We start from the raw sequence: 144,179 nt of genomic DNA on the forward strand, positions 1-144,179 counted from the left end.
AGCAGAGGGCAATGAAAATGGGGAGAGGGATGGGGCACACAACTTATGAGAGAGGTTGAGGAAACTGGGCTTACTTAGTCTAGAGATGAGAAGACTGAGAGATTTAAAAGCAGCCTTTAACTCCCTGAAGGGGGGTTCGAAAGAAGATGGAATTAGACTGTTCTCAGTGGTGTTAGATGGCAGAACAAGGAGCAATGCTCTCAAGTTGCAGTAAGGGAAGTTTAGGTTAGATATTGGGAATAATATTCTCACTAGGAAGGCAGTAAAGCACTGGAACAGGTTACCCAGAGAAGTGGTGGAAGCTCCATCCTTGGAGGTTTTCAAAACCTGGCTAGACAAAGCTTTGAGTGGGATGATCTAGTTGGGGATAGTTTTGCTTTGAGCAAGGAGTTGGACTAGATGAAGGGACCTCCTGAGGTCCCTTCCAACCCTCACTTTCTGTGATTCTATGATTTTACATTTCCTAGGCCAGGTGGCTACAACAGCACTTCAACCTTACAAATAATTTTGAGGTATGCAGCATTATCATAAAAGAGGATCAAGCCATGGAGAGACCAGGCTTCCCCCTCGACACTGAACACTTCAAATAAAAGTTTGCATATTTAAAACAAACAAAAAAATCAGAAAACAGATTAAAACACAATACTGGGTACAACAAAAGAACCCTCTGAACATCATGTTTAGACATCATTGTATAAAGCAAAAGACACCAGGCTTCATCACTGGGAAATTCTGACTGGGCTGTGACTTAACTGTTTGTATCAGTTGCAGCCAATCAAAACAAATCAGTTCCCTTCCCCAACAGCACAGCTGGCCAAATTCATTACATATGTCCAGCTGAAGAGTTCAGAACAACCAGTACTTTTCAATACAGCTGTATGAAACTAAGATTGCATCATCTTCTGCTCAACCTTTTTGTTCACTATGGGCATGTCTACTCATGCAGTTACTGCACAGTAACTTAGGTTACTGCGCAGTAACTGAAAATTACTGTGTAGTACGGGGAATGTGTTTACACGTGCACGCCCATACTGTGCAGTAACTATGGTGACTTACGCCAGTTTGGGCATAAATTTGCAACCTGCATTATGTAATAAGTAGTTATTGTGCAGTAAGGCACATGCAGACACCTTATTGTGCAGTAACCCTGTGTGTATTGTCTGTCTGTCTTGGCACTAACGTTAGTCCCAAGTCAGTCCATGCACAGTGTTGCTGCACTGTAACACCTGCACATATAAATACCAGCATAAAAACCACTTACTGCGTAGTAACTGCATATGTAGACATGCCCTATGAGTGGGAATGATTTATACACAAGGACTTTCTGTTTTGCTTTCTACTGTCAAGATAACATCTTTGAAGCCTTTTACCAGTTGGCTCAGATTTGGATTGGCATCACTGTACTGGTATTTTTTTAACTCCTTTATGTGCGTAATTATACAGAGATAATGTGCCTTCATAACTGTGTACTGGGACAGCCCTGCTAGTGTGAGTACCTTCATACTGACATGATGAAGTTCACACTGGGGAGGTGGGAACAGTTGTACAACTGCTGTATGTGGAAACATTGGAAAACACGGGTGTAAGGGGAGGATTGCATCCCAATCCATTTTGGCCTCGTTGTTCAGTTCAATTTGGCAGGAAGGCTTAGCAGAAAATAAGTATGTCACTTATTTTCAATATGTCACTGAAAATAAGATGTACCTAACAAGATTGTTCAGGATGCAACCTTTAATATAGACAAGTCTTTTCTCTATTTTATGTGCAAAAAATAGGTGCCCAAGGTCAGTAGTTCTCCCATAAAGTTTGTTTGCTTTCAAATGGCAAACATTTTGAAAGAGCCATTTTAAGAGCAAAGTAGTAGTACAGATTTTCTTTCCCTTCTAGCTCGGTCTTAACTGATTACTTTACTTAGTAGCAATGGCTGTCTTAGATGGCTTCTCTCCAAAGGCAGCATAATATAGTTTTCAACCTGAAGGCAAAGTGGAAGCAAGGTCTTCACAGGGAAAAAGAAATCTCATCACAGAAAAGCCAGATACCACTATCCTAGCAACCATTATGTTTACTTCTACTTTTTGTTCTGCAAAGTCCAAGATATATTTCCAAGTGTTGGAAGCTTTGGTTTTGGGTCGTTGTTATTCCAAATTCCTTCTGTACCTCAAACAGTATGGGTATACAGTTCTAATACAGTTAGATGAGTTTAGGGTTTTATATTCCTATCCAGTGCTTTCTGAGCACCCTCTAATTAAAAAGAAATAAAATCCATAGTCAACTTTAGAGTCTCTCATTTTCCTCCCAACTACCATTTTTTTGGAAATTGAAAGCTCCGCTTGAGTAAGCAAATTTGAATGGGCAGGGGGAAGGCTGACGTGATAGTTTCCTGTTTTTCATAAAAAAGCTTTGGCAAAGAGGAAGATCTAACAACATTTTGCAAAGATTAGTTGGTCTGTGATTGATGAAAGTTCATTCTGCGGCTGATCCTTTCAGCTGAGAATGCTTTGTCTCCAATTTCCATGTGTACTCATCCAGGATGTGTGATCTGCATTGTTCCAAGGCAGTGCAACAGTTCTGGTGGTTTAGAGGGAGGCAGAGATGATATCTCTACTGTAACTGGGACTCAAACCATTAATAGCTTTTATGTTTGAGACTGAAGCTTTAAATTGGAAGTGAAGAAGAAGCCACTGGAAGAACCAGCATACAATACTGAACCTTGGAAGAAGGTGAATAGCTAAAAACAGCTTGTATAGAGCAAGCAGTGTGAAAGTGACACCCAGAGCAGTTTACAAATAAAGTCAAATATTTATCAGTTCTGAAGAAAGTGCTGAATGTGATTAGGAGCAATGTTTAGGGGTATTTTGTCATTGTTTACATCTCCTCATGCTATTAAACCTTGATTCTGGATTAATTTGGTATCAAAACTATTTCCTCTAAAGTTACTGGATCCAGTTATCAGGAAAATAAAAAAAATATAATGATCTATAACCTTTTTTCAAAAAATAGTTTTTAATGATAAATGCATCACTATTGGCTTATTAACATTAAAGTTCTATGCTGACAACGAAATGGGAGAGCTCACGTTTCCCTTTATAAAGCCAAGATAAATTCATCTTTGCACTGCCAACCAGCGTTTCCTGAACTGTTTATTGTGGTCTAGCATAGCTGTGTAGACTTCTGTAACACCCGTCAAGTATTGGAAGACTGCTATCAAATCGCTTTTCAGTCTTCTCTTCTCCAGACTAAATATAGTGAAATCTGCCTAAGGTGGAATTGCATAGAGCCCGGAAAACATTCTGGCTTTAAATTAGCAGTCTTATAGGGGGAGTACTAACATTAGAAAGAAAATGTCATGCATATAAACATGTGTATTCACAAATATACTTAGTTTCCCATAAAAATGTAATACAATTAATATTAAAAATGCACAAAAAACAACCCCGCACATTACAATCGTGTTACATATAGTTTTGTTTACTTCCACAGTTCAAGAAATGTCTTTTGCTGGCCACGTATTGAGGCAACAGCCTTTTCTGCAACAGTACACAGCTGAGTTAGGATACTCATCATACAAGGACTGTTAATACAAACAGCAAAGTCTTTCCATGCAGCAAAGTTTCACAGACCTTCATGAAAGTTTTCTCTTATCTTTTCCATCCAATTCATGGATTACACCTTCTTCATCTTCTACTGACTCATTGTCACTGACCTTAGACTCAATCAGTTCTTCTATTTGGTAACTAGGCTCTGTGCTGAGTTTCGTATCTATGCCATTATACTTCATAGTATCAATGTTTTTTATGTTCATTTGACCCATCAGTTCTTTAAGGTATTCAACTGGCACATCTAAGAAATCCTCTTCCACATCAGGCTCCATTCTTTCAAAAGCGAATCCAGTCTTATATAAACATCTGATGTCCTTATTGGGTCCAATTTGTTTTGCAGTAATGGAAATCCAGAGATGGCACCTAGCTTTGAGATCTTTGCAAGTTCAGTGATTGCTTACAAGAGGGCATATTTGCCACCTATGACTGCAACATTAGTTTTCCATTGTAAACCTTTAGTCAAACTTGATAACACCGTGGTTCATGGGTTGTGTTACACTAGTCATATTAGGAGGAAAGACAATTAATTTTTACAATTGAACCTGCGAGTATTACCAAGGACTCTAGACAGACTTGTCATTTTAGTTTTACATTTTGAAATCTTGAAGCCAATTTTCATTAAACTAGATGTTATCCTTGCACATCAAGTTACGGGCAAGTCACCCTTCTTAATGTTCTTGAAGCATTGCAGGTTTTGATAATTTACTATTACCAGCAGTTTCTCCAGGTTTCCATCTGAAAAATCACACACCAGGAAGGTAAGTTTCTCTTTTTAGTGCTTCTCCCCAAGGTCCTTCTCCCCATTGTACTTTTCAGCTTAGAGAATTGAAGGCAATACTCTAAAAAACAATCCTGTCTCATCACAATTTGCTGAATTTTAAGACTTGTAATCTTTGATCAACAGTTTGACATCATCTAACCATTCACTCATGATTCCTTGTTAACATTGCTGACCTCACTGTACACTTTGTTGAATGTTATGTTGTGTCAGCTTTGGAAACTCTCCAACCATCCATTTGATGCTTTAAACTTCTGTTTTCCAAATTTGTCAGCAACCAGTTTTGTCTGACTGCAGAAATGTTCTGGATACAAGCAGATTCCTTGCATGGGCATCCACAAGTGATTCAAACAATCCCATTCAAATCTTTGTTGCCTGTGGTCCAAGATTTCCACTCTGAACGTGCATACTGTTCACTTTGAAACCACTCACCCTTCAGTTCATCTTTATTCTTTAAAATGTTGTAAATGTGTCTTCCCATATGTAAACTTAACTGTCAACTGTTTAGTATTTAACGTCTCCTGTTCATTAGCTTTGGAGACCTCAATGTTTTGTTTCAATGTTAATATGTTCATTTTCCTCCATGGCATTACACCACAGATGTAATCTACTTTATGTCCCTCTCTGTGTTATGGCACTATGAACTTGTTATAGGAAAGAGAAAGACAGTAAGTAGTACACATAGCATAAGTGCACGTCTCGTAGTCCCAGGTTCAAATCCCATTCTTTCCAGTGACACTGCTACTGTTCTTTTTTAAAATCTTTTGTGTCCCTCTACAATGTCAATATCTTTACACATTCTCAAATCCTCTGATCACAAAAGGCATAATTACTCTGTGATATACAGGGTGATTCTCCAAATGGGCCCCATATTTCATTTACTTTTTCACATTAGACAGTTTCCGGCTTATACTGAGTAAAACTATATAATTCCCTATAAGACATGTTAGGGCCACAGAAATTTTTCAACTTGAGCAGAGTTGCTCTGCTTTTACAGAGTTCCATCTCAGATTTCACTGCAGCAATAAAATGAAAAGAATGCATGAAAATCTGCTATAGGAGAGTTTTGAAAGTGAAATCAAGTTTTTTTGTTTTGGGCTTTAGGTGTCACTGTGGTGTCTATTATTGCTCAGCTGAGAGAGCAGATATGAAATACTACCAAAGTCTATTTTTTCATGACCGATATCCATGCTATGCTCCTTTTTGAGAAGTTAGCTAATCACTTTTCAGTAAAGATGAATAATTTTATTATCAATCTACCCAGTCTATTAAGAATGTGCTAACAAACAATACTATAACCAGGCTGATGGGACCATAGCTATGGAGAAAGAAAGACCCCCCCCCCTCCACTGCTACTGCAGTATATTTACACTAAAGTATATGCTCAACAATTTGATCCAAGTGAAAAGGTCATTATCTGCATCTTTTCCAAGGAGACTCTCACAGTTCAGTCAATTTAGATTGCAATGTTAAGCCCAGGGAGCCCTGTCTACTTCTGTGTTCCTATGAAACTTTCTGCATCAGCCTGGATCAGGGCAGGGGAAGCAGTCTGCTGTGCTGTGCTACAAGGCTCAAGTAGCCTTGCCACCCCCACACCACCCCCCCTCTGCATCTACCATGGTGGCAAGGTTTTTACCACAGGAGAATGGTCCCAGTCCCATCAATCAGCTGCTTGGCAGGATGAAAGGTGGGGGCATTCTCCTAGGGTTGGAGCTCTCCAGGCTGTCCCTGGCAGCTGCTGCTTTCCAGCACTTGCCAACTGACAATTGACCGCTGCCCCCTTCCCAGGCAAGAGAACAGGACGACTGTCAATCAGTTGACTCCCTTTTCGTGCCTACTGGTTGGAGAGATCACCTGTTGAAGCTCTCCAGCCAAGAGGCTGGAACTCATATACCTCTTCAGCTCCCAGGCTTTTTTCCCCTATCTGTAGTAATTATCCTACTGATAAAAACAAATGCCTGTCCATGGCCTGGCTTTTTCTGTCTGGAAATGCTTTAAGCTGTCTCCAATGTTTTTGAAGAATTATGAAGACATAGGGCTAGTTCTTTAGCTGGTGTCAAATGGCAGATTTTATGCCATCTGAGGATCTGTTTCACATTACTGTTTTTAGACCGCTTTGTATCAATTCATCATACAACTGGTTTCAGTTGTTACAGTCCCTTCAAAACTATTCAACAGGGAAACTGGAATTTTTGGATCAAAGCTAAAGTGACTTTCAGAGCCAAAACAAAAATTAAATAAAAATTAAAAATTAAACACAAGTGCCAGACCAAACATGGGAGAAATTCTTAAAAATGCTCTGTGGAGCTATTCTGTGATGGATGGGCAAAAATAGAAAAGGAACCTAATCTACTGAGACCACACTCAAGTTCTGTGTTCATACCATCTTGAAGAGGCAGGGATGGTGTGTTTACTCACACAACTCCTCCCAACCTCCACGGGAAGGTTGTGCAATACTCTTTTTCCTCATCAGATGTGGCATTTCACTAGCTTCCTGCAGATACCACACACAAGGTGTTTTCTGGGAATCCAACATCTACTTATTCCCCCTGGAGAGGCACTGGAGGCTAGCAGACATTCTACCACCTGCAGCGTGAAGAGGAGTTTGCCGCATGCTTCTGGTTGTGGGTAGAAGGAGGTGGGTGAAGAAAGCTAAACAATATATTGCCATCTTTGTCTGCCAATAGGAGGGTCTGACTCACTGGGCACTAGCATTTTCCTTTGTAAATGTTCCTCCACCATGCTCTGGTATGGTACTTTTCCCCAAAGGCCTGAGGGAAGAAGCTGCAGTGTAGGTCAACCCAGAGTCCCTGAGGCTGGTTTGAAAAGACCAGTTCCTCTTTATGTCTATATCCAGGGTAGTACTGATCACCTGCTGTAACACTTATTGTACTGTTAGAATCATAGAAATATATGGTTGGAAGGGACCAAAGTCCAACCTCCTACTTGAGGATCATCCCTATGCAAGTCATTCCATACAAATCCTTGTCCAATGCAGTCCTAAATCTACACAATCAGCTGTGTTACACCCAAAGACACTTAAAGCACTTAAATTTTCCACAGGTAAAGCAGGGGTACAAGGGCTAACAGTGTCCTGCTGCTGCAAGGGTCATTAGAATGCATCTAAGAGATCCAAGGAAGAGGGTCATACCCATTACAGAAGAAGGCAAAACCCCACAGCTTGTACAGATCTGATCCTTTCCTGAACCCAAATGTGTTGACTGGTTTGACACCGAGTGGAGGAGCAAGACCCTCTAAATAGGAACCTCCCATTTTTAGTCTCAGCAGGAGCACTGGCACATCCCAGTCAAAATCCCCAGCCTTGGCTGGAGCCAACATCCAATTCTTTTGAGGCAGGTAAAAACAAACAAACACCAAAAACCAACCCGTCTACTCCCCACCCCCCAAAAAACACATCAAACCCTGACACCTGTGCAACAGGAAGGGAAAGAATTCCTTCCGATTCCCACGTGGCCACTAGCAAAGCCCAGACATATTAAAAAAAACAAACACACACTCTTTATTCTGCTCTGAAACCTGGGGATAGGAAGCTTAACTCCAAACATCACATCCTCTAACTAGGCAGCCAGAAGTTCCCTTTCTGTATCCTCTCCAAGAATTGGTTCCAGCTGCTTTAATCTTTCATACTTAAGCTGATCATAAACACTGCTTCATTTTCCTGTTGCTGAGCACAGCCCTCTCCAATATCCACCTGCTCTAGACTTCAGGGGAGGGGGGGTGTACTCCTGGGCTTTCAACTATTGTGCTTTACAGAGCATTTGAAACAGCTATTCCTAGATAATCTCTGCCCAATGCTTATCCAACCTCTTCTTGAAAAGCTCCAGTGACAGAGGTTCCACAATTTCCCTAGACAGTCTATTCCATTGTCGCCCTGTTCTAACAGGAAGTTTTTCCTTATATCCAGTCCAAACCTTCTTTGCTGCACCTTCAAATCATTGGTACATGTTCTGCTCTCTGCAATGGAAAGAAAAAGGTGTTCTCCCTCTTTTTTATAGCAGCAGGTATTTGAAGACTGCTATCATATCCATATTTAATCACGTTTTCTGCAAGCTGATCATGCCCATTACTTTCAAACTCCTCATATGGTTTATGTTCCAAATGCTTTACCATTTTTGTCACCTGCCTCTGGGCCCCAACTTCTCTACATCCCTTTTAAAATGTGGAGCCCAAAACTGCACACAGTACTCTAGATGAGGTCTAACCTGTACCAAGTAAAGAGGCTCTATTGCTTCCCGTATCTTGCACCTAATGCTCTTTGGTGTACCCCAAAACCGCATTCAGCATTTTTGTAGCTGCATCACACTGTAGATTTGTATTCAGTCTGTGATCCACCAAGACACAAAGCATTGTTTGTCTCTTGGTGAGAACAGGCTGTTGTTCCTATCATATAGGGCCCTGGGCAGTCACTTCAGCCACTAGGTTGTAAAGTCTGATTTTAAAGTCTGATATCCCAAACTCTCTCTCTGCAAAAGGGAGGAATCCAGGGGACTTTAAAACCAGAGGTCTTGATATGCTGCCATCAAGTAAACACTCCTTCTGACAGTTATGTGATGCCAATTTTAAAGTAAAGCAGACAGACAGTGTGACACCCCTATTAGGAATTCCCCAGTGCTTTCATTCTTTTGATGTACAAGGCTCTTCATGTACTAGTTTTGTTCCTAGGAACCTCAGTAAAGGACTACCTTGGCTGATTCCAGTATCTTCCAAAATGAGCAGTTTTGTGGTCTTATCCAAGGGCTGCAAAATTTCAATTAGCTTCTTCAGGAGCGGTCAAGGAATGGTAACAATGGAGGTCACTGCATATTTCCACTGCTGCTTTTGGATTGAAAACTGGAGATGAATCTCCTTTCTATCTCCCATTTCATCTGGTGGCAAGGCAGAGAAAGCAAGTCTTATACTGCTAAGTGCACAGTGTATACCCAGAACCAGCTGAAGTGGCTACAAGTCGGACTGACCATTCAAAGCAGTGCTATGCCTCCCTCTTCAGAAATTCCCTTCCTAGCAGATTGAGGCAGCAAGGCAAGAGACAGTCTGGAAGTTGTCATCACATTCTGCCTTTATAATGTAGATTCCATTGTTTGCTGTCACAAATCCAGGGAGGTTGAGGAACCTGTCCACAACAGCAAAACTTGCCCCAGATGTTCCTGAAGGTAAATTTATTCTCAAACCCAAACCAGGAAAGCACTGTTTGCAGCTCATGGAGCATGTAAGTGCTGCGGCTCAGATACTGGTCTGTAAGACATGCAGGCAGTCATCTGATAGACAGTCCATATGCCAAGTGAATTTCTTTCTCTTCACAATTTTCTAGCAGCTCTTGTTTTGCCCTTGTATATGCTACGTGGGAGCAGCTGCGGCTATAAAGTCTTAAGACCTTACCCTCCACAAAGGAGACAGGAAAAACATCCACAACCAGCATCCTCGCATTTTATGTGGCCAGTAGTCTGGCTGTAGGGCAGCTGCAGTCATGTTTTGCCTCCTCTGAACACATTCTGCTATGCTCTGAGTGTTGCTGGTGAATTTAACTGCTGAAACTGTGCAGAGTATCTGTTGTTCTGTAACAGACATAGCAGCTATCTGCTTTTCTCCTGAACTAACCTATTGTGGCATGTACACTCTGTGCCCGGCATTTCAGCATGCCTAATACCCCTAGCCTTTTAAAGTTGTGGCCCAAGCTGACCAAGTAAACAATGAAGATGAATGATTGAGGAGTGGTACCATTCTTGGAATTAATTTTGAAATGGTGTCAAACCCAGGGGGTGTCTGTTTTATAAGTTTCACAGAAAGAGGTTAAAGATTTGAAACTGGTGATGAATGCAGAATGGGGACACTGCCTCTCTCTCCATGTTCCCACCAAAACCAGGGCCAGAGGAGGAGTCAGTGATTTCCCCCGTGCAACCTGTGACTGAAAACCACCTCTCTAGCAGTGAAGCTAAGTTTTAGAAGCAGCCCATCATCCCGTTGCCTGATGGGAGTCAGCTTAAAGAACAGAAGCAAATTCATACAATCCAGGACCAACTGGAGCCATGCTAACCTTCTCCTCTGCAGCAAGGCCTGCAGGCCGATTGTTGCCCAGGGAGGTGTCTGTCTCCAAAGAAGTTGACTGCCTCAGGCAAAGTGGATTCTGCCAATTTGCAATTTGCTTCATATCCCTTTATTTCTAGGGTAAAAATGGAGACAACTGCCACAAGTGCCCTCATTTTTACCTATGGCATTTTATATGGTGTTTTTCATATTCTTTATATTGCTCCTAAAGGCTATAGGTCAAGGTTGGAAGTGGTGATTTTAGGCATTCCTTCGGTTAGTAATTGCCTATAATCCCAGGGAACTGAACACGATGGCCCTGCAAGCCCCATTTCAGTCATACATTCCTAAAAGCTTCTTTAACTTAGCAATTACAAGCAAACAGCTATTTTCTCTCGCAAATTATGTTGCCCCATTAAAGAACATGGCTGAGCAGCCTTAAACTAGTCAGCTGGTTCTGTTAAGCCAGCTCCCAGGGGAGGGCTGTGTGAGGAGGAATAATGCAAACCTGTCCTGATAGCAGTCAGAAAGACACTGGGAGCAAGAGCACCACTGAGTCTGATGTGAATTCCTTCCATTCTTTCTTTTCAATTTTCAGAATAGAGGGAAGGAAGCAGATTTTGAGACATGAAACCAAACCAAAATGTAACCAACTAAAACTCTGCTTCTAAGCAATTACTTCAAAAATAATTCCTTTATAGGTGCACCGATATATCAGTTGCATATCAGATTGGCACCAATAAAAGGAAAATTTACATTAGTGGTTATTGGCTGATAAATATAATATGTCTCCTGGACAGCGGTCTGGACGCTGTGTGCATATGCACAGCCTCATGCATGCATGTGGCCAGAAATGCAGCTGGGGAGCGTGGAGAGCAGCTCCATATAGGTAAGTCTGTAGAGAGGAAGGGGCATAGGGGAGGGAAGGGGTGTGGGGGGCAGATCAAGGCACCCATGGTGAGATAGGGAGTAGGGTAGGGACAGGGGCCAGTAGCTGGGGATGCTGCCCAGCCAGGCCAGTGAATGGGAGCCAGGGCCGGTGCCGGTGCCGGACAGAGCTGCGCGTGCATGAGGCAGATGCAGGCTGTTTGCTGCAGGCTTGGGGCTCTCCACCCTGCTGCCTTTCCCTTTGGAGCCCTGTGCTGGCCATGTGTCGCCTGCCTGAATGGCAGCAGTGGGAGTGATAAGTTGTGCCTCCTGCTACTTGGTGGGCAGGGAGTACACAGCCAGAGCAGGGCCCCTGGGGCAAAGGCAGTAGGGCGGAGAGCCCTGACCCCACAGTGAACAGCCTGTATCCATGCCTGCCCTGCTTGGTTCCAATTAAAAACGTCCCCACGCTTAAAAATGGTGACGGAGCACTTGAACTAAAGCTCATTCAATGAGTTTTAGTTCAAGTGCCACCGCTGCCATTTAAGTGCCAGAATGCTGATCCCCTGGACAAGCTACCAATGGCCCTGTCCCATTCACCACCCTGGCTGGACAGCACCCTTAGCCCCAGTCCTGCCCCACTCCCTCCCTTACCATGGGGGCCTCGAATTATACCCCCACGCCCCTTCCTGCCCACAGACTTATCTGCAGGGATCCATGCTGCCTGGCTACATTCCTGTAAATTGGTTATCAGATTGGTATCATCCAATATGGCTGGTTAATAATCATCTATCAGTATTGGCTAAGAAACTCTTTACCAGTTCACCCCTAAATTCCTTTATTACTTTGGACTCATCCCTCAACACCCCTGAGACTACAGCTTAGTCCTACCATTGCATGTATATTGCATTGTAGCTGTTTAGCTCAGCTGGTTAGAGGATGGTGCTAGTCATACCAAGGTCACAGGTATGATTCCCAGGTTGGATTAAAAAGTCTTTTGAGGTCCCTTCCAACCTTAATTCTGTACTGCAGAATAGTCCAATCCAGTAGTCCATTTTAGTCAATTCATTTCTCTTTTTCTCAAAATCAATTTGTTCTAAAATATTGGTCTAGTCTTCCCTTCATTTTATTGCTTACTTTTTTCTTCCCCTCTTACGGGAACAATTCATCTACCTCTTTTGGCAAAAATGAAATAGTTATTAGTGTTGGGTAATGCCAGCATTTTTAGTGTACATTTTTGCATTACTGCCAGATCAATAAAGCTATTAGCATGCTGGCATATTCATATTTCTAATGAAAAAACAAAAGTCCAGACTCAAGTTTTATGGTTTAGCACATACAAAAGCTGTATTTGTGTGAGGAATTAAAACTAAAAATTCCAGAACTGTTTCCAGCCAACTGCTGGCAATGGAAATGTTTTGTTACCCAACTATTTTCTTTATCACATTATAAAAGCAATGATTTGGGTCTGCTGGAGGAAGGTAATCCTTTGAGAATAATAACCATGTTGATTTTAATTTAGACCTTCAAAATAACTGAAGATTAAGCACGTGGATGCTGGGCTGCTTTTTCAAACATTCAGTCCCGTTCTCTGGAACAAATAGACAACACCACTTTCGAAAAGCAATCCACTCAGGATGGCCAACAAAGCAAACTTTCGGCTTAAGTTCAATGTAACTGCAAAAGAAAACAGAACAAAATGCTTAATTTTTCCAATAATGTATTTACTCTCCCAATATAAACCAGTGGTGCAGAACCTTTTTTCTCTGTGAGCTAGATGAGGGGTGTGGGGTTGATCTGCAGGCCCAATCTGGTATGCAGGTCTGGCCTGGTGTGCAGCCCCAACTTGACAGGGTGTATTAAACCCTGCCCATGCCAGATTGCATCTGTGGCCCAAGCCCCACATGCTTAGAAATTTGACAACAGGGGAATGGTGGCAGTATTAATTGCCACTGCTCTACTGCCACCAAATTTCTGGATCCATGGGGAGCTCTACAGGTTGGATAACATAGCTCTACAAGCCAGATCTGGCTCAGAGGCTGGAGGTTTAGCATCACTGGTATAAACAGTTTGGACCAAACCCTTTTAAAAGTTCATGGTAATTGTTTGTGGATTTATATCAATATATACACTTGAAGAGCTGCACAGAAAAAGTCTGTCTAAACAGTCTATGCATAGCTTAAGAATATTTTCTAAGTCAATATATAATTTTCAAATTGTAGTTACAAAAAAAAATCCCCACACAAATGATTAATTATACTTTAATGTTCTAGTAACCAATGTTGAGTTGCTTCAAAACATGTAACTGATGGATCTCTTTTTAGTTTCAAAACTATGATTGCAAGATAAGGTTGTTTTTTTTTCATTAATGTTTTCAGTTCCGTGATGAAAGGCCCAATGTGATAATTCTAAGCTAAGGACTGTTGCAATCACACGTAAGAATCTCTTTAATATCTGATTTTTAAAAGCATTACTGAAAAGATATTCTAAAATAACACGTTGTAATAGTGTAATATCTCTGTTGCAAACGTTAACACAACAAAAGCAAAATACCTCTAATTGCTTGCGAGTTAGATGTCAGTACAAATACTTTTATGAGATGGAGACACGAAGGAGTGTAGTCATGTTCCCAAATAACAGCTGGAATCAGCAGAAGTTTTCCATAACTAGACAACAGCAGGGCTTTCAGAAGTAAGATGAAGTCAGACTTTGTTTTCAGCATCTCAGCCCTGGCTACCCATAGGGCAGTAAAAATGCCAACCAAAAATGCAGTTTGCTCTGAGTGGACAACGGAGAGGAGAAGAAAATAATAGCATGAAGCATCAAATCAAATTCTTTCCTAATTAATCTTGGTGTAATAAATACCAACTACAAATGAGTTTTTTATTATTTTAATAAAATGTTATAGATGAATCATGAACACGATGTCCTCCTCCACTTTATCTTTATTAGTAATAGTTACCTTGCTAAATTACTACTCCCATAAACAAATCCAGTCCAATCTTATTCAAAGGATCCAGCCACTTATCTAGGATGTTTATGACAAATCCATATCGCAGGAAAACTACCATGTGAAAAATTTCCTCTGTTTCTACCTTTTTTCCCCCAAAGACTATTTTTTCATTTAGTCTTTAAGCTGTGGGCCAAAGCCACCAATACTGATATTCTATGGAAGATTAGTGAAGGCTCAAAACCACTGCTAGACTACCAAGTCTTTCCTATGCTAGTAAGATATGGAGTAACTCACTGTAAGAACAGTTTCCCAATGACAGCAAGGGAGGAACTGCTGCTGAAAACATGAGCTCAGGCAATTTTATCATAATTTTATGAAAACCTGATAATGGAAAAGTAAGATGATAATAGTAAAGACCTGAGCTTCATTTACATGAACCTATCTACGGAAACACTTACTGGAGGATGAGGACAAAGGATTAATTCAAGTTATGGGTTTTTTGGTGTTGCTACCCCAAAGACCTGAAAGTGTGAAGCAAAACAATGGGAATTATTTATCGTTCTAATGGATGGGTCCAAATTAGACAGGGGTACCACAAAATATTTGAATATACTTTTTAACAAATAAAGATCCATTTTTCACCTTCAAGTGTTTTAAATATAATTTTTGAAACTTGGAAATAACATTTCTTCCAAACTAGTTTTGCCACTGGCTCTTTGGCAAAATGTTTGCTTTTAAAAGATTATTTATTTATGGCTCAGAAGCTAGTATAGCTTTTCCTGTTTACTGTTTATTTTCATCAGCAGCATCCTCACTGTCATCTCTCCTCTAGGAATAATAAACTTTTCAGTTAATCAGTACACAATAAACTCATGCCTCCATCTGCTAGCTGCCTCTGCAGCAAAAGAATAAGTATTCAGCCATGCACGAGGTGTGACTCTAGCCTTTTCTCAATGCCATTTTAAACAAGCTAGCAAAAGAGAACTGATAAAACATTTCCCTAACATTTCTCATGATTCTAGAATGTGACAAAACAGGAAACTGTAACAACTGACAGAGCTATTCTGAAACAGGTTAGGTCTAAGAGGAGTATTTTTCGATGGATGGTGCTCTAACATGCTGAAAGACCACTAGAAGCCATGTAAATAAGATTCAAAGCACATGACAAAACATTTTTCTTAACCAGCCAATTTTTCTCACATAAAAATTCAGCATGCTGTTAGTACTCTGGGTGCCAGTCTCTTGGCTAAGGTGCATCTACCTGTTACTACTTATAATCAAAACCATATAAATAGATAGCAATTCAGACCAAACATTCTCAATACTGCCATCTTCTGATGGTTTGATACCTAACACTGATATAAGTGTTTTGTCATAATTAGGGACTTACAAAAATCGCAACTGTACGATTTTAGTGGAAACTGCAAATTCAGGCAGGCTCCACAGAAAAGTACAGGCTTCAAAAATAAACAGGGGCTCACTGAAAAGAACAAAAACCTACCAGCAAGCAGAGAAGCCCTGCAGTCTTGGAGTATGGGGAAGAGGGTGAAGGGGGCAGTGGGGCAGAGCCGCTTACAACAGGAGGTGCAGAGGTGGGGCAGGGCATGGATGAAGCTGGCTGCAGGGCGTGGCAGCACTACCAAGAATCTGACAGCCAGGTCAGGGCAGCGGCAGCATGGAGTGGGGCGCGGAGCAGCAGAGGCCTGTCTTCAATCAACCCAAGACGAGCAGCAGGAAGGACCTGCTGCATCCCCCCACACTGCAGCGGGACCTGGGGCAAGGGCAAAGCACCAGCATTCCAGTTCCTAGTTTGCTTTCAGTTAGTAGTACCTAGAGGCACAGCAGCAGGTAGAGAATGAGGCAGCCAGGGTGATGCAGGAGGAGCTGCCAGGGCCTCCAGCCCATGCTGAGTGTGATACCTGGGTCCAGCGGGGCATAGGGCTGCTAAACCAGAGGCAGAACCCACGTGTCTGCAGGCTGTGCTGTGCTGGCAGCAGGTGGAACAGCCCAGCCAAGCCATCCACTGGGGAGGACACATGGAAGTGCCCTGCAGCAGGTGTTCTCCCCAGCTCCCTGCCCTGTCTTCCCCATTTGCCCTCCCCCTTGTGCTCCAAGACTGCAGGGCTTTTCTGCTTGCCAGTAAGTTAGTTTGGGTATTTTTTCAGTGAGGCCACCGAAAGCACTCTGCAGAAAGCAGAGCCCACTGCTTGGGGATGGTCTGAAACTGTGGCTTAATTACCCTGATTAATTACCATGCTTACTAATACATAGATTAATGGCTTTCCAGGGCTTAATCAGGGTAATTAAGCTGCAGTTTTGGGCCATATAGTAATCTCCAAGGAGGGGCAAGACTGCTGGGGCCTCTCAGCCAGAGGCAGGTTGGGAGGGGGCATGCTCAGCTTGCAAAAATGGTGGCTGGCTCTGGGATCTGCCTGTGAAATTGGCTGGCCACCTCCTTGAGTTCAGTAGACTCCTCATCATAAGGTAATTTCAGTCAGAACTGGCACTGAAGAGAAATAGGAAATAACATAAAAATGAAGTACATAATGCCATCTCCCGCTGAAAAGCTACAAAACTGCTTTAGACTGTATACACAGAAATCACTAAACCACCTCCTTTGGGAAGGACATGACATCAATTGTTACTTGTAATTTCTTCAATGCATTTAGTTAGAAAAGATCAAGATTCAATAAAAACTAAGGACTGGCTAAAAGACCAGTTGATAGTTATATGAAGTAAATCACAATTCTTACCTAAAACAGCTATTCCAAACATTCTATAAAAGTCCCATTCCTTGGCATATCTGATTAAGTCATCAGGATCTATGTTTTGGCTTGAATCCTGTAGCTGTAGCCACCTGACATAAGCTTCACAAAGCAAACAAAATATGCAGAGCTTCCCATGAATCTGGTACATAAAAGATCATTGACAGAATCAGCATTAAGCATTTAATTTGAAAGATGCTTAGCACCTGCAACGTTATCATTTTTGCTTTGGGCATAAGCAGATGGCTTGTTTGGGTCTACTACATTAGCATACACTATTTTAAACAAGTTAGCCTACTTAATATTACAGAAAAATCAGAGGTTTGGGAAGTGCATGAGCAGATTTGGGCAAAGAAGATATAAAAGGTCTGATTTGCAAAAGCGAATTTTACTGGCATTGTTAGGTGTTAAAAACAAACAAACATACTCCTAACTTATATAGTCATCCCTAAAGGAAGCCTACAGTAAATGCAGTTTTTCAGCTGAGGGAACTGGTTTAATTGGTTTATACCTTCACAAACTTCATTTTCACCATGGGTGTTTGCTACTATTGACATAGCAACTAATCAACCCTTTCAAGTGTATACATAGCCTAAGCATGTTTGGAAGGGAGAAAAGGGGATCAACGCAAATATAATTTGGTCTCTGGCATATCTTAAAATATCCCCTGAAAAACTGTATTGAAGAAAAGCATAAGAGGTCCATTATTAGTATGTTTCCATATTAAACTTTCCTGTTTTATGAATAAGGTTGACTTTTCTAATTGTCAGTGATGGGGATACAATCAGGGACCCAAATATCAAGTGGTTGTTTTTTCTTCTTTTTTTTTTTCTGGCTTGCTTATTGTTGGAAAATGTTTTTTCATCTGGAATTTACTTAAATCAATGGTGTCAAATTTATGACCCACAGGCTGCATCTGGCCTCCAGGCCCATGTTGTGTGGCTCACGGGGCTTGTAGAGGGGCTTGGAATTCAGAGGCAGGGCCAGTCACTGAAATCTAGGGCATGGATCCCCATTGGTGACACATTAGTGATGGAGGGGTTATGGGAGGGAAAGTTTAATTCACTTACAGTTTCATATCATTTGAAATACTTCTAGGAATAAACATTTTGTTGGAAAAAATGAGCATGTGTAATTTGGAAGGCATGTGACGAAGAGAGCCTTGATCAAAGAGGCCACACTTCCATGATCCTTTTTTTGGACATCACATAAAGTTGCTGCTATAGGAGCCTTCCCTCCCAGAACCAAAAACAATTCAGAGGGTTTGTAATCATGACATGAATTAAAAGAGGAGATCTTGGGTTTAGACAGGGATTTAGATGGGATACACTTTAGTTTCAAGCTTTAAAGGACTTCATATTATTTTGAAACTGAAAGAGAAAATACTATGGAGATATGATATCAGAAGACAAGCGTATGTTCTTTGGGGCAGGAACCACATTTTCTGATTTGTTTGCACAATATCTAATACAACAGGATTTCAAATAATGATGTCCTTGCTATGGTAAGTAGTAACAAAAATTGAAGCCCTGCAGATCTGTTTCTTATTTGTAGCAGACTTTAGCAACGTGAAATCAGGCAATTTCTTAAAAGCAGTCTACATTTGTAAAGAAAAATGTCCTGAATTCTAATACGGGGATGGTAACCAGTGGCACACAAACAACTCCTCCTTAGGCCTGGTCTACACATAAAGTAGCACCATCATAATTTATTGTGTGACGCTCATGCTGATGCAGTTAAAAAATAAAAATAAAATAATAATCAGTGAGACTTGTATGCATAGATTTTTTTACAGCCTTTAAAAACCAATTGTTTTAAATTCGCTGACGACTGACGATACCAAAATTTGGGGTGAAGTGAGCACGCTAGTAGGGAGGGAAAGATTGCAGCAAGATCTGGATAAGTTACAGGGGTGGGCTAACATAAACAGGATGCGTTTCAATACTGACAAGTTCAGGGTGCTGCACTTGGGCAGTAGAAACCAGCAGCACACTTATAGAATGGGAAACTCCCTTCTTGAGAGCACGGAGGCAGAAAGGGATCTTGGAGTCATTACCGACTCCAAGATGAACATGGGCCGACAATGCGAGGTCACGGTTGGCAGGGTTAACCGGACCTTGTCGTGCATCCACAGGTGCATCTCAAGCAGAGCCAAGGAGGTGATCCTCCCCCTCTATGCGACACTGGTCAGGCCACAGCTGGAGGACTGCATCCAGTTCTGTGCGACCCATTTCAGGAGGGATGTGGACAACACTGAAAGGGTCCAGAGGAGGGCCACCCACATGATCCGGGGACTACAGGGCAGACCCTACAATGAAAGATTGCAGGACCTAAACCTGTTCAGCCTTCACAAGAGAAGGCTGAGGGGGGACCTGGTGACTGTCCATAAACTCACTAGGGGGGACCAGAAGGGTTTGGGAGAGACACTGTTTCCCCTAGCGCCCCCTGGCATAACAAGGAATAATGGCCACAAGTTGTTGGAGAGTAGGTTTAGATTAGACATCCGCAAGAACTACTTCACAGTTAGGGCAGCTAGGAGCTGGAACCAACTTCCTAGGGAAGTGGTGCTGGCTCCTACCCTGGGGGTCTTTAAGAAGAGACTTGATGCCTACCTGGCTGGAGTCATTTGAGTCCAGTTTTTCTCCTGTCCAGGCAGGGGGTCAGACTTGAAGATCTACAAGGTCCCTTCCGACCCTACTTCTATGATAATTATATACTTTTGGCTTGAAGCTGTAAATTATCAATTTATCTTTCAATTGTTAAGGTTTAAGTCATATGAGTCCATGCACGGAATTTAAATTGGCTTAGATGAACCAGTGCAAGTTGGAACAGTGCAATTTCAGTATGCAGACAAGCCCTTCCAGAAGCCTCAAGTGAGGCATCATTAGTCTGTCCTCAGCTGTAGTTGTCTTAGATCTCTCAAAAGTCTTAAGCCATGTCTACCTGTGGTAAACTCCGCTAGCATATTTAGACCAATACACCACACTGGTCAAAAGCTTTTAATGTAGATCCAACATATATCAGCAAAATTGTGCTTTACTACTGTCCCCTCTCTCAGATAAAGTGAACAAGCAAAAGCACAGTTCTGCTAGTGTCAATACATCTGCAGATGTTTTATCCAACAGGGCGGTCTCTGTCACAGATCACTCACCATACTCCTGACTGATGGAGCTAAAGTGGCAAAAAATTGCCAAGACCTAACATTATTGCTTAAGCTATACTGCCTTTCCTCCCTCAGCCCTCTCACTCATCTGGAAACTATCAGTCCAAGATTACTTACTGAGACAGTCTCCACTACCAAATGCACTGACTCTCAAAACTCTTCTGTGGTGGCAGAACTCTTTTTTCCACTGGTGAAGTTAAACTGCCTCTGCTGAGTCATGCAAGGCTTCTGCTGCAGTACAGTGGTCAGCAGAAGACATGCATAAACCAGTGATTCTCAACCAGGGTGCCAGGGAACACTGGGATGCAGCAAGATCTCTTGAAGGATGCCACAAGTTATAAGGAGGTAAGTGCAAACTCAAGCTCTTCCTTGCCTGACCACTGCCCTACTCCTACTCTGTCCCCTCTAGAAGGAGGTGAGCACTTCAATAGATTTAGGTTTGAAATGAGTGCCACTCAATTAAAAAAAATCATGGAGAGGTGCCTTGAGTCTAAAAAGATTTGAGAAACATTAGAAGAGACACTCCAACACCTTCTGCTGTCTACCATACTATGTTCAGGATGTATTTTGTGCTCTGGTCGCACAGCTGCTGAGTAGAACCACCAAGTACTCTGGGATGTACACATGCAGCAGCAGACTATGGCAGAAGTGTTAGCACAGACTAAGCCTGAGACCACAACTTAGTTACCCAAGCTTGACTTCCTAAGTTTCCTATTGTGTTTTCTCTCTGAAGCACAAAAGAAACTAAGAACTTCAACTGTCAGATAAAGGCACATGCTTTAAGCTACACTATACCCTCAGTAGTGCTAAGGACACAGTCATGGCTTGGAAGTTTTAGCAACTTCTGCAGAGAATTTATGCATCAATGATCCCCATGAGCTATTATTATCTTTATCCAAAATAATAATTTTTGTGATATGCTTTACTACAAGGGAGAAGGTCTGCAAAAAGTCAATACTGGTACCAAGTATTCTAGTATAGTAATGTTAGCATTGTTTAAAAAAAATCAGTTCAATATCAATATTATAAAGGACAATGTTTTCAAGTGGAATTTTAAGTTGTGAGTTGGCAACTTACAGACCCTCTCTCAACCAATGGGAGTTAGGAGTATCTCCAATATATCTTATGGCAGGCAGCTGCTTTTGCTTAATTTTATCCAGACCATAGAACTCATAACAGCTACAGAATTCTGGATTCCACATAATTAATTTACAACATTAGACTCTTAATTAGAACTGAAAACAAGATTCTAATTACATTTCCTTACTTATGAAAAGGAAGGAGAAAGGCAAATAAACTCAGAATAGCCACCAAATCTCATTTTCATCATGATTCCCAACAACTTATTGTATGACTTGCACATCTGAAAACAAAAGAAGAGGAAGAAAAAATCCAGCAACTTACATTTATCTTCGTATTGAACAGAATGTGTCTGTAAGCCTGTGCTTTGCATAAAATGGCATTAATCAGGATGATTACAGGGTCGTACTCAATATACTTGTCCACAGGTTTCTGGCAGGATTTCTAAAATTAACAAATAAAAAAAGGTAAGCAAACAAAGTCTACTTAGAAAAATAATCTGTTCTTCTTTGTTTAGTTCAACACAGTCGCTGCACTCATGAGGGAGATTACTTTCCCTCTCCTCCCCAACTCATTTTCCACATTATTCCTCCCACCCCAACCCCTCCTGGTTTATGCCTAAGAAGTTGATATGAATCTGAAGATAAAGGTAGAGATTGTATTTTAGTAATACATTCCCAGCTTTACTTTTGGAAACAGATTTACGTACAAGACACGTCGTCTTTGCTGGTAGACAAGAAACGTTCAGTCAGTCAAAATGTGGCACGAGACATCATGCCCACAAACAAAACTGTAGGATAAAACAAGATCCTTGTGGCCTGGTAAGGATTCCTGGGTGTCCATACTTAGTTTCTTTGTTTCCCTTTATAACTATGTTACTGTTGGAAGATGTGAGATTTAAAAAAATAGCTAAGGTCACCAGCAACTTAACTCCAAAATCACTGGAATATAAATGAAGATAGATGCACATGCATCTAGACAGGAAGCTTAATGTTAAACATGGCACAGTATTTGCCAGCTGTCTGGTCACAGAGTCAACCAGCTTATTTTGGCTTAGCTCTAGAGCAGGGGTTCCCAATGTTTATGTACCCAAGGGCACATTCAAATTTAAAAGAAAAAGCAGCAGGCACCAATACAAATATTAAAATTTAGAATCCTGGCTACGAGCATGCACATAGTTTCACTTGGGGAGGGAGTGTGCCACTCCATCACTGCATCAGTCAGAGTGACCCAGTCTCATTTTGGCAGCCATTGTGTACAGCCTGTGAAAAAAAATTTAAAGTGTTGCTGTTCTGAGTCCAATCAGCAGTGACAGCAATTTTTGTTGTAATAATGGTTTTTACTGATTGTGAAAATGCATGCGGGCACCTGAATAAACCTTGAGGTAGGCCATGGCACCTGCGGGTACCGCTGTTCTAGAGGAACCACATTTTGGAGGAACCACATTTTGAAGCAGAGAAGAAACTGATATAAGAAAATATGAATCATGAAAGAGCTAGAGGTAATGGACTCAAAAATTGACTCAATTAACCAGCAGCTTTATAGGCTTGAAATTAAAGTCAGAGATGGAAGAAAGGATACAATTAATTGAAGACTAAACCTGGAACATTTAATAGAGCATAAAATCTACTGTGGAAGAGATTACTGTTATAATTAAAAGGCAACATCTCGCTTCATTTTTCTAAAGGAGAATTGTGAAAACATCTTCTGAAAGGCAGTAATTTACATATGCTGAGGTTTCAGGCTGATATAGCACAAGAAAACTCCAAATTTTTTTACAAATTTCTTCACAAAAAGCTCTGGAGAGAGAAACAAGAGGACTTGCCTTTGAACACAGTAGCTGCTTGACTGTGGAATATACAATGTGGCCCTACCCTTTATTTATGTGCACAAAACTAGCTTTAGAAATCCCCACCTCTGACTGTTAAAGCCTGGAATCAGCTGGACAGCTAAAAAAAGGCTTCTCCATTTGGAATGAGAGACAGAAGATGACAGAGCCAAAATAAGGGAGTACAGAAAGACTCCACACAAGGTCAACCAACTGACAGTCTGCATCCAGGATACAAGCAGCATGCAGCTGGCTAACAACTTGCACACGTAGTTTAAGAGCTTTTAAAACAGAGTTTAGAAACACCAGGCAATTGCATCCTACCCAGCCCAGGTATGCAGAATCCCAGCTCATCCTGCAAGATGGCTGCTGGGAATATACATACGTAAACAGTAGTTTTGATTACAACTGTGGATTTTCTACTTTCCAGTTTTTGCAGGCTACGAACAAAAAGTATGAATCAACCTGTTGTCTGGGGTTATCAGTGTCGTCTTTGCTGTTATCCTCATCAGTGTTGAAGTCTCAGGAACTGCAGTATTAGCCAAAGTCACAGCCAGGAGATCCTAACCCTAATTTTGTCTCAAAGAATGACCACAGGTTCAGTTTGGTGGCAAGGATTTGGCTAGGTTTACTGTCTACAAGCACGGCCCTAACATGTTTTGGTTTAACAAGTACATCAGCTCAGGAGTTAAAGCATTTGTACCTGTCACAATTTAGTTGGCACAACACCACAGAGTCTCCCTCAGGCCACTACAAAAGTTGCCCTGCTTTCCAATTCTTCTTTTATAAAATGATCAAAACAAATTACATGAATGCCTCAACCATCCTGTACCAGCAGCTTGTTTTGCATTCTGCCCTGGGTGTCCCCATTCCAGCCTTATCATAGATTTCATAGACATCAGGGCTGGAAGGGACCTTGAGAGATCATCGAGTCCAGCCCCCTGCCCAAAAGGCAGGAACTCAGCTGGGGTCATAGGATCCCAGCAAGATAAGCATCCAATTTACTCTTGAAGGTGTTCAGTGCTTGAACCACCTCCGCTGGCAGACTGTTCCAGACTGTTATCATCCCGGCACTGGATTATCCTACCTTGCACAGCCATCTCCCCTTCCCATCTCTTGGTAGAAATGCACATCTGGCTCACAAATTTTGTTTATGTGAGTTAATGCATTGGTCAGATTTGCTGGTGAAGCCTACACTGGCTGCTGCTTTAGCAAAGCCTTTGTGTGAGCAGCATATATTAATTAATGATGGAGTGATGCCTACACATCCAACATGGTATCAAATTAAGTGTTCCAATTTGACATTACCAAGCACAACTAGGAATATAACATGTCAGAATTAGGATTAGCGAGGAAAAAAATGCCATCATGCCCAGGAACTTTGACAATGCTGACAGACTAGTTTTCAAGTCCTAGCTACAGAAACTCATCACTTCCTCTCCACCATCCTGTAAATATAAGAACTTCTTTCATTCCTAATGAATCTTATTTTTCAGTTAGACTACTTGAGGTTTGAACTGTATTGAGACGAAGTCCTTTGCTGCTATTCTGTCAGTGGCTCGGTCTGCACAAACTCTCTGTACTCAACTCAGGTTTGCAGGCAAAATGAGTCTATGTTATGATTATCAGTTAAAGATTTCCAAGAGGCAGTATTTTCTTAGTCTGTTGGCTTTTTCTGGTACTAATACCAAAATAACTGCTGCTAATCTAACCCTGAGGTAAACAAGTTTGCAGCTGGAGCATGTACTAAGTTAAATCTATTTAAATAAAGCTAATTCAGTTTAATACACCTACCCTAATTTAACAACATAGATTTTAAATTTAATTAGAATGATGCAACTCTACAAATGTTGACAGCACTACTGCTTGTACATCTGTAAGAACAGTTAAGCTGTAAGAAACTACTTATACACTGGGTTTTTAAGATTTTTATCAAGCTACCCAAGGGGAAATGAAATACTGAAGCCCCTTAGTTAATTTTCCTGATATAATTGCATCTCCACACAGTCAATTGAATCTACAATCTGCAGTCATGCAATATACTTAACATGCCTGAGAAAACTACAATCTTAACATCACTGAATCCAAGCAGTCTTCATTAGATTTGCTTCACAGAACATCACTATCTTTTATATTTGTCCTTAATCAACTTTGAAATTTGAAAAAAAAGTTATCTGCTCAACTTCAATTTTTATTTTAAATGTACAACCATCTTCAAAGGCTGGTAATAAGCTGGATTAGTTTTACATAATTTCCTTGAAATATAAAGTACTGTTATCCACTAGGGCTGTGTGAAACAGCACTATTTTGTTTCGACTTCCATTTTGCTGTTTCGAAGGGCCAGTTCTTTCTTTTGTCGTTTCATTTTGAAGCACTGTTCTGTTTTGTTTCATTAAAATGGTTTCACCATTTCAACATTTCGCCCACAGGCTATAATGGGGAAATCACAAAAATGCCTAAACATTTCTTACCTGATTTGGTTGAAAATTGCATTGATGATAGCCCCTTCTGAGGACATGAAGCCTGCCAAGTCTCAAGGAGACAGGTGCAGAGGTTTCTGGGAAACTGTACCTCAAACTGTTCAAAGCAAAACTCTTGACACTTGCCGGCAGCGGCTGCCTCCTCTCCTTTAGCAGCAGATCTGGGGACTTGCACCCCCGGGAGGAGTCTGGCACAGCCCAGCAGCCCTCCCGGGGGTGCAAGCCCCAGGATCTGTGAACGAGATGAGCAGAGGCTGTCTCTACCACCTGGGATTAGTGGTGGGCACAGCCTGCACCCAGCCCCGGGGAAGACTGCTGCTACTGCTGGTCCCAGGCAGCAGTGGCAGCCTCCTCTCATCTGGTGCACAGATCTGGGGGGTTTGTACCCCTGGGTGGAGTCCAGCACCCATGTTGGATGTGTAGGCGTCACTCCATCATTAATTAATATATGCCGGGGGTGCGGGCCTCCAGATTTGTGTCTCAGATGAGAGGAGGCCGCCACTGCCACCCGAGACCGGCATTAAAGCCAAGTAAGCCAAGCTTCGAAACTCAAAACATTTTGAGTGCCCTTGTTTCATTTAAAAGTTGTTTCAAAGCCTTTTGTTTTGTTTCGATTTTGCTGTTTCAGGCTCAAAACAGCTTTAAAAAAAAAAACGTTGGGCAAAATTTTGCACAGCCCTATTATCCACTAGCTTCTTCCAATTATACAGAACGGAAAATAAGCCTCTGCTGTCTTTGTTACTCTTGTGTCAGGTGAAAATTATTTTTACCATGGCAAACTAAATATGGCATTTAGAGAAATGTTTAGTGCTGACAGGCTTACTCCACTGAAATGGGGGAGGCACGTATATTCCAAGGAATATTCCTGCGTATGTGTGGGAACCTGTGGATGTGGTGTACCTTGATGTTAGCAAGGCTTTTGCTATGGTCTCCCACAATGTTGCTGCAGGCAAGCTAAGGAAGTACAGGCTGGATGAATGGTCTGTAAGGTGGATAGAAAACCGGCTGGAGCACCAGGCTCAGGGAGTAATAATCAATAGGGCTGTGCAAAATGGCTATGTTTTGATTTGTTTTCGGATTCAGCCATTTTGGAGGGACAGTGATTTGTTTCAGTGTTTCGGCTCACTGTTCCATTTTGATTCGGCCAAATCTGTTTCAGAATTTTGATGCCGTTTTGGTGATTCAGGTATAGGCTACAATGGTGAATCACTAAAATGCCCATAACTTTGTCATGTCTCGTCTGATTCAGATGCAAATTGCAGGTATGGTAGGAATTCTGAAGGAATGAAGCCTGCCAATTTTCAAGGAGATAGGTGCAGGGGTTTATGTGAAACTGCACCTCAAACTGTTCAAAGCAAAACTCATATCACTTGCCAGCAGTGGCAGCCTTCTGTCATCCCACATGCAGATCTGGGGCCTGCACCCCCCGGGAGGGCTGCGGGGGATAAGCCAGACTCCTCCTGGGGAGTACAGGCCCCCGGATCCGTGTGTGGGATGACAGCAGGCTGCTGCTGCCGGCTGGGACTGGCACAGCCTGCACCAAGCACCAGGAAGACTGGTGCTGCCTCTGGCCCCAGATAGCAGTGGCAGCATGCCATCATCCTGCATGCAGATCTGGGGGCCCGCGTGCCCTGGGGGGGCTGCGGGGCTGTGCCAGACTCCTCCTGACTGGAGTGCAGGATGACAGCAGGCTGCCATCCCTCCCTCAGAGCACTGGGATTGGAAGGAACCTCAAGGACAGATCACAGACACTAGCCAGCTACAGATGTCAATGTCCGAACAGTCTTCCCTCACCTCTTCCCCCTCACTCTTCTTAGTTTTGTTTCCCTGTGAGCCCGGCTCTGAAACTCCAAAATTTTCCGAAACATTTCGGATGGTTTTGTTTACTTTCGGAGTCTTCCGTTTTATTTCGGATTCAGTGTTTTGGGCACCGAAACACCTCCAAAACGAAATGGCTGCTGAAGTTTCACACAGCCCTAGTTATCAATGGCTCAATGTCTACCTGACAGCCAGTATCAAGCCGAGTACCCCAGGGGCTGGTCCTGGGGCCAGTTTTGTTCAATGACTTCATCAACTACCTGGAAAATAGCATAGAGTGCACTCTCAGCCAGCTTGGAGATGATGCCAAACTGGAGGGGGTGGGGCTGGGATTCAGAGTGACCTAGACAAATTGGAGGATTGGGCCGAAAGGAATCTCATGAAGTTCAAAGACAAGTACCAAGTCCTGGTCTTAGGACAGAACAATCCCATGTACAAGCTGGGGGCTGACTGGCTGGGCAGCAGCTCTGCAGGAAAGGACCTGGGGATTACAATGGACAAGAAGCCAAATATGAACACTTGTTGCCGAAAAGGCTAACGGCATACTGGGCTGCATTTGTAGGCGTGCTGCCAACAGGTCAAGGGAAGTGATTATTCCCCTCTAATCTGCCACTGGCTTCTTCGTGTTTGGGGTGTACGGGGGCAGGGCTCTGCACAGGCTGATTTGTCCCTAGGACGGACAAATTCCACCTGAAGCAGCTCAAAACGGGACCCAGAAAATCAAGGACTATTCTGAACTGTCCACTGAGAAGTGGGTCAGTGTTATGGGTGCACGTGGGGGATGGACAGTCCTCTAAGCACTCCACAGTGCATCATTCCTCCCCCCAGTCCTCCAGGCATCCCACAATGCATCACTCCTCACTCCCCCCCCCCCAGTCACAGGAAGGCGGGGAGGCCCTATGCTTGGGTTGGAACCCCTGGAGAAGGCGGGAGATGGAACAGCCCCAGCGCTGAGGCGGGCCAAGACGTAACGCATACTTCCCCCACCCGCGGAATGGACGCGCCCGGACCGGAGAAGTGGGGAATGGAGAGCCACAGGAGCTTTGCCTCCAAGCCCCGCCCATTCCCCCAGCCCCGCCCCCGACTCACGCAAATGCTGAGGCGCAGCACCCCGCGCTGATAGTCCCTGTACAGCTCTGAGGCCTCGTCGCTGCACTCCACGCACCGGTAACCACCACAGCTGTCGGACCCCACCATCCCAAGCTCGAGGCAGCTCCCAGGGCAACGCAAGCCCCTTTCCTGACTGGATGGCAGGCTGACTTCCGGGCTCAAAAGGGGGTTGGGGCTTGGCCGCGGTGCCGCTTGGGAGTCGTAGTTTCCCTCCCGCGCGCACTAGGTGGAGTCTCCTCCTGGGGAACTACGTGACCAGGAGGGGCGGGGCCTCCAGGTGGCGCTCGGCGCAGACGCGGGCGGGAGGGGGCGCGCATGCGCATGGGCCAAGATGGCACCTGCCACCGGCTGCAGTTGCTGCGCTGGGTTGCCGCTGCTGGTGCTGTTGACGTGGGCGGCGCGTGTGGCGCTGGCGCTGGTGCTTGCGCCCAGCCTCAGCGAGCAGTATCCGGCGCTGGCGCTGCTCAAGCAGGAGCTGCAGAGGCAGCGGCACGGCCCGGGCCCGGTGGGGGGCTGCGCGCAGCCGGCGGCCGGAGACTGGCGCGAGCCGCAGTCGGCTGAGGGTGGCGGTGAGCGGGGCCGGGCCGGGGCGGGAATACGGGCGGACTTCTCCCTTGGCGATCCCCGGGCTTGGAGCAGCGCGCTCGGGGCCGCCCGGCCGCTCCCCAGCTACACGCCCCCCAGACACACACAGGCACATATGCATCCACATACACACTCCCACGGCCCTCACCCCACTCAGGCACGCAGACACTCAGGGGCACATACGTATCCCCCTTCTCCCCCCCCCCCCCCCACACACAGACGCACACATGCTGGCCTGGGCCAGTGCAAGAAGCTGCCCCTTGCTCCAGTGAGGGAGAAAGAGCTGCCCGAAGGCTCCAGAGAGGATGGAGGTGCACCATTCACAGTGGGGGTTGGTGATGGAGCAAGGAGCAATGGGCTCAGGTTGTAGCAAGGGAATTTAAGGTTATATATTAGGGAAAACTGTCTCACAAGCAGTGTAGTAAAGCACAGGAACAGGTTACCTAGAGAGGTTGTGGGTCTCCATCCTTGGAGGTTTTTAAGACCCAGGTAGACAAAGCCTTGGCTGAGAAGATTTAGTTGGGGATGGTTTTGGGATGGTCTATCTAGTTCTGGGTTGGTCTGGTTGGGGATGAGGGTGGTTGCACTAGATCGGGGTGGCCAACTTGTGGCTCCAGAGTCCAAACTTCCAAGTGCAAACTGAGTAATGTGCTCACTGCGAGCAGTTGCGTGACATGATGTAATGGTTGTGGATGTTGGTCACCATGTGCTTGTGCAAAGATTCAAGGAGATGCATATTAACTTCTGAAGAGCCACATGTGGCTCCGGAGCTGTGGGTTGGCCACCCTTGGACTAGGTGGTCTCCTGAGGTCCCTTTCAACCCCACTGGTAGGGCCAGTAGAATATTAGCTGGCCTCTCTTTCAGTTTAGCTAGGCTTTTCTGTTTCTGTCTGTTTGCAGCTGAGGCAGGTGAGCCAAAGCAAGCAGCGGTGGGAATTCCCACAGCACAAGAGTCACTCTGTCACTCTGGGTTTTTTTAGGGATCCTAGCTTGCCATTGCTTCTGCTGTTTTACTTTGGCTGCTGGATGGCAACTGCTAGGGGGGTTCTGTGTGATTTTCTTGGTTCAGATGATATTGTTGGGGATGGCCCTGCATTAAGCCAGGGTTGGACTAGGGCCATGATTCTCAACCTTTTTTGTACTGGGACCCATTTGCAAACATCAGTGGCCAGACCTGATGCAGTGCCACTGACTCCCAACCCACTGCTCCTAGGCCCCAGTCCCCCAGTGTGTGGGGCAAGGGGGCCCCCAAGCAGCCCCTCAAAGGCTAGAATTCTGCCAGCCTGCAAAGGAAAAGCCCTGGTTTCCCACATTTTACTTCTTTAAAGGAGAATCCATTTTTAAAGTTTGTTCACAACTCTTTCATATATTCTTGTGACCCACAGATTGAGAAACACTGGACTAGGGGACCTCTTGAGGTCCCTTCCAGCCCTCATTTTCTATGATTCTATGATATGAGGCAGGTTGACAAATTATCCTTTTCACTGTCTTTGGCATGGGGCTGCAGCTATATTTAGGAATGTGTAAACCTGGAACCAGGCAGTTACCTGAAGGATCTGCCACTTCTGTCTGTTCCTCCCCCACCCCATCCCCCCAGCATTATCAGTGCTTGAATGGTGGCAGACTTGCTTAGGATTCTTTGGAGGAAGATGTGTTTGGAAGATGCTGATTTAGTGATTGGTTGGAGGTAGCTTGTAGGAAACATGCTGTATAAAACAGAAAGTATAAAAATTATAGTTAAGGGTTAACTAACAAAAATAGAAGGCCTTTCTACCATGTGATGGCAATAATACAGTGATTTTTTCTTTTCTTTTACTAACCAAACTACAGAACGATGTCTGAGCATATTCTAAAATACCTGCACACATGTTTCCCAGCTGTTAATAAATCCTACAGTTACAGGCAGAGCCATCCCTAGGAGTGTGGGAGGCTTGGGGCACATCAGCCTGTGAGGGGCCTGGAGCAGCAAGCGGGGTAGCGTGTGCCCGGAACTGGCAGAGCCAGTTGCACTTGGCAGTGGTGGCCATGGTGGAGCCTACGCTACACTGACCACAGGGTCCCCCAAGGTGTAGGGCCTGGGGTGGTTGCCCCGATTTCCACCCCCTTGCCCCTGGGTGGCCCTGGTTACAGGTATCAATAGTGGAAAAACTGTCAAAAGGCTAAAGAGAATCTTGTTTTCTCAACCTACCCTATTGTTTTCATTCTCAGTCAATTCCTCTCTATATTGTAGGTCCTGGATGACTTCTCCTCTGTTTGGATTCTCCACTTTTGTTTCATAACCTTGTCATCTGCCTAACCTAGGCAACAATTTGAAGCAAGTTTGGCTGTGTTTATTAAAGTACAGATATAGTAGTGAAGTCCCCCAGGAATATTGTAGCTTGGTAGTTCTAAGAATCTTGAGAGTCAAACCATGATTTTTAAGTGTCCTTTTTCCTCTCTACCCCCATTATTTGTAGCAGGTAGTATCTGTGACTTTTCCTTTGTTCATGCCTGATATCTTCACCCAAAGAACTGTCATCCAACTTCTAATAGCTGCAGTGGTGCTTATTTGTATAGTAAATACTTCTGGTGTAATGTAGTTACCCCCTTTGCCTCTTCAGGCAGATTGTGCATGATGCAAGATTTAGAAGGTAAACAATCTATGGCTTCTTTTTTTTTTTTTTTTAAAAGTACAAGGTGAAATTGAAACATCGTTGTCCCTTCTAGCCTTAAAATCTGTGAATCTTGTGCTTCTCAGTGGCATTTTGAGAACCTCCTGCTAACTTTGCTGTGGCTGAATTAGAACCTGATCTTTTTTCTGTTTATAGAAACTGCATGTTAAAATCTCTTTCAACTTATGCTTTATAAATAGTTTTCCTTGTAGTCAATCTTCAATTCATTCTTAAGCAGAAATGGGAAATTACTTAGCTGTATACCACTTCTGTTTGCCTCGTATAACCAAGATACATGGCACAAACGCAGTTCTTACTAAATGTATTAACAAAGACAAGCAACAACTTAAAGCCACCTTGTTGCATATTTATTTCAACAGATTTTTTTTTGCATTTTCACTGATGCCTTTAAATTCCTGCACTTTACAGTACGTAAGAAAGGGGTTAATTTTGATTATTGCTGATGTGAAGATGCCATCTTATCCTTTCTTTTCTCGTTTCCCTTCTCCAGTCTTTCCAAACGGTGGAGGTTATTAGTTCATAATTTTTTGCCTATCACTCCTGCTAACTGTTGTCATTAAAACTATATTATGCTTTGTATTAATTGACATCTACTAGGCAGTTCTACTTTCTCTTCCCTTTTCTTCAAACTCCTTTCCTTTACCACATTTGCATACAGTTGTTCAGTTGTCCTATTTTTGGATTGCTATTCCTGTTAGAGTTGTAGAATTTTCACTGTGGTGTAGTGTTACTTTTCATGTTTGTATGCCATCCCTTATTTTTACCATGTTTTCTTTTCTTTCCTTAATCTTCCTCTTTTGTCCTTCTGAAGTCTTGTACGATACTTGCTAGTATGCTTATCAGAAATGAGTTCTACACAAGGGCTGGGAATGGTCCTTCCAGTTGGTGATGAATGACTCTGGGTTTCCCTGTTATGAGATGAGATTGCACAGTATTCTTAGTCACCTGTCAAAGAGCCAGGGCCAAATAGTCTAACACCAAAACATGTTGCCATTTGTGAATCAGATCAGCAGTGATATAGCTAGGGTGATGACCGGGCCAGTTGTCCCAGGTGCTGACTTTTTTTTGTGGGGGGGAGGGCAGGCTGCTGCAGCTATGTAACTGCAAGCTGTGCTGTGTATATGGGAGCTACCCTGGGCGCCCAGCTGTGATGTTGTACTTCTGCTCTTTCCATATACTTTGAAAGTTCCTCCCTTTTTTTCTTTTCCTTCTACTTGTTTTGTCCCTCTTGCTTTCACTTAATTCTGAGAAAGGGGAGTAAATTATGGCTTTTTATTTTTGTGCGCATGTACTGGTGAAGACAACAGGAGGAGCAATAAAATGCTTTTACACAGGAGACTGGTAGGAAGGGCATGGCGTGAGGCACATGCCCCCCCTAGATTGGCCCCTGACTCGACACCACTCAGGACAGGGCAGTTTTTTTGCCATGCGGGCTGGCGGCGTGTTGGGTGAGTGGGGAGTACTAAGCTGCGGCACAGAAGTATAGGAGTGGATATGGGGCTTCTGGATCGCCTCCAAACTGTGCCCCCCCCCCCCCCGACTCAGGAGGCATCAGTCACCCCTGTGCTTTTATGAGACTGTGTCAGGTATTGCACTATCTGCCCTCACTCCTGGCCAATCATTATGTACAGAGCAAAAACAGCATATGACTATTCTAAATGATGTAAATTGGCTGCTTATCTTGCTGGGATCCTATGACCCCAGCTGACTTCCTGCCCTTTGGGCAGGGGGCTGGACTCGATGATCTCCCGAGGTCCCTTCCAGCCCTAATGTCTATGAAATCTATGAAGTGTTCAGTGGAGAGATTGCTGAAATGTAGGATTGGCATGAGGACAGGTGATCTGGTATCGCATTTAACACCCCTACTGAAATGTAAAATTCCTAGTAGACCACCTGGCAATAATTTAAAATGTTTGTTTTTGCAGACTCGCCATTTTTCCACTTCCATGAATCAGACTGTGAACTTAGAGGGTCTCCATCCTGTGAATCTCTGGTTTCACTCAATACTGAAAAAATTCTGGTATGCTGCATACTGTCTGTTCCATACAAAAAAGAACTCAGATAGGTTGTAGATGCAAGAGGAATAATTTTCTTGTGTACCATTTACTCAAGATTAGCTTCAGCTGGTTATGTAAATGGAATCTGTTTAAAATGTAAGAACTCATAAATTGCTCATGGAAGAGATTTGCTTGACAGTCTTGGAGTGTTCTTCTGCCTATGGAAATAATGCCACTACCTGTGCAAGACAGGTGCTCAGTCTTTTGGCTCCGCAGCCCAAATGAGTGGCACAGCCAGTCTGTGAGCCGGATAAGACCCTGTGCACCAGGTTGGGTCTGTGTGCCTCTGTCCAGACTGTGCTGCCTCTATCCAGGCTCCATGTGCCAGGATCAGGACCCTGGGGCCCTGTGCCACCTCCAGGTATATATTTAGCTATGTGTGCCAAATCTTCTGACTGCATTCATATATATATTGTTTACAGGAGATCAGTGCTTTTCTGAAAATGTCACCCATCTAGTTTCCTTGAAAGTGTCAGATAATGCATTTTATTTTTTCATGCTTATATTCTTTCGTCTTGTTCCATCCCAACAAATAAAGAAAAGATTGCTAGTTTTTCTTATTCTTAGTGTCAAATCTAAAATTACAGTAAGCCTGAAAGTAAATGCCATTCTTTTATCATAGATGGAACATTTTATTGCTGGCTTCTCTGATATAGTCTCTGTATCCCAGTTCATTTTTGTTGCTAGCAGTTCCTGTGAGTTGTAGGCTATCAATATAGTGCCAGGTCAGTTTGATTTGAAATTTATTTTCTATCTGAATTTTTTAGCACACTGAATGCTGATTTAAAAAAAAAAACATTTCAGGTCAGATATACATCTAGTGTATAGACCTGGTGAATGATGTTTAAAATCACTACTTGTAAATATTTCCGGTACGTGGTAACTTTTACAAGCTGCTCTTGGATGGAGTTGGAAACTCTTAAATGAAGAACTACTATTAAACCAAACTTTTCATAAGATTGTTAACTTCTTGTAAGTATCTGAACACTGAACTTTTATGGAAGAGATTATTGTGTAGTGTTAATGTACATTAAACATACCAGGACAGAGGTGGTTAGCCATGTTAGTCTGAAGATGAGCAGAAAGTAAAGCAAGGTGGCATTTTATAGGCCAGCTGGTTCAAGGAGGAATGAGCTTTCATAGGTAACAGTCTACTTCATCAGAAGTTCATGTTGCATCAGACTACATAGGTTGTTGTCTATGAAAGTTAATGCCTTTCTGAACAAGTTTTTTTTTTTTTAATGTAGTGGTTTTCAAACTTCGTAAAGTCACAGAACCCTTTCATATCACTGCTGCTGTTATGGAAATTCTACTCCTATCTTGTGAGCTGATGTGGAGCTAGGCAACCTAACCTGGCAGCTGTAGTACACCACCTCCCAGCCCGCTTTGGCATTTGCCACACAGTCAAATGGGTCGCCAACTGGCTGGAGGGCCGCACCCAGAGAGTGGTAGTGGATGGGTCCTTCTCAACCTGGAAGGACGTGGGCAGTGGGGTTCCGCAGGGCTCGGTCCTCGGGCCCGCACTGTTCAACATCTTCGTCAGTGATTTGGATGAGGGGGTAAAAAGCACCCTGTTCAAATTTGCTGATGACACTAAGATGTGGGGGGACGTGGGCACATTGGAAGGATGCAACAGGCTACAATCAGACCTAGACAGGTTACAAGGGTGGGCGGACGAGAATAGGATGGGCTTCAACACAGACAAGTGCAAGGTGATGCACCTCGGGAGGAACAACCGGCACCATACCTACAGGCTGGGGAACTCCCCTCTTGTCAGCACGGAGGCGAAAAGGGATCTGGGGGTTATCATTGACTCCAAGATGAACATGGGCCGGCAGTGTGGGGAGGCAGTCAGGAAGGCCAACCGCACGTTGGCATGCATCCACAGATGCATCTCGAGCAGGTCCAAGGAGGTGATCCTCCCCCTCTATGCAGCACTGGTCAGGCCGCAGCTGGAGTATTGCGTCCAGTTCTGGGCGCCACACTTCAAGAGGGATGTCTACAGCATGGAGAGGGTCCAGAGGAGGGCCACTCGTATGATCAGGGGACAGCAGGGCAGGCCCTATGAGGACAGGCTGCGGGACCTGAACCTGTTCAGCCTCCAAAAGAGAAGGCTGAGGGGGGATCTTGTGGCCTCTAATAAACTAGTCAGGGGGGATCAGCAGGCATTGGGGTAGTCACTGTTTCCCTGACCACTGCCAGGAGTGACCAGGAATAACGGTCACAAGCTGACAGAGGGTAGGTTTAGGTTAGATATCAGGAGGCGCTACTTCACAGTTAGGGCGGCTAGGGTCTGGAACCAGCTTCCAAGAGAAGTGGCGCAGGCTCCTACCCTGGGGGTGTTTAAGAGGAGGTTAGATGAACTTCTTGCTGGGGTCATTTGACCCCAGTACTCTTTCCTGCCATGGCAGGGGGTCAGACTAGATGATTTGCTCAGGTCCCTTCCGACCCTAGAAACTATGAAACTATTATGCTTGGTCTCTTTGTAGAACCCCTGATGACCTTGGGTTCTGCAGACCACAGTCTGAGTTTGAAAACCACTGCTCTAAGGAGCCACCATGGTCTGTTAGTATTTTCTAAACATGTCAGTAAAATCCCAAAGTGGTCCTCAGCAGTATTGGTTTTCTAACTATGTAAGGTATTTAGGGTAGATCTGGCTTCCTAGAAAACTGTTGAAACCTTGTCATTACCTGCTGTCCTGCTGTTCAGTCCCAGTTTTTTATAACAGTGAAACTATGGCCATTCAATCACAGTTGAAGCACCATTTGAATTAGAAACTTTTAGAAAGTGACGCCATTGTAAGGGAACTATATGGGAATTATAACCTTTTCGGTAGGAGATGCCAATCTAAAGATAGGAAGACTTTATTTAGGACTTATTTGCCAAGGGTAGATAAATTGATACTTCTGTCAATAATTAAGTGGTGGTAACTACTAATCTCTTTTCCCCTAAGGGTTTATTTTCATCAGAGATCCTATTTATAAACAGGTGAATAATGCTGAAGGGTGTAGAATAAAAATTGTTTTCTTTCCATTACCAAGGGTCTAACAGACATTAGGCCACTTGGACCATATTTTTTTTAAGTTATGCAGCACTGTGATGCCCTGGAGATGCAAACACCAGTAGTGAAGCTTTTTAATGCAACACTTCTAAAACATAGGAAAGGAAAAAAACAAAGCCATATCCTTCAGTTGAAAAGTGGTGACAGCAATGGAATTGAAATTATGGATATACAAGGGACATGTAAAGCAAAAATAAAAATAAGAAATGAGAGGGAAAAGGAAGAACAGGCCTTCCTTATTCTTGCTTCTTGAAGTGATCTGAATTTGGGTAGTTTTTGACTTGGCAAATAAAAGCTTTCTGCCCAGCTCTGGCTAAATCCTACATTTTTAAACTTGATTTTAACATTTATGAACATAAACCAGGTTACTAATAAGTAATTTGTCTTAAGGCAGTGTCCAAAGACTGCATTCAGGGTCAAGGCTCTGTTGCCTTGGTCTGTACAAGCACACAAGGCAGACCAAAATGATCATACTCATGGATTGTTTCCTTTGGTCTCTCCAATGGGGTTTGCTTTTGGTACTGGAAAACCAAACCAGATTCTTGTAAATCAGGTAGAATTTATGTGCCTTAACTAACTATCAACGAAAAGTTTAGCTGTTCAACTTATCAAGGAGAATTGGAATATAAAGTTTTTTGGGTTTTTTTGCTAATTCTGGGCACATTTTTTTTCTGGTTGCTTTAATTCCTTTATTTAGGTAATTAGCTTTGCATAGTTCTTGGTACATTGTTTTTATATTGTGGCAAAATATGGTAATTTTTTTTCTGGTTCTGGCATCTGACATTTTGTGTTCCTTGATGCTGACAAGCCAGGACTCCCTAACTATAGTTTTTTTGTGGGCAAAGTAGCAAATACTTACCAATAGAACGGACACTAGGGATAGCAGATGGAGATTTGGTAATGTTCATTTACTAGCAGTTGTCTGATGTTTTATATAAACAATGTACTTTGATACTAAATAACAGTGGCTGCAGTACATTTTAAAATATCATGGGAACAATGCTAGGATTTTGTACTCTTTGTCTGTGTTGTAACAGTTCAGTCAACAGCAGTCTATCATTTACTTGTTTTTAACATGGCCATAGGTAATTTGACTAGAAATTTTTCTGAATGGAGGGGTGGGAATATAGCATGCACCATGCTTTCAGTGTGGTGGATGATACACTAATGAAGCTTCTCTTGATAATCTCTGAAAATTATACTGTAGAAAAAAGTGGACAAGATCCTCAAGTTGTGAAAATTGACATAGCTTTACTGATATTTAATGGCACTTATAGGAGTTTACATTATCTGAGGAACTGGCATAAGATAGTTTCACCATTTTGAGTTCTTCTTTCTATAGTTTTTACAGATAGGAACTAAACTGTTTGAATTTAGTAGTCTTAGCCTAAAAATCAACAATCCAAACACCATAGTACTTTATTTAAACTTGATCCATTGCAGGTATATTTGTATCGCTGTCTGGGGAAAGCATCTTGATGGACATAAGCTTCTTGAAATCTTGTAAGATCTCCCACTGCAATCAGCAGCAGCTTACTATATGAATCAAAGATCTTCATGTGCACTGTATGTTTACACTATAAGCATCTTTAGATGCATCTCTTTGGGCAGACTTTTGCACGTTATATGTAACCAATTTATTATTATGCATTTTTTGGTCTTCCTGTCTTTGCTGTGACTGGTATAATGTGTATTAACTGTAAAGTTCAAACTAGTGAAGAAATTTAAAAATTAAAAACTTCATTGTTAATTAAACTTTTGTTTGTTTAATACTCCATCATTCTCTCTTCTAAACGGATAAAGGATAAAATGTTTCTGCTACTACGTATATACTTCTCAGGTATCCATCCATATTTCAGGGTAAAAAGAGATGTCTGCTAAAGGACATCCCTTTTTTCACTCATCCTCTGTGTGTCTCTTGTCATTTGTTATATGAAGTTACAAAGGTTTATACTCTTTAGAGATCAGCAGCATCTGATTGAAAACTATTTTATCTCCCCACAAAAGTCTAGAGTAAGTTTTAGTATCTCTTCAGTTTTGTTACAAGATGCGTTTTACTTTAATAGATGTGTCAGGCTTCTTTTCAAAGATTTACACCTTAGGTCATCAGTACTAGATTGTGAAAAAGAAAGATTTTTTGTCATTGTCAGCTAAATATCACAATTTAATGTTTTACAGAGTCAAGCAAAGTCACTTGCAGAACACAAACGATTTCCATTTGCCACTGATAATGATAACACAAATGAAGAATTGGGTAAGACATTTTATGTAAGATCTGTTGGGGTGGTTTTACATCTTACAGGTGTTGATTTTCACAAAATGTTTTGAAACTATGCCTATAGTTGGTAATTCAAGTGATTCCCTTGGATCATATTTACTGTTGTATATTACTCCCTGAATAATAAAATTTCAACCTTTTGTTTTTAATGATGTAGAGAGAAATTCACAAATCTTTTCCATATCAATACTTTCTACCCTGCACAGTGGGATACTTGTCATGTCTGTGTAGGTGGATGTGAAGAAAATATTTTATTGCAAGCCTTATTGCAAGCCTGTTAAACACACTGGAATACTGCCCCCCCGCTTAGTTTTCTGTTTTGTACCATTGCTAGTAATCAAAGACTTTCTGTATACTTGTGAACCTTCTGTTTGCAGCAACTTTAGGACTATTTTTTCTACCTTTTCCAAGTTTGGTTGGAAGCTTATCTTGTGGACTTGTCTTGCTGCTTCTTGGTACTTTATGGAAGTGTTCCTGGTGAACTGATGTTGTTATGCAGGCAGGAGGTTATAGTATAAACTGTTAGCTATGACTGTAAAAAGATCATACCCTATAATTGGCGCAGCTCTGTAAGCAAAACCCTTTGTATGGATGCTGCTCTGGTGGCAGAAGGTGGCTTATGCCAGCAGGTCTTTCATTTGGTTAGCTGATGTAGCCCTGGCAGCTGAGAACCTCCTTTGGCAAAGTTATATCCATATGAGAGATCCCTGCTTTCTCAGTGCCACAGTGGAATAGACATGGCCTCAGTGTTCTACCTCCAAGCACAGACACAGAAGTTTGGTCAAGAGTTTCTTGAAGGGGCCCTTTTCTTTCCTCTCCATCTCCAAGAGGTACTGACCATTTTCCCTCCCTCCCTCCATCTTCGTAAGTCAGGAGGATAGGCAGGAGTATTTTGAAAAAAAGCTGGAGTCTACCTTGGGACTTGTCTCTAGAACAGAACTGGTATGGGTAGGCCAACAAAGTCTCCCAGCAGAGTTGCAGTTTATGCTGGCAAAAGGAGTTCTTTATGGTGGCAGAGCTACACCATCTCCCCAGGTGGCTTATTTTATTTTGACCACAGTTCTTTTGTCAGCACAGCTGTGGATTTTGCCGACATCGGTATGTTGGTGGAGAGAGGTAATTAGCTGTGTGGGTTGTGGGTGTGCGATGTTTGTCATTTTCCTAGCTGACACAGCTATGCTGAGAGAGATTGGTAGGGCAGACTTTGCCTCTTCTGAGCAGATTGTTGGCCCCTTCAGTCCTTGGGCTTGGTTGGCAACAACAAACCCCATGTGTAGCCAAGGGAATTGGCATCCTATCTATCCCACTTCTCTTTTTAGATGCATTTAGTTAGGGAGTTTCCTAGCCCTCTGAAGTTTTTGTTGGTCTTGATCTTGTGCTTCTCCGGAGACATGCGAGCTGTATGGAGATTGCCCAGGGTGTGGCCTGTTGATTAGGGTTTCCAAGGGAGGGTTTACCACCAGTATTTTTGCACTCGCTTATCCCCACCCTTCCACAAAATTGGTGTATTGCATTAATCAGTCTGCTCTTATGTGACACAGCTGTTCATTATCATGGGTGTGATTGTGATATCATGATGAGTGGTGGGTGTAATGTGGATTTAGGAATTGAGCAGAGGAAAGGCAAATGAGGAAAAAGCCAGGAAATCACAGATCTTCTAGCTGTCATTGACTCCCTTTCACACTTCATTGGATTGCAGCAATGTTGTTTAAAACCAGATTCATTGCTTGGTTTCCATGTAGCGTACACATAGTGATTTTTTTTTTTTAAATGTATTTTCATAGATCCCCTCTCGGCCTTCTTTTGCGGAGGCTGAAGAGATTGAGGTCCCTTAATCTCTCCTCATAGGATCTTGCCTACAGGCCCTTAACCATGCAAGTAGCTCTCCTGTGGACCCCCTCAAGGTTATCCACATCCCTCTTAAAGTGTGGTGCCCAAAACTGGATGCAGTACTCCAGCTGCCATCTTACTAGTGCCGCATAAAGGGGAAGTATAGCTTCCTTAGACCTGCTCGTGATGCACCTACTAATGCATGAAGGAGTGTGGTTGGCTTTACTTATCAGTTTGTCACACTGATGACTCAGTCAACTCCAAAATGAACATGACTCAGAGATCTCTTTCTGCTGCTATACTGCTTAGAAAGTCCTCTCCCAATCCATAGGTATGTTGGTGATTCTTTCTTCCTAGATGCAGAACTTTGCACTTGTAACAAATTTATAAATTTGTTATAATTTTTCAGGTATCAAATCTAATTATTGCAGGTTTGCCTTGAGTGTGTCCCTCTCTACACTCCTACAGCAGGAAACATTAAATCTGGGGGAGACAGGTGGCCCCCTTGCCCTCTGCCCACCCCCCCCCCAACTTCTTCCCCCCCACAATCCCTTTCCTGCTCCCCCACCCCTTTCCTGTCAGACCCTGATATCACTGAGCACATGGAAGTGAGGAGCAAATTTGAAAACACTTGGTTTAAACATATAGGCAAATTTACTATGGGTACCTATAGACTTGGTTCACCCAGAATTGATGGATTTTACCTTTTTTGGAAACTACTGCAAGTTTTAGTTGAGGAACTCCATAAACACACTTTTAAGCAGCAATTTTGCACCTCCTTCTTATGTGTGTGTGTGTGTATGTGTGTTTATATGTTATTTTATATATATATATAATATTACAAACTATGTATGATATTAGTCAAAAGCCAAAAATACATGAGTTCATATGGTTCTTTGGCCTGGGTTTCACCAGAATTAACAGCATTTCAAGCCATGGTGACCCCACAGCTTAGCACTGCTTAGTACATATGTGTACTTTGGATACCCCCTGTCCCCCACCCCCAACAAAGGATCCATTGGCTAGTTAACACCCTGCTCATGATTGGAGCTGGGTGTTCTTGTCATGAGTCCTGGGATGCTCCAAAAATGAATATGCAGTTAATGATAGGCACTGTGTTTTGTGAGGTTTCCTTGTACAGTAAAAGCTGTGTTATCTGGCACTTTACCATCCAGAATACTCTGTTAACTGGCATCTGTCCCATCATGGCGTTTCCAGTTTCACCGCTGCGAGCTGAGTTCCACTTCTTCCTCGTGGACCACAGCCCAGGGCAAAGCAGCATGCATGGGGGCTCCCCTCCCTGTCCCCTGGCACACTGATGCCAGGGAGTGAAATCCCTGGCGCACCAGATGCAGCAGGAGGGGCAGCAAGACAAAGATGCCTCCAACCCTCCAACAGATAAAGACACCTCTAACCCCCTGGGCTGCAGATAGGTATAACTCTCAGACAACTGGCACATTTGATTAACCGGCACTCCCATTCCCCATGGATGCCGGATAACAGAGCTTTTACTGTATACAAATGTAAGAGGAGGATTTTTTCCCTCATGGTATCAGGGGGCACCTTGTCTTGTATTTGACTAAATATGTCAGGAGTTTTCAACCTTTTTGTATCGTTGTACACATACCCCCGGTTGACAACCTCTAAAATATGGTATCTCAAAATAAAAAACAACGACAAAAAAGATTTTCTGGTCCGTAGTATAGGTGAGTAGACTGAGAGATCGACTGAGACCTCAATCCCCAAGCACATTTAGGTTCAGTTACTTCAGTGAAATTAGGTGCCTAAATGCTTTTGTTGATCTGAGTTGAATTACACCCATAATTAAAGATGATATCAATGACATACATAGATGCTTTTTTTTTTTTAATTGCTGTATGCTGTTGGGGATTAAACGTGTTGGATATGGAAGAGAGAATGGAACACCTCTTCCAGCTTCCTACCTTTTTTTTTTTAAATGCAACATGATCCTCTTTATGGTGTATGCACACACAAACTCTTCAAAATTATTGAAACAATGACATTGAGGCTATAAAGACAAAGTCTTGTAGGTAAAGAAATCTGGTTGCTTGTGCAAACTTAATTTGCTCCCTTGAACAAAAGAATTTTGATACAGCCCCAAATTTCATGGTCCCATACTCTGATGTACCACTGATGTAGGGGGAGATTTGAGACTTTCAGGGTAGAATTCAACCATGTGAAAACTGAGATTATCTCTTTCTGCAGTTAGTTGTATGCCTTGTTAATACTGGGCCATATTCATTATGGGATATAGATAGGGTGACCACTAATGCATCCCCAGAATACAGGACAGCCCCTTGGTGAAAGGTAGGCTTCCTTGGCCAATCAGCTTTGAGGGGTGGGGTCACTGCCTCAGCCAGTCAGCAACAAGGGGTGGGGACACTGGGCATCTTGGCCACTCAGCAGCAAAGTGAGGGGGGCACTACCTCCTTCCCTCTCTCCCTTCTTGGCTGGCTCATCCCCTCTTCTCCTGGCTGTGTGCATTACCTTACCTCTAGGCATAGCCGATAGACTCATGAGGACAAGTGATTGACATGTATTTCCACCAATGAACCGAAAAACAGGACTTTTTGCAGTCTGTTCCTCATTCAGAAATGAACGGGGTCAAAGGGTTTAAAAACAAGACAGTCTGCTATAAAACAGGACCAGTGGCCACCCTAGATATAGATGTGCAATACTCGGCATCACTGTACCAAATTGTTAGGTGCTGGCTTATGGGGTGGAACGGAGAATGCTGAGGGGAAGCCACTAAGTTGCCTATTCCAGGTGTCAGTAACCCTTTAAAAACAGAAAGACACAACTTGCAACTTTGCTACCGCTGCTGGATGTTGATCCGCTTCTCAGTGCTCCAACCCTCCCTGTTCTGTGCCAAGGAATGGTTTTGCACTTCCCTCCTGCAGGCTTTGCTTACCCTTGCCACTGAGTGCTGCTGTTTCCTGTGGCTAACACTGATGGGGAGCAGTAAATATGGCAGTCAGTTTAAGTATAGGTCACTGAAAGGGCATTCCTTTTTGCAGGGCAGAGGCAGCTGGGGCACTGTGGAGGGCATTGATTGCATGCAGTAGAGGAATACATGGAGCAGGGCAGAGAAGGTGGCCCTGCTGTTGCAAGCCACTGGTTCTCTACACCTTTCCCCCCAACACCCATCCTGTTGCTGGTTGGATCTGGCTTTTGGGTCATAGGTTGTGGATCCCTGCCCTATCCAGGGAGAGAGTTAGGGGCTTAGGAATTGTGTTCACAGCAACCAGCAATCTACCAAATCAGGCAGCTCAGGGGACTTAGAAGGAACACAGATACCTAATTTGTGGCTCTCAAATGACCCTTGAGGAGCTCAGCATATTTTTGCCACGGTAGTGGCAGTCTGGTCATGTGCAGTAGTAGAAGTGTAGGTGCCAAGATTACTGGCAAAAGCTTAGATGTATATAACCTTTCAGGTGTCAAAAGGGTTGGGCAGAGGGGTTGTAGATTGTGTTCTTGGACTGCTAAATCTTGCTTTAGGCATTTGGGGCACCTATAAATGTGACTGACACTTGCTCGAACTTGTTCTAATTAGTACAAGTTGGAGCAGACTTGATTAATCGAGTTTGCTGGAGCATGCTGATTAGTCTGCTCCAGCAGCCTAAGTGTTGCGTGTATTCAGCATCCCCATGCTTCAAAATGGTGGCAGGGGCACTTGAACTAAAGCTTGTTCAATGAGCTTTAGCTAAAGCGCCTCTGCTACCATTTTGAAATGCAGGATGGCGGCTCCCGGGAGTTGCTCTAATTAAAGCATGCCATAAAAAAGTCCCTAGGGCCCAAACCTACAAAAACACTTAGGTGTATCCCAACTTCTGTAGCCAGGAAACAAAGTTTCTACAGAGAGTTCTTCATTGTGTAATGTCCATCCTATGCACAAACAGAGGCCCAGTCCACAGCAGAACCTGCTCTACTTAGTAGATGATAGTATCTTCTGTGAAAAATGTATGGATTAAAAACTCAGCCTTATCGGTACAGTGGAGATTAAATAAGTAATTATGCAGGGTAAAGGGTTGCAAATGGAAGCTACATTTGGTTAAACTTTAGAATATTTGAGGACCAGCTATTTCTTGCTTGTGCTGTTTTAACTTTAAGATTTGTAATTTTATTTTCTCAGCAATTGCCTATGTATTGATTGGTAATGGCCTATATGATGAAGCAGTACGACATTTTTCATCAATGCTACAGGTAAATGTTCACTTGTTTTTGTTTGAAAATTTTAAACTTTAACTTTAGTTATTGCTGTTCTGGTTTGTAAAATAAAAATTATTGTAAAATTCTAACCTAAAATCACTCTAGCATTTAGGACAAACATTTTGGACCGATTCACTGCTATTAAATCGCTGGATTTTTTTGTGAAATTAAAAGGAGACTCTGGTACCAGATGTGACAGTGAATGCAACAGATAAACCTGGTTTAAAAAAATAAAAAATCCACATACCTGATTACACAAGTATCCAGGTAAATCAGTTTATAATCAGCTAGCCTGCTGAAGGGGGATTTATTTACTATCAGGAGACAAACAAACAAAAATCACTTTACTTGGGCTGTTTCAGTTTCTTAGAAGAGTAGTCCCTTTCAGTTGCACTAACATGTAGATTGAGTTGTCTTTCAGTATATTATTGGTAGGAGTACACTGATAGAAATTTAAGCGCCCGATACTGATACCTGATTTTTAAAGAGGCATATTGGCCGAAAACGATACAATTTTTGATACAGCTGTGTGCAGCTGGTAAGTCTGTTGTGGTGGAAAAGATGTGAGGGGCAGATAAACAACACCCCCCCACCCCCCCCCGCAGTGAGGGAAGGAGTAGAGCAGGTGCTGCCTGGGTATCCCGCACAGGATGGAGCCGCAGGACGGGGCCGCGACTCATTCAGGGAACACAGGGACGGGTCTTGCTGCTGTGTGCACCCCGGGAGGGCACGGGGACATGTGCCCCTGGATCTGCGCATGGGGAGAGGGCGGAGGGGACTGCAGCTGTGGGCTGGCAAAGGTGGCTATGGGTTGGGGCTGCAGCAACCCCAAATTTTGTCGTAGTCTCCCAATAGCCATCACTGCCCCCCCCCCCCCCCCCCCCCCCCCCCCCCCCCCCCCCCCCCCAAGTCCAGCCCTGCCCAGGCCCCAGCCCACACTGCAGCCCCCACCCCATGCAGATCCAGGGGCACATGCCCCTACCCCATGCCCTCCTGGCATGTGCGCAGGGGTGGGAGACCCACCACCACCATCGTGTGGTGCCCAACCCCCACACAAACACTCCGGATGAGCCACAGCTGTCCCATTCCCTGCCCCGCCCTGCCCCAGCTGAGCAGCGCCTGCCCCTCTCACTGTGGGGGCTGTTGATTTGCCCCCCATGCCCCTTCCCTTCCCCTTCTGCAGCCCCCTTCCCACGCAATTCATACCACTTCTCTATGAAACTCTGTAAATCACAGGCTGACACATAACCACACCTAGGCAAATTTGATTTATAAATATGGATTATTATGGATAAGTTGCTTTAATTAACTGAAGCCCAGGTCTGTTTTTAAGACGATCTGGTCGCCAGTAATCAGTGCACACCATGAAACGCTTTAATGATCCTTTATCTTGATGTAATAGCATTCAACTGTGTGACTTTTTTTTTTACTCAAATATAAAGCAGAAACCCATGTGCCATTTAACTAAACTTAAGTAATCTAATGAGGTTACTGGCAAATTCAGCAGGAAAGCAGAAAGGTATGACCTAAAAACTTGCAGGTATATGTAGACTTCTATCTTGAATTAGTCATTTTTTAAGTTTCTAACAAGGGTTTTAATGTAGGAAACCCTGTTTTGTGTGTACCACAGACTACTTCCTGCCTTCTGCTGCTGAATTCAGAAGGAAACCTAATAAAAAAGTAAGTTAGGAACAGGTGTTGCATCAGCAGAATTAGGAAGGGTAAAGAGGGAGTGTGTGAACATGTGTGTGAAGTCTGTATACGGCAGAAGACTTTTATTGTGCATATTTTAGTGAAAATGAATACCACTTAGCAATTGTCACACTTACTGGACACTGACTGGGAATTATCATGCTTCACAGATGTTCATTCCATAAATACATTTTAAATGAACATAGTACCAAATACTAAAATATTTAGCAGAACACAGGGAGAGGTGTGTTTTAGCAGCCACACTAAAGCAGGGAAACAACCCAAAGTTAAATAAAAAGCTTTCTATGGGGAAATCTGTGCTAGTAAATAGTTGATATCTGTCAAGCTAACAGCCTTGGGTGTGCCATTAACCCACTATTTAGTAGTAAAGTACACTGTTCCCTAGCAGTCCTTACAAATAACTTGTTAACTTTACTATGGCTGTTTTTTCCATAATTTAAAAACTGTAGATAAAATTGTTCTAGCTGTGGTTTTTTTCCTCACTTACTTAACACAAGTTTGGTGAAGAGATTTCACTCATTTTCCAAATACCCAATGGAGTGCTTAAGCCTGGACAATTATAGCAACAATTTAAAAGCTGTGAAAATAATGGTTATGATAAATTTTATTTTGTATCTTTATTTGGGGGCTATGACTAATTCCCAAGTGTTAAATAAGCAGCAAATAAAGTACAGCATGCTGGAGAAAAGAGACCTTAGATTCACTTAATCTGATGTTTATGTGAAATATAATTGTATTTGTATTTTGCTTTGAATAGGAGGAGCCAGAGCTGGTTAGTGCAATTTATGGACGAGGGATAGCATATGGGAAAAAAGGACTACATGTGAGTATTTAATAACTTAAATGTTTATCAGAAACATTCGAATGTAAACTGTAAGAAAAAAAAATTGCAACAGGAATTAGATCAATTGAAATTGATTATATTCATGCCGCCCCAGAGTCTGTCAGTACATGGTGGTAATGTTGTTAATTTTTGTGTTGAAATACCTTTTTCTTTCATCAAAAGATGCTTTGTTACTGGGGGTAGCAGGTCCTTCTTCAGACCTGAGAAGAACTAGTTGTGTGTAGGAATGTCTTTTATAAAGACAGGATGTGATAGTGAAGGAAAGATAGCTTATGTGTTTAGAAAAAAATCAGAGAGATTAATAATGGCATTACAGTTTTTGCTATGTCAAGCAGCTTCTATTTTATATTCTGTCACTTCTTAAATTTTTTTATATTGTATGCACTACTACTTCCCTGAGGTCCTCCGTAAATACATGATTACTTCTTGGGTTCATACAAAAATATTCTGAATTTACTTTGCTTGAGTAGCAGTCCTCATAATTACTAACATGAACAGTTTGGCTATGTTGGGTTTTTTCCTACTAGATGTACATGTTTGCACTAGGTAGAACTTTAGTTTGAATCAACCATTTAACTTGGTTTCCAAAGTTTAATGAAGTTTAACCTGCATTTCCAAAGTGGGTAATAACACAGAGATCAATAGATTAACACAGCAGTCCAGAGTTTGAAGGGTTGTCTATCAATGATAAAAACTTATAAGCAAGAATACGTTTTCAAGGTTAGCACTTTGTTTTTGAAGTATGGCTAGATATCCAGACCTTGTCCAGAAGGTAAGATTGCCTGCAAGTGTTCTGACTATCATGAGATGAACTGGGTGACTCCATGGGAATGCCATTGTGCAGGAGCTCTAACTGCTAGGGAATGTTGACAGAAACTCCTGTGACCTGCACTTGCATTTCTGCCTCCCTGTATCATTCTGTGAGTTTTTGGCAGCTGTTTAAAATGGCCCTGCTTCACAAAAGCTGGTGTCTATGTGAAGTATTTTGTGCAGTCTTTTTTTCCCTTCCCTGACTTGATGCTAGTCTGAGATGTACCTTCCCCCACCCTCCACTGTATGCCAGATCTGGTGCCTCCTCAGGTAGTTCTGGGATAGGCACTGCATGTGGTACAGTCCCAGGCCAGCTAAAGTGGATGTTAGATCCAGCATGTAGCGGAGGAGGGAGGGAATTAATTTGTGGGCCCAATCCAGCCTGTGGAACCAGCTCTGCACCATTTATCCAGCCTGTGGAGCAGTTGCACACCAAATGACTTTGACTTAAACTATACTGATAACTTAATTCCAGTAACTACTACATTATTTTACATTAAAAGCCTTAGTATAAGTTGGCTAAAAAGCCTTAATTTAATGCAGACAAAATGTACATTCTCATGGTACTACTGTTCTTCTTAGTACTGTTCCTACTGTTTTGGAAAAAAGTTATTTTTACCATATTTACTCAATCCTAAAACAAACCCCCACTCCCATTTAACAAGGGGAGAAAACCCCCTTTTCTTAGAATTGTATATAAGGGTAATGGATGGAGTGGGGTGAGGAGCCAAGTGGATGCTGTGGCTTAGGCTCCAGCACCTACCCAGAGTTAAGTCCATAGCTGCAGCTACTTCCTGCCTTCCCCTGCCCCCCCACTGCCTCTGCATCCAGTTACCTCTCCCTTGCAACTGCTTTTCCCCATTTTTCCCCCCTACCCCACATAGCTTCTGCTCCCCTGCCTGCCTTTCTCAGTTCCCCCACCCTTACTTTTGCCCTGTGCCAGCAGGCTCCATGCATGCTGCAGCCTGGGGCATTGAGCATAGCTTTAGCCTGGCCCAGCAGGAGTGGCACATAACAGAAGGCAAGCTACTTGACATCCCCATGCAGCAGTGAGAGGGATAAATTAAAGACAGCCATCCAATAATTAGATTCTATACATGGAAAATTGTAACATTTATTATTTTTCCCTGTATAGAATCTAATTATTGAGAGGTTGTCTTAAATTCATGGCTGTCTTAGATTTGAGTAAGTGTAGTATTCATGGTTAGTGTGTGTGTGTGCGTATATATACCTTGTTAAGTTCATACATCACTTCCCTCTGTTAGTGAAGCAGTTCAAGTACTCTGTTCTCATATTAGTTTAGTGAATATATAGACTTCTTTGAGTTATTGTCTTAAATGATTAGTTTAACTTTTAAGTTGGTATGCTTATGTATCTTAACTTCCTCTTTTAAGGACATAAAAAATACTGAACTTGCTCTGTTTGAGCTGAGTCGAGTGATTAGTCTAGAACCAGATTGCCCTGAAGTATTTGAACAGCGAGCAGAGGTGAGATTTCTTTTCCTTCTCAGATCTTTTTCAATTTCTGGAACACACAGATTCAACTATTAACATACTTGGGAACAAAATTAATTTTCACATTTGAAGGTATGCCAGGTATTAAAAAATGAAAGAATTTTGGAGCTTCTCAGCTTGCTCTTTCTGAACTAATTGCTTGCTTTGGATTTTTAGATTCTGTCCCCATTGGGCCGAATTAGTGAGGCACTGGCTGATCTTACTAAAGCCATTCAGCTGCAGCCATCAGCGCGACTTTACAGGCACAGGGGCACCCTTTACTTTATATCTGAGGTTAGTTTTTTGTTTTATTTTGGTTATGTGAGATTTTTTTACTGTTAGATGCTACCTTCATGCAAGAAAAAAGGTTCTCCTCTCCCCATAAAAAAAATTGTTTGTAATGTTGTGGTTCACCAGAAATTAATTCCTTTTTTTAGGATATGCTAAACAGAAAAGTTCATAAGACATTTCATTTTCATTATTTAGTGAACACAGAAAAGCAAAATGGATACTGTCTAATTTTTTAGGCCATCTATAATTGTTAGTGCTGTCTCTGCCCTCTGGAATGGTGTTGTGGATAGAGGAACTTGATTTGATAGTTTAGCCTTCAAATGCATATAGAAATTATTGTTGGATGCTCACTTAAAAAGAGCTAAATTTATGGATAGGACCTACGTATCAACTACATAAAAATATTTTTAAAATCCTTAAATAGTATCTACTCACTATGAAAATATTTATTTTACTTTTCGAATGCTTAAGGTAACGTGAAGCTGGTGTCTTTAATTGTTGCTTTAAAAATGGTTCGTATCATGAATAACAGCTATCCCAAGAAGATGATAAAAAACAGCTTTTTCCATTGATTTCATTTGGTTTATTTTTAACCCGTTTTTCCATTTATCTTATCTTGCTTTTCCTTAGAGTACTGATAAAAGGAAAGATGAAATAAACTTGGCCTAGAACTCCAACACATTCCTTTGGTGCAAAATGCACATGTTTAATTGTAAAAGGGCTTGGATTTGTATTTATCTATTTTATCCAGCAGTTACTTCATTGTCTGAAAGTGATGTTTTGTATAACAGGACTATGCAACAGCCCATGAGGACTTTCAGCACTCCTTGGAACTGAACAAGAATCAGCCTATAGCTATGCTTTATAAAGGCTTAACATTTTTTCACCGAGGACTTCTGAAGGTAAAATTGTTTAAATTATCCATATACAGAACAAACCCTCTATTCAAAGCTATTTTTGTAAAATTATTTCAGATACTGAATAATTTCCACAGATGTCCTTGTACAAGAAAGATCTTTAGAGGATTGCAAAGCAAAATCAAACACATTTACGTGCTGTTAATTCAGTGATGCCATTCACTGATCTGTATGAAATACAGATACCAGGGGTCTCGCTGCATCTTCTGAAACTCGTAGGATCTTTGATGTCAAATAATGATACCTTTTGAGATGCATTTCAAAAATTAGTTAGCACTCGGAAGCCACCATTAAAAATCCGGTTATTCAGTTTTTTTCCATGGAATGCCTAGGAATGGTGAAAAGGAAAGGGGATGAAAAGTAAATGAACAATAATTTCTATGCCCTGTGAGCTAGAAGGTAAGGGGGGAGCTCTAGGAGTGGCAGGTGGGAAGGTCTGTATATTTGCTTGTGCATATCAAGTTGAATGTTAAAGTGTGAGCATTTCAAGATTAAGATTTAAAAAACCTGGAAGGCAAATAACTCTCCTTCCCCATGGATTGTCTTTATTTTTAATGAGAGAGTTTTCAGAGAGCTACTTTGCCTTTTGAATGCTTCAGGGTGGCAAGGCTGCATCTATTCATCCTCACTTTTAAATGTGGGCAGAAGGAGAGTAGCTAAAGGTACCAGTATTTTCTTTCATGCATCTTCAAAACTAGCCTCGCAGAACTGGTGTTTGTGTATTAAGCAGGAAGGTCATTTTTCTGCCTGGGATAGAAGCACCCTGGTTTGATTCCTGCTCTGGAGTTCAGCAGCTGTGGTATTATTAAGACAGCTAAGGGACACAAGTGACTTAAAGTGATTATTTTTCATTCTACAGGTTTTAACAGTAGGGTTACCATATTTTCAGTTCCAAAAAAGAGGACACCTGTTGTGGGGGGCACCTCACTCCTAACCCACAGCCCCCTGGCCCTTCCAGTGCCCCTCATTCCTGACCTGCAGTTCCCCATCCCTGCAGCTGCCCCTCACTCCCGACCTGCAGGCCCCTGGCCCTGCCAGTGCCACCCACTTCCAACCCACAGTTTTTCCCCCAACCCCACCAGCCCGCCCACCCAGGTCATGCTGGTGCTCTTCACTCTGGATCCGCAGCCCTTAGCACTACTAATGCCCCACACTCCTGACCCACAAGACCACTGCCCCATGCCCTCATTCCCAAGCCACAGCCCCCTCAGTCTTTCTGGTGCCCCTCACTCCCAACCCACTGCCCCTGTCCCGACTGGATTGGAGCACAGCAACTCCAATTTTGTGTGGGTGGTGGTGGAGCAAATCCAGCCCTGGTGTGTGCTAGAGAGAGGAGGAAGGGAGGCCTGTGGCATGCCCCACCCCCTGCCCTAGGCTGCAGTTCCAGCACCACACCAGGCAGCCTGGCCATGCTCTCCCCCTCCCCTGGGCAGCATCTCCTGGCCACCCCTCCCCTGTGAGCAAGGTGCTTGCCCCTCCAGCTTGACCACAGAGCTCCTCACTACCCACAAAGGGCCCTTCCCACCCCCTTCCCCTGCTGGAGGGGCAAGCACCTCTCCCCCATACCCTGCCACAGCCCCAGCAGACATCTGCCCCGCCCCCCAGACAGTCGCCAAGCCCTGGCCCTCCAACCCTTGTCCCCTATAGATTTACCTGCATCCAATTGCAGGAGTTGTTTCCACCACCTGGCCAGGCTGCATGCTGGCCACATACATATGTGTGCACATTTGCACATGGTGCCCCTGCCTCCAATCGCACTCCACCCTGCTCCCATCAGTGAAGCAGAGGAAAATTGCAGACATTGGTTCAGATTTCAAAAAACTGCCCAGATAGTGATTGAAGGATCCAAAAAGAGGACTTGTCTGGGAAAACCCAGACATATGGTAACCCTAGTTAACAATCACATTTCATTTTTAAGGCCTTGATGTTGGAGAAAAGAAGAAAAATGTGGGAAACCATGGGTTTCCCCATGGAGGCTGGCAGAGTTTCAGCCTGCAAGGGTCTGCTTGCAGCTGGGGGGAGCAGGGGTGCAGGGGGTGCCATATGCATGTGCGTGCACACATGCACATGGCAGAAAGCAGCTCCCTCCAGATAAGTCAAGGGGGGCACAAGCCTTGACGTGGGGAGTGGAGAGTGGCACAGATCATAGAATCATAGAAGTAGGGCCGGAAGGGACCTTGTAGGTCTTCAAGTCCGAACCCCTGCCTGGGCAGGAGAAAAAACTGGGCTCAAATGATCCCAGCTAGGTAGGCATCAAGCCTCTTCTTAAAGACCCCCAAGGTAGGAGCCAGCACCACTTCCCTTGGAAGTTGGTTCCAGATCCTAGCCACCCTAACTGTGAAGTAGTTCTTACGGATGTCTAATCTAAACCTACTCTCCAACAACTTGTGTTTGTTATTCCTTGTTATGCCAGGGGGCGCTAGGGGAAACAAGGTCTCTCCTAAATCCTTCTGGTCCCCCCTAGTGAGTTTATAGAAGGTCACCAGGTTCACCCTCAGCCTTCTCTTGTGAAGGCTGAACAGGTTCAGGTCCCGCAGTCTCTCATTGTAGGGTCTGCCCTGTTGTCCCCAGATCATGCGGGTGGCCCTCCTCTGGACCCTCTCAATGTTGTCCACATCCCTCCTGAAGTGGGGCGCACAGAACTGGACACAGTACTCCAGCTGTGGCCTGACTAGTATTGCATAGAGGGGAAGGATCACCTCCCTGGCCCTGCTTGAGATGCACCTGTGGATGCACGACAAGGTGCGGTTAGCCCTGCCAACCGTGACCTCGCATTGTCGGCCCATGTTCATCTTGGAGTCAGTAATGACTCCAAGATCCCTTTCTGCCTCCGTGCTCTCAAGAAGGGAGTTTCCCATTCTATAAGTGTGCTGCTGGTTACTACTGCCCAAGCGCAGCACCTTGCACTTGTCAGTATTGAAACGCATCCTGTTTTTGTTAGCCCACCCCTGTAACTATCCAGGTCTTGCTGCAATCTTTCCCTCCCTACTAGCATGCTCACCTCACCCCAAATGTTGGTATCATCAGCAAATTTAAACGGGTTGCTTTTCACCCCATCGTCCAAATTGCTGATAAAGAAATTGAACAGCACAGGCCCAAGGACCAAGCCCTGGGGGACTCTGCTGCCCGCTTCCCCCCAGGTCGAATATGACCTGTCCACCACCACCCTCTGAGTACGACCCTTCAGCCAATCCATCTGACTGTGTAGGCATCAATGCCACAGTCACCCAATTTTTTAATGAGGATGGAGATAATGTCGCAGAGAGGGGCAGGTGGGCCAAGGTGATGCAGCAAGGAAGCCATGTGCCCCTCCGAGATTTCTGCACTCACAGCAGTGTGCAGGGCACAGAGCTACAGCTGGGGCAGACCAACTCCAGGCAAGCCCCACCTCCACAGCCCAACAGACAGAACCCAGTGTGGGAGAGAATGCTGTACTACCATGGTTTCCAAAGTGAGGTGTGGCGGCAGTGTGGAGTTGTGCCCCTGCTGCTGCCGGGTGTATAGGGGGTGCCTCACCTTGGTGGCCATGGTGGTGTGGTGCTCCCTCCTGCCCTGGGTCCAACTCTGGGCCATGGAGGTGGCTCCTGCCTGGAACTGATCTGACCCAGCTGCAGCCCTGTTCCCTGCTGTGGGTGCAGAAATTTCTGGAGGCATGTGTTCCCCTCCCATGTCACCTTTGCCCCTTCCTGCCCCCCCATGCATTGCCTGTGCCCACACCCACTCCGTTCCCCACATACTGGCAAGCTGGGGTGGAGCATATGTCTATCATCTTAGGCTACCTTACCTCGGCAACAGTAAGTCAGCACCTATGCCAAGGGCTTATTTAAGCTAACATATTGTATCACTAAGCATTTTAAATTGCATGCAGAGGGCTTCTAACAAGGCTTACATTCTTATAGATTAGAAGTCTGACAGTTCATGGGTAGCTGTCACTATCTGTTAGGAATTCTTTGCTCCCTGGGATCTCTCTTGACACTGGTTGTTTTTGTATATGGGCACCATTGTGCTTGAATCATAGTGTATTCAGCTGAATCCAAGATGACTTTGAATTTAAGATGATCCCCCAGTAGTTATATTCTATCTATGGAAAATTTATACGTGTTATAATTTTATATGTATAGAATCTTATTGGTGGCAGATCTTAAAGTATTCCCCCCCACCCTACCCCCCCGGCAGCGGCAGGGGGTGAGGGACCAGACTCCTGCCCCTTGTCCTCCCTATGACTGTGCCTGCCCCCTCACTGCCTGTCCTCAACAGTGCCTGTGCTTCCCCACTGCTACCTGCCTCTCCACCCTTGCCCTCCACCTTGCCTGTACTGCCCCCCTCCTCCAATACCTGCCTCACCCCATGGCCCCCAGCTGCTTTTGGGGTGGCTCTGGTTCCAGCTGTGGGAGAAACAGTAGCCCAGTCCCACCCAGGCAAAAGCAGTGTCAGCCTATGGTAAGCTGGGGGAGAAATAGGCTACAGGGTCCCCTGTGTGCCCTGTACTCCCACTGTGGGGTCTCCCATATGTGCCCCCTATTTCCACTGCAGATCTCCCCCTATGCTCACCTGCTATGAGCCTCCCTCCCACACTGCACAAGCCACCCTGGCCCAGGACAAGCAGTGGCTCAGCTCTGGTTTCAGCCCCAGGCTTGGGGCCAGAGCTGGATCTGAGCCACCACCTGCCCTGAGCCAGCACTTGAATCAAACATGAGGCTTTTTTCTGAACATGTTGTTTGTGAGAGAAAAAACCTTGCCTTGAATTTGAGTAGATATGGTATTAAGAATATAAATTAATGGTTTCTGTAGTGAAGATAAGATGGTATGGTAGAGCATGGCTCATTTGGATTATTAATTTATTAGCTTTGTTGAGGATCTCTACGTGGCACAATGGATTGCCATACAGAGATACCCAAATTGGCTTGGGTACAAGGAGCAGTCTAACCAGTATAGTGTCCATGCTTTGCCTTCACTGAGTAGGTATGCTCACAAGTGGAACGTATTGGCCTGGGCAGAGTGTCTCATTAATTCGTGTGTATTGCTTCCAGTACTCAATCAACTAATTCAGCACTACCTTGGGCACCTACACAGCATGCATTGTGCCATATGAATATACCCAAAATGACTGCTGCAAGTTTGTTACATGAAGAAATAAATACTAAAAGTCTAATCTCTGTCTTTAGTTTACTTTGCAGTGTGAGAACTTCCAGGTGGCAATGGACTATTCAAACCTTAGTCAAATTTAAGATCACTGCGATGGCATAGTATTTTGAAATCCTTGAAATACTCTATCTGAACTTAAGACTGCTGTGTAAACTAACTATATGAAGCCCAAACTATGTTTATAAAATAATTATTGATGGGGGTAGTCAATGTCTTGTTTTGCAAATGTGATAGGGTGCCTTTCCCCTCAGATATATAGAGACATCTTATAAGCTGTCACCTCTTAAAATTGGAGTGTTTGCCAATTACTGTTATTTTTCTTACCTTCCATTTTTTGAGACCTGGAGAAGGTGGCAACCTTTTAGCACCACATTTATCTTGAGGTTAGTTAACTTCTAATTTGGATTCGGGCTGCCTCTAAATTTACTGTTGTGCTGATCAAGGTCATGAATGACCTTGTGGTCACTTTTAAATTAGCTTTGAATGGTGGTTTTGGAAGAATTTTTATTTGCATGACTGATGGATTATTGCTTTGGAGGCTAAAACTCTTTGCAAGTGTGTTTGGAATGATCTGCCAGCATTTTTTAGCTCTTGCTCAGCAGATGAGTCAGTCAATGGCAAAAGACAATTGGATTGGATTGTGGTGGTATTGGACCAGAACCTTTGATTTGACAATATATTTGCTTCATCTGCCATACTGTTCAGCAAACACAAACTTTTTAATAAGAATTTCTAATGATGGGTTTCCTGCAGTAATATGGTTCTTGCATTGTAAAGCCTATAACAATTGTAAAGGAACACTTGGAGGGTATCATGACCCTCACTAGTTGGCTGTTTTCTCCCTGGTGTTAAGACGGGTCTCATTGACACTTTCACTTAATACCGGAACCTGTTCAGAAGTCTGAAATTCCTTTAAGAAAGGTGCGTTTTTAACCAAAAACAGAAATAATAGGCTGAATTTAAGGGAAAATCTTAAAGTATACAACAAGATGTTCTTTGATTAAAGGTGCTCTCTTATTCATCTTTCCTCTAATACTTTCAGTAGGTGTCAAGGGACTATAAGGTCTTGCGGGAATAGCAAACTGCAGCAGAATAATAACATTGTCAAGTGAATGAATCTGTGGCTTCTACAATTAGAAAGGCAGATTGTGAATGAAGCAGGCAATCTGTAAGAAAGGATGGGTGAAGTAGTTTAGGTATTGGCTAAAGTTTACAAGGGGGGGTGTCTTGTCCTTGGCTTCACCACAGATTTTCTACCTAGTCATTGGAAGAGTCATTTTTATTAACCAGACAGTCTTAGAGCACTGTTTAGTTATATAACTGATAACATTTGATTAGGTCAATTACAGCAACTACTACTACAAAGTTTCATTGCTCTGAATTTTGTAAGAAATAAATGCTTTGTTCATATCTTCCAAAAGATGTATAAAATAGCAGTAAATTTGTAGTTAATAATTTTTCAGATGCACTAAAATTAAATGTGAGTACAATTAAAGTAGGCATGATAATTTACTGTCATTTTGTACAGGAAGCCATCGAATCATTCAAAGAAGCCCTGAAGCAGAAAGCAGACTTCATAGATGCATATAAGAGTCTGGGACAGGCTTATAGGTGAGCATGTTGAAAAATATTTTTTAATTTTGCTATTCATAATGGGATGTTCTTGAAATGCCTAGCACACTGCCAGCTCCATATTCAGTAAATAAAGCAACCTAAGTAGTTCTTGTTCATGCAATGTTAACTTCGCTCCTTGTATAATACACTTTATAATTACATGATTGCATATGATTTTTTCCACGAGTCCTGTGTACATTCTTGTACAAGACATGGATTGTATTTACTAATCAAAAAGCTAGTAATTTCCTTTATTCTTATCATTTAGTGCTTGGCCTCATTCCTTATTTATGACAATGGTGAAACTCTGCCCTGAATTTAGAACTCTGGGGTGTTTTCACATGTGCTTGGGAGGGCCCTTAATTAGAGCGGCTCCAAGAACCTCTCTAGCAGACTCGATTAATTTCAGCCTGTTGGAGCAGCCTCCAGGCTTGTGTTTAGGCACCTCTTGATTCCCCATGAGCTCTCCTATGGCACTTTTTATCATGGTAATTAAGTGCTTCACAGCCATGAGTGAATAGATCTTCAGAGTTGTTACTGAGTCTTGGGGGGTGGGAGAAGCGCTTGCTTGGGTTCTCTGGTTGTGGGGTGGGGAAGAATTGCTACTTTGCTTTTTGAGGAACTTAGCTTTTTGGTCCCTTACGTTCCCTGGCTCTCAGTAGCCTTGACTCATGGAACTGTCATCCAGTTTCCCTCCTGAGTGAGGGACTTCACCTCCTGTTAGGGGAGACCCAATGCAACCCCCATCCCAAGCAGCACAGCAGACCAGTCTCTTATACATGCCTTTACTGAGGCATTTACTAGGGCAAAGGCCACCCATCCAGAGGTTCTCTGTCCCCTCCAGATGGGTTAAGCAGTCCAGTCTGAAGAGCCTTGGGTGCCCTGAAAGATATTTATCTGTTTCCTTTCCAGTCTTTCCAGCTCCCCAAAACTTCACCACTTCTCAGCTCCCAGACCTTTCTAACCAGAGCCTGCCAAGCTGTTTGTTTGTTTTTTTTTTGTTTTTTTTTTTTTGGGGGGGGGGGGGGGGGGCCAGCCTGCTCTCCCATTGTCATGTTTATCCCTGGGTGTTGCAAGTCAGGTCAGTCCTGAGGCTGCAGCAACCATTGGGGAATCTTACAGGCTGTAACAACACTCCTCCACTCTGCCCTGTGTTTGGCTAGCTGTGTGCGCTCTGTCAGTTGAAGCCCCATCTGGTCCTAATATTGTTTCCCCAGCTTGTCTTGGGTCTGCTTCTTTTTCTCCACTGTGCCCTGCATTTGGATGTTGGCAAGGGTGTCCGGCCTTCTTTTGATGTGTCCAGATCATTGAAGCTTACATCGTTGCACAGCCTCCAGCAATGGTTCATAGGTTCTAATTTCTTAACTGACTTGCTGCTTTACCAATTCATTGGTCCGGTGCTGTGTGTGTAGGACATGCAGCAGTCTCTTTAGCAGTGAATTTCAAATGCATCAATTCTGTTCTCTAACTTCTTATTAAGCATCCACGTCTCACAGCTATAAAGCATCGTCGAGATGACCACAGCATACAGCAGATATAACTTTATCTTCAGTGTAATATTGCTGCTTGTCCATATTTTCTTTAGCCATATTAGTTTGCTGGTGGCAATGGCTATTCTGGTCTTAACCTCCTTTTCAGATGTTAAGTCTTCTGTGATGGTGGCACCCAGTACTTAAAACTTATTACTTTTGCTAGTTTTTCATTGCCGATCTTCACATCAGCTTTACTGTAGTGATCTTGGAGGTTGTCACAATTTTGCTTTTCTCAGCACTTATTTCCATTCCATAGCTCTTTTTGCAGTTTTATCTAGCATTTCTCTAAGTTCTTGAAGCTCTTCAGATGTCCCTTCTATCAGGTCAGTGTCATCAGCAAAGCACAGGTTGTTGATCTTCCACCATCCAACTGATACACATCCTGTGAAATTCTCTATGGCATCTGACTTGACTTGCTTGAGGAAGAGGTTGAAAAGGCATGCCGAGAGTAGGCAACCTTGGCACACTCCTACTGAAGTTGCAGCCCATTTGATGATGTTGTAATTGATCAGCACTCCACTACCTGTATTGCTGTTGAGTTTGTGTTGTTTGTGTTATCTAGGAACTGCTGATGTTATGCTTCTTCATTGTGAGCCAAAGTGCTTTGTGCCACACCCTATCAAAAAATTTCTTAAAGTTTATGTAGTTCTGGTGAAGTTCTTTTTGGTGATCACAGTACGTTTCACACAGTACTTGGATGCTGAAAATTTTCTCTGTGGTACTTCTCCCTGCTCTGAACTCAGCTTGCTCTTCTGCCAGCACAGTTTGTACTTGAGGCTTGAGTCTGGGTGCTGCATCTTAGCTTTATTGTTCTGTCAACAAAGATATTCAAGACTGGTGTATTGGCTACAAAGGACCAACTCACAGGATCATCAAAAAGATCTAGTTTATTGGACGGACACAAAAATCAGGCCATAAACCTTGGTGCTGATCCCCTCAAACACACACACATACTCACAGTAGCTAGCTCTGAACACTAAGCACTGGTGTCAAGATATACCTATCCCCAAGTGCTGGAGTCTGCCGTCGATGGCCAGTCAAAGCTTCTTTCAGTGCGATGTTGCTGCAGAAGGGGGTCACCGGCTGGTCATTCTAGCTGGACAAGTAGGGTGCTGGTCAGGTGCTGGACCATTGTGGGTCATTCTTCGCTGCCTTTTATCCCTCTCTGGCAGACTTTGGTGACTCCCCAGTTCTCGGGCTTACCTAGTCCAGGGGTCATTGACCTCGAGGGACATCCCTCTTGGTAGCTGCTGGCTGGCAGCTGGCAGCCCCAGGGGTCACGTCCGCAGGTATGTGCAGTCTCGGGAGTCCATTGATGAATTTTGATTGCTGTGATGAATAGAGCTCTGGAAGTGGTTGATCAGGGGATATTTCAGCCCCAACTGTCTGTTTCCAGTATTGATTAGTTCAAACCGGGGCTTCATACCTTTAACAGTGAAGTTTCAGGGAGTTCTTGGCTCTGTATTAATTCTTTCCTCTTCTTGGTCTGTAGTTTTGTAGGTGTTAATGGCCACTCATTAACTTGTTTATCCAGACTAGCTACTGTGTTACACAATCAACCATGATTCATTCAGTGACCCACTCCATACAGAGATTCCTGTCCTTGCTAATATTGTTACATGGTACAACTCACTTTTAAACTTAAAGTACATTTGTAAAAGCATCTACAAGCTCTATTTTCACTACAAGTACACCTTATATAAAAATAAGAATAATATAACAAAAGAAAAAGAGAGAGGAAGGAAGACAAGGTAGAAAAGAGAAAGCATCTCCAAAAGAGGGCAAATACTGCAAAAGGGGCTTTTGCCATATGGAGGAGCTTCACATTTAAGGGGAACCAGGCAAAAAGGTTTCTTGCTATAGGTAATGATAAAAGTTTGAGTCTTGCCCTTCAAGTAGGAGACCTGACATTAGCAGACAGGCTCAGGCGGTAAACCAAGTCACACTATATTACAACAACAAAAATACAATTAACACAGGTATATCACAATAAAACCTGTAGTTCATCACAACAATACACATGTAAGATGACGGGCTACAGCCACATTTTATACATGGAGAATGTGGACCAAAATTGTCAAGGAACAGAAAAACTACCATTTGAGAATCCTAGAGCCTGAGTTTTTAGAATTAGTATTGCCAGCCTTCCAAATTAAAAAAATTATGAGCCAGACCTCCACACAATATAGTAAGATTTTTTTTTTTAAATTTATATAGATAATTTCATCCTTTTAAGTACTGTCCCACACCCTTTGTGTGCTTTTAAAGTGATTTAATACTCATTTTGCTCAATTTTTCATCAAGTTTGCAATGTTAGCTCCTGGTGTAAGAGCTGTTGTTAGCTGCCTGATAGTTCAAAGCTTCCAGTTTCTTCCCAGTCTCAAATCATAATGAATTCTCTGTCACCCAAACCTGTTCATCTACTTGTTCTCTGGCCAGGAATTAGTTATACAACCCCATGTTTTTGCTGCCCCCAAGTCTTCACATCTACTCCTCTGGCTTCATGCACTTCATAGCCTTTTTTACAGGTCTGAAGAGGTGGCTGCAGATTGCTCTCTTTCTTTTACCAGGACTCAGGAGGGATAGAAGGTAGCTCATTGTGGTCTTCTGAGGCCTGGAGTTATAGGGGTTGAGAAATGAGTCCATTTCTATGGAATAAGTATTCCTATTTGGATGTTAGCTAATCTTTTCATAGATTTTTTTTTCAGGAGTGCTGCTAATAGGAGCTCTCATTCCTTTGGTGTTTGTAAGTGCAGTGTTCCAAAGACTGTGGTTTATGCTCAAATAGCTGTGAGAATCCAGGGTCTCATACGATTCTGTATCCATGAGTTGGGGTTTGGGGAGGGGGGGCGGGGGGGTGAAGTGTTTAATGAGGAATTCTGGATAACTGTCTGTATGTGTGTGTAATAAAGAATTATGGGCATCACTGTTGAAGGACAGTTGCAGAATTCCTAATTTGGTCAAAAAAGTATACCTGAAGTGATACAAAATTCTGGTAACCTGACTTGCATGTATGTCTCTCTTTTTGACTATATTAACACTGTTTGGTAAAAAATTAGGTTAGTATGTTCACTGCTGCCTTCTATATCTTTTTACGTATGACCTACGCAGAGAACTTGGTAATTTTGATGCTGCCACAGAGAGCTTCCAGAAGGCTTTGTTGCTAAATCAAAATCATGTCCAGACATTACAGCTCAAGGGAATGATGCTATACCATCATGGAAGCCTAGATGAGGCACTGAAGAATTTTAAAGTAAGTCCCAGTAGAACTTAAAAACGTGCAAAATATAAGGATTTGTAGTTGTCATTTGGGATTAATATTAGCAATAGAAAATTTAAACAATAAGGAAAAATGTAAGTTTATTTATACATTTGAGTTGGAATGAAAATTTCTCTTGCAATCGTAGTCAAGATTTATTAATCATCTTTGTCTTTTTGTGAGTATAATATGTAATCTTGTCCTGAGTTGATCATAAACTATTTCTGGCATGCAAGGGAACTGAGACACTTTCTCTAAACACTTACTGGTTTCTTAAACCAAATTCTTACTGAACCTTTTAATGAGGTTTTGAAGCAGTAAATTGGTTTTATTCTATAATGTTTTTCTTAACTGGAACACACAGTTTTGTAATTCCTAGGGGCACAGATGGGCGTATTCTCAAAAACATATACTTTGTTTTGTAACCTTGGGCCTTGGATAAGCATCTGAATTTTGTTGTCTTTGAATCTTTTGCGCTGCTGCTTTCATGAAACAATAACAGCTAACCTACCTTGAATGATGCACTTTAAATTTATAAATACATTTCACAGGTGAATTAAGTCTTACACCTGTGTATGAGGTAGGTAGGCAGTATTTACCTATCTTGATTTTGCACATGGAGAAAAGCAAGCTAGAGTTATTAAATAACGTGTCTAGAGTCGTATACAGCAGGGCACTTGGAGCAAAGAACAGAACTAGGTCTAAGAACTTAGCTCCTGTTTGAAAAAGGACATACCAGACTTTTGCCTGGTTAGACTATTTTATGGCTGTATATGCATTTTGTAATTTGTAGATGCTGCTGTTCTTGAAAATGTAGCTCAAGTTTTAAGATAGTAAGTGCTGTATGTAGAGGTGCAGACAACTCCAAATTGTTAATAGAACCACATATTCAGAGAATTCTAATTATGGAGCACCATATGTGAATATGTCCAGTTCTTCAGCATTATGCTAGCAGGAACATGATGCAATACAGAATTTAATAAGTATTCTAGTGCATGAATTCTCTTTTGAGATCCATGTTACTTGATGGAAGAAAAACTGACAAATGATGAATACATTGTGTAATATCCTATTTCTAGAATAACTTTGTTTCCTATATTTGGGCACTCTCTACATCAGGAAATGCCTGTTCTTGATGGATTCTTGTCAGCAATCAATTCGCCTCTAAACAAGTGTTAAAACATTCTAATTGTTAATGTAGCCTAAGCAAAATAATTTTAATTCTTGTTTCAAAAAATGGTGATCAGGAATGTGTTCCTGTCATCAGCACTTCATATTTTATTTAAAAGAGCTGAAAATTTTTTTCCCCATCTCTGCTAGCATTTAAACTCTTTTCTAATGTCAGTTGGAAAAGAAAGGCCACTGGAGAAACCATTGCTGTTGAGTTTTGAACGTGATAGTTTGTTTTCCTGGTGTGGAGTTTTTGAATAATGAACTTATTGATGCATTAGTTTATTCCAAGATATCTGTGTTAACATTTGATTTATTAATGCCTTGTTTCTTTAATCTTCTAGAGGTGTCTCCAGCTAGAGCCATATAATGAAGTGTGCCAGTATATGAAGGGTCTCAGTCATGTTGCAATGGGGCAGTTTTATGAAGGTATAAAAGCTCAAACTAAAGTTATGTTGAATGATCCATTACCAGGCCAGAAGGCTAGTCCAGAATACCTAAAAGTGAAATACCTCAGAGGTAAGTTTTATTGCTCATCAAAGATTCCCTGACATAGCACTAAAATTGTACAAGTATAAGAATCCTGTTTATAGAAAGCCATTTTTAAACAAGCTGTATTTATTCACTGAATTTTGTTGAATGTGCCAGTCTACATACATACATGTTTGTTCAGAATTAAACTGAGGAACAGAAATCAAATGTAGGTCTCTGTGTAGGGATAAAAGGAGCTATAATACTCCTTAACGGCATTCATTTATTAATATGCAGCAAAGTTAAATATTTGGGGTTTTATTTAGGAAGATATTGCTCTTAAATAATTAACAAATATGGAATACTATTTTTAATTCTTGTTTGGAGTAAATACCAGTACTAGTTTTGTCGGTTTTCGTTCTTCCACAGAGTACTCTCGCTATTTGCACTCGCATCTGGATACCCCTCTCTCAGAATACAACATAGATATAGATCTTCATGGAAACTTTAAGGATCACTGGGCAAAGAATCTTCCTTTTCTTATAGAAGACTATGAAGAACAGCCAGGATTGCAGCCACATATAAAGTAAGTGCTTTTAAACAAAAACTATTGTGAGGATCCCTTATAGCGGTGGTCTCCAACCTTTTTAAGGTGAAGATCACTTTTTGATGTAAAGGGCAATCCAGGTTGTACTACCTCCCTGCCCAGCAGGTGATGGGGCAGATTGAGGCCCCTGCAGTGAGGGAAGGAGTGGGGCAGAGGTGAGTAAGGTCCTGGTTGGGCCAGGTCAGGGGAGGGTCGGAGCCCAGGCAACTCGTCCAGGCACACAGAGGGGATCCTGCTGCTGCAAAGGCCTGGAAGGCATGTGTTCCGTTCCACGCACCCCCCTCCCCCCCCCGCCCCCGATCTGTGCATGGGATGAGACAGCTGCTGCTGTGCACTGGGCTTTGCTCCCTGAGCCCCTCTTGCAGCTCGAGGCACAAAGCCCAGAGTGTAGCAGCAACCGCATTACCCCGCATACAGATTGGTGGGGCACGTGCCTTCTGGGCCTCCGCTGGGGTGTGTGCAATGGCAGAAGCCCCCCTGCATGTCTGGACAAGCCTCCTGGGCTCTGACCCTCCCCCGGCCTGGCCCAGCCAGGGCCACACTCACTTGGTGGCAGGGGACATGGACAGGGATCATCTCACTCACCTGACCCGGCCCCAGTGGTAGGGGGTGCAGCTTAGTCCAGCCATATGCATCCTGCTGCTCCCAAACTATCAGGGCTGCTCTTGATCATGGAGACTCTGACCGTCAATCTTAGTTTGGGGGGGGGGGGCTAGCCCCCCCAGACTGAGCTTGACTGTCAGGGGCTCCCCAGTCAACCAGTCAGTTGGGATCCACTGGTTGGAGACCACTGCCGCCTTAAAAAAAAAAAAAAAAAAAAAAAAGATGGCATTTTAAGGATTTCACTTGTATCGTGATATTTTGAACCGTCTTTAAGTGGAAGCCCACAGAAAACTCATTCAACTGGAGTTATTCAGCTGAGCGGAAAAGATGCATTCAGAGTTGGTTAAAATCACTTTCTCCATTCCTGCCTAATCATCATGTAATCAAGCGATGTTAATTTAGGTTATGCAGCCATACTAATCTCTTCTCTTTTTTCCCAAATTATTTGGTCTAAGAACAGAATTAGTAGTTAAATTGCACACTGCTTAATGCTACAGACGATCAGGATATACTTTCATCTGGAGATCTATCTGTGGTCTAGAAACCTTCATTTGGAGTCACTTTGCTGTTAAGCAGTTAAAGATTTTTTAAAATTAAGTGATTTCTTTTGATTCATCTGACAATATATTAACTGTAACTCTTTCTTAATGAAGTTTGGCCCCATGGCAAACATTGCTTGATGGAAAAAATAGGTAAACTTGCTCAATGATAACCATCAATCTGTGTGACATAAGAACATAAGAAGTGCCATTTACTGGGTTAGACCATAGATGCATCTTGCCCAGTATCCTGTGTTACACAGTGCTTGAGAGTGGATGCTGAAAGGGAGATAAAATTGGGTTTGACCAGGGTTTTCTTCTACTGTTCCTCTCTCATTTGCAGCCTCCAGCATTTAAGGTCTAGGAAGTTCTAATTCAGAGGCTGCATCCCCAACTCCCATGCTCAGTAACTACTGATACCCCTTTCCTCCAAGAATTTGTCCAATTCCTGCTTCATAGTTTCATAGTTTCTAGGGTCGGAAGGGACCTGAGCAGATCATCTAGTCTGACCCCCTGCCATGGCAGGAAAGAATACTGGGTCAAACGACCCCAGCAAGATGTTCATCTAACCTCCTCTTAAAAACCCCCAGGGTAGGAGCCAGCACCACTTCTCTTGGAAGTTGGTTCCAGACCCTAGCTGCCCTGACCGTGAACTAGTGCCTCCTGATATCTAACCTAAATCTACCCTCTGCCAGCTTGTGACCGTTATTCCTGGTCACTCCTGGCGGTGCTTGGGGGAATAGTGACTCCCCCAGTGCCTGCTGATTCCCCCCGACTAGTTTATAACAGGCCACAAGATCCCCCCTCAGCCTTCTCTTGTGGAGGCTGAACAGGTTCAGGTCCTGTAGCCTCTCCTCATAGGGCCTGCCCTGTTGTCCCCTGATCATACGAGTGGCCCTCCTCTGGACCCTCTCCATGCTGTCAACATCCGTCTTGAAGTGTGGCGCCCAGAACTGGATGCAGTACTCCAACTGCGGCCTGACCAGTGTCGCATAGAGGGGGAGGAACACCTCTTTGGACCGGCTTGAGATGCATCTGTGGATGCATGACAAGGTGCAGTTGGCCTTCCTGACTGCCTCCCCACACTGCCGGCCCATGTTCATCTTGGAGTCAATGATAACCCCCAGATCCCTTTCCGCCTCCTTGCTGACAAGAGGGGAGTTCCCCAGCCTGTAGGTATGGTGCCGGTTGTTCCTCCTGAGGTGCATCACCTTGCACTTGTCTGTGTTGAAGCCCATCCTATTCTCGTCCGCCCACCCTTGTCGCCTGTCTAGGTCTGATTGAAGCCTGTTGCATCCTTCCAGTGTGCCCACGTCCCCCCACATCTTAGTGTCATCAGCAAATTTGAACAGGGTGCTTTTTACCCCCTCGTCCAAATTACTGATGAAGATGTTGAACAGTGCGGGCCCGAGGACCGAGCCCTGCGGAACCCCACTGCCCACGTCCTTCCAGGTTGAGAAGGACCCATCCACTACCACCCTCTGGGTGCGGCCCTCCAGCCAGTTGGCGACCCATTTGACTGTGTGGGTGTCTACACCACAGCCCCCCAGTTTCTTAATGAGAACGAGGTGAGAGACTGTCGAAAGCCTTCCGGAAGTCCAGGAAGACTATGACCCCTGCATCTAATGATCTGGTGATCTGATCATAAAAGGCCAGCAGGTTGGTCTGACAGGACCTGCCACTAATGAACCCGTGTTGGTTGCCCCTAAGCATGCAGTCCCCTGCTGGCCCCTCCTGGATGTGTGCCAGAATATTTTTCTCGAACAGCTTGCCTGGGATCGAGGTAAGACTAACCGGCCTATAGTTTCCCGGGTCCTCCTTCCTGCCTTTTTTGAAGATGGGAACCACGTTGGCCCTCTTCCAGTCCTCCGGTACCTCACCAGAGCACCACAAGTGCTCGTAAAGCCGTGCCAGGGGACTTGCAATGACCTCGGCCAGTTCCTTTAGAACTCTAGGGTGGAGATCATCCAGACCGGCTGACTTGAATACGTCCAACCCCTCCAGAAGCTCCCTAACTAAATCCTCGTTAACCCGTGGCCCAGGTGTGCCTCCCCGGGGGGCCTGAGGGGGGCCCAGCAGGGAGGTGGCTGTTCTGGTCCCTGCTTAGGAAGACGGAGGCAAAGAAATCATTGAACATGTTAGCTTTGTCGTTGGTGTGACGACCAAATTTCCCAACGCGTCCTGCAAGGGCCCCACATTACCCAGGACCTTCTTTTTACCCCCTATGTATTTAAAAAAGGACTTCTTATTGTCCTTAATCTGGGAAGCTAGTTCCAGTTCCATCTCTGCCTTGGCCTTCCTAACTACCACCCTACATTCCTGAGCAACTGCAGAATAGTCTTCTGTGGTGATGACCCCTTCTTTCCATTGGGTGTAAGCCTCCTTTTTAGCAAGGAGACATTCCCGGATGCTTTTGGTAAGCCATGGAGGCTTGTGTGCTTTCTTGCTCCCTTTGATCCTTGTTGGGATTATCTTCCTTTGGGCTTGGAGGATCGTCTCCTTAAGGAGCGACCACTCTCCTTGGACACCTGGCTCCCCTCCCCTCCGGGACCTCAGCGCTTCTCCAACTATCCTCCTTAGCTGGTTGAAGTCTGCCCTCCTAAAATCTAGGGCCGCTGCCTTACTGCATGCCTTTGCCACCTTGCACGGGATGGTGAATTCCAGCAGACGATGATCGCTGTCGCCCAGGTGGTCGAGCACCCGAAGCCCCCTCACCGGGTCATCACCCGTGGCCAGCACTAGGTCCAACAAGGCATCTCCCCTGGTGGGGCTGTGCAGCTCCTGGGTTAGATGGAGGTCCTGCACTCTAAGAACCTACGTGAGCGGTCAGACCTGGCTGACTGCTCCTCCCAGCAGATGTCTGGGAAGTTCAGGTCCCCCATGACTACCACATCCTTAGCCTTCACCACCTCTGTGAGCTGACCCAAGAATTCCTGGTCAAGCTCTTCTCCCTGGTTGGGAGGTCTGTAGTAGACTCCCACCATTAAGTCTCTTTCCCCTCGACTGCCTTATACTCTAACCCAAAGCACTTCAGAGTGGCCCTCCCCTGACTCCTTGCTAATTGACGAGGATGTGTATTCCTCCTTAATATAGACTGCCTCGCCCCCACCTCTCTTTCCTATCCTGTCCCTCCTATACAGCCTATAGCCCTTGACATTCACCGCCCAATCATGTGTTTCGTCCCACCACATTTCCGTAATCCCCACTATGTCCGGGCTGGTGTCAGCCAGCAGGAGGGTGAGTTCCTCCTGCTTGTTACCCATACTACGAGCATTTGTGTAGAGGCATTTGAGGCCTCCTGTGGATGTGTGTACTGACCCCCTAGTCCCAGCGTTACCCTGGCCCCTATCTCTTACCTGTTTATTCGCTTCGCTTGTTGGGCTGGGCTGGGCTGTAGTTGTGGGTGCTGTTTGGTCTGGCAGTCTGATGTTTCCTCCGCCCTCATCTTCCCCTTCCCCCGATAAGCCTAGTTTAACACCTGCCGGAGGAGGTCCGTCAACCTAGAAGAGAACACACGCTTACCTTTAGGGGAAAGGTGGAGCCCATCCCATCCCAGCATGTCTCTCGTCGTGATGTGCTGGTCATGGTTGAGGAAGCCAAAGCCCTCCTTGAAGCACCATTCCTGTAGCTGCCAGTTGGTCTCCGCGATGCACGTTTCATGCCGTCTGCCTCGTCCACTCACTGGCAGGATAGAAGAGAAAACCACCTGTGCGCCCATCTCCTTCAGCACGCACGCACCTACCTGCCTATTCGTAGGCAGGCTATCCAGAGGAGAAAAAAGCACCTTGAGAACTTGCTCTGCCAGCACGTGCCAGCAAGAGGAGTAGGAGAGCTGGTGGCAGAGGTTGTCATCCCCTTACTCTCCTCCCCAATACTACCACCACCATCTTCAGCTGTGCTGCTAATGAGAAGTGAGCTCTGAGTTCAGTAGCTAAGCTCCCCTGGGTGAAGGATGCCCTGTGCAGAGGAGGAGCAACAGGGCTTGAAATCTCCAGGGACACTTTGTGAGGTGCTTTCGTGTATGTGCTTTTCCTTTGTCCCCAGCACATTCCTACTGTGTATAAGTAAGCCACGTCATGCTGAGTATTTGTGTCCATCTTATTTCCCCTCTGGGAAAAGATGCTTAATGGCTCCTTAAAAGAGCAGCCTGGAAGACTGGTTGGGGAAAGGGAGGAGGGATAGTGAGTCATGACATCTGCTGAGCTATCCTGGGGCAGCAGAATTCAGCACGAGTCAAGAGTCCCCTTGCAGAAAGGGGGAAAAAGGAGGAGAGCTGCCCACCCTGTGAAGCTGGAGACCTGTGGAAACATACGACATGCTGAAATTAAAGCATGATACAAAAGAGGTGCATCACTTAACAAGTGATATCTTTGTGGCTGGGTCACCATATTTACAGCTTGTTATTGGGTGATAAGTTGCTTGAATGTGTAACAGGTTACAATTTATTGCTCCATGAATACATTAATTGCACTTTAGATGTAAAGTCTGTCAGGAGTCTCTAATTTAGACAGCATTCTCCAGAATTGGTCACTGACTGAAGATTTATCAAATTAGGATTTAAAAATTCACAAGCAAAATAAATAGACATTTTCCTGACAACTTGTTTTCCTTTCTGTGGAATAGCCTCAGGTTTTTTTATTTTATTTTCATTTAACATGAAGTGGCTAAGAAACTTGTATCATTTGGAGCTTCCTAGCCAATTCCAAGTCTCTCTAGGAGCCCCGTGGACCAGATGACATGGCTTTATAGGCCATATGCTTAATATTCCTGGTTTGTTCTGATAAAATCTGAGAGTGAAAAGCTGTCTTTGTTGATATGTCACATTTGCCATTGACCCCAATAGGACCAAGATTTCATTCTTTATTGCATTTATAAATGTAACTTTGGTCCATAGTAGGTTTTGTGTCAGTTTTATTTTGTATTTAGTACTGCTGTTCTTTTCTATGCAGGTGGCATTGATTACATCCTCTGCAGAATCTGTTTATAAGCTCTTTCGGGAGCCTTCTCAACAGGTGGCACTTGATGTTTACTTTGTGATTTCTTTTTCTTCAAGGGATGTGCTACTTCAGAATTTTGAAAGCTATAAGCCAGAGGTTCAAGAGCTGATATGTGTTGCTGATCATTTAGGTTCACTGATGCAGTATGAAACACCAGGGTTTCTTCCAAATAAGCGAATACATAGAGGTATGCCTTTTGCTTTGCCAGTAAAGTAAGCTAATTGAACCAAAACAATGTGCAAGTATAAAACTATTTTATTATGGTAATATTTGAAATAAATCTGTCCATTTTGTTCAAATAAAATTTACAAATGACTGTGTCTTATATATTCATATATAAATACTTTCAGAACTGGTGTGATTTGCCCTGATATGGGAAGCCATGAAGTCATGCGTTTATATTGTATTCCTACTAGCATTCATACTGACACTTCTTTTTCTTTTGAATATATTTCTTACCTCTCTGGTGGAGTTCCCTCATCTGTAAAATGGGAAGTCTGAGTGGACTAACTGGTTCTGTATTCTTTGTCATCCAGCAATGGGGCTGGCTGCTTTAGAAGTAATGCAGGCTGTGCAACGGACATGGACAAACTCAAAAGTTCGAATGAATGGGAAAACCAGACTGATGCAATGGAGAGATATGTTTGACATTGCTGTGAAATGGCGAAGGTAATGCTAAAAGAGCTACCAAGCCCTTAACTTGATACGGGTACAAGTTCTCATTGGCTAGAGGCCTGAATTTAAGACGGACTGAACAGTCACAGGTTTTGCATTAGTGATAACTGAATAACTTATAGAAGTGGTGGATGTAGATCCAATAGCACTTAGAGACCTTGGCCAAGTTGGGTCTCTGTTGTGCTAGGCTACGTACAGATACAATATAAGAGAGTTCATACTATTACAATCTGATCACAATCTAACAGATAGGTGAAACAAACAAATGGGTGAGGACAAGGTCAGAGGAGGTATACTAACAGTAATAGAAACAGTTTTAGCATGGGCTGACTGTGCAGAATTATTGTGTAACTTATCAATCAGGATCAGTAATAAGGCCTACTCCAAAACTTCAAAATATGTTGGTGAGATAATATTGAAATTTGCATTTCTGCTTTCTGCTCTCTACTTGTTTTATGGCTAAATGGAAGACTTCGGTCTTGAGCCATCTGGCACCACTTTGGAGCTTTTAGGTTAGAGCAGGGGGAACTGAACAGCTGTTCAGCTCTTGCTAAATGATTGCACTCAGATACCACAGCAAGGTGGAAACTGTGAGGGAAAGCATGTATTTTAAAATTGTCAGTGAGTTTTTTTCTTAACTTTTGTTCCACAGTTTGTATTAGTGATGCCTGTTAGTTAAACCCAAGCTATGAAAGACTGCAGGATGTATTGTAGCTTTACGTTCGTTTAGCTAAAGTTATTAGCTAGACAGTTTGAAATTTAAATCTGTGAGAAGTTTTTGAGTTTCTTTTTTCCTCTTGTAGTTTGTACGTGCTTCCATAAGGAAGAAACAACTGATTTTGCCATTTCTGAAGCCAGCTTTTGCATAAAAGCATTGGTGCATGAGCCAGCTTTTCAGAACCACACATTCATTTTTAGAAAATGTACTTCAGAAACTCTCACAACTTTCTCTCTTTCCAGATTTAAAATATTACCTATCTTTTCAGGATAGCCGACCCAGACCAACCTGTGCTTTGGTTAGATCAAATGCCTGCTCGAAGCCTTAGTAGAGGCTTTAATAACCACATCAATCTAATCAGGTATGAAGGCTTTGTCCAATCTTCTTGTTTATGTTAGGAATTGGACCAAAATATGCAGGTTGCTTTTGAGCTAATACAGCTGACAGTGTTCAGCTTATGTATGCTGCTTGTTGTCTTTTTCTAAGGTGACCAGGTTTTTATTTTTTTTTCTCTTCCAATAGGATTTTTGGGTTTTTTTTTTCATTCATTAAAAACCAAGTTTATATTCCACCCATGATTTTCCTCCCTCTTCTCTGTTATCTTAATGTTTTATAGCTTTATTTTAGAAATACATTTAGGCCTGAAAAGCTAATTTTTCATTCTATTTTATTTTAATTATTGCCAAATTAAAACACCTGCCTTTTGCACTTAAAGTAAAACACATCCATAGTTGTTTTAAATTCCATGAGCACTACTTCTGGAAGGTGACGCTACCAGCAGTGATGGCACAGTAGTGTACAAATCTTCGCTTCCTGCTTTGTAACCATTAGTAGAATTACATGGTGCTATCAATATTTCAGAGCGGAAAGTTTAAAGGAATAGGTATCAAAATACCTGGCCTAAGACATTGAAAGGTAAGATGTGCACTGTGGAAAAAAAAGGTTTTGACACACAGATTCAATTGTTGTACGTCCCCTCTTCTCCCACACTATAAGACTTCATATGGCAAGCTGTACTGCTCCACCTCCAAGGAAGCTGTGGGGCAAGTAGAGACACTTGGCAAAATCACTGTCAATCACAGGGGCAGATGTGTTTGTAACCAGGTTCCATCCTCTTTCCATCCTCTATGGGAAGTGTAGACTCTTTGCTCTGTCTTGCTACTTGTATGCCTGACTCTGTTTCTCAGAAAGAAAGGGAAAATGTGGGACGATAAGAGGATGAAAAGGCCTTTTTCAGTATTTTGCAAGAGTGTGGAAATTGATGTTTCAGGTTCCCTCTACACAGGATAATGATGCTTTTTCCTCATATCTCATGCCATTTTGGGGCTCTTTCAGTTGGACTCAGCACATGCTGGCTTTTCTGTGAGGTATAGTTAAAGTGCTGTTGAAACTGTTTTGGCTCTGCAATTGCAATAGCTGCCTCCAGCTTCTTAGGAAAGTGTTGTGTTTATGCTTCCAGCTGGTACATCCTGGATCAGTCTCTCATCTGTGCTTTTCCTTCCTTTTTTCTCCCACCAACAGTGCAGCAAGGTCCCAACTCCATTAGTTCATAGCTTTACCTGGGTTTTTACTGATATGAGAGAGAGATAGCTTGAACCCAGTTTATGCCATTAGTACAAAGAAAGAAATTGCTCTTGCCCATGTTTTTAGCAGGATAGAAAGAGTATCTGATTTACAGAGTTATTTCTCTGTTCTTGACCTTCAGTTCAACGATCTTGGCTATTCCTGATAATCAGTGTTCCCCATGTGGCTCTCTCTCATCAGGTAATATAGCAGATGTACCTAGTAATTCCTGTAGTAGGGTATGCTTAGTAATGAAGCTCTGTACAGCTGTCCCTTTGTAAGATGCCAGCCCAGACCTTTCCATCAGCAGTGCTTTCTTAGCAGGAGGATTAATTTTATACCCTAGCATAAATTACTGTGTTTTAAAGGGTCTATATATCCTATTATGCTTCTCCATCAGTAGTTTCTGTGCATTAATTTTCGAAACCTAGTCCATACCCATTTAGTCTGTGTGGATACTGTTTAGATGCACCCTTTGTAGACATTGTTGTCTGGGTCTGCTTTCTCCTTTGCCAAATTCCTTCCCAAGAATAGCCCTTTAATCTGGAGTCAAGTGAAGAGAAGGAAGAATGGAATCTGATATCTCTCAAGCTCTGCTCTCTAGACAATCTCCATCTGATTCTGACATGCCACTCAAAAGATGAGCTGGATCTGCAAAATGAGAATCGCTCCTCCACTTGTAGAGAGAGGTAGTTAACCATGTTAGAAGGCAGGGGAGAGTAGCACTTTAGAAACCAGCTTAGCATCTAACCAAGTAGGCTGTTGCCTATGAAAGCTTATGCCTCTCTGAACCAGTTTGTCTGTAAGATGCTATCGTGCAGTGCCTTCTGCCATTCCTCCCCTGGTGTACATTTATCAACTATAAAATAGCTCACAGTGTTACTAATTAAAATATTCATAAATAAGCTTAATTAATTTTTTTTTTGCAATAAATGGGACTTTTAATTTTGGACTGTTGTTGCAGGTGCTTTCAAGCATTCATTTTCAGGCAGTTTACACTTGAATGTTACATTTGTTACTATAAGGCTAAAGGTTAAATTTTATAGCGATAAAAGTTATCCAACTTCAGTTTGTCAAAACAAAGCCTTCTTGAAAGCCTACATTTTCAGGCAACATTAAGATTGGAGACTGTCTGTATTCCTATAGATATGTAAAGACATCCACTCCTGAAATTTATACCTCTTGGAGTTTTAGGGCTTTCTAAAAGATGGCAGTGCCTCTACAGCAGAAATTTGAAGCCACACCAGCACTTGAGCTGCTAACTGGTTTCCTACTTGATTTATTATCATTGTTCGTAGCTAAACCCAGTATCATACAGAACTGAAATGATACCTTGGTTTTCTAAGCAACTGAAAGAGCCTATGTTTGTATTTTAATTCCTTGACACTTCTGCCTGTTGTACATAACATTTTTATGTAGGATGAAAGATGATGGGACGTACAACAAGAGCAAATTATGTATTAGTGGTTGTTTGCCATCATCCTTCCTCTCACCCTTTCTTCTTTCCCTTGCTTTTTCTGTTCATGCATGCATTTATATAGTCTTATTCCATTCAGGTTTTAGTCTGCCTTTCAAGCATCTGGTTCTGTCACTTACTCTGAGAGCAGTCCTGTTTACACTCTGGAAAATAAGATACTAAACAGTGAGTTAGGGTGCCAGAATCAGGCCCCAATTAATTATGGAAAGGGGATGGAGACTGGCTATATATAGGTATCCTGCAGTTGACAGTGTTTTTGCCTCCTTTTATGCATAGCTATAACACTTGCTTTATAAAATCTTGTTTTGTAGAGAGGGAGAAGAGGAAGGACTCCTACAAATGCAGTAATGGTATGTAATTTTCCATTTCAAGGCATTATGAAACAGCTATAACCTGAACAGACCTTTTAAGAGTTTATAGGGTAATTCCCAGTGTTCCAGGAAAAAGGTATTCAGTCACCTATTTGTTTACAAGGATTGCTTATGAACTCATTAAATGTTTACTGTAGTGCACGCTTCTAGAAAATATTTAAAAAGCAGGTGGGGTTTTGTGAATGTATGTAACTGTTTGTTTCCTGAAAATCTCCTGGCAGTTGAAATTTTTGGTACAGTCTTTTACATAATCATTTCTTTTTAAAAAGGTTGCACACCCCTCAGACCCTCTTTTTTGTTCTGCAGTGTTTTAAGCTATTTCACGATATCCCAAATCAGGGAAAATTTCAATTAAAAACCCCCTTTATTTTTAAAAGATTGCAGTTTAGTGTGTTGGGTACTTGGGAGCTTTTAAAGCAAACTTGTTCACAAGTACATTCTTGAATACAAGATGAGGTATTTTGCCCCAGTCAACATGGGGGGTGGGGGGGACGGGACACACACAACTCTCGTTTTACACTGGTATACAAGAAGACCTCACTAAATACATTGTCATTAAACTGCTGCCAAAAGCACTATGTGCTCAGCAATGTAAACCAACTGTGAAGTTGATTGAATACAGTCAACACTGAGCATGACTATAAAACACATGTCCCACCCTAGGCAAACATGCTATTGATGGGAACTGTGTGCATGTGTCCCTTCAAAAAAACAGGAGGGCATTCCCTCTATAGAGAACTGGCACTGGGCCTGGAAGTACTGCAATACCAGGCTGGCACCAGGAGGGCCAGAGCCAGCCCTGACACCCTCCCCTTGCTGCCAAAAAGAACAGGTTTAATTTATTAGAAAATGTTAAATTTCAGGTAACGCAGTTCAAGGCAGAAGGAAATACAGAAGACCTGAGCAAGGGGCTACACAGTAGAGGGTGAGGGTTGGGATGGGAACATAAATAAGTTACATATAAAGCTTGTAGCTGACAAAGTCTGGGTGTGAGGGTGTGGGAAGGGGAAAAGAAGAGTGGGGAATGCAATGCTTGTACAGTGAGTAATATATCGGAGACCCTGCACAACGATGGCACATTCGAGTTGGGAGATGGTTCATAAAAACACTTGTACAGTTCCAGATAACAGCATGTGGGATACAATTGTGAGGGCAGGGAATAGTCCAGGGTGAACAAAGTCCTTGGAGTTCATTAGGTGTAGCAGAAGGGGGCAATCAGGCAGTTCCCCCCCCCTCGCCCTGTGTCACTTCCTGTCGTCAGTCTGTTGGGGTCCACGTACTGGCACTGTCCTGTTATGTGCTTCACATAGATGTCCCTGGATCAGCAGGTGGTGTCAGATACCATGAGGTGCTGCATCAGGTTGGCATAGCGGTGGGATACACGACAGATGCACAGGATGCTTTCAGTGCTGGGGTCCCATGCTGTGAGTGCCCCAGTGATCAGCACCTCAACTGTCTCATCATATCCCTAGCTTCTCAGAGTGTCCATCAGCAGCTGGTATTTTTCTTATTTCTGCTTGCAGGCATTAACAAAATCTTGCTGCTGGTTCTCAAATGGGATGGTGACATCTACCATCATTATGCACTTGCTGTCCTCATTGGTCACAGTGATATCTGGGCACAGCTGGCTCTCGCAGCCTGGGGCAGGATGGTTGCTCCAGAAGCAGCCGGTGCACCTATTTCTTGAGCAGCTGCCAGACCTCAGCATCCTCATTCTTGAGGGGGGCCTTGGGGACTGCTGAGCCCCTCAGGATGAACGCAATGCGGGGTATGAGAGAAGTGTTCAACACATCTATCTTCTGTCAGGGAGACAGCAGGGACAAGTCCAACTTGTGGGCATCCTGTACAATCCCACAAATGTTCTCTTCCAGCATCTGCTTTGCCTAGTGTCTGGTGGGCATTCCCAGGTGGATATAGGTCTCTCTGTCTCTCAAGTGCCGTATCTGCTTGCCCTGGATGGTGAGGCTGGAATCCAGGATAGTGTTGTTCTTCCTGCAGTCAGTGTGCCAAGAGGTGCACTTGGCAGTGTTGAGACGGAGCCTCATCCACTTATATGTCTCGGAGCTGATGTCCAGCATCCTCTGTAGCTGCTTGATGTTGCTGGTGAGGAGGACCAGGTTTTTCCATGTAGCCCAGAATACTCAGCTTCCACTGATAGAAGTTGAGACTTCTTCACACCAGACCAGATGGAGATGTTGTACACCTTGCCCTCTGATGACTGGATGGTAGTGGTGCAACCATTGTAGAGCTCCCACACCAGGTTGATGGTACTGACCGGCATCCCAAGCTCTCAGAGGGTGTGAAAGTTGTGGCACTGGGACATGGAGCTAAAGGCATTGGAGATACCCAGCCATGCCACTGCGCATGGCCTTCTGGCTCTCCGGGCATCATCCAGTGTCATCTGGAGTGCAAAGTTGTGTTTGGAGCAGCCTTCATTGGAAAGAAAGCCTTTCTGGCTCAGGCTGATGGCTTGCTTGGTCACTGCCCAGTCGATGATCTGAGCTGCCAAGCAGTTGGCATGGAGTTTGTAGAGTGGAGCACCGGGTGATGGGCCTCCAGTTGCCTGGGTATTTGGTTTACCTTTCTTGTGTATTAACACTGATCGCTTTCTTCAGGGGACTGGGCATGCAGCAGAACTCCCTGCACTGGTTGAAGAACAGCATCAGGATGAAGCAGCCTGGGACCTCCTTTAGCAGGCTGTACCTGATGTTGTCTTTGCCGGGTGTGGTGTCTCTGGTCCTGCTCAGGTGGGCCTCCACTTCCTTTGGAGTGAAGGCTGCTCTGAACCCCTCTATGGAGCCAATGGGGGTCAGGGGTCCAACAGATGCAGGGCACAGGGTGGCTGCTTCCACCTGGGGGTTGAAGATGCCATTGAAGTAGTTGAATGGGGTCTCCTGGGGTATCTGGCAGAATGCAGAGGGTCCATCCATGATCTCTCACATCTCCTTGGAGCGGTTGGACTGCTACAGCTTCTAGATCTTAGACACTGCTTCCAGGTCTTAGCACTGATGCTCAGGATGTCTTCTAGGCTTGTGCTGGTGTTGTGCTGGCCTGGCTGCTGTTTCCAGAGGGTTGCCTGGGTCTGGCAGCTTCTGACAGCTCTTTGGTGAGCTGGACCACCTAAGCCTCAAAAGTCTCGAATGTGGTGGTGTTGGTGAGCTCCTCTGTTCAGATGGCCTGCCCAGGTGTGGGCAGCCTCTGTGAAAGGACAGGCTCTCTGGCTCTGGGTTGTCCTGGAGAGGTAGGTTGGTAGCTTCGGGTGGTTCCTGGGCTCCACAGCACAGGCTGCTAGGAGCTATGATTGTAGCCAAAAAGGCTGATGGAAACCTATCCCAAGGGTAGGGTAATGTGCAGCCCAGTTGAATGGTAGTGTCCATAGCTCTCAGTCTCCCTCAGCATCGACTCTTTTTCAAGTAATGGTGAGCCACGACACTGAATACACTGAAGTTTTGACTTCCTCTTCACTCCCAGAGCTGAGCTTTTCTTTTTCATATTCTGCCTTTTCCATTTCCAATGAGTCCTGTTTTTTTTTTCTCCAGAATATCTAGCAAATATCACCAAACCAGGCCATACACAGTGCATTCAGAAGCTGTCTGTAGCCCATTCTGTCAGCCTGGCCCATATTAGTGTGGCCTTACCCTCCATGGAGTAGAGCTGGACCATGTTGCCCTGTTCCTCATCTACATATAAATATTTGGAGCCTCCCAAGACTTATGACAAGAACACCAGTTCCAGTCATAAGCAAGGGTCTAATAAGCACATGGATCCTTTGTGGGGGGTATCTGGAGTATACACACAGTGAGCTATGGGGTTACCAAGACCTCAAATGCTGCTGACTTGTGGGGACCAGCCCAATGAACTGCATGGTAAATCATGAGCCTTTTGGTTTTGGATTAATATGCATAGTTTGTATGCTGTGTAAGTAAGTGCTAAAATGTTCCTCAGAAGTGTGCTTATGGAATACCTGTGCTCAAATGTGTATCATTTTCAAAAAAAGGTAATGTGCATCAATCCTGGTTGAACTAACTGTATAGTCACTATATGCAAGTTGCTATAGCCATGTTTAATTTCTAGGTTATTGTTTTCAAGTTTGCTCCTCACTTCTGTGTGCTCAGGGAGAGCAGGGTGTGACAGTATGGAGAGTGGAGTCAGGGGAAAAAGGTGGGGGAAGCGAAGAAGAAAGCAGCTGTCTAATGATCCGGATTTATTTTCCCTGCTGTAGCAGCTGGGGGGGAGGAGGTACAGATTCAAGGCAGACTTCCAATAATTAGCTTCTATACTTGGCAAATTTAACAAATTTATAAATTTTTCCGTATATAGAACCTAACTAATGGCAGGTCATCTTATAATCAGAGTCATCTTCTATTGGGGTAAATATGGTAGTTTGTTTAAAAGAAAATTATAATATCATGCCAGCATTCAGAGTAATTCTGTTAAAGTAGGATTTCTGCTTTATCTTTCCCGTGTAAATAATTGCATAAGAACAACTTACTTCTAAATGCAGAAGTACATATTGTACATGTTGTAATGTTGTACACATTACTACATATTACTAATATGTGTACAGGTTGTACACATTACTACATGTTATAATTGTATACGTATTACTGCACAAAAATGCCGGCAATAGTAAGGTAAAGCACATGCAATGTAAACTTATGAAATCTAGCAAGTACAGTAAGACTGAAAATTTTGCAGGTTCTATGTTAAAAATGAATGGGGAATTTTCCTATGCAGACAAACCTTTGATTATGCTTCTTCTAGTTTTCCTTGCACCAGTGTGTAGAAATAATGCTTTTTATGTACCATATATAAAAGCTAGTTTTATAGTATACTATTCTGTCATTTTTATAAGATACATTTTTAAAATGTTTTTTATCTTTTACCAACAGGGGACAGGTCATTAACATGAGATATCTAGAATATTTTGAAAAAATTCTTCATTTTATCAAAGACAGGATCCTTGTTTACCATGGGTAAATAATTTAATTTTTACCTTATTAATATCAATTGAATCTGTCATGCTTGTCATATAGAGATTATTCCAAAATGTCTGAGGGATATTTTTTAGTTTCAATTTTAGCTATACCTGAGTCCTCTTACTAATGGGAGAAACCTGTTAATTGCCACTGAGAGGAAAAATAGTGAATTATAATTATCCACCCTTCTGATCTATTCTTGTAGGGATTGATATTATTCCCATTTTACAGAGAGAATGTGTTGTTAGTAGGATATGGGGGAGTAGTTCTCCACTGATCTTCAGAAATTATTAATTACTTTGAAAGTAGGTAGATACTGCAAAAAATGCTAAATTATTTGGTTGTTGTGTTTGTGTTGAAATTGTTGCCTCCTTTTTTCAGTGCTAATAATCCCAAAGGAGTATTAGAAATTCGAGAAGCCTTGGAAAAGGTACATAAAGTAGAAGATCTTCTTCCCATAATGAAGGTAATGTTTTCAACAGCTTTCAGCTGATGAGTGAGAGAATGTAAGTGAAAATGAGAACTGAATGCCTAATGAATAACTAGAGAAGCTGTGATTTATATTCTAAAGAATTAGTAAACCGATCAGATCTGCAAATCTGCACAGTTAAGCTTATATGAGGTTTTGTTATTTAGAAGCTAAAAAAAAACCTGGCTTACTGTACAACGATAAGTGAACAAACTGAAAATTACTGTCTGTAGGTTTGGGAGCATGAACACTGGAAAAAAAAAATCAAACAAAGCACCTCAGGGTCACTGGTTTGCATGCTGTCTAGAGCAGTGATAAGCACAAGTAATCACCCCTTAATGACTGATAACTAGTCTGAAATGAAACAGTGGTTTGCTTTCTGCTTTAATGGAAGAGTGCCAGAATCACAGAAATCTCCAAACAGTTTTGAGCACCCTTGAAGGCAGGCTCCAAAAGGTCTTGGATTATATGGCACAAAGTGCTCAACTCTAGGAACAATTTGGTCCTTCCAGTTAATGGTTGAGTTCTAAGATTTTGTAAGTATTTCTAACTTAGGAAGAGAGGTAAGGATTTCAGCTTTTGGCTATACAGCAGCAAGAAATTAAAAAAAAAACAAACAGAGTTCAGACTGGAATAAAATTTGGGAAGAACTATTCCTTCTAATCCAAAGTAGGGCAATTCAGACTGGTCAAATATAGTGGCATTGTATAGGGTAGTGGTTCTCATCCTTTTTAGACTTGAGATATTCCGCCATTATTTTTATGAATTGAGCAGCACCTCATTTCAGAAACAAATTTATTTATTATTGTGCTTACCTGCTTGGAAAGGGTACAGCAAGGAGAAAGAGTAGCCAGAAGGGAAGAGGCTGCATTTATTTCCTTATTGGAGCCTGTGCTTATCTCCTCTCTCCCAGCAGCACTCTTCAAAGGCTATACATGGTCCCCTGATTGAGAATCACTTGTATAGAGGTGCCTGAGCTGTCGCTAAACAAAGCAGTCTGGATGCAGTAGCACAGAAACCTGTTTGGATTAATATACTCTGCTGCTTATTAAAGCTGGATTGTTTCTGGTAGCTTGGATATCTTTACTGAATTCTGTGGACTAGACCAGTGCTGTTCAACTTCTAAGAGGCTGAGGCTGTATGCCCCCCAGGCTTCACAAGCAGGGATAGCACACCTTGTAAACAACTCACACTGCATAGCGTCCCTACCCCTCAACTGCACTGTACATCTAATTGCATCCTCCTCCCACTGCTGTACCAAGCACCCATAATCTTTCCCCTTCCCCAACACCACGTATGTGTAATCTAGGTTCACACTCAACTCCCTTCAAGGCACCTCGCCGCATTGTACTATCATACCCCCTTGGGCAAGCTGAAAGTGGAAGCCAGAGGAAGGAGGGGGAGCCTATAGGCTCTGTCTGCTATTGCAATCGGAGCAATGGGAAAAGTGGCAGCTGGGTAAGAGCCTGGAGGCTGCAGTTTAACCCCTCGTAGACCACCAGTTGGACGGCCCTAGTTTAGACCTACAGAAAATTTCACAGAAGCTTCATGATTCTCAGGGCATACCCTGATCCTTTTTCTTCAGGGTGTTCCAATAGGAGTTGCAAATGTCACATTTTGTTTTTGTTTTTAAAATCATGGATTAGGGATTGTATGGAGTTTTGGGAGATTTGAGTCCACTAGGTGGACTCCTAGTGATCTCAGTTTTTAGGTAGGAAACCCAGTAATCACATTTTTGAAGTACAAAAAATGGTAGTGAAACCACAGGTAATATGAGTTGGATCAGACAGCCTGGTGTTTATTACTATGATATTGAATATTATAAAAACAGCTTTCTTAAGAAAAAGGCACTGAGAAAATATGGTTAATTTGATTTAAAGGCACAGATTAGTACAGAGAGAGGCACCCAAATATGTAGTGAACTGTCAATGATTTAGCTTGAACTCTAAGGTCTGTTCCTGAATATTGGCAGCAGATTTTATTCCTGGTTTTCATAACCTGTTAATTTTGATCTGGTTTGGATCTCCTGTATGCCATTCTAAATTTGTACATGCCATATTGGTATTCTGTTTCTCAGTAAAAAGCTTTTAAAATTTTTAAATGAACTCCTCTTGGCTAATACACATACAACTGCATAATTCATACAGTTGAATTTTAAAATACAGAGATGCAAAAGAGGTTCACTAAGTAGCTATAATGAAATATTTATTAATGCCATATGGATAAATTAAGTGAATGTGTTGTTTCTGATGCAGTCTGGTTGTTCAAACAGCTGCATAATTTTGTATGTCAAATGGAAACTTGACTTGCATTTATTTGAATGCTGTTTATAACTGACACGTTAATAATGACTTTTATCTGAATTTTTATTTAAATAATTTTTCAGCTTTTCACAATTTGAAAGCTGTATGCTCCCCTTGCACTGCTGCCTGGTGAGGATAAAATATGCAAAAGGTTATTGAATGTAATTAGGTTTCAGCTAGGGAATTGTTGAGAACTATGTTCTGTAATCCAATTTAGGCTAACATACTTGCTAAGTATAAACATAAAATGCAGCCTTTAAAACTTCTGCACTCACATTAACAAGCCAAATGGTTGGGATCATAATGGAGTTGGGAGAAATCTGTTGTCATCTGAATAGTTCTGGCTTCTCTTATCTACTAGCTTTTTTTTGTTTTTATAGACAGTCCTGTCATATATTAAGCATGCAGCCATAAAATGGAACTGCAGCTTCTTTCATTAACATTTTAAGATATTTATATGGTAAGAAAAGAAAGCAAAGATGTCTTTGTGAAAGTGAGTGATGAATTATTCATCACTCTTTCTCATTTAGGAGAAAACATAGCTGCTCTTGGTGTTTCTTGTTAAATCTCTCAGCCAAAACCTACTGTTACGGAACAATGGATAATATGCCTATCCTTCTGCATTCACTATATAATAGCAATCTAACAAAATATAGTCTAGATGAAAGTACTATAAGATAGATACACAACTAGTGGGATCACCACGCTCAAAGAATAGTTACAATGGTTTGATGTCTAAATGAGAGGAGATAACAAGAAGGATTTTCATTGGTCTGTCCTGGGTCTCATACTGTTTGGTATCTTCATTAATTGATATCGAGGATGGAATTGCGTGTACCCTTGTCAAATGTGCAGCTAAAGCCAAGCTGGATGGAGTTGTAGACACTCTGCAGGGATAGGATTATGATTCAGAATGATACTAATGAAATGAAGTGGAATTTAATCAGGTGAAATTCAGGTGAAATAAGGAAAAATGCCAAATCCTGCACTTTGTATTTGTGCATGTGATTGTTCCATCAGATTGGAGAATAACTGACTAGGTTGTAGTACTGCTGAAAAAGACTAGGTTAGCGGCCCATAAAGTGAATAGAAACCAACAGTGTGCTCTTGCTGCAAAAAAAGGCTAATGGCCTTCTGCAAAAGGCAAAGATTTTTGTAGTTGATACCTTTTATTTGACCAGCTGCATGATTGGGATGAAGTTAGACAGGCTTTTGAAGAATGCCTTGCATGTGAAAGCTTGTCGAACTTTATTACAGCCAGGCAGTTGCTCCAATAAAAGATATCACCTGCAGAAATCCTGCCCCTCACAATTTCCCTGGACCATCATGGCAGCCACATCACTCTAATGCTACTAATAACATACTGAGCTTAATAAATATGAGTTTCTCTTGCAAGTGAAAGGTGATCCTTCCACTCTATTCAGCCCTTGTGAGACCTCACCTGGAGTACTCTGTCCAGTTTTGGGCACTTCATTTCAAGAAAGATGTGAACAAATGAGTTCAGGTCAGAGCAACAAAAATGATTAGGTCTGGAAAATAGGGCATATGAGGAAAGGCTGAAAGAAAGGGGATTATTTAGTGTGAAGAAGAGTACAAGATTTCATAAAAGTCTTCAATAATAATCCTTCAGGTATTTGAAGGTATTTATAAAGGGGATGGAGATAAATTATTCTCTGTGGCTGCAGGGGACAGGACAAAAAGCAATGATCTTAAATTGCAGCAAGGGAAATTTAGGTTGGATATTAGAAAGAACTTTCTCACTATAAAGGTGATTTCATACTGGGACAGATTACATAGAGATTGTGGACTTTTGCATCCATTTGAAGTTTTTAAGAGCAGATTAGACAAATACTTGGCCAAGATGCCTTAGACCAGCAGTGCCCACAGACACCATGGCACCCCCCAAGGTTTATTTAGGAGCCTGCGTAGGATTGATTGGATTGATCTAAATACTTTAATATCTATTGATCTAAATACTTTAATGTTCATGTTGGTGCCTGCTGCTTTTTCTTTTAAATTCGAATGTGCCCTTGGGCGCATAAACGTTGGGAACACCTGGCTTAGACAAAGATGATTCTTCCTTGAACAGGGTTGGAGTCTAGTTTACTTCCTGAAGTCCCTTCCAGCCCTACTTTTTCCATGAATTTGATTCTAATAGTTCTTTCTTTTCTTGAAAGCAGTTTAACAGTAAAACGAGAGATGGCTTTACTGTCAACACAAAAGTCTCCAGCCTTAAAGATCCAGGGAAAGAATATGATGGATTCACAATTACAATAACAGGAGATAAGTAAGTTTGCTTTAAAATCGCGTACTTTTTATGGTTTTAATTGCCAACAGTGAAATGTTCCTTGACAATGAAATTGCAGCAGAAATTAGTTTTTTGCTCTAATTATGAATTTACATATGCATGATTAGGATCTTTTCTAATTTTCATTGGGTGAAGAAAAGCTTTACCATGATCTCTTCTAAATATACTTTCGTACCTGTTTTGAGATATTTTGATTCCTGTTTTTTGTACTGGGGAGACAAGGAAGGAACACAGATAATATTTCCAATGTAGGCTAGATCGTTTGCAGTGATTTAACCCCACTGAATCTAGAAGTGATTCTCTGTGCTGTTTGTAGTAATTAGCAGTATCAGGACAATTTGATTTTTGTAGTGTAAATTAACAGAATAAAATCACGCTGCGAATTCTAGTGCTGAAACAGAAAACTACTGATGAAGTTCTGTTGTTTTAGCCTACTGTAGCTTGCTCATTTGGGTGTGCTGCCCATTTGTTCTCCTAATTCCAGAAGAATCCTTGGCAAAGAGTTGAAGTAGTGAGAGAGAATATTAGTCTTTCTGTGGTTTGATTGAACAAATTTCAAGAGTTTGATATATGTTCTCTTTGTGTTTAATATATGTGTTTAGAGTTGGGAACGTATTGTTTTCAGTGGAAACTCAGACAACAGAAGAAAGGACACAACTGTATCACGCAGAAATAGATGCACTATATAAGGATCTGACAGCTAAAGGAAAAGTACTAATTCTATCTACAGAGCTTGGGGTAAGGTTTTTTTTATGTAGATGATTAATTCTTTTATGGAATTCAGTATTAATGCCTTTATTTCCTTTTTAAAGGTCTTTGTCAAAATAAATTCTAATAACTCTTCTGCAGACAGATTGCTTTTCTGGCACAGTTCCTAAATAAGTAATATACTTCTGGTTTAAACACAACTAGTTATAATAAATTAAATGAAAGGTTTCCATGGTTTTAAAGTAATCTAAAAAGTTGATCTGCCTTAATGCAGTATTAGTAAGATGTCAGAGATGCACACAGTATGAAGTGCTCCATCATAAAAAAAATAATCATTTTACCTTGGTTTTCAACCCCTGAAGTTCATTGCTTTCATAAGCACTATTTAATAATATTGACTGATTTGTGGAAGCCAATTGTAAAATGAGAATTGGCATAACCTGCAAAGCAATAGAATTTATTTCCAGGTTGCTTGAAGGCCTGCACAAATAGGGAAATATTCAATTAGGATTCGACCAATTCGGAGGACAGTGATTCAATTGGGATCACCATCCTGCATTGATTCAGCCGAATCAGTTTTGGAAGATTCAGTGTGGGTTGGGATTGGCCAGGCAGGCACAGCTGGGCAGCTCCTCTGGCTCTGCCTGCCTCTCCCTTGGTGGGGGTAACCATGGGAGAAGCCCTCATGGCTGCCCTGCCTGGCCCCTTCTCCTGCCTGGCCCCGGCAGCTCCCAAACCTTCTCTGGTGCCCTGCCAAGCCACGCTGCACCCATGCAATGTGACAGCTGTTGCACAGGTGCCAGGCGGGGGGGGGCAATCCCTGCTGCCCCACACTGCACTCTGCTACAAGCGCCCAGAGGCTCTAATTGCCACTTCTGCAGCTGTTGACTCCAGAGCTTTAAAAAAAAGGGAAAAAAGCCCTGCACTCACTGGCTCTGGCAGCAGTGACTGGGGGCCTCTGAGGGCTTGTGGCAGAGCCCCCCCACCTGGCACCCATGTGGCAGCTGCCCCGTGGCATGGGTGCAGCGCAGTTTGGCAGGACACTGGGGCCCCTGGGGCTGAGTGCTGCTGGGCTCCAGATGACTGCTGGAGCCACCCCAGCTCCCAGACAGTGCATGGCACCCTGCTGAGCCTCACTGTACCCACTCCATGGGGCAGCTGCTGCACAAGTATCAAGAAGAGGGGGGCGATTCCCCACTGCCCCACATGGCTCTGCTGTGAGCCCATGGAGGCCCCTGATCACTGCCCCAGAGCCAGTGAATGATGGGCTTTTTTTTTTTCTTTTCTTTTCTTTTTTTTTAAAGTACCGGGAGGCTGACCTGGGCGGGGAATGGGATTGGGCAGGGCAGCCATGGTGGGGTTCCCCAGCAGCTCCCCTGGCTGTGCCTAGCTCTGCCCTGGCAGGGAGAGCTGTGGGGGCTATGCCCTGCTGCTTCTTGCCCAGCCAGTGTGGGGGGGAGGGGGCACAATGCAGGTGCAGCGTGCTCTGGGTGGTGGCAGGGCATAGTCCCCGCTCCCAGTGCTACTATGCCCACATTAGCTTTGCCCTGCCACCACTTGCCAGCTGGCATGGAAGGGTGTGGAATACAGGCGCAGCAGTGCTGGGAGCAGGGGCTGTGCCCTGCTGCCGCTTGTCCCCTTGTGCCTAGAGTGAGATGTGCCCATATTCTGCCCTCCCCCCCAGCTGGGCAAGCAGCAGCAGGGCAGAGCCTCTGCTGCCACACCCACATCCTGCACTCCCCTGCCCCCCACCCCGCGTAGTGTGCCCTCCATCCTGGCTGGGCAGCTTGTCCCAGCCTGTCCTTCCATTCCCCCATGTCCCTTCCCTCCCCCATACCCCAACTCTAGCAAACTTACCAGCTGGAGGCAGCTTTCAGCTGCCTGTTTAGTCTATGGCCGAATCTCTGAATTGGCTGAATCTTTTCCAAAGCCTTTCTGAACTGATTTGGAACTTTTACTTGGTCTCCCGATTAGATCCAAATTTAAAGATTCAATCCCCAAATCAGGCTGAATCTCCTCCAAATCAATTCGGCTACCAAAGCTTCACACAGTGCTAGTTGCTTGTTTTCTACCTGGGTACCAGAGTGTTCTTAAACTTCTGTACTTTTTAGATTTCGGGTTCTTTTGAAATACTGTAGATAGTATTTCACCCTAATTCTGCAGGGCGGGGTGGGGGGAAGGAAAAATATTTACTTATAAATTTGTGTATCAAACTCTAATTTAACCTGGCATATTTAGTTATTTGAGATTTTCCTATTGAGGATGGCTAAGATAATTTTTCTATTGTAGGGGGAAAAATTGTGGTTGAATATTGGATCATTATTTAATGTACAAGGTTTTATAAAGCATATTAAGAGGTTATAGAGGTTTATATGCTTATAGAGGTTTCTGAATATTATTATCTTTACACTAAAGTATTACACTTCCGTTTGTTTTACCTAGGAGACAGATGCTGTGTGCAATCTAATCCTGTCTTTAGTTTATTACTTCTATAACTTAATGCCACTCTCAAGAGGATCCAGGTGAGTGATTTTCTTAGTGCATATAAATTATTCTTGGTGTATATAAATTATCCATATCTCTAATGTCTAATTGCATTGTCTATCAAAATGTTAATACAGTAAAAGTTCCGTTAACTGGCACCTTACAAGCCAGCATGCTCTATTAACCGGTATGCCGTCTTGTAAGGTAAAGTGAAACTGGAAGTGCCCACCATGGCACTTCCGGTTTCTCAGAGCCCCTACAGCTCTGGGGCATAACAGGCTGCACGGGGCCTGTCTCCCTGTCCTGTGGGGCCCGCAGGGCCCATAGGAGGGGCAGCGATGCCCCAGACATGGCGGGAGAAGCAGTGGCCCAAACAGGCAAAGTCACTTGTTCAGGCCGCTCAATTAACCGGCATATTTTGTTATCCAGCTTCCCCCATTCCAGGGAGATGCTGGATAACAGCTTTTACTGTGTAGTGTTTACTCTTTGGACAGTTTGTTAAAACCCGTATGATCTATATCATGACTAGTCTAGGGTGTGTCCCTCTTTACCATCCTGGTGGTCAAAACTCATTTACCCTGTTTAAATGTTTATATGTAGATAGATTTTAAAATGTATACACACCAGGAACAGTAATGAATGGTCCATCTTCATAAACTTTGGATCACTGGTTAAAATTGGGCTGTTTAGTATATTTTGCTGCTCACAGCATGCCACTCTATATCACTTGAGATAAGGTTTCCAAGGGTACATGTAAAGGTATCTTTTAGATCAGTGATTCTCACTCAGGGTGCTGTGGCATCCTAGGGTGCCATGAGATTTTTTTTCAAGGGTGCTAGACAATGTTAGTTCCAGGACATATGCAACCAAGATTTACAAGATAAACCCAGAGATTTCAAATAGGAAGAAGCCATTGTGTTAAAAAACATTCTGATTTGTTGTGGTCTTTCTGAGTTCTTTGCAAAAGAAAAATTGCTCTGTTTTTTTCTGCAGTCAGTGAAAACTTAAGAGCTGGCTCTTTCTGAGGGGTGCCTTGAGTTTATTGAGGGATACCTTGCATATGAAAAGGTTGAGAAACACTGTTTTAGATGCATGCAGCATAATTTACCATACTACTGGTAAAAGCAAATACCCCTTAGTAGTTATTGCAGACATGTTTCATTTTCTGACTCTATAAAATACATTTTCCTTAATTTATGCCTTCATTTAACTGAAGCTCCAGGTTAATTCAAGGCTGCTCATATCTCCAGTCAAGGTATTTCCATTTCTGTGGCCACATTTTGCTTAACTCTTACAGTACAAATTAACTGAACCTATGTTTACCAAATTTTGAAACTGAAAATATTGAACACAAAACAAGTTTTAAAAAAAAGCGGGGGGGGGAAGAGGGCAGCTTCCTGGTCTGCTGTGATGTTCATAAGCTCTGCAAGGCCACATCTGAATTTATGGAAATAGACTGTTCTGTTTGATAGCAGGGGATGGGATGAGGAGCAGTGAACTTAATTGTAGCAAGGGAAATTTAGATTAGATACTGGGGAGAATTATATCACTCTGAGGGTGGTTAAGCACTGGAACAGGTTACCCAGAGAGATTGTGAAATCACTATCCTTCAACACTTTTAACAGCAGTTTAGACGAACACTTGACTGGGATGGTTTAGTTAGGGGCAATCATGCCTTGATCAGGAGGCTGGAGTAGATGACCTCCTGAGGTCCCTTCCAGCCCTAGTTTTCTGTGATTCTCTAGAACGAGAGTTCATTTTCCAGTTTTAGCCCTGCAGCATGTTAAGAACTCCATGGGCTTGGAATCATGATACTGAGATCTTCAGGAGCAGTGTTCCTCAACAGCTTTCATCTGCAGAATCATGGATTCAGCCCTGTGCAAAGTCAGAAGGCAAATAAAAATATCACCACTACCCCCCACCTACAGATATGAAAGCTGATTTTTTTTTCCAAGGTTGACAGATGTCCATATACTTCTACCTCTAACAGGTGCCCTTTTCATCTTTAATGAAACATGTTTCTGTAATGAAGAAGTAATGAATTGAATTTTGTTTGCATAATGTACCATCCTAAACAAAAAGAATAATATAAATTGAAAGAGATTTGTTGTCTTTTTTTTTTTCTTTATAGTGTGATAGCTTATTCAGTGATCATGGGAGCCCTGATGGCAAGTGGAAAAGAAATATCAGGAAAAATCCCAAAAGGAAAGGCAAGTACAATATAAAAATATACTGACCAAGCCAAGAAAATGGATGTGATGCTTTTAGTTATGGGGAAGTAACAGAAGACATGAACAGGGGCTATGCATGTTTATATTGAGAGCGTGTCAGCCCATTACACCAGTAGCTTCCAGCCTTAAGGTACTTTTAAGATTCATTGCTGTCCTAGATTTTTGGGAAGACAGGTATGCTTTTCAGGCTCCTTTGTAAGCTTTGAAGCTGCAGTTGTTCAGCTTACAGTATAGACCAGTGGTTTGCAAACTTCTTTGGCCAGCAGACCACTGTCAACCCTCAGAATTTTATGAACAACTACTTACCCTAATAGTCACTACTTGAAAAGGGAAGGCCCTGTATGATCCACAATTCTTCCCAAAGTTAATGTTTGTAACCTTGAGGCCAGATTATGGTGAGCTCCTGTCTATGGCATCCATTCCAAATGAATCTGACATTTTACTTCAGCAGAATGGATATCTTAACTCTAGTTTAGAATAATTTTTTCTGAGCACATAATAGCAAGGTTTTCTTTTTATTTTCAGATGTAGTTCAACGTGCTTACAATTTACAACTTTCTGAATTGTCTGAAACCCACTTGTGTGAGAGCACCTCTCCCAAGTTTTTGCCAGAGAAATTATGATATGCTGAATTAGCTTTGTTGTTGACCCTGGAGTTTAAAGTGAAGATCTGATCTAATGCAATTCAAGTAACTCTCCCTTAGTGTATTCAGTCATATCTGCAAACTTTAATGACAGAAGCTTTTGCATCTGTTCACTCATGTTAATACTGCAGATTCAGTACAACAGGAGGAGCGAGTTGGATTACATTCCTTTTTGCATCTCTAACAGAATCATTGACACATTTACCATTGGTTACAAAACAATGGTTAAAGTAGCATTATACTGGTGAACAAAACAGTTTGACTTGCAGAAGCATTTTTGGTGGGGAATCTGTGAAAGCAAAGGAAAGAACACAGCCTTTGTCTTCGAAACAATGACTTATTAAGGCTAGTAGCATAAAAAAGATCTCTTAGTATGGAAAAATTTGAGACAATAAACAGAAAACCTTATGCTGCTCTTCATGTTGCTTGAGTTGCTCTTGAATTTGAAAATTTCTGACCAGCTTCAGGTGTGAGCTTGACCAGATGTCTTGGCTGTTTGCAGTCATTTACATGCCAGTAGTCATAAACACAATAATTGTTGACTAATTCAACACTTTGTTCAGAAATCCAGCATGGAAAGTTGGATTAGTACAAAATACTAGACATACCCAGTATTAAACTAGATTTGTTGGTACTGAATTTTGCAAGAGGACATCATCCAATACTGAAAACAAACACCAAGCCTCCCAGTTTTCTTGTTAATAGGGAATTCAATCCTTGTTTTAAAAATACATTTTATTATGGGTCTTTTCTGGTATTAAATCATTAGTGTCTGTCAATTCTTAGTAAGAGATTTGGAAGATATTCTGCATTTCACTGCAGATAAAGGGGAATAATGTTTGACAATCAGGGACTTACATTAGGAAATGCACCAGAATTTAAACCAGTAGAATTAGATTAGAGACTTCCTTCACAAATGTACTGGCAACAATTATGTATTATAAAAAGCCTTATTTTCTTGCTCTTCTTTTAATTGTGTTTCAGTTGGTTGATTTTGAAGCCATGACAGCTTCTGGTTCTGAGGCCTTTAGCAAAATAGCAAGAAGCTGGATGAATTTAAAAAGGTAAAATCTTTCTTTTTTTGTTGAAGAGAAAAAATTCAGAGCTATTATCTGGAGGTTTACATAAAAAATTGTATGTACTTCATCACTCCTTAAAAAATAGAATCTGTGATGGTCCATAGCTTGTATATTGTGCTGCAGCTATCAAGGTGAAAGCTGATGGCTGCATCCCTCTGCAAAGGCTTGCACACCTCCACATGCATCATCCCACTATAAAGGCTTACACAAGTCCACACATAATTAAAACTCCATTTAATACCTTTACTAAAGTTTGGTTTGATACATGATCTTGGTACTAAGGTGTGCGTTTTACCATTAGTCATTGTCAAGATACTAGGGTTCAGTCTATGGGCATATTTACAGTGCAGTGCTGTCCAGAGTTATCTGATCTATCTCTGGTACTAGAAGCACACTACTCTGCCCAGGTTAATTATCTCCAGTGGAGTGATGTGTTAGTATGTGTCCTGTAGACATAGACTGTGTATCACATTGTTTGAACTATTACTTTGTAAAGAATTTTTAAAAATATACAAACAAAACAATGTAACATGAACGGGCCAAAATGTAACTAAATACTCTGTCATACTTGTTCATATTATGAAATGGTGGTTTTAATGTTTAAGTTTTAAAAGTGAAGTCATGGCCCAGCCCTGAAGCCTATGAGAAATGTAAGGTGTTGCAGCAGATGGGGGTAGAGAAAACTGTAGAAAACTGACGTTGACAAGTACCCATTCTGCTTTAGTTTATACACATCAGTGAAGAGTGCCATATCTAGCTAACTACACTTGTGGTCTCAGCAACACAAAGCCTCTGAAGGCATTTATGGTGGAGGAACGAAAAAGGATTAAAATGTGAATGATCAAATTGAGGATTTAAATCCTATCACAAGACTCTTTTTAGTACATGATTTTATAAAGTCAGCAAGTACACTTTTTCTGTAGGCTAGAGAAAAATAATTATTTAGTTGAAATAATTATTTTGTCGTTAATTAGCAAGGAGTCAGAGGAGGGGCATTCTGAGGTGCTTTGGGTTAGAGTACAAGGCAATCAATGGGTGAGAGATTTAACGGTGGGGGTCTACTACAGACCTCCCAACCAGGGAGAAGAGCTTGATCAGGAATTCTTAGGTCAGCTCACAGAGGTAGTGAAGGCTAAAGATGTGGTAGTCATGGGGGGGGGGCCTGAACTTCCCAGATTTCTGCTGGGAGGAGCAGTCAGCCAGATCTGACCGCTCACGTAGGTTCTTAGACAGAGTGCAGGACCTCCATCTAACCCAGGAGGTGCACAGCCCCACCAGGGGAGACGCCTTGTTGGACCTAGTGCTGGCCATGGGTGATGACCTGGTGAGGGGGCTGCGGGTGCTCGACCACCTGGGCAATAGTGATCATCGCCTGCTGGAATTCACCATCCAGCGCAAGGTGGCAAGGGCATGCAGTAAGGCAGCAGCCCTAGACTTTAGAAGGGCAAACTTCAGTGAGCTAAGCAGGATAGTTGGGGATGCGCTGAGGTCCCGGAGCGGGGAGGGGAGCCAGATGTCCAAGGAGAGTGGTTGCTTCTTAAGGGGGCCATCCTCCAAGCACAAAGGAAGGTAATCCCAATGAGGATCAAAGGGAGCAGGAGAGCACACAAGCCTCCATGGCTCACCAAAGGAATCTGAGAATGTCTCCTTGCTAAAAAGGAGGCTTGCACCCAATGGAAGGAAGGGGTCATCACCAGGGATGACTATTCTGCAGTTGCTCAGGGTTGTAGGGGGGCAGTTAGGAAGGCCAAGGCAAAGATGGAATTAGGACTAGCTTCTCAGATTAAGGAAAATAAGAAGTTCTTTTTTAAATACATAGGGGGCGAAAAGAAGGTCCTGGGTAATGTGGGGCCCTTGCAGGACGCGTTGGGAAATTTGGTCGTCACACCAGACGACAAAGCTAACATGTTAAATGATTTCTTTGCCTCCGTCTTCCTAAGTAGGGACCAGAACAGCCACCTCCCTGCTGGGCCCCCCTCGGGCCCCAGGTGAGGCACACCTGGGCCAAAGGTTAGTGTGGAACTAGTTAGGGGGCTTCTGGAGGGGCTGGACGTGTTCAAGTCAGCCGGCCCAGACGATCTCCACCCTAGAGTCCTTAAGGAATTGGCCGAGGTCATTGCAGGACCCCTGGCACGGCTCTATGAGTACTCGTGGTGCTCTGGTGTGGTCCCAGAGGACTGGAAGAGGGCCAACGTGGTTCCAATCTTCAAAAAGGGGAGGAAGGAGGACCCAGGAAACTACAGGCCAGTCAGTCTTACCTCGATACTAGGCAAGCTGTTTGAGAAAATTATGCTGGCACACATCCATGAGGGGCCAGCAGGGGACTGCATGCTTAGGGGCAACCAACACGGGTTCATCAGTGGCAGGTCCTGTCAGACCAACCTGGTGGCCTTCTATGATCAGATTACCAGATCATTAGATGCAGGGGTAGCAGTGGACAGAGTCTTCCTGGACTTCCGGAAGGCCTTTGACACTGTCTCTCACCCCGTTCTCATTAAGAAACTGGAGGATTGTGGTGTCGACGCCCACACGGTCAATTGGGTCGCCAACTGGCTGGAGGGCCGCACCCAGAGGGTGGTAGTGGATGGGTCCTTCTCAACCTGAAAGAACGTGGGCAGTGGGGTTCCGCAGGGCTCGGTCCTCGGGCCCGCACTGTTCAACGTCTTCATCAGTGATTTGGATGAGGGGGTAAAAAGCGCCCTGTTCAAATTTGCTGATGACACTAAGATGTGGGGGGATGTGGGGACACTAGCAGGTAGCATCTGGCTTCAATCAGACCTAGACAGCCTACAAGGGTGGGCAGATGTGAATAGGATGGGCTTCAACACAGACAAGTGCAAGGTGATGCACCTCGGGAGGAACAACCGGCACCATACCTACAGGTTGGGGAACTCCCCTCTTGTCAGCACGGAGGTGGAAAGGGATCTGGGGGTCATCATTGACTTCAAGATGAACATGGGCCGGCAGTGTGGGGATGCAGTCAGGAAGGCCAACCGTACCATGTCATGCATCCACAGATGCAGGTCCAAGGAGGTGATCCTCCCCCTCTATGCAACACTGGTCAGGCTGCAACTGGAGTACTGAGTCCAGTTCTGGGCGCCGCACTTCAAGAGGGATGTGGACAGCATCTAGAGGGTCCAGAAGAGGGCCACTTGCATGATCAGGGGACAGCAGGGCAGGCCCTATGAGGAGAGGCTACGGGACCTGAACCTGTTCAGCCTCCAAAAGAGAAGGCTGCGGGGGGATCTTGTGGCCTGTTATAAACTAATCAGGGGGGATCAGCAGGCATTGGGTGAGTCACTGTTCCCCCGTGCACTGCCAGGAGTGACCAGGAATAACGGTCACAAGCTGGCAGAGGGCAGGTTTAGGCTAGATATCAGGAAGCACTACTTCACAGTCAGGGCAGCTAGGATCTGGAAACAACTTCCAAGAGAGGTGGTCCTGGCTCGTACCCTGGGGGTGTTTAAGAGGAGGCTAGATGAACATCTTGCTGGGGTCGTTTGACCCCAGTATTGTTTCCTGCCATGGCGGGGGGGTCGGACTAGATGATCTACTCAGGTTCCTTCCGACCCTAGAAACTATGAAAGTACCATTATAAATTTTAGGTGTCATATGCAACCTGGAACAATTTGCTTGACAGTAGGTTACAAACCTATGAAAAAAGGAGTCCTGCTTCTCTGACCCTATATGCAGTCTGTTTTCATTCACTTGTTACTCTCTAGGGAAAATCCCTTTGTAATAAAATTTATTTTTTAAGTTAGGCCAGTAGTAAAATATTAAGGGAAATTTGATTTTTTTTTGTTTTGTTTTGTTTTTTTTTAAATGTGAGAAACAAAGACAACAAAGTGTGAAAATAGAATATTAGCACTCTTTTTTTCAGGTGTTTGGCACTTAGGCTGTTTTAAATTTAAATTTGTCATGGATTTATATTTATATGTGGACAAGGGATTCTGTTAATTTGGAAAACCAGATGTTTTCAGTGTTCATGGCAACTTGAATACAGTGTTAATCTCATGATAGATTGTAATGTCACATAGTCAGCCAATTTATTGCATTATAAAATGGCAAGCCAGCCACAAAGATGTTCCATTAAATATGAAACATTTTTTTTGTGGCTGGTCTGTTTGGCACTTTAATCTGAGTGTGTGGCATTTTATTAAGCCTTGCTGTACAGCCTGGGCATAGAGAGTCAATGGGCTCCTCCCCCATACCTGCGAGTTTTAACCCTTGCTGTTCAGTCAGGTTGCACAGAAGGGCTGCAGATGTGGCTGCAGAAGGCATGGCAGGATGCACACTTTTTTGAATCTGAGAAAATTTCTCAGATCCCATTTGTTCAACTAAATTGATGTCTGCCAGCAGCCTCAATGTAATGTTTCAAACATAAGCATATTTTTGTTTCTATATATTTAGATTTCTGAGTAATAGAATAAACACATTCATTCCTAGCAAACTGCTCTTCACATCAAAAAGTAACACACACTTGATACTAGAACATAAGAAGTGCCATTTACTGGGTCAGACCATAGGTCCATCTTGCCTAGTATCCTGTGTTACACAGTGGCAGAGAGTGGATACTGAAAGGGAGAGTGAATTGGGTATGCCCAGGGGTTTTTTTCCACTGTTCCTGCCACTTGCAGCCTCCAGTATTTAGGGTCTAGGAAGTTCTGATTGCAAGACTGTATCCCTAATTCCCATGCTTAATAGCTGCTGGTGCTCCTTTCCTTCAAGAATTTGTCCAGTCCCTTCTTTGAACCTGAGTAAAATGTCAGCTTCCACAATATGTTGTGGCAGTGAATTCCACACTTTAATTGCACTCAGTGTGAAAAAATTCCTTTTCCTTACTGCCTGCTAGTTTCCACCTTTGTGATTATTTTTCATTAAAAAAACAACAAAAGTTTGAATGGTTGGAATATAGACTGCTGTCCCAGCCCTTAAGATGATCTGTTCAGACTAGGTTATAACAATGAAGCTATTTAAGGAACTCTGACAGCACTCATGTGCTAAATCCTTCCTTTTTTATAGTTTAAATCTGATAAATCCATCTGAATTTCATCCAAACTAAACATATCTACTTAAATGAAATAAAACCAAACTAAACATGCAAGAATTCCAAAGTTGTACCACTAGTTAAAGCACTTATTTTCCTTTGCAAAACTGAATGTGATTTATGCTTACAAGTACATGCAAGTGAAAGTGCAAGGAGTTTCAAACTTAAATCAATGGATTGGAATGTTTAACAGGGTTTTTTTTAAATTAGTACAAACGTTGTGATTTGGACCTTTGAAAATATATTATGGCATTTAGTACTCTTGCTGTGGAAACAATAAATAGGAATTTCCTAACTCATGTTCAATCTCACAAGATTTTGCATTAATATATTAAAACAGGTTTTGACATAATCTTTTTTACTATGAGTAAGGTAATGTTACACCTGGATGCAATTCCAATTAGCCCTTTCCAGTCTGTGATTAGGGGTTCAGTGGTTATTTTGCAAAAACAGCATAGCTGTTTGAGATAAGCTAAGATTTATTTCTCTGCTGTTACTATATCAGGCTACTCATTTATATGGTGATTGCTTCATGACAGCAGGGTAGATGGTGCACCCTTATAGACTAATTAAATCAGATGCATAGCATAAACTTTCATAAGCAGAGGTCATCACAGCATCAGATGCCCCCTGCTTACAAAATCTCAAGCTACACATCTGATTTAGTTAGTCTGTAAAGGTGCAAATCTACCTCACTTTCTGCCTAACTTCAGACTAACGCAGCTCATATGCCAGGCTGAGGCCAGTTGTAGAGGCATAAATTATGATGAACAAAGTATTTTAGAAGGCAAAAATCCCTAAACTTGAGCCTTAAACATGTGTTGGGGGAAGGGATTGACAATAGTACTGCAAATTTAAAATACTGTCATTCAAGTTGCTTCAAATGTTGTGCAATTTATGAACTTTGGTTTTCTTTTTTCTAGTACTTCTTCTTACAAAAGTCTGCCATCAGTATCAGAGACTTTTCCAACATTAAGAGCAATGATTGAAGTGCTGAACACAGACTCGTCTCGCTGTCTCAAAAAAACTATAGTTTCTGTATAATTTATACAAATAAAGGCCAAGACTACTTGCTTTGTAAATTATTTTTGAAAAAAAAATTATGAACAAATGAGGTCCTTTGTTACTTTTGATACAAGTTTTGATAAATGGAATACTTGAACCTTTTTCTTTACTTTAGAAACTCTTAATAGAAAATGGAAATCCTTGCCATGACTGAAAATGTATGATGGGTGTGGGAAAGAGGACATATAAAGGGTTGATTTTTGTTTCCATGCATAATGTAATAACAAATAAATTTACTTCAGAGACCAAACTGAAGAGTGACATAATTGAAAGGGAAATACCTTACACTTGCTGCATATCTGGGTTTTGTTTTTAAAGAATGTTTTTGTTAATGCACTTTGAAAATGCCATATCTCTTCTCTCTTAATTGTATACATTCAGGGTCTTCAAAAAATTCAACTGTGAAACTATTATGAAGCATTTACTTGTGTGCAAACTATAAATACACAAAAACTTCACAAAATGTAATCCTGTGAAGGATTGTTTCAAAGAACTCTGAGATAAATAGTGTCTGGAACACTTGTAAAGAAATTGGTTTCAAGAAAACAAACTTTGGAAATAAAAGCAAACAAATGAAATGTTCAAAATGAGCCTTTCTTGGTGAGCAAATCAACAAGTGGCTAGGCTGATGGAATGCATGCAATTGCCAGAAAGGAAAGCTGATATAGAGTCCCTCGGTGTTTTTTGTTTTGTTTTTTTTAATGGAGAAGACACTTAAGACGGTTGAGAATGCAGAACCACATAGAGGGGTGCTGAGCCCATAGGCTTGATTTTACACTGAAGCGATGAAATGCAGTAGGCCTATGCAACGTGGCTAGTACTTGCTTTGGATTTGGATTCAGCCAATTTGGGGGACGGTGATTTGATTCGGTGATTTGAATTGCTGTCCCAAATCAATTCAGCTTAATCTGATCCAGAGGTTCGGCCATCACAGAATTGGCCGAATCTCCGAATCAAACAGGCCCTGTCCCTTCCCTGTTGTCCCAGCCCTGTCAATTGCTGCCCCGCCCACCCCAGCTCCCGTCTCTTTGAAAAAGAAAAAAAGCTCTGCACTCACCAAATGCTGCCAGGTGGGGAGGGGGGGTCAATCCCCACTGCCCCACACTGCAGGGGAGCAGGCAGGGGTCCTCCCTGGTCTGGTCCCCCCCTCCTCCAGTCGTCCCCCCCCTCCATACTTACTAGCATGGAGTCTGGATCCAGCTTCCCTGCAGTGAGTGGGGGCTGGCCGAACCTTCAAAGCTCTCCAAATCTTTTCTGAATTAATTCAGATGGCTTTGAATCGATTCAGAACTTTTTATTGGTCTCCTGATTTGATTTGGCTGCCAAATCGGTCTGAATCTTCTCCAAATTAAATCAGCACCTGAAGCTTCACACTGCCCTAAAATTCAGCATGGGAAGATTTTGTTGTCTTAGGATAGCCCATCAGGCAGAACTAATTCAGCTCAGACAGTGGTGGGCACACCCCAAACTATTTACTTGTAGCTATCAACCAAAAGAGCACCAACATTTGTTGAGAATCTCAATAAAGTACAGCTTGATTTCAGAGTCTGGTTGAGTTCTGTGTCTCATGCGGTTTTTATTTTCTGGGTCATTTTAAGCTAGGTGACTTCAGTTGGCAAGAGTGGGCCAAATGGCTGGTTTGCTCAGTAACTTTACCCTGGGCAAGTTATTTCAGTATTCCTTAATGTTTTTATCCACCTCAAAAAAGTTAAAAGGGCTGAGCTGTTTCTAGAACCCTGTCTTTCAACTCATTCAGAAGTTTTTCTTTTTTAATATCAGTGATCTAAATTCATGCTTTGGTGCTGAAGGAACTTTCTGGGCTCGTACTCTTTGCCAAAATGGGATACTCCCTTTTATTTTCCCAACCAACTCCTTTTCCTTGTAGACTAGAGAACTTTTGTGGTCAAATGCATCTGACTGATACAGGTGTTTGCTCACTTAATAGCCATAAGCAGACAACCCCAAATCCTATCTTTCCTCTGAATATTTATCTACATGACTTGTTGTTTCTCATTCTCTTCTGGACAGATGGTGCTGCTACACCCGATAGTTAAGCTAAGACTTTGTCTCTTGTTGGGGGTAGCATCTTTGAACTTAAGAGGATGTCTTTTGAGGAATAAGTGGAGTCCCATGAGAGAACAGCAAAGAACTGGGAGGGAGGATCTCTAAGGACAGAATTGAAGGGGATGGAGGGTGGCATGGGAAAGGGAACAATTCTAAAAATTGCACCCCTAAAAGGGGGAGAGATAGATTTTAGTAATGTTGACAGAAGACTATTCTGAATGATTTTACCATCGTTCCATAGCTAAGATTTTACCATTGCTCTAAAGCTAAGTTCGTTATACGCTCGGTGTTGTCACTGCCCCCAAATTTCAGTCACACTGGGGGTCTAAATTGGTAGGTTAGATATGGGTATCATGGATTATTTTAGGAGAGAGCTTGCTTGGTGTGACCCCAGCCTTTGGTGCTTCTAAATATCCCCTGAAACCAACCTAGCCATAGCTTCTAGAGTGCAGAGCAAACTCTGGCTCCTTCAGTCTCTTGAGACCCAGGCTTTTTTATTCCTTTGATTCTCTCTGGTTATCCACAACCCTTCCGCAGGTATTGCTTTACAGGTCAGCTTCTGAGAGAAACTTGACCTTTTCAAAGGGAAAGAGAGACAGACATCCCAAGTTCCAAGCAGCAGTAGTGAAAAGGCATGTAGTGGAGGGCAAAGGGTTAAGCAATACTTCTGTCCCCAACCTAATCCAGACAGCTCTGAGCCCCAGAACAGATAATCTGTTTTTCAAGCTGCTCCATCTAGTAGTTTCTCTCTCTTTCTCTCTCTCTCTCTCTCTTACCCTTTTCCATAGAGAATGTGAGAGAGCCCCTGTACCATAGGCACTGAGTACATGGGGGGCCTGGGGGCCCTGGCCCCCCTCGGGAAGAAGGTAGCATGACCATCCGTCCCTAATTGGGCAGAACAGTCCTGAAATTGGAACATCAGGTCCCAGTCTGGGGTTCCATGTCTCCAGGACAGCATTTGTCCTGGATTCCCAGTATCATGCAGGGATCCATGTTTTCCATACACTGTGGGGGGAAAACATGGGGGAAAAAAGCCGGTTTCCCCTTGCAAGCTGACATAGTTCCAGCCTGCAAGGGGCTGTGGAGAGCAGGATGCAAGGAGTGCCACATGCATGCGCACACATGCACATGGCCAGGAACACAGCCCCAGACCGTGGTGGAGAGCTCTCCCTGCTGCCTGCAGGTAAGTCTGGTGGGGGTGGGGAGACAGATGATCATGGCCTTCGCAATGAAGGAGGGAGTGGGGCAGGGCCTGAGCCTGGAAGTACAGCCCAGCCAGGGCAGTGCATGGGGCCTGGGGCTGGGTCAGTGAGTGGGACAAAGCCATGGGTGGATTGTCCAGGAGGCATGGGGGCTGGCTCCCTGTCACTGCATGCATCCCCAGGGAGGGGAGCATGGTGGGGAGCTGGGCTCATGCCCCTCAGACTTGTGCACAGGGCTGGGACAGATGTGGGCTACCTGCCATGCTACCCTCTCCTGGGAGCCCCATGCCAACTGCACTGCCATGGCAAGGTGCCCCCTTGCCATGGCAGTGCAACTGTGTGCCTGACAGCAGCGGGGGTGGCAGTGTGAAGTTGTGCCCTCCACCGCTGCCAGGTGGGCAGAGGATGCCACACAACAGCAGGTGCCATGGGGGGAGAGGAGCAGGGTGCAAAGCCCCAAGCCTGCAGTGGGCAGCTTGCATCTGCCCCTGTCCTCGACATAGGCTCTGCTCAGCTCTGCTCTTGCTGTGCTGGTGACAGTTGGGGAGGGCATCATCTTAGGGGCCCCCACCAGCAAAAATAAAAGTCGGTGCTTATGCCTTGTACACAAGAAAAGAAGATCATGTGATTAAACTATTTCCCTCTCTGAATCTCTTCCTCTTCTCTCCTTCCAATCTGTTATTGAACCAAATTGTACTTTCTGTTCCACAGCAGGTATGTCTCTGCATAATGCAAATGCTGCTATGATATTATTTTTTCACTGTATGCATGTAATTCTCACTTAATGCTCATAGAATTCCCTAAGACAGTAACTCAGTGGAAGTGTTCCTAGTCTCTGGTTTGAGATCCGTCTCCACTGAAGGGTTCTAGATGGGCTGCTCAGCTCTCGGGCAGATATTTTAATGATTTAGAAGATGTGATTGAGTCCCCACTTAGCAAAGTTCCATTTCCCTGCCTGATCTATCACTTTGCTTCCTGCTCCCTGTCCTGTGCTGCCTGCTCCATCCCTACTCTGTTCTATGCCCGTGCGGTTTGTGGCACAAGTGGTGCTGGTTGGCCACCCCGAATTAGATTACTAGATATAATTGGGAAGTCATGTAACTTATCTTCTCCAGCCAAGAGTTGTATTAGTATAAATGGTCCAACAATAGGCTTCCTAAATAGTTCTCTCTTTCCCCCTCCCCGCTGCCATCACTCGTGCACACACACACACAAACACCCATCCAGGAAGTTGCAGAAATGGGCTGACCATTTACTAAGAGCAAAGTTTTCTGAGAGCATGTTTTCTATCCACTCCTACCTGCATACAACAGGAATGTTGTAGAGCTGGTAATTCAAGGACTAGAATTGATCTGAGGGAAGTTTATGTCTATAAAATAAGATTTTGGATCTATGTGCCTTTGAGTTGCTACACTTGAGCACCATAAACTCTAAAAATCCCCAAGAAAATCAAGAATAAAGGAAAAGTATCTCACATGGAAACTCAAGCGAATGGCATTCTTTGCTTTAGTCCAGTGTAAAATTGCCAAGCACTTGGAGCAGCCATTTGTGAGATCCCTCTGATCGAACAAATCTGACCAACAATGTGTATCTAAAAGCCTCAAATGAGCATTTCATTCTCCAATGCAAAATAATAGGTTTGTGAGCTTCTGTGATTGTTTTCAATTGTTCTGACGGCCTGTTTTGTTCTCCCTCCTGTCTGGGCAACATTTTTCCCTTCTCTATGAACTACCATATCCATTATATGTAATAACTATAAAGTTCTCAACTATGTTTAAAAACAGTATTGGTTTCATAACACCTCCCTGAGGAAGGTTACTGTTTCCTCTCTCACAATGTGAAATTGAAGCTCTGCACCAGTCCGAAATAGCTTCCAAATGTCCTGAGTGCAGGGAGGGCAGGGAGAGGAGCAGAAGAGAAGACTTTTCCTAGTCAGCTCATCCACACTGAAACAAATACTGCTTTAAATATGTTTTTTACTCTTTTCATTTTACTCCAATTGGTTTTATGTACATTCCCTTTTCTTCAAAATAAAGTCACTGAGAAGAAAAAAATATATATTATTTGGCATGAAATGGCATATAGGTGTGGTGGCTGTCTCAGAGGAAGAGTGACACAAAGACTTGTTGCTTCTCTGGGAGTGCTACACATGACTCATGAGGAGTGAGCTTAAGTCAGATGTTCTCAAACTAGTTTAGCAAACAGAACAGGGTTAGATGACTGGGTTAGCGCAGGATGAGTTTAAGAGGATCCTGAGCCACCAGTGTGATGTAGCTATACAACAGGCAAATGCAATCCTCGGCTCCATCAGGGGAGGCATTTCCCGTAGAGATAAGGAAGTGCAAATGCCACAGTAGGAGGCTCAACTGGAGTGTAGTGTGTACAATTCTGGTCATCCCTACTCAAACACTTCTGTGTGTCCTTTTCACAGCACCTGATGAAGTGAGCTTCAGCTCACCAAAGCTTGTTTATGTATATATAGTCAAGCAGAAGGCAGGGTAGATTTGCACCTTATAGACTAACCAAAGTATGTGTGTGTATGTAGATAGATATACTTTGGGGCATGCATGTGTGTGCGTGCATGCACGCTCACAGACACACACATGGCAGGGTAGATTAGCACCTTATATAAACTAACCAAAATGTGTGTGTGTGTATACATACTTTGGTGTTGTGTATGTATGTTATGTATATATAGGTGTGTGTGTGTGCGTGTGCACTCATATACATACACATATATGCACACACACCCTGCTGTGTGTGTGTATAAGTACAACCATATCCATGAAATCTATAGTTCTCAACTATGCTTAAAAACAGTGTTGGTTTCATAGCACCTCCCTGAGGAAGTTCACTATTTCCTCCTTGAGGAAGGGGGGGGGTGTAAACACACCACACATATAGTATACATCCACATCTGCACACACAGAAGGCAGGGTAGATTGTACCTTACAGACTAACCGAAGTGTGTGTGTGTGCCTAGATACATACTTTGGTGTATACACACCCCTCCCCACACACATAAAACGGCAGGGTAGATTTGCACCTTCTAGGCTAACCAAAGCATGGGTGTGAGGTTATAGATATATACTTGTGTGTGTGTATATATATGTACGCATATATATATGTATATAAACACACACAGACAAGTACTGGGGGGTGCACGCCCCCACCCACACACGGGTCAGCCCGCGCCGTTCAGCCAGATGCTCCGGGGCGGGGCGGGCGGGCGGTGCCAGGCCGGGCCCCCTCCCCTCGGGGCGGGCCAGAGAGGCGGGGGGCAGCGGCGGCGGCGGCGGCGGCTCGGCCGGGGCCGGGCAATCCAGCCATGGCCTCGATGGCGGCGGCGATCGCGGCGTCGCGCACGGCGGTGCTGGGCGCCAACCGGCCGCTGGACGAGCGCGAGCGCAAGCGCTTCAGCTACTTCTCGTCGCTGAGCTCCATGGCGCGGCGCATCATGGCGGAGAAGGAGCGCGTCCGCCAGCGCTACGGGCCCGACTGGGAGCGCCTGCCGCCGCGCCAGCAGGACGCGCTGCTCGACCGCTGCCTGGTGCAGCCGCACGTGCAGGCCCGCTACGCCGCGCACCGCGGGCCCGCGCCCGGCCCCGCACCGCCGCCCGCCTACCCGCGCCTGCGCCTCGACACCGGCCAGAAGATCGTGCGCTTCGGAGACGAGGTGGGCGGGGCGGGTATCGGTGTGTACTCTGGGGTGGGGGTGCGTGTATGCATGCGCACGCACACACTTTGGGGCCCCCTCCCCACCGAGCGTATCTGCACACGCCCCTCTCCCCTGCCTCCCAGACTGCAGAGCCCCGTGGGGAGGCGGCTGCGGGGTGGGGGGGTGGGTATTGAGGCGTGGGAGGGGCAGAGGCATTGGAAGGAGGGTTGGGGGCACTGGGTGATGGCAGAGGTGCTGCGGGTCTGAGGGGAGTGGGGTGGGGAAAAGGGGAGGCCGGGGCAGGCAGGCTGTGGGGTGGGTATTGAGGCATGGCGGTGGCAGAGCCATTGGAGGACACTACTGTGGCGGAGGGTTGGGGGCACACTAGCTGCAGTGGGAGGATTGGGGGCACTGGGATCGCCGTGTGGGGCTCATGGGGGCTGGACACGCTGGCTGTGGGGAGAGGAGTGGGGATGCTGGGGTTGTGGCAGAGCATCGGGGTACTGTGCGGCTTCCCTTCCCCCCTTCCCTGCCAGAATGTGCCTGTCCAGAGCTAAAGGGTAAGTTAACCGGTTATCACTACACTTACCTGGTAAAGGATTAACTGTTTAACCTTTCACAGCCCTGTTGGGAGGCAGGTGGGGCTGAAACTCAGGGGCACTGAGGAAGCGCTGGGGAGCTGGTGGGGCAGGAGGGCATTGGGGGAGTAGCCTGCAGGGTGGGTACTGGGGTGGCAGGGGCTGGCTGGGGGATGGTGACGCTGGCCATGGGGAGAGGGATGGGGATGCTGGGCTGTGGCAAAGGGGTTGGGGTTTATGGGGGAGAGGGCAGGGTATGGGGGTACTGCAGGTGGGGAGAGGGGGTTGATGGAGATGCTGGTAGGGTGGCAGGACACTGGGGGGGGCTCATGGGATGGGGTGGGTTCCCTCCCTGCCGGAGGCCGAGGAGAGAGGCGGGCACTGGATTGTAGTAGAGGTGCTGGGGGCTGGGGATGGAGGGTACTGGGCACGGGGGAGACAAAGGGGCCCTGAGTGGACTTGTGATGGGGGTGGGGACACTGGGAGTGTGGAAGAGACAGTGGGTGTTTTGTGCATGGAGGGGTGAGCCAAGTGGGAGCGCTGGCTACCCAGGTATGAGGGAGCCAGGTGGGAGCACTGGCAAGGGGTCATTGGTGCCTCAGACTGGGGATTTGAAGAAGGGGCTGGAGCAGTCCGTAAGGCAATGTCCATGGTGCTGGGGTACAGTAGGTGCTGCCCTTCTGTTCGCCAGCATTGTACCCACTGCATGGGGTCCCTGGGAGGCAGCTGCCAGCCGTGCTTCCCTCAGCAGGCACTAACAGAAGGGCTGCTTGGCCCTGCTGCTGTCAGTTTTCTGGCACAGTTGTGACAGTCACCAATGCCTCAAGCAGTTGTCAGGGTGTGAATATTGTGCTGTACTGAGCTTGCTTACAGTACCTCTGATTGGCCGCTTGGAGCAGCAATGGCAGGAGCCATGGCAGAGTCGGGGTATGTGGGTTCTTACCAATATGTGCATGTACATTGCAGTTGGAGGTGTGAGCGCAGCACAGCGATAAGTGCCTGAACTAAATTCTATCTAAAGTTGTGATGGTTTGGGCTTCAGCCTGGCCCATGCAAGCTGGAGGAGCACCAAGAGCCCTGAGGCCTGCCTGCTGTTTCCTGCAGCTTCCCCAGATACACCCTTGGTTGTCTAGTACGGTATTTGGTAGGGCTGGACAAACAGGAAAATAAATGGCAGCCAAGTGAAAGTGTGATTACATTGCCTGTGTTACCCTTGGGACTACAGACTGGTTTGTTTGCCCATGTGGCAGCATACTTATTACCTATGGGAGCTCCACAAAGTTAGAAGTGTGCCAGTGTTTGTGCTACAATCACACCTTTGCTTTGCTGCACAGATATCCCCCATGATTAAAAATGCCTGAGCCTTACCAACACTGTGGTAACTATTCCTTTGAGTTTACAAAGGATGCTGAATGATGGAGCTGAATTTTTCTAATGTTAGGTGCAAAGTGGAGAACATTTGAGTGAAATGAGGAAGATTTTGATTAGGTAACAAGGCAAAGGAAAAGCAGGACAGCGATAATTTAACTAGGAAAGCAGAGTAAATTATAAAGAGGATTTTATAGAAAATTAGTTTTTGTAGGTTCTTAGCTATAAAATGAGGATAATGATGCTGGCATTCATTGTAACATGCTTCAATAGCTAAAAGATGCGCTAGTTAATTTTTTATTATTTTATTCTGTTTAAATATGGTTATGCATTTGTGTTAATAAAAAACGATATATATATCAAGTACAATACAATAAAATCACACTTTGGCCCCTCAAAGTCACTGTCCCTTAGGTTTTTTACTCAGAAGGAGGACACCCAATGTCTTCTCTTGTTTTCTTAATAGTCATACCTCTGCTTTGCAGTATGATTCTGGTGCTTTTCTTCTATAGACCTCTTGTATTAGATCATTTTAGTGTAGAAACCAAGAGGGACAAAAGCCTTCATATTTGCCATTTAGTGAAGCAGATAGATTGCTTTCCCATAGTGAATATGTACCAAGTTGTCTCACTTCATTCTCCCACATTGGGCAAGGTTGCCCATTTCCATGTTCTGGCTATCACAATGACAGCTGCTGAGATGAGGTGGATATGTAGAGATTTTTGCTAATCTGTGGTTGGAAAGTTTGAGAGAGTTTGAGAAGGAAAATTTTGGGTGAAAGGGGAGGGTGTAGGATTAATTTTCAAAGTAATCAGTAGGCAAGGACTTCAGTTTCTAAAAGTAGAATCAAGGCAATGTTTATATTGAATCTCATCTTTTCCTTTTTATGCTCAATTTAAGGATAGTATAAAATGCATTATTGAAAACATTCCAGTTTTTTTTTTTTTAGACACCTTTATAAAAGTCATGCTTGGTCTTTTCCAGTGCTAGAAGAATGCCAGGAAAAACAAGGGTGTGGAAAGTTAGACAGTTGAAAATACAGGTTTTTTAAGTTTTTGACGTTCTTCCCTTTAACACTAAAATGTGGCAGTACTTATAGAGAAATATAGGTGCCTTGACTGGGGTAGTAGATTATTGAATAGGTTTCTTAGTTAAAGATTCTGCCAGAAACAATGAGGAACTTCCTCCCCCTTTATTGGGACAAATTTTGTGTATCTTATTTTGTGTGTGTATTCATAGATTTCATAGACATTAGGGCTGGAAGGGATCCTGGAAGATCATTGAGTCCAGCCCCCTGCCTGAAGGGCAGGATATCAGCTGGGGTCATAGGATCCCAGCAAGATAAACATCCAATTTGCTCTTGAAGGTGTTCAGTGTAGGTGCTTGAACCACCTCCAATGGCAGGCTATTCCAGACCTTGGAGGCTTGGACAGTAAAGAAATTCTTCCTTATGTCCAGACTGAAACGGTCTTGCAGTAGTTTATAACTGTTCTACCTCATCATCCCTTGGGGTGCTCTGGTGAACAAACGTTCCCCCAGATACTGGTAATCACCCCTGATAAACTTATAGGTGGCCTGAGTCTGCGCTTTTCCAGGCTAAAGAGCCCCATGGCTTTCAGTCTGTCGTCGTAAGATCTGTTTTCCTGACCTCTGATCATGCGCATGGCTCTTCTCTGGAGTCTCTCAAGCTTCTCCACATCCTTTTTGAATTGTGGAGCCCAAAACTGGACGCAGTACTCCAGCTGCGGCCTCGCCAAGGCTGAGTACAAGGGGAGAATGACGTCCCGGGATTTGCTTGAGAAGCATCTATGGATGCAAGCCAACGTTTTGGTCGCTTTGCTAGCTGCAGCATCGCATTGCAGGCTTATGTTCATCTTGTGGTCAATGACAACCCCCAAGTCTCTTCTGTAGTGCTAGCCAGTGTAGCACTGCCAAGCCTATAAGGGTGCTGCAGGTTTTTCCTCCCAAGGTGGAGAACCTTGCATTTTTCAGTGTTAAACACCATCAGGTTCTCATCTGCCCATTTGCTGAGCAGGTCAGCTTGGATCACCCTCCTGTTTTCTGGTGTGGATGCTTTGTCCAAAGTGTGGTGTCATCGGTGAACTTGGCCAGTCCAGTTCTGACTCCAATGTCCACATCGTTAATGAAGCTGTTGAACAATATGGGTCCAAGGACAGAGCCTTGGAGGACCCCACTGGTCACAGGGCACCATGACGATTGATTTCCGTCAATTACCACCCTCTGGGTCCAACCACAGAGCCAATTTCCCAGCCAGCGGATCATGATGGACCCATGTGGTGGACTTTCATGCGGTGGTTTTCAAACTGTGGTCCACAAACCCCTGGTAATCTACAGGTTGACACTAAAACAGCTTTTCTCAACCTGTGGGTTGCAACCCAAAAGTGTGTCACAAGAAATTGATCAAAAATGGAGCTCCAGCCTGCAAGGGGCTTTTATACAGTTTTCAAAAATGTTTTTTAAAAGTCCCCAGCCATGAAAACACTGTATAACATCAATATCATTCATTATCCTGGCTTAATTTCTTAAGGCTGACTACTGTCAAATGAATACTAGTGCCTAGTTTTTCTAGTCACATGGCAAATTAATTTGTTTCCGAATCTGTTTAATTTGAAGTGAATAGAGCCTGTATTAGCCCCGTACTGACATCCAGACATACAGTTTGTAAGCATTACCTAAATTGCTTTGATGATGATCATTGCATTTCAGAGAAGGCTCCTCACTGTAAGGAAAGAGTCAGATTATGCAAATTAAGTACGTGAAGTTTAGGGATGTATGTTTAACTTGAGTCTCACTTAGAGCTAATGGAAATCCTAAATAACTATTCTTGAATAAGACCACAGCTATTTTTTTGAAGGCGGTGGGGAACAGTTGCAGATGTGGGTATGTAGACACTTCTCCCCCACTCAACTCACCTAAATTCAGGACTAGTGTGGAGGGATTTTAGCTCACTCTCTCTGCAGCCTACTTGCTTTGCTTTCAAATTTTCAGATGACAACAGCTTTGTGTTCTGAGTGGTCTTGGGGCCAGAAGTCTAGGAAATGTTTTTCTCTCATTATTTGACAGAAAGCAGCTAACATTCAAACAATATTGTTCCTCTTCTTTGCATACCCATTAACTGACTGTAAACATGGCTGATCAAATCACTGAATGTAGCATCTACATCAACTGATTTCCTTCTCGACTTCCAAACTGAGGTTTATATAAACTCTCTTTCTGAGCGCGAGGTTCCATTCTCTTTTGGCATTCTCCAGTTCTGTTTTAATCTTCCAACTGCACTACTTGGCCTTAGAGGCTTTTCCTGGCTCATTGTCATGTAGCTTCCTTGCCCAGCCTCTCTTTCTGGCATCAAGACTAATTCCTGGAGTTCTGCCCCGGCTCCTTAATTGCTGCTGCTTCTCCTTCTGCTACAGAGCCATTCGGACTGTTTCAGTTTTCGTGTGTCAGTTCAGCTTTCCAGACCTGTGAATGTCGTGCTTATTGGGCATCCTACTACTTTGTTGTCTCCTGACCTGACAGTTTGTTTAACTGTATTACTTTGACAGCACAAGACAAAACGCTGTTTCACATCTGACACTTTTCCTTCTTTTGGTCTGTTTTTCCTGCTTCCTAAATAGGCATAAAAAGAAGGGTTGGTTTTCTTCCATTTAGCAGTTAAAATACTTGAAGATTACAGTTAGATGCAGAAGGAAAGAACAGTATGTGCACAACTTTTCCAGTCATCCTGTGTGCACACGTGCGTGTTGAATATGAAAACCTTACTGTTCTAGTAACTGCATGCTGTAATTTTGCCTCTTGAACATTTTCTCAGATGATGATTTAATGCAATAGCTTCATCTTGTATCAGAGGATTTTAATGTCTTTTTAATGGGAAAACAGCATTCTTTAAGCAACTGAAGAAGGAAAACTCACTCTTTATAATTTCTAAATTTAGTCTCCCTTTTAATTGTAGTCCCTATATTTCATTTAAATTTCAGTAAGGTCTCCATTATCATTTGTGTCCATAGGGAAATCTCTTTTTATAGAATAACTGACAGTTTTGTATCCAGCACTTTTTCATTTAAAACTTAAGTGATGTGTTTATTTGAACACAAATACATTTTCTTGTTTTCATAGTAGCCCTGCAAGAAGATACTGTGTAATTTCAAGGGTGAGCAATTCTTTAGTGCAGCGGTTCCCAATCTGAGTTACGCAGACATCCTGTCAGTGGTACACATTAACAGATTTATTATAATTACTTTATATGGCACAACTTTGCTGGTGGTGCTTAAGGCTGTATCATTTTAAATTGGTGGTACACAATCTGTCAGAGTTTGGGAACCGCTGCTTGAGTGATTGATGATGATATATTAAAATCTAATATAAACATACAGATTTTAATTGTTTGTATTCATAATAAAACTTGCTTAAGAATTAAATGATTAGCATATCTCACTTGCATTACAAAACTGTTTTCCAATCATGGAAGCCTTCTTATTTACCAGGGCTAAGATATTGCAGTAGATCTGGGTTTTTTTTCTTTTTCTTTTTGTTTTAATTCCTTAAAAGGAGGCATCTTGCTCAAAGAATATAGCTTTCATCCTTCCAGTTCTTTTTTGCTTGCTATTCCTTTGTCTCACAGAAGCCAATGAAACATTTATCTTATGCACATAGACTGCAGCTGTATATTAGCATTTCCTTTTGAAAAAGCGGTCCCAGTCTGATAAGTGACCAGGAAATTAGGAATTTGCTACAATTTGGGGTGCAGCTGGTGTTGCAAGGGTAAAACTATTCAGGGGTGTTATTCTAGGGAATGTTGGAGTACATCCAAAAGGAGAGACAAAGGAATGGGTTAGTGGTTAAAGCACAGAACTGGAAGTCAGAAAATCTGATTTCCATGTCTTGCTCTGTCACAAACTTGTTCATCCTAGAACAGATCCCTTTAACGCCCTGTACTGATGAAGTAGGTTGTCACCTATGAAAGCTTATGCCTCTGAACGAGTTAATGTCTGAAAGGTGCCAGCCTGCCCTGCCTTCTGTTTATTCTCTCCACTTAAAAGTAGCAATAGTACACAGATACTGCTTCTTTACAGCTTTTTAAGTTAACTTGCTATAGATTTCTATTTTCAAGAGAATGGAAAATGAAACTTCAAGTAGAGCTAACAAGTATCCTCATCCCTACTACCAAGACCCTGCTCCAGTAATGCTTCTAAAAAGATGTATTGTTACTGGTTCAGAGCAGCTACAGTGAGATATTCACTTGTCAGCACAGGAATCCTTTTGTTGTTATATCTTTGTGACTGTCCCATTACTGTAGATTTACTGACAACTGCTTATGTCATATTCTGGTAGAAAGTGGCACAGAAGAAAGATACCACTGTGTCTTCCATTTTAAAATTCTGATGCCATTTTGTAACCATCTGCCTGAAAGTAATAGTTTAGTTGCATGGTGCTGGGTTTTTGGGCTTTGTTTTTTTTATCCTCTGCCTTTGATATTTTACAGCTGCCTTAACTGTGTGGCCAGATTTGTGCTTGTTTTTTATTTTTCTGGCATGAACTGAGACTTGCATAAAGCCAGAATATGCATCCATCTTTTAAATTGGTTATTTTTCAGGGGTGAACAAAAGGTTTTTTTACTTAGCATCTTTCCGGGAGAAAACTTTCTTTTTTCCAGGTTGAATGCAGAAGCCGACCAAATGCGGATCTTTTCTAATCCATGTTATGATGAATGATCTTGAAACTAGTGTTCTGAATCATTTGAATGTTCATTAAACCAGAATCATGAGTGTAATTTTATTCCTCCCCATCTCCACTCTATTCCTTCCCCAGCATAGAAGCATTTATTTATCATGTAGGAAAGAAAAATAGTAGCGTGGATCCTACTGTAGGCATGCACATGCCTCGTGTGCGAAGCTGGACAATTTGGAAAAGCCACAGCCATTGGGATCATGCACACAACCCGTGCCTCCTTGTGCTCTTGTGTGAAGGCATAAGAAACGGAGAAGCCACAGTCTTCCCTCGTTCTCTTACCACCTGTGGCAGCAAGCTGGAACCTAGTAAATGCCTCACCTATTCATACTTAGCTTTAGCTAAACCTTATTACAAGCCTTTGGATGTCTACACAAATCCTTTGCTCATCTCATGCTGTTGTAAACATATCTACCTGTTCTAATCACATCTTGACCTTGATCTCTAGACCTGCCTGTAGGTCTGGCCCCTGAATACAGTTGTCTCTGCAAGCTCATCTGGCATGTCTGCATAATACAATGAAGGGTACATTAACCAAGGCTAAGCCCTTCTCATATGGCTATGCTTTCTCCAGTGCCTGAGCTAACTGCAAACAAGCATTGTGCTATGTATACATAGCCATTATCATGACTCAAAACAGCAGGCTGTCTCTTGTGCTTGGCACAATAGGTATATGTATGTTCTGTAAGTGAAATCATATATATGCAGTAGAAGCTCACTGTACCTGTTAGATTTCTGCTAGGCACATGAATCTCAAATTCCACCTTTTAAAACAATGCATGGACATCTTGTTGAACTCAGAGGAGATGAGCTCTTAAGTATTTTTGTTAATGACCAAGCCAGCATTGTCAAGCAGACAGACTATACCTGAGACCATCACAGAAGGCAGCACCAAGAAAAGAACTGGTACTAACATTGTCATAAGGTTTGAAGTCAGCATCTACCTCATTAGTATCAAAACAAAGACCTATAATGCTGAAGCCTGGCACCAGGAGTGGTCACACTGAGCCTAGAGTTAGAGATTTCATTTGAGTCTGTCCTGTAAAAACAAACAACACAAAGATAGTGGAGAGAAGTACACCAGGCCTCTTAGGGCATTGAGGGCTGGGAAACAGTAGCCTATAGTACACAAGACTGTCTGTGCTGATCCTGGCACTGTTGTGTTTAACAGCGCCAGATTTGACTGAAGATCTAGGGATAACCTAGGGCTACCAGTGTCAAAACACCTACTAGTACCTATATAAACCCATATGCTGAAAGTATAACTTGCATCAGTGCTGAACTGAAAGAGTTCTGCTTCTCATCACCATCACTGTAGCTTAAATTCTTCCCATCTTCAAGGACAGAATCCATCCAACAGGAAATCAGTCAGATTTTTAGTTAGACCCAAACATTACCAGTACAGGGTTCTGTTCTTCATCATCACATTCACAGCGAAAAGTGTTGTCATGAAATACCCAAAAGTAGTGAAAGTGCATTTGAAGGGACAGGAAATCTAGTTTAACCTATACCTGATCCAGTAGCAGGTCCTAGCAGGGGACTGCAACAGCTTGTCACTGCTACAGACGGCAGGGAGTGGAGGCATTTGGCTTTGTCTGTCAGCCAGAAAATGGATTCCAGTCTCTCTAGTCAATTGTAAACTGCTTTAAGTCAAATGGAGCAAAGACAGCACATGTGTGCCAGGGCTCTTAGGCTGCGGTTAACATTCATATGCTGCCTTGCTCTGCCACAATGTGGACAGAGGTGTTATGATCCTGTTCCAAGTCCTGGGAGAGCTAATTTGGTGCCCCGGTCCATTGCACATATAGAAAGGTGTTTCATTCTGTCCCCTGCTGACTGTGATGCGTACTACAGAAGCTTCAGGGGTATCCAGCTGAACTAGCTGTAAAAGAAAGGGGCATGGTCCCCCAACAATCATAAACTGCTCTGAATTTGGGCCATTGGACTGACCTGCATAACATTTCTGCCATTCAGTAAAACTCCACCACCTGAATCTCAAAGGACAACATAGTGGTAATAAATTACAGAAACAAGCAAGGGGTACCAATCATCCCTTCTCTTTTCTAGTAAACCACCAGGCTATCCAGATAGTGTCATCAACATATCATCACCTCTGTGTTTCTGAGTCTGTTGGAGCATGGTAATTATTGTGCTCCAGCAGCCTCCTGTGTCTCGTGTGTTGGCGTCCTCTTGTTTCAAAACAACAATGGAAGCACTTGAACTAAAGCTCATTTGATGAGCTGCCTCCATTTTGAAGTGTGGGGACACCGATACTCAAGACACTGTAGTTCTTTAATTAGAGCTGCTCTTGAAACTACTCTGATTGAAGTGCTGTCCTTCCCTGTCCCCCCTCCTCCAAGCAAATGTAAAAGTGACCGACCATGACCAACTGTGAATGCTGGAGTCTGTCCTGCACATCATGTTCTGTCAGTGGGATGTTCCCACAGTAGATTAATTCACCATAGAACAGGGGTAGGCAACCTTTTCTGGCTGTGGGTGAGTGACTGGGGGGGAGGGGCGGATTGTCAGAGATGGGTGGATGCTAGGACCCTGCTGCCACCACTGGTCTACCCCATGAAGTGTCAAGGGAACAGTGGCAGTGTGCTACCACCTGCACCTGCAAGCCAGATCCTGCCCATGGGCCCTAGATTCCTGCCCCCTGCCACATAAAATGGTGCTAGATGCACAAACTATTCTTCCAGAGTCTGACCCTGGGATTATTGCAGGATATCTCCAGAGGTCTTGGTTTCTCTACTTTTCCACTAATTCTCCTGGATTGTGCTGGAAGTCAGAAGGGACAAGGCTATGGTCATTCTAATAGTTCAAAGTGTCTTGGCCTAAGAGACTGGCAGCCTTGCTCCACATGCCTAACATCTCAAAAACAAGTTCAAATCTTGCTGCCGTATAGGCACTTGCTACTTCTGATGGCAGGGATGTTGCCTGTCAAAAACTGCTCCCTTCAGGTTCAAGACATTCAGATACAAAGCATTCCTTAAAGTGGAAAAGGTTTTCCACAGGATAAGTCCAAAACAGATTGGAGACACCGCTTGACCTGTGCTATTGATATAACTTGTAAGTTTAAGGAATAAAACTTTTGTAGTGTTATGTTATGTAGATAAGCAGAATTCCCTAGTGATGCCAAAGAGGCCTAGCTTAACTGTGACGTTTTGCCTACTTAACTGGTGTGAACATTGCTCTGTAGGGGCTTTTTCCTTTTGTATTTAATCATGTGAATGATGTGTATCTTGTATTTTTGTTTCCTTTTTCAAAACTGTGAGATGACTATGAGCAATAATGAATCATGGGCATTTTTTAGTATCCTTTTGAGATGAGCACATGTGAATGAGCTAATTTTACTCAAATGATATAAACAAGGTAGCTATGAAGAGGAGGGTGTGAAGTTATACGCTGAGTTAGCTCCATTCAGACTAAGACTGCTCCAGCATTGCAGTTAGCCAAGTAGCTAACTAGTAGATTAGTAGCATATACTCTGTCATTTTGATTATGGTCTTTATGGTCCTAATTAGCATACTAAATGAGCTGTACTGGATTGGTCTAGACATCAAAGTCAACACATCAATATCAGACCAACCAATGTCTTAGGTTACATGCTTTTTCTGAAACTGGGATGGCTGCGTGGGTCTCTTAAAGTCTCCCTAGCAGCAGAACTGTTACATCACAATCTAGTGCAGTTCAACTTTATCTCATAACCAACAGTCCTTTGTAGCCACTCTGTGCCTTGGGAAACTGTTCCATTTTGGGACCTCAGGGTCTTTCTCCTAAAGCTTATAAATCTTCCCTTTGGACTGCTATAGGAACGCTGCCTACACTACCTTATCTTTAAGATAATCTTCCTGGTGGTCATCACCTGGGCTTGAAACTACAGTCTCGCTTGGTTTAGCAGCTTACAGCCTTTCATAGAGAGACAGTGTCATTGAGACAACACTCTGAATTTAGTTGTATAGTGGTCTAAGACTTGCACCTTGCCACTTATCTTCCTGAAGCAGGAAAGAAACCTCACACCCTGGGTGAATCCAGAGCTTTACTGTATTACCTTGATAGGACCAAGTCTTTCTGGCCGTCTGCCTGCCTCTCTGGTGATCATTTCTATGCAATCCAAGGGCCAAGTCATGTTGAAGAGAATTTCCAAGTGGGTCACGTAACACATTTCCTCTTGCTATCTGTTAACAAGTGTGTTCGTTTGAATGCTGATGCAGTCTGTGCTCTGGCACAGCATGCATATATTGCCTTTTGCGGGGACGTTGAGATTTCACATCTGCAAGGCAGCAACATGGAGTAACCTACTGACATTTCATGAAATATGTCATTGGCATGCTGGCTGAGGCAGATGCCAAGCTGCAGAGAACAGTACTTAATTATTATTTCTCTTAATAGAGCTAGAAGGCCCAAAAATTGAGGAATGTGCTTTTTGCCTGTGCGACCCTGCTGACACATTACAAAAAAAGAACAATTGCTTACCCTATTGCAAGTGGTTGGTTTTTTGTTTTGTTTTGTTTTGGGTTTTTTTTTTGGGGGGGGGGGTTAGGCTGTGGTGTTGGTGTGGAGCCTATCACCTCTTCTCATTTCTTTTAAATCTGTAGTAACTATTGGCTTCAGATTGAGAGGAAACAGAGACAGTTATGGCCACTGTCCTTTATGCCCTCGCATTGGGGATATAAAGAGGCATGTGGCCCTAGCACACTACACCCCATTCAAGTTTCTCATTTGTTGTCTCAAACACTTAGTTGTTATACATTTAGGGGCCTCCTTAAATTTGCATTTCCTAGGGGGCCCACAGTCGTTGTATAACATATAGATCTAACGCATACTACTGCTTGCGTTTCTGGTCCTAAGTTCACAAGGCTTTGCTGTACCTTCAGTGGGGTCCATGCTGGAAGAATAGATTCAGTTCTGAAATTGTAGAGCTGTGGGTTTAGCAGTTGGCTTACGATTCGGGCACTCTTCTCTCTTAAAATGTGACTTCTGGTCAAAAAAATTGGCTGGGATTGTGGCTGGGGAGTGAGGGGCACCAGCAGGACTGGGGGGCTGTGGCTGGGGAGTGAGGGGCCTGGACCTATGCCCTGACAAGTGAAGGGGGCAGAGGGAGCTCTGATTTTTCATGATAAAAAACCTAAAATCAAATACCAACATTTATAGGTAATCAGAATTTATTTTATAGTGATTGAGGCACTGGTAGGCTTCCAAATGGCTTTAAAATTGTAAATATATCAATAAAAAATTGTGTTCAATTGATACCTAAATATGCGTGTGTGTATAGTGGCATTTCATTTTAATTGTGGATGGGGTTTTTTAATCAGAGAATTTGTGATATTTAAACAGAGAAAACCAGGATCGATCCCCGGTGAGCTCTGCTATTTTTATTGAATAAATATCAGTGATGTAGATCCAGCATGGCTCTGTGAAAGGAAAATGGATGTCATTTCATGCACAACACCACAATTTATTAACCAGTTTTCAAAAGAAAAATATATATTACTGATATTGACACGTGAGCCAGAAAGAACCCAGATTGAGTCTGCAGGACTGACCGGGGTGAGGGGGATGTATTTTTTTTGCAATGTTGAAATGGTGTTCCTGAAGCAGTGGGACCTAGCAATGCGGTTGTGGTGGTGTCATTTTTCACAGTGAAATTGCCTTTTAACTATTCCTTAAGGTGCACAGGATATTTATTTTAGTTTGGTCATTAAAGTAGGTATATGAATTTAATGTGTGTGAAGTTGGTATCTCACATAGAAAATACTTGGTGACAATCAGAAATAGGGTATATTTTTCAGCCTGATAGCAAATGTGTCTAGAGGCCCAGGCTTAATTTTACAAGGCCGTGTACAAAGACCAGATAAACGATAGTCCCATCCCCAGATAATTTATGTTCTCAAAAAGCATTTTTGAGTCTGTCAGTGGCAGCGATTGCTTGTGAAACGGTTTGGTCTTCATCTCATTCAAAGTCTTCCCCCGCTGACCCAACCCTCTCATATTGTGGCTCTTTATATTATATTTTTGGATGTGGAAAGGTCAGTAAAATCATACAGCTTTACCTCTACAATTGTCTTATAATATGCCTGCATTTTATTTTTATTTTTTCTTTCATTTCAGGACATAACTTGGCAAGATGAACATTCAGCCCCTTTCTCCTGGGAGACCAAGGTGAGTTTGGTATATTTTTATTTTAGTATCAGGGCTGCTTGAAACTGATCCTGTTCTCATTGACATCATTGAAGTTATTCTCATTTGACAGTTGATATGCTTACCCTGTGACAGCTATGTAAGTTGGACTTAGCAGATAGGAGAATCAGTCTTAGTTTGTTTCTGCTGACTTACATGGAAGCGGGAAGGTATTGGACTGTTAGTATGCAGGGTGCTTGATACTGAATAAGAATGGAATCTGGAGCAGTCACGTGAGTAAGACTATGGGGAGGGCATGATGTGGCTTCGCGGGCACTGGGCTAGGGGAAATGAGGGGCATCAGTACTTGCTTATGGCACAACCCTGGGTAAGTTGAGCTGGGCCCCAGGCAGTATTCCTTGGAGGGTGGCGTTTGGGAAATTTAGTTTATCTTTGAGTAGGGATGTCAGCACATTGCAGGAAGGGGAATATCCCTCACCACCTTCCCCTTGTGGTTGCACTTTTGGGCCAGCCTGACTCAGTACAGCCTCTGCATAAGCTGCTGCTTTTACAGTAGTCTAGGCCCAGTTGTCTAGAATTTGGACAGCCCTGATACAAAGTATGAACTTGGCCTTTGTGGAGGTTGGTTTGGAAATTGAAAAACGTAACAAAATGTTTGCAGGCTCTATCTTGATATCCTTTGACTCCTCTCAGCTTCCCAGATATTATTACATTCTGTTGTACCCTGTCTCCTTTTAAGAGGTCAGGATAATTAATAATCCATGATAGCTATGTGGTGCATCAGGGAAACAAAACCACAGTTGAAAAGTAACTAGTAATCCTATTGTCTAGCTTTTAATATTCTTCTACATGTGTGCCTCTATTAGGCTGGAGTAAACTAATTTACTCTGCAGTAGGATAGTACTTGTAAATACTGATTATTTACAAGTATTGTTCTGCTGCAGAGTAAAAAACTCTTCAGCAGCACATGTGTAGACACAGGAGGGGCTGGCTGGGGCATGAGGGTGTTTCAGTGTGGGGGGCTGCTTGCTAGCTAGCACAAACTCTAGCACATTGAACCAGGGGGAGTAGCCCTGAGTTGTCAGGCTGACCCGCAGGGCTCCTTGTCAACTGGGGCTGCTCCAACCCAGCTCTATGAGCTATGCATGAATAAACTCCACAGCTTATTGCTCCAGAGTTAATTGCTTCTGGGCACAGTAATAGCACGTATAGATGTGCCTAGTGTCTAGCAATACATGTTTACTCCAAACCAACGTAAACACTTTGCTGTCATCTATCAGATGAAACTACAAAAATGAAGGGAGTTTGGCAGCAGCAAACTAATGAGCTGAGCTAAGAGACTTAATGGGTGTATCTAAACTGCTGTATCTGTAGGAGTTGACTATCAGTTGCCTTCATGTCTGAACTGAAGCAAAGTGCAGTCTGCTGTATCAACAGTATTTAAAGGTGTTGCTGATTGGTTTTGAACCTAGACAAGAGGTGGTCAGATTTTTGTAGCAATGGTCAAAGAATGAGGAACATGATTCAGGAGAATGTTGTCCATTTTTTTAATTAAAAAAAATTAATTCAGAGGATTTGGATCAACTGTATAATCGATAAGAACATAGATGACATTTTTACAATAAATTAATCCAATTTTATTTAAAGCATCAGTGCATGTTGCTCTTAGGTGAAAGATTAAATGAAACATCAGATCAGAGAATCTCTTTCCTCCAGGACTGTGGACTTTGCATTGTTTCTTTTCCCCTTCTGTTTCCCAAGCCTTCCATTTCATCAGATTCCCTCCCTTAGCTGAATCATCAGTCCTTTTTGAGGTTTTTCCACTCAAAAACTTTATTTTTTGTTTAATGTTCAGCATTTCATCTCCAAGTAGTGTGCACTTAAAAATAGACGTAAGAGGGCATTTCTAATTCTGGCAGAAGGAATTCAATAGAAAATTAGTTGAGACTGACACAGCTAAGTACATTCAGAATCAGATGTTACATAGACATATGACTCCAGTCCATGTAACACATACAGGAAAATCAAATTAGAAGGAGCCAGATAGTCTTAGTTTACAATACAAACTGCTTGTTTCCTCTCCTGAAATTTAATAGGAAGGCTGGGGAGCCCGCAAATCCTACCAGGTGTGATTGGAAAAATTTCCATTTATTTGTATTTGGGTATATATAACCAAAGAAAATTTCTCTAAAATTTCTGTTGTACCAAAGTGCAAGAGTGAGTTTGTAGCCATGATGGTCCACAAGTGATGCAAGAGGCAAGGATTTCTTAGGGTGATATCTTTTATTGGACCATCTGGGTAGCTGGGATAGAGTTAGACAAGCTTTTGAATTCAGGACAGTCTTCATTGGGTCTTGCATTTAAGAGCTTGTCTAACTCTATACCAGCTACCCAGTTGGTCCAATAAAAGATATCATCCTAAGAATTCCTTGCCTATTGTATTGAAGTCATTTGATCAGCTCTCTGTTTATTCAGGGTCTCCGTGAGGTATTTCCAGCATGCAGTTTTCCTGTTAGTTATTGGATCGGTAAAAATGTCATTGGGAGCTGTTGCTGGGGAAGAACATGTTTATGAAACTATATAGCCTTTTTCTTTCATTTCAGAGATAATTTTGTGAAACACTTGCTATAGCCACCTGTTTTCAGAAGTACATTTTAAAAACTTTTTCTTGTAAAGGCAAATCCAGTGCATTAAGTATTAAGTGGATCTGAATTTGAAGACTTAAATAATCTCTCAGCCATTTTTAGCTGTGTTTTTGACATGGGTTTATTTTAACAGTTAATGTCTTGTCTTTCCTTTTAAAACTTTTTAGTGGGTTTTCAAAGGAAAACTGCAAAGAAAGAGGTGAAGCTGGTTGTTTTTAGCATTACCATGAACATTCTCATGTAAACCTTTCACTAGGTAAGTGTAGCACCTTCAGAGAGAGAATGTATTTGTTGACTGTCACACCTTTGCAAACTATTTAGTGGCACTTAAAGCTGATAACTGCAGATTTTGTATGGCAGGGTTAAAGGCTGTAGGTGGACCACTGTATAATTTGGAACACAACTTGGGATATTGGTTTTGTTATAGCACTGGAACTTGGGCCAGGTTTGTGAATAGTTGGAGATTTAGTTCAGCTGAAAGCTTGATTGAGGTTTGGCTGAGTTTAGCTTTTGAATCTTTTGGTTTGTTTGAACCCCAGACTTTTATAGGACTATTCAGAGAACATAAATCCCAGAGAATGTAAACAGACGATAACACTTTGTAAAGTAGAAACAGTGTCCAGCTGTATTTGAGCCCAAAGGCTTCCTGACCTTAAACTGTTGTAATGAGTAGAAATGGTCAACGTGACTCCCTCCTTCTGCTTATTATGTTTTCAGTCGTAGCTAATTAGCTTACTGTCAAACATTTCTGCTTCTGTTTGCAATCTTAATCTAATGTTTTGGAGAAGAGGGAGGGAGAGGCAGAGAGCAAATTGAATGCTACATTCCACTTGCATCATCAACTACATGCAAGTCAGTCCAATTCCCATTTCTTTGTTGTTAGTGATGTGATGCACAAATTTAAAAATCTTGCTAGATGTAGAATGGCAATCAGCAATAGGGAATACCTGATAGGGCATATGAATCACCTTTTTGTGCCTAGACTTCGCATTTCTTACTCCTTTGCTTCCCCTGCTTTTCGCGCAAATAGCCTTCTTTATTTTTTCAATAAAACCTTACAGGTGCATAATATTAACAGTTTCTGTATTATACATAACAGCTTTCATCCTGAGAGATCCCAGAGCATGTTAATAATACACAACTAGGCAGTGATTTAATCCCACTAATAGGTTTTAAAACCAATTTTCACCAAATTATTACATTGCATTTGTAAGGCAGCCAAAAATATTTTTGGTGGGAAAGGAGGAACAGAGAGGTGGGCTTTCTACACCCTCTTCATTCTTCATGCTTTCATTAGAACATTGACAGCTACAAGCCATGTTTAAATAAAGTCATAATTAACAAGTTGGCATGGATAGCACTGTTTCCATGAACATGGGGGTAGTGATTTCCACCCCACCCCCCTTTTGTAAGGTCTGTTTCTTAGCCCCCTTTAGAACATGCTGTCAAACCATACCATTGACCAGCAGTTCTTGGACCCACAATTCCTGTATACTTAGTGTTGGCATTGATGGCAGTAATAACTATGTTAGATACAGTCATAAATAGCAGTTTTAGGCTTGGTATGGACTGGTCTTTTGTTAGGCAAAATATAATTGCTCAAGTTAGACTTTGACCTGCTGTTCGTTAGTGCCAGGACCATGCACTTACCAGATACAAACAGTGTGGTTTTAGGACATTTTTGATTGACAAGAAGTCAGACATACTTGTTTCCACAAGTGGAATGCTGTTTTAAAATCTGGTATTTTGCAATATCAGTTTCCTCCTAAGGTTATAATGGTGTGCATCTTTTACAATGTTTTATTGTATACACAGACCTAAGTTATTTTATCTTTTCAAGACATCCTCCCTCCAACTCTTTCTCTCTCTTATTAATAATTATTCTATGGTTTAGTGTTGTTGGGGATTTTTTGTGGTGTTTGGGGTTTTTTTCCCTTACCCTTGTCTGAATTAGAGTTGTTGCACAATGAATGAACACTACCCTATTTTGGGTACCACATTTGTTTTGTTTCTTTGTCTATTCAGCAAGCTGAGTCCTTTGTTCTGATTTGTTTATTGTCTTCAGGGAAACTGGACTTTTACCTTCTTATCCTATCAGTTTGGTCGAAATAGCGCATTTTTGACGGAGTTTCTGCAGCCTTTGTCTCAAAATTTAGATTGCTGGAAGCTGCCAAGCCAAGCAGTTTGTTTTGGCTGTGTGCGTTTGTCTGTTTCGTAAAATACTAAACATTCCTAATGGATGAATAAGATGTAAAAATAGCTCTTGAGTTCCTTGTGGTCTTTCTGTTTTTACTATAGACCTTATGAACTGCGACCTAATTTTATACAGTATGATTAAATCATTAAGGTCTATAAGAGTATGCCACAGCCTTAAGGCCTATATTATGTTTCCAATAATTTCTCTAGCAAATTTGTGCTTGTCTGCTTGCACTCTTATCTGCATTGTGTTTATGTGGATTCTTTCCACCTTCTCAAGTCTCACTTTTTGGTTCTTGTGCTTTTTCTTTTTAGTTTAGTATTTTAGTTTAACTTTAAACTTTTTTTGAAGGCTTCTGACTTTAAATTCATTTCATACTAGTACTGAAAAGAACTAGGAGCACTTGAGAAAAATTAGCTGGTATCTTTGCCAAACTCCTGTGAAGTAGAAGGTGGTGTGCAAATAGAGCAGTAGGAGCCAGCATTTTTTGGCAGGCATGCCACAAATTAGCACCACATTATTTTTAATTGCTACTTCCGTCACTTTCCTTTGCCCAGTCTGCTTCTTTGCTTTCTGCCCCCTGCCCAGTCTGTTGCCCTTCTTTCTTCCTCCTGCCCTATATGCTTCTGTGCTGCCTGTCTCGTTCCCCAACCTGCTACATGTCACACACAGAGGCTACCTGTGCTGCTTGTGGCGCGCATGCTGCAGGTTGGCCACCCCTGGAGTAGGAAATAAAACAAGATGTAGGTTAGGATTTGGTTTGAAGTTGCACCATGATTTGGAAAAAGCGGAGGGTTAAACCCAAATCTCCAGGGTCCCAATCTAAAGTGTTTACTAAAAGAATTCAGAATGGCCAGTGGTAATAAAGACTCTTCCCGAGTGCAGGTCTCCTGTTGTAGAAACTTCTTGTTGAAAATCGGTTGGCCTTCAAAGGTACAACAAGAAGGCACAGCAGGTCTGTCTTCCAAAATTAATAAATGCAAAATGTACATTATGCTCCTTATGGAGTGTCTACTGCAAGAAGTTTGATTGGGGTAGCAGAGCCATCTATCAAAATGCTTATGGGAATGGCACAACTAGGTTTGCACAGGCCATCAATGTAAGTTTATGCTTCTGAATCAAAATGCAAAATGATAGACAGAATTTTAAGGGGTGGCCAAATTGCAGTGGATGTTAAAATGAAATGCGTAACTGGAAAACGTTTTTAGAACTCCTAGCTTTAGCTATAGTTTTTGAAATGACTGTTTTTGAGCCAAAAAAAACAAAAGGCTTGAGGGAAGAAAGTATATGGTATATGTTGGGGGCGGGGGGTGTTTTTGTGTTAAATCATTTATTGATTTGGAATTTGATGTACTTAAAAGTAAGAGCAGAACAGTGAACTGGAACTCTCTTAATGGTTAGCTGGAAACATGCGATGCAAGACATGCACATTTGAGTCGTGTTTCATGTTCTAGCACCAGATTCACACACTTAGCTCCCTTTGTCTTCAAAATTATTTCCCTAGCTAAAATTTCCTAACAGCTGTTTTTTAAATAACTAAAACTGAAACACATTGCAAATTGCCTGACTTGAAATACCATATATTAAACAACTTGACTTCATCAGGCGTACCAAGATGTTCATGCCCAATTGAAATCGGTTTGTATATTTTCACTAGCTTTGGTCATATGGAACCATTGTGCTTTTCAGCTGAATCCAATAAATAACTTGCATCATGCTCCAGTTAATTTCAGGATATTAAAAAGAAAAAAGCACACTAGGATAACTTGATAGTGGTCTATGGGGCTGATGTACAAATATCATAGTGGTGATTATATGCTTGGTCTCTGAAAATCCAAATTAGATTTTGGCTACTTGTTTGAGATCAATAAAGGATAGAATTGTGTTTAAATTAAAGCACTGAAATGTTCCAAACTGTCTTAATGACGTCCCTGGTCCAAATAGCAAAAATCTTCAAGTATGATTGTAAGACTGGATGTACCAGGAACCAAAATCTTTAAAAAATTGAGGGATTTAGGATTTTTGTCATACCTAAACTAGAGAAGACTTATCTCTGGTTTTAGGTCAGGTCTGAAACTAAAACTGTAATAGTCCAGGTTTCTGCTCTGATCATTTTTAAAAAGATGTTCAAGTGGCATTTTGAATGTGGGACCACTCTCTTTTATAAAGTTAAGTTTTGAAGAAAAAGCTTTGTAGATTAAGCGTTTCATCCAAAATCCTGCAGCAGTGAATTTACTAAATTGGACACATGCTGTTTCAATGACAGGGCATTCCTATATGTGCTAAACAAGGGAGACAATTCAGAAAGATTAAAAATATACTGCTTCCCCCTCTGATAAATAGTAACATTCTTCAGCTATAGTTCTGTGGCTCTGGGATGCAACCCTTTCTTTGCATTTGGAAATACCAAATTGTTTCTAACTACAGCCTCGTAGTTAAAGACTGTTCTAACTGGTGTTAATGAACATCACACATACCAACACAGAATGTAGCATTTGGAAACTAATGTTGATCTATAAAGCCCTGTAAGCTCTATGGTGATCTCTAGAACTGAATCCCACGTAGTAAAATAACAGTTGCAGAGTCCAAAGAAGTAGACAAAAAAAACCTACACAAACCTAAATTCTAGTTTGCAGTGTTGTGTTTTCAGGAGGAACAAAATCTGTTATAGAAACATTGAATCTTGCTTTTGCTGTCTGGCACTGCAGTAAGAAGGGTTAGTGGCAGGAATCATGTTTATTGATCCTAGGGTCATGAAATAGATCCCAGTTGCAGAAACTGTCCTGGGTAGATTTCCTAAGTGAATGTATAAAACATACACATTTAGTTTTATATAGGTATTGGTTCTCAGTGGACACCACAATGCCATGACACCAGCAGTGTGCTTCTGCAGCCTTTATCTTAACTGGTAGTAGGGGAACATCTTCTGCCCACAACATGGAAACAGACTTTTTTTTTTTTTTAAACTGCTTGCAACATTGAAATTTTAAAATTGTAAATAATTCAAGTAGCATGATCAGAGTTGCTTGTGTCCTTGCAGTCCTACTTACTCATGCCGTTTCTTAATTATTCCCAGCTTGATTTTTTTAATGTTCTTGGATAGTGTAGAGCACTCCCTGAATTAAATATGGAACTAAAGAACTGAGACTGCCAGTCAAATGTTGGTCTCCTGCATGTAAAGTGGGTAGAATAGGTAAAACCACTGTATTGACCCAAATCTCTGGAAAGTTCAATTGTTAATCTACAAATCAATCGTGTGTAGCAGACTGCTGACTAGTGCAAAGCAAATGCCGTACACTAGTACAGTTAGTGCAAATGCTAACTCAGCAGCTTTTAATTAGACATCACTCTAACAAAAGTTAGGTGTGCAAAATATGCAAGATCAGCAGTCCCTTTGAATGCTAGGGCAGTTCCCTCTGTACAGGGAATGCAGAACTGAACCCCAGCACACTTCTAGTGAAAACTAGGTATAATGGGATTAGTATTTATGCCTGTGGACACTATTGCATATATCTGGAAAGATAGAGTCCAAGTGTAACAAAATGAAAATAATTTAAGTGCATATAATCTTTAATGAACTTCAGAAGTCATTCTTTACAGCTATTGGTAAAAGTTAGTATTTGTCCATATTTAAAAAATAATAATATTTCTCCATATACTTAAAAAAAAATGACAAAACTTCCTCTGTGCTTTGCCATTAGTAACTTGCGGCATTAGGTTTGTAATTTTATAAATATAATTTATTCTTCACCGTTTTTCTGTTTGCAACTTGAGTGAAATGCAGTTAAATTTAAATTAGACTTATTTTGCTTTGGCAGTTGTTATGCTCCTGTTCTGTTTCAGAGCACAGCAGTACAGAGAAAACATGTTTGTGGAACTATAACATGAAAGCATTTTAATGCTTAAGTTCTGTAAAGACAGTTTGCTTTGCTTTTACAAAATGTAGCGTTTGTTAACAGTGCTCTGTGAGACTGCAGTGGTATCAGAAATGGTATGAAACAAACACCTAGAAATTAAAGTAATTAAGGATAGCATTTAAAAGTCAAATAGCTACTGACAATCTCCATGCTGTTTTTATGAGAGCCATGTCATGATTTAACTATGGGCATATTTCCTTGACACATTGATAAAACTGAAATCTTTTGACAACAGGTAGCAATAAAGATAATATCTCAGACCAATATAAATACGTAAAAGAAAAAAAAATCCAAATGCAGCTGTGAAGTAAACATAAAGTTATTTGGAGTTTTTCTGTGCGGTTGCTCTCAGTTACAAACATTAAATTAGTATGTTTATAATTATTTTATGGGTAGACATGGTTACTAATATGTGGTCACTGTTTTGGAAGTAAATGTAGCTAGAAGATTAACTAATCATTTCAAAGAAGGCAAGGTTCTGTGAGTAGATGTGATATCTTTTATTATTATTTCCAACTGCTTAATTGGAAAAAAGGTCTTAACAAGCTTTGGGGCGCAATCACCCTTCTTCAGGCATAGGAAGTCTCTGCTGTTCTGAGACTCCAAGGAATCATTTCAAAGGTGGCACTGGAACCCTGGTTGCTTGATTTGTTAAGGTTTCTTTGTTTAGAAATCTTATTAAGTATGCCTTTTTAGAAGATATCCAGTATTCTTTAAACAGTTCTATTTGAATGTATTGTGCACTTTTCATTGTTCTGTCTTCTACCTGCATGTGCCCATGTCTTTTTCTCTCCCCCCACCCCACTTTGGAGGGTATCTGAACACTCAGATAAGTAACTGCTTCCCCCTAGTGGCTAGTCTGCAAAGGGTTTATAAGTCTTATTTTCTCCAGACCGTTTTATGAAGGTTCTTCATTCTGTATTTCAGAGGACAAAAGCTTTTGGAGGCAGTTGCCTTTCTAGTGGTTGGTGCTGTTCTAATACTGGCATTGGTGCAGATATTACCTGCTGCCATGCAGATAACAGTTGTGAGCCCCTGCTCTCAATCAGGGTGTAATTGTTTTTGCCTTTTTGTAGTGGGATTTGAAATGCATTGTTGGTGTGTTTTGTTTTCTTGTAATCCCTTACAGAGTCAAATGGAGTTCAGTGTTGCATCTTTATCCCTACAAGAACAAGGTGGTGTCCCATCACAAAATGAACAGAGACAACCAGTCAAAGCAGCACCCGGTGTCCAGGCACCCAAATCTTCTCAGGGTAATAAGACGCCTAGCTCTGATGGGTTAATGCCATCCAGGAAAGAAGAGGAGTCCTCTTTCTGGAAGATAAATGCAGAGCGTTCAAAATTTGAAGGAGGCCAGTCAGAATTCCAGTCCTTGACCCCTAGCCAGATTAAATCGATGGAGAAAGGAGAGAAAGCCCTTACATCTTTTTATAGGCAAGAGTCTACTCCAAAAGAGACGACCAAAGGTGAGAAACCCAGCATGGCTAAACCAGAAACGTTCGTCACTCCAAGCCTCTCTTCTCTATCTATGGAGTGGGAGAAACCTCAACCCAGTCAGCCTACAGCTAACATACTAGATGACCTCCTTCCTGAACCACCCCAGGAACTGCCATCTTCAGGGACAAAAACTGAAGAGGCTGAGGGCCCTATGCTTTCAGACCCAGTTGGACAGGTAAGGGCTGGTATTTATTTTATTATCTTCAATTTTTAAAGAGTGTGGGTCTCATGGAAGTCTTAACAAGGTCTCCCAGGAAGATTAGGGATTCAGTAGAGCACTAAACCCTAACAAAGCTCGTTGGGATTTTGTTTATCCTGTAGATGAAAAACATCTGTTCAGCCAACATGTTAAACTAACTTATTTCCCATATCTCTAATAGGTATTTTTAAAGTAGCCATATTCAGTATCTAATATACATACAGGAAACCCTCTCTATTCACGAACTCCGGGTTCGCGGATTCAAATATTCGCAGGGGTAGGTAGAGCTGGGAGGCAGGCGGAGAGCGAGCGCCAGGGACGTGGAAGGAGAGGGCAGCGGCATCTTCTCCCCCGGAGGCAGCCGCAGCAGCACTCGGGGGAAGGGGTCAGTCCCCAGGCGCTGCAGGGGAGCCCTGGGGACAGGGAGGGAGGCAGTGGTGCTTAGAGTAGTCCCCACGAATGGTGAGGGTCTCCTGTAATGCCTCATATTCAGTAACATTCACAGAGCATTCATCGCTGTTTGGTAACTTCCTTCGGAATAGAACATAGCAGTTGTTTACCACCACAGTCGAGGACAGGAAGGGAAAGAGAATACCATAGCCTAGTGAAACTAATGAACATCTACGGTTATTTTGCACTTGAAAAATCACAGACCCCTTTTGATGCTGTTAAATTTTAAGACTTTTCCAAGTGAAACTACAAATTGAGGGCATACAGTAGGAAAGGGCTCTAAGGACAGCATGGATGAGAGATGAATTGTGACAATTGAGAGGAAGCTAGATTATTTTTCCAAACTTCTTTCTCTCTGTAACCACTTCTCCACTGGCTTAAGCAACTTTCCAGTGTGGTTTTTTGTTGAAATGTCTAAATCAGTGGAATAGAGCAAGGGACTGATTTCCTATTTTCAGGTCCAAACAATATCCTGAAGTTCCTCTGCTGATGGGGAACTACTGGAAAAAAAAGATGGGGAACTATTGTCTGCGAGTAGAGATGGAATTTGGAGAGGTCATGAGAGAAGGCATGCAGGCTTGTGCAGGGGCTGGGACTGACAGGCAAATGGCCATGGCAGTAGGAAGTTAGGTTGTTCCAAGCTGCTTCATTTCTTGATTTAAGGGAGGACCCCACTGTCTGTTCACCATGTCTTTTGTTTCCTGTTAAACCAAAGCCACAGTGTAGGGGAAAGCCAGGTGTTTGTGCAAAGCGGTCTTCATTAGGAGCCTCTGTGGCACTGTTGCCTTTTGTATAGAAACAGTAGGCTCCAGGCCTCTCTCTAAACTCCACTCCTGTTGGCTCCATCCCCCACCTTTCGACATGGCCACCTGCCATCTTTGCAGTCCTAAAGATGTATATGCTGTGGATGGTGATGAGCCCTATTGGAGGTTGAGAGAAAGCTAACAAATAACAGCGTAGGTGTCATTTTGAATGATAGCTGCTTATTTCCTTGCTTTTTCCTTGGCTGACTCCTGTGCTGAATCTTATCTGAGCTGTTATTCAACACACCAAACTACAGATGTTCAGTACCGACGCATTTCAGTATGTGTGTGCAATACATTAGTGTACACTTCAGATGGCTGTAGGCACTCAGCATACAACTTCACACCTTGCATAGATCAAATCAGCTATTCTATTGGTGAAGCTTCCAGGGGTGTGGTGTGAGGTCTGCAGAAGGCTGCAGAGTATTTAGCACATGGTGCAAGCTGCCCAACAACTGAATGAAAACATTTGGATTTAGGAAGGTACGTCAATATCTGGAGCCTTGGTTGGGTTGGTTTCTTGTCTGGAGAGGGAGAAAGAGGTGGGAAAGCTCCTTGGCTGTTCTCTGGCTATGAATGCTGCCTGCAGTATGCAATTAAAAAAAGACCCTGACCTGCCTTGCCGCCATAGTCATTGTGGTGAGGTAATTTAATTTGTATTGTGGATTTTTTTTATCTGCATTTTTCCCTCTGGTTGAGTAATTTGAAAACACGCACCCAGACCTTAATTAAATTTCTGGGAAGTGGCCTTTTCAAAATAAAGACATTGAGCTATTAAACCTTTTGGAAGCACATGGGTAGATACAACTGCCTCTGTAAACTCTTTGAGCAGTTAGGAACCCAAAAGTAGAAGTATCCTTCTGAGCCATCAGGTGAAGTCCCCTGCCTTCACAGGCCATCATTTACCCAAGAATCTCCCCAGATTGCCTTTTCAAGTCCTCTCACACAGCTGCAAGGCATCATATGTGAAACAAAAACACCACCCAATACAATGCCATGAGTAAAAGCAGGGGAGATGGGAGGACTGCCAGTGCCCTGCCATTGCAATGACAGGGAAGTAGTTGGTTGACATGCTTCAAACATCTAGGACAGTGAGTGCCAACCTTTTGGTACAAGTGCTACCTCAGCTACTTTCCCCTGCCTAATCTGTGATTTTGCTTTCTGCTCCCTACTCGGTGCTCCCTGCCTGATCTCCTGCTTTGCCTTCTGCCCTGTCTGATGCTGTGCTACATTTCCCCTCCCTTATCTGCACAGAGGCTGCCTATGTCATAAATGGCACCTGTGCCACAGGTTGGCCACCCCATCTTATGAAAAGGACCATGCCCCACATTGCACAGGAAGGCAAAACAAGTCCATGCCTGTGTGAGTGAGAGGAAAAGTTCTTTCCTGCCTCCGAATTTTGGTGATCATCAGTATAACCCTGAGCAAGAAGAGCAAGATGTCAGGAACATCTACATTTTCCTAAGTACCAGCAAGAGCATCAATATTACCCAGTCAAAATATCCCAGCCTTACCTGTGGCCAGCATCCCAGGGCTTAAGGGGAAGGTACAATATCCCCCTCTGCTGCCCCTGAAGTAACATGAGTAGGGTGGAGTGAGGAGGAGAGATGACCTTACCTTCCTGGCCCTTACCATCAAAAGCATAGGATTACCAGATTAGGTGATATATATTTTCTTCACTCTTGCCTACACTTTGTCCTGAAAAATAATCATAATTTGAATAGGGAAGCAAGAATAAATAAATCCTTTTTATCAGCAAAGTAAAGCATATTACTCTGATTCAGGAATAATGTTTTGCTCCTTCAACATATGGATTTTTCTTATATACGTGGCATTTTTCAACACTAATGCTATCAAATGTTCCAAGGTAAAGAACGTTAAATTTAGGCAGCCACAGTTACAAACAAATATATTATGATTTTCAGGGTCCATATGTTATTCAACTCCATTTAATCCTGTTAATCCCATATATGTCAATATTTATCCTTTAATTCTGTGTCTTTTTACAGAGTAATACAAGCACCATTATCTTGAAGACTGGCTTTGATTTTCTAGACAACTGGTAAAGATACTACAAAATAGTTCACACAAGTTTGGAGAAGGAAAGAGGCATTTTCTCTTTGTTAAGTTACTAGCATCTGCGTATTTTAAAAAAAAGTAATTTTAAAACTCTAAATGTTGCCTTTGTATAAACTTTTTTGTAATACCAGATGCATTTTTGTACTTCACGTGTTTGTGATAGGTAATCTCATTTTTTTGAATTTTGTAATGTCTGTTACAAGTTGAGTAGTTATTGTATTGGGGAAAATTGTATACATTAAAGGACAAACTTCTATGTTCAAAAGACTCAGCCTACCAAGATCCAGTTCTTGTTTTGTTAGGAATTGGGTTAGCGTGGCTCATAAGTATTTGCATCTTTCATGACAAAAATGAATTAAGTGCAGTGTTGCTCTAAATAAACTACCAAAAGACTCCTTTGAGAGGCATGAAAAAATAAGCATATTATAAGAATTGTATTTTCTTTGTTTATTTCATATCTAGTTTGGCAGTATTGTATTCTACCACCTTTTTTTGCAAGTTATTTTGAGAGGAGCCAAAGGTTTGACCAAAAATGCTTGGTTCAAAGAATCACTGCAGTTGTGCTCTACAGATACATTTGCTAGAAAGGAAGACTTCTTACAAAAGTGGCTTGGGAAATGACTGTAAACATGAGTGAGGATGCTGACCTTTGTTTTGCCCAATTTTTTTTTCAGGGAATGAAAACCTAAAGAGGTCACTGCTTCCGTATAGCCTTGGTAGCAGAAATTTGAAGTAAATCACTGGTGTCTCCAGGAGCAGACATCACTTAAGTTTTTGCTATGGTAAACTACTATATTTATAGCAGGCTATAGCACACTAAGACTTTTTGTACTCTTTTTATAACAGCTATCCCTCTTGAAGACACATCAGTCTAATTTCTGGTGCTCTTTCCTTTTGTGGATACATCATCCTTGGTGTTCACTCTCTGGGTAGTGTTTGCATCTGAGGTGCAAACAGAACTGAAAGGTAGCCTTTGGCACGTGTGTCTCCAGGTCTACTTTTGAATAATCCTCAGTTGCTGTTAAGGGTAGAGAACAGGACTTCAGCTGTCATTTGGACTGCTGTCTCCAAAATGCAGCATGATTTACACACTGATTTTTCACTGTGTTTTTCACCTTGAAGCCTTAATTCCCCTTGCACACAACCAGTGAAGGGTCCAATGCCAGAGGTTTAACCTTTCCTTTTTACCTCCATAATTGATTCCAAAATTATCTATCCAGGGTGGAAGGAAAAAGATATAGCTCATTTTAATGAATCCATGCCAAAGTTGTAGTATGGCCAAATGATGGACAGTCTATACCAGTTGGACTTAATTCCCTTAGGCTTCACGTGGATTGGCATTTGACAGTTTATTGATACTAGTGACAGTTAAACCCTGCTGACCAAAATTTTCTTTTGTACAATAAAAGTCTTTGAGAAGATTTCAAAGTAGTCTGCAGGTATTGAAGAAACTCCATTCTGCAGAGTGGTGTGCTGCTTGCCTTGTTTGCCCTGAGGTAGGTGGTATATATTTACTATCAAGCAGCAGTGAGTACTTGCTTTCCTTAATCTGTTTAAAGGCTCAGTTATAAAATTTAGCCTTTTTCAAGAACAAGTATTAATTTCTAGCAACAGAAAAGAATAAAATATTGGATGACTAGTCATAAAAAAGCAGATTTTACAGTGAGGTTTCATAGCACAATGATAACTTCTGAAACAGCATTAATAAAGCTGTGCTACAAAATACACTTCAACTGAATGCACTCCTCAGTGATACATATCAAGTAAACTTCTATATAAAGGATGGGTCTTATATTTGACCCCTGTAAATTCAGGAGAAAATTTCAGTTCTTTTGTATTTCATATTCCTGTTGGCCCAGATATACTTATAATATTTGCTGCTTAGTTTTAATATTTTTAAATGGCCCTTATTAGTGTTACATCATCATCTAGCATTAATATGGAGAATTAAACAAGGACTTGAGCATAAAGTCCAGATGTATGAAATACTGCTGACTTGCACTTTTCCCTCAAACTTGAGTCCTTGAAAGTTTTTTTAAGCTGAATGACACTAATCATGGGTTTTACAGTTACTAATAAAAGCTTTGAATTGTTTTCAGTAAGTTGAAGTATTCAGCCATCAGTGTGTATTTTCAGTCCATGCAAGAGGCATCAACTTTTTAACCTTGCTTCAATATTTGTAGCGCTTTGTGTAACACTTCTTAATTTTGGGAGGAGCATTTGTTTACACCTGTGCTAAATGGATTGTAGGTTTGTAATTTGCTTCAGTTTTGTGCTCTCTTTACTACCGTTTTTAGAGTACTGCATCCTATACACATTTGGGACCACCTGGTAGAACATGCTGCAGAACTTTTACTTATTTAGATTTTTCCTTGCTGATCTTTGACATAAATTGATGCTTCTCCCTTTCTATGATATGCTTTTATTAAACATTCATAACAGAAAAATTGTACATGGGCACATTTTATATTAACAAATCTTTTAATAAAGTCACTTTACATAGAATGCTTGTGGTATTTCACTTTTCTTGCCTCTACTGGAGTGGGATCTCTTTATACTGAGGAAAGAGGACTTAGAATTAATCCTGAGCTTATATACTTCACAGTTTAGGTATTTTGCCTTGCCCTGTATATCATTATTGTGTTCACCCAGTACCATAAAAATAACATACCTTTGCACTTTATTCTTTTGAAATTAAAGCTTAATATTGGGTTACTTCATTTTGATAAAACAAAGCTGTTATATCCTTTTTCTCTTGGTGGGGAGGCAGAAGTGAAGGATTATGAACTTAGTAGAAACAGCCCTCCAGATGAGTGCATAAATCATACTAGCAAAATTATTAACAAGCAGCTTAGACTTTTGTCCTTCCAGAGTAAGCCATCCAAGTTAAATTTAAGACATGTATAAAGGCTTTCACACCTCCAAAGAGAAATTTCTCAGTGAGAGAGCTTCCAAAACAGAAAAATAAAAATCCAGAAGAATGTATCCCAGCTGGACCCTGAGGAAGTCTTCATTAAAAGATGGTGGTTGTTTGTATTGTATTGATTCTAATCACAGTACATGCAAAGTAAGAAGATGGTCATCATCCTGACAAACATAACATTACAACATCATCCGAAGATACCATATATGATTTTGTAGGCAGCATGGACAAGGACTATTTTGTTTAACATGATGTGGCCTGGTCATGGGTATATTTATTGTCACGCTGTTTACTCTTGTCAGATAACTTAATGGCATGCAGAGCAGTGTTTTGTAGCTAATGTAACTCCACAGTTATAGTCTAATGCAGTGGTTCCTAACCTCTTTTTGCCATGGTCTACTGTTGGGAGTGGAGTGGAGTGCAGCAGGGGAGCTCCCAGCACAGCTTGCCTTTGTGTGCAGCGCCACCAGCATTGCCTCCATAATGTTCATTTGGGCTGTAACCCAAAGTTGGAAACTGCTGGTCTAATGTAATGTTTCAGTTGAAGGCAAGCCCACTGAGGGACATAGGGGGCTACGTACAGTGAAAGGAAAGACAACTCTGCCAAATTTCGTTATTGATGAATAATCCCACATTAAAAATCCATCTCTTCTCCTTCCCAAAGCTGGGAATCAGCATTTCCCCCTGAGGGAAGGCATAGCTGTGGAATTTGGAGAACTAAATGCTCAGTTATCTGCTGCAGAAGAGAGCCTATCAGGAAGGAATGAACAGTAAGAATAAGCTACATGTTTATTAGTTAGAAGCAGATTAGGAGTGCACCAATGAAGATTTTTTTGGCTGATACCAATGGTCGATTATTAACCAGCCATATCAGCCAGTACCAATCCAATATGCAGCCTGGCACCTTGGAGAGCAACTCCTTGCTGGTAAGTCTGGAGGGGAGAGCATGTGGGGGTGCAGACTGAGGCCCCTAGAGTGAATGCAACCCTGCCAGGAGTGGGGCAGAGCCACAGTCAGCTCATCCAGGGGGTGCAGTGAGTGGAGAGTGAGGGTGACCCCCTGCCACTGTGTGCACCCTCAGGAGAGGCATGTATGGCATTAACCCTTAGTGGTGCTCACAGCACATTTTAACTTTTACACTTCTTAATATTCTACAGATTAGTATGGGTAAGTATTACATGCAACTTCACTGTATAACAAAATTACTTGGATGCTCCAGCCTTTGCTTGTGCCTTGGAGTTAGGTACTTAAATGTGAAATGCTCAGTCATGCCTGAAAACAATCCTGACCAGTGAATGGCATAACTGGGGGGGGGGGGGCGGGCCCATAAGGGCACCTGCCCTGAGGGCTGACCTGGGGGAAGGGAGGGAGGGGAGCAGTTGCTGCTGCCAGCTGTACATTCACCATCACCTTACCCCAGGGCACCTGGATACATTTCTACACTGCTGGCCTACAGTGCTCAGACAGCTTTCTTCAAAACAAAAGCACTGCTTATATCAGCAGTGGAACAAAGCAAAGTATTTAGGATTCTATAAAGCAGTCTACAGGCTTTAAAGTCTTTACCATCTCCTGGGATGCTTATACACATGCATTGAAGGTTGCTCCAATGAGCTGTAACAGTGATTACCTAAAACCAGCAGACTCCAGCATCATGTGCATCAGCACCCTGTGCTTCAAAAATGGTAGTGGGGGCACTTCAACTAAAGCTTGCTGCCATTTTTCAGCACAGGGATGCTGATACACATAACACTGGGTGCTTTAGAGTGGCTCTGAGCGTCACTCTAATTAAAGCACCCTCTCCCTCCCACCTCCTGGAAAGAATGTATAATACACACCCTGACATCCTACCTAGGTTGCTTCTTTCAACATCCCCTATTCCAGCCTTGCAATTTGCTCCAGTTCCCCCAAACAATTCCTCTCCTCGAGGGGAGCTTCAAAGCAGAGCTATTGCCCTGTGTAGCTATTGTGATACCAGGCCTCTTCCTCTATTGGCACGGTCTCCTAACACTCAAACGTTTGTGGAGGAGTAGTTGGTTATGAGCCCTTCTCTCCTTTCCTGCTTGTTTATGCTTTCCCAACCAGATACCCTTGTAACAATAAACATCTCAGTGGCCCAGTCATGTGTGCAGCATTTATATTGCAAAACTGCTCCAAGCTTGTTGCAATAGGTTTGGTTTGATTATTTTTAATAAAACCCCTCAGGCATGTCTTGAAAACTAACCCTGAAGAGTTGCATTACTTATAATAATAACAACAACAACAATTTTTACAGGACAAACTTTTTAAATCTCATTTTGCAGGAGTGTTATACATCTCACTCCCAAACAGAACAATCAGCTTTAGTATCCATTTCTGCACAGGCACTGCTGGCAGGGATTAGGCCCAGCATGGTTATTTTTACGTTGTTTAAATATAGCTTTCAGTCTTGCTTCTTCTCTAACTTGCATCAGTATTCAAATCGAGAGTAAGCCTGTTAGTTCAATGGTGTTATGCTAGTGTAAAGCCAGTGAAGCCAAATCAAAACCCGACTCTCTCTCTAGCGTCTTATGGAGAAGATGCCACCCTGCCCTGCATTTACAGGCTAACTTGTTCAGAGAGACCTGAGCTTTCATAGACTACAGCCTACTTTGCTATGATCTTCATAGATAAAAGTCTCTGAACTAGTTAGTCTGTAAGGGTGCCATCTTGCCCTGCCCTCTGTCTAACCTGAGACTAACACAGTGAACCAACTCTCTCTGCTTATGGAAAGAGGTGGCAGCATGGCCAGCTACTGATTGAAATACCACCTTTCAGTCTAGCTTCATGCCTTTTAGGTGATCAAATAGTCAATGGATTGTTTGAAGTGTCACTAACCCTCTCCACATTACGCACATTCATTTAGTATTCATATATGCAGCCACAGTGAGCTGTCATTAAGATTAATAAAAATATTAACCAATGTCAGATGTGTTAACAATTACCTTTAAATTAAAGGTAAAGTGTTTCTGCTTACAATTCTATAGACCTGCCCCAATCACTCATCCTAATGAGATGTGTAAAGTGGCCCAGATAAGAAAGCTGTTAGGTATTGGGATTAATAATTTCAGAGCATGACAAATACAAATATTTGCCTCCCCTTCCAGTCTAGCTTCAAGTGTTTCAATAGGAATGTACTAAACATCACAAAAATGTTTTTAGCTAGGGAAGCTATTTTTGGATGGTATTTTGAGCTGGCCTGTAAGAACACTAAAAATGCAACCAAACTTTATTTTTTTCTCCAAAGTATTTTTGTAGGATGCATCTCATAACCAATATACTCAATATTCCAGTCTTTCCTGAAATTTGGGCACCCCTACTAGTGGGTGCAACACAGAGGAATTACAAAGAAGGGTTGTGCCTCTAAGCAAACCCTGTGTTAGGGCTATGGGGATTCAAACCTAGGGTAGCCAAGCCAGCAGACAGAGGCTGACTTCTCAGCACCACCAGGCAGCTGGTTAGGAAGCAGCCCCAGCCCAGTCTAGTTCCTCCCATGAGGACATTAATGAGGACTCGGGCCCTCCCATGAGAACATTAATGAGGACTCGGGCATCCAGCGAAAACCAGTAGGCACCATGAGCCCTGACAGGAAGGCTATAGAACTCCTTTTACTTCCTGCTGAACTTTCTTAGTAATAAGGGGTATATGCATGCTTGCTCCCTGGACTTCTGCCTTGCTCCTGCCTGATCCCAGCCTCACCACAGTCCTTGCCCTTCCTGTTTGGATTTCCTGGCTCTGATTTACCTTCCTTCCCCCCCACCCCAACCGACAATGATACTGCTTTAACCCTTGGCCTGAAGACCTGGGTTGCAACCAATGCCTGGTGTAACCCTGGCCTGCCTAAAGTAGTTCACTGAGTGACAACCTATGGCTTGGTTGATCCTGGCACCCTGTAAGAGAGTGGGGAAGGGAAGGGACAGGAAAGAGGTACCAGGAGTCTCACCTATCCTAGCGACTCAAAAAACAGTCCCTGGTGGCTTCTGCCACTGCTGCTACAGCTATTGCTGCAGCATGATCTGCCTGCCCAAGCTGTTACTTTTAAAGCAGAGAGAGAGTGAGGGCCCACCCAGATCAAGCCAAGAGATCCCAGAAGACAAAACCAAGATGGTCCAGCTGGAGAAGAGGAGGTTAGACCAACACACCTGGAACTCATACCTGTATGGGAAGTGCTCTAGCTGCCTGCTGAGGATTTAGATTGAGAGTGCGGTTGGGGGGGTAGAAAGGTAAGAAAGATTTACCAACTTAACAAAAACACAACTACACATAGTAACAAGACAAATGATGACAGGCAAAAGCAATTCGCGTTGGCAACTTATTGGCAGTCCCTCTGATGCCCGATACACAGCAAGCTTCTCTTTTCAAAGTTCAGCAAGATCAGGCATCCCTGAACAGTGCTGTCTGAGGGGTGCCAGGAAGGACCCTGGAATGCAGTTCTTGGGCTCCTTGAGGTCCACGGGCCCACTGATCTAGGCAACAGCTAACTAATCCTTTTCACAGAGCTGCATCTTTCTTCTGAATGGTTTCTAGATATTTCAGCTAATTTATAGCTTCTGAGAGACACTGATAATGTACAACCACTTAGATCCCTTTTTCTTCAACTGTCCTTAGACTGACCAATAGCAGTACAAGCCTTGCATTCCTTTGATAAGGTAATTTTAACTGCGCAACAGGGCCTTACTACTTCTAGGCTTTGCTAAGTTTACTAGGCCTTACTTTATACAAGGCCTCACTACATTTTAAACTATAATTAGGCTTTTAGCAACAACTTATAGCTTAATATCCAAACAAATACAGAAAAAACGCTTGGTCTAATCTTCACAGAGCCTTCAGCAAGCACTTTTAAAATCACACAGACATTTTTCAGCTGCCACAGGAAGGTGTCATGCCAGTGATACTGAAGTGCCTAGACTGGAAGTGGGACAAGCTGGTGACTAGGCACAAGAAGGAAAAATGGAACAGTTAAGCTTTCCCAGTCTTTCACTTACCAGCCAGTGTGAGGCTAAGGTAGCAGCATTAAAGGGCTGTATACAGCACCTAGAAGTGGAGTTGGTAGAGACATGAAAGAGGGGGACTACAGTTCAGCAGAGAAGTGTACAGACCAGGATAGGGTGCAAGAGTGGTAACCCGCTTCATCAAGGCTGCACCCATAGGATGAAATACCCAAACACCAAGAGGTCAAGAAGTGACAGTGGACCAACCTCATTATAGCATCTTTCAAATGATGCTGCCAAAGATGAGGCAGTGGCAGAAGCCACAACAGAAAAAAAGTGAGCCCAGGGTGAAGACCTAAAGATGAGAGTTGCAGAGCAAGTACAGGAGGACATCTTGGGGGAAGATAAACCTGCACCAGAGAAGTATCCCTGTGGAAAAGCCACTAAGTACCCCTGAGAAAAAGAGAAGCCAACCTCGGTGGTCATCTCGGCAGAAGCTATAGCGCCGAAATGAGAACTTGTTAGCATGATGGGGGGTGGATGGAAAGAGTGGCAGAAAGCCTAAAGAACCCAAAGTGGGAGTTGCAAGCTGATGTCAGCTCTTTTTTTGGTGTTCCCTTCATCTACAATCCAAGAGGAGACCAACACAACTGAAAGTGAAAGGGAGAGATGCCCCTGGACATTCAAGGTAAAGGGGCAAGATATTAAACAGAGGACTAGAAAGAAGCCTCAGATATACATAAGCAATCCCATAGGTCCAATTAAGTGAAGGACTGTTAAAAGACTATTTGAAAAGAAAATGAGGGGAGTTGTACATGTGAAATTATATACCTGGGGCCCCAAGAAGGCTCTCCTGTTACACCATCTGCCAATGGCCCTTCCCACCTGTTCCAGGGCAACTACCCACCTTCTTTCCTGTCATGCCTTATTGTTATCCAATTAATGATCTTAATTAGGCAGGAAGCTGCCCATTTTCTTGTCCCAATGCCAGGGGGCACTATCTGCAGTTCCATTCATCCCCTACACCACAGCCCAAGCCTTGCAGATGGCATCCATTGTTGTCAACATCACCAGCCCCACTCTGGGCCCCAGAATCCTCCAGTCTGAACCCCACCTGGATCCCTCTACTCAGGTGGCTTACTCTGCCTTCATTCTAGGCTACCTAGCTCCATAAGCTGTTCCCTTTTATGGGTGTAGTCCCCCCAGGACTTTTGGCTACACTGGCCCTGGCCTCACTTCTAAGCCAGTCAGAACCCCAGGCCCTCAGCTCTGGGCATCCCTCATGGTGGGCCACTGGCCCTTCAACCCTTCCAGTCCTGGCCCCAGCATTGACCAGTCAGGGAACTTCAAGACAGGTTCCAAGTCTAGAGCCCCACTCTCTCTCCAGGGTCCACCTTCTAGACCTTACAAGGGGCTAACCCACCCAGTTGTGAAAGCTGGGGTTATTAAGGCACCCCAACCCATCTTTCTATGGTGGTAACTGGCTTAGTATTTCCTGGGGGCTCCCACACCACTGGAAGCCCTATTAGGCCACCCACTCCCAGCAGGGTGTAGTTTTAGGTCATGCCCAGGATCAGGAGCCTCCAAACCACCCCTTACAGCCCCTGCCCTTACCTCCAAGAATGATACTAACAGCCAAGCAATATTACTACCCAGCCTGCCAACAGCAAAATGCCCTGCTTATATAAGCAGCCCTGAACCTAAAATGGCTGCCGCAATCAGGCATCTGCCAGCTGCTTGGCTTAGGTCTTAAAGTGGCAGGCACAAACAGTGCTCTGCCACACTGGGTCTGAAGGAAAACCCAGTGGCTGGGGAAAAATTGAGTTTTGGAACAAGGACTGTGCTCTGGAAGCACTATAAGCTCAATGGGAACTTGGGGGGAAAATTTTTGGACTCAGAGTTCTCTGGAGGTGGAGGATCCCAGGAGTGACCCTAAGAGTAAGAGAGCTAGGGCATAAAACCACCTGGTATAGCAGAACATGGGGGAAAAGGAAGATCAGATTCCCAGGGGTAGAAGAGGCCTGGGGGGGAGGGGGAGGAAGGGACAGAGGCTGGGGAGAGGCCACACTAGCTGATCGGGGGGTGGCCGGTCACTCAGCCGGGCTCTGCATTACCTGGCAACCTACTGGGAGGTACATGGCAATGCTCTCAACCTACTGGCCTCAGCCAGTGCAGGAAGCATGCATGTATGTACCCATCCTCCCCACCCACTGAAAGGCAAATATCTTTTGTTTGCTCCTGACCTAACCTAGGGTGCTTGGAGTAAAACACAAAAATTAGACCACTTCTGCCTTGGACTTTTTGAATCTCTGTACTTAGCTTTGGGGCCAGCTCCTAGTCCACCTTAGCTACCAAGTGAACCTGAACATTTAAGCACATCGCTATTCCACGCTGTGCGAGTCCCTGAAAAATCCGTGACTGCATCTATTTTTGTAATATGCT

The 144,179-nt window shown here is 43.0% G+C and overlaps 3 protein-coding genes across 4 annotated transcripts; 2 read left to right on the forward strand and 1 right to left on the reverse strand.

Annotated features, from left to right (window-relative positions):
- Positions 1–12,176: 12,176 nt before the first annotated feature.
- On the reverse strand, positions 12,177–28,656 carry ARV1 (ARV1 fatty acid homeostasis modulator). Its single transcript, XM_090043695.1, has 5 exons — positions 28,463–28,656; positions 21,572–21,691; positions 16,993–17,146; positions 13,840–14,064; positions 12,177–12,963 (listed from the first exon to the last, which is right to left on the reverse strand). Exons 1-5 carry the CDS (start codon positions 28,568–28,570, stop codon positions 12,857–12,859), a joined length of 714 nt encoding a protein of 237 aa, XP_089899821.1. The 5' UTR covers positions 28,571–28,656; the 3' UTR covers positions 12,177–12,856.
- Positions 28,657–28,808: 152 nt separating this feature from the next.
- TTC13 (tetratricopeptide repeat domain 13) lies at positions 28,809–99,572 on the forward strand. Of its 2 annotated transcripts, none has more exons than XM_090043710.1 (23): positions 28,809–29,052; positions 33,666–33,760; positions 39,037–39,112; positions 45,120–45,190; positions 47,667–47,732; positions 49,958–50,050; positions 50,234–50,350; positions 51,139–51,249; positions 57,938–58,020; positions 62,667–62,808; positions 64,329–64,503; positions 64,885–65,041; positions 71,258–71,388; positions 71,738–71,870; positions 72,863–72,955; positions 80,898–80,981; positions 81,366–81,450; positions 85,934–86,043; positions 86,667–86,802; positions 89,215–89,294; positions 91,388–91,466; positions 93,116–93,195; positions 99,181–99,572. In XM_090043710.1, exons 1-23 carry the CDS (start codon positions 28,815–28,817, stop codon positions 99,299–99,301), a joined length of 2,556 nt encoding a protein of 851 aa, XP_089899836.1. In that variant the 5' UTR covers positions 28,809–28,814; the 3' UTR covers positions 99,302–99,572. The 2 variants fall into 2 exon arrangements, with proteins under 2 accessions (XP_089899836.1, XP_089899845.1); XM_090043719.1 differs by having other exon boundaries at positions 85,937–86,043.
- A 6,264-nt stretch (positions 99,573–105,836) lies between these two features.
- On the forward strand, positions 105,837–136,373 carry C1H1orf198 (chromosome 1 C1orf198 homolog). The gene is made up of 4 exons (XM_090043732.1): positions 105,837–106,264; positions 120,052–120,102; positions 129,970–130,512; positions 133,799–136,373. The coding sequence occupies exons 1-4, from the start codon at positions 105,917–105,919 to the stop codon at positions 133,853–133,855; spliced, it is 999 nt and encodes a 332-aa protein (XP_089899858.1). The 5' UTR covers positions 105,837–105,916; the 3' UTR covers positions 133,856–136,373.
- Positions 136,374–144,179: the final 7,806 nt, after the last annotated feature.

Source organism: Crocodylus siamensis, chromosome 1 (genome assembly GCF_052110815.1).
Source record: "Crocodylus siamensis isolate JL-2025a chromosome 1, ASM5211081v1, whole genome shotgun sequence".
In the NCBI taxonomy this organism is placed as follows: Eukaryota; Metazoa; Chordata; order Crocodylia; family Crocodylidae; genus Crocodylus; species Crocodylus siamensis.

Bases quoted from the DNA above. Each gene is read 5' to 3' on its own strand.
- ARV1 (XM_090043695.1), bottom strand. From the start codon at position 28,570: ATGGTGGGGTCCGACAGCTGTGGTGGTTACCGGTGCGTGGAGTGCAGC. The intron at 21,692-28,462 runs GTGAGTCGGGGG...TGTTAATTTTAG, and splicing joins TGCTGCGCCTCAGCATTTGC to AAATCCTGCCAGAAACCTGT. The intron at 12,964-13,839 runs GTATTTTGCTTT...TTTCTTTTGCAG, and splicing joins TAACTCGCAAGCAATTAGAG to TTACATTGAACTTAAGCCGA.
- TTC13 (XM_090043710.1), top strand. From the start codon at position 28,815: ATGGCACCTGCCACCGGCTGCAGTTGCTGCGCTGGGTTGCCGCTGCTG. The intron at 39,113-45,119 runs GTAAGACATTTT...TTATTTTCTCAG, and splicing joins TAACACAAATGAAGAATTGG to CAATTGCCTATGTATTGATT. The intron at 89,295-91,387 runs GTGAGTGATTTT...TTTTCTTTATAG, and splicing joins CCACTCTCAAGAGGATCCAG to TGTGATAGCTTATTCAGTGA.
- C1H1orf198 (XM_090043732.1), top strand. From the start codon at position 105,917: ATGGCCTCGATGGCGGCGGCGATCGCGGCGTCGCGCACGGCGGTGCTG. The intron at 106,265-120,051 runs GTGGGCGGGGCG...CTTTCATTTCAG, and splicing joins TCGTGCGCTTCGGAGACGAG to GACATAACTTGGCAAGATGA. The intron at 120,103-129,969 runs GTGAGTTTGGTA...AATCCCTTACAG, and splicing joins CTTTCTCCTGGGAGACCAAG to AGTCAAATGGAGTTCAGTGT.